Source organism: Pteronotus mesoamericanus, unplaced genomic scaffold (assembly GCF_021234165.1).
Source record: "Pteronotus mesoamericanus isolate MK-2021 breed Mesoamerican mustached bat unplaced genomic scaffold, CSHL_Meso_final scaffold_507, whole genome shotgun sequence".
Classification (NCBI taxonomy): Eukaryota; Metazoa; Chordata; class Mammalia; order Chiroptera; family Mormoopidae; genus Pteronotus; species Pteronotus mesoamericanus.
In genome coordinates this window covers 3928987-4048578 of record NW_026555319.1, presented here as the reverse complement: position 1 = coordinate 4048578, position 119592 = coordinate 3928987, and the positions used below count along the sequence as shown (strand labels likewise).

At 51.6% G+C, this 119592-nt stretch overlaps 2 protein-coding genes and 1 long non-coding RNA gene across 9 annotated transcripts in view; 2 read left to right on the top strand and 1 right to left on the bottom strand.

Moving 5' to 3' along the window:
* The window catches only part of RNF34 (ring finger protein 34), a 17038-nt gene extending 1275 nt beyond the window's left edge, over positions 1-15763 (top strand). For 2 of the 5 annotated variants that reach the window (XM_054593949.1, XM_054593951.1), the window contains exons 2-7: positions 1101-1170; positions 8723-8941; positions 10359-10766; positions 12207-12302; positions 12567-12768; positions 14829-15763. In XM_054593949.1, the coding sequence (XP_054449924.1) occupies positions 1162-1170; positions 8723-8941; positions 10359-10766; positions 12207-12302; positions 12567-12768; positions 14829-15019 (1125 nt within the window). In that variant the 5' untranslated portion in view covers positions 1101-1161 and the 3' untranslated portion in view covers positions 15020-15763. Of the gene's footprint in view, positions 1-1100; positions 1171-8722; positions 8942-10070; positions 10281-10358; positions 10767-12206; positions 12303-12566; positions 12769-14828 lie in introns of those variants that run through there. The other 3 variants (XM_054593952.1, XM_054593953.1, XM_054593954.1) reach the window with 3 other exon arrangements.
* Positions 15764-19966: 4203 nt separating this feature from the next.
* Positions 19967-119392, bottom strand: KDM2B (lysine demethylase 2B). 3 transcript variants are annotated; one of them, XM_054594221.1, is made up of 24 exons: positions 118858-118916; positions 118047-118191; positions 115168-115246; positions 113882-113928; positions 98196-98374; positions 97897-98003; positions 87673-87766; positions 86484-86637; positions 80013-80128; positions 74093-74219; positions 71475-71959; positions 61697-61759; positions 61284-61370; positions 33864-34088; positions 28287-28430; positions 27251-27337; positions 26816-27076; positions 26559-26672; positions 25909-25947; positions 25101-25780; positions 24233-24396; positions 23983-24144; positions 23119-23337; positions 19967-21264 (listed from the first exon to the last, which is right to left on the bottom strand). In XM_054594221.1, the coding sequence occupies exons 1-24, from the start codon at positions 118870-118872 to the stop codon at positions 21083-21085; spliced, it is 3975 nt and encodes a 1324-aa protein (XP_054450196.1). In that variant the 5' UTR covers positions 118873-118916; the 3' UTR covers positions 19967-21082. The 3 variants fall into 3 exon arrangements, with proteins under 3 accessions (XP_054450196.1, XP_054450197.1, XP_054450198.1); XM_054594222.1 differs by lacking the exons at positions 61697-61759; positions 118858-118916 and adding an exon at positions 119247-119392; XM_054594223.1 differs by lacking the exon at positions 61697-61759.
* Positions 81720-84385, top strand: LOC129087354 (uncharacterized). The gene is made up of 3 exons (XR_008530894.1): positions 81720-82263; positions 82398-82478; positions 84061-84385. It is a non-coding gene; the product is annotated as an uncharacterized LOC129087354 (long non-coding RNA).
* Positions 119393-119592: the final 200 nt, after the last annotated feature.

Genomic DNA, 119592 nt, shown 5'->3' with positions numbered 1-119592 from the left:
TTCTGGCTGCAGGAAGCAAGGAAGAATTTTGCAATAGGTCACTTTTGAACGTTCAAGTGTGACGCTATCTTAGGGGCCCATTTTTAACTTCCCGGTTTTGTTAGGAAATGTTTTAACTTAGGAAACCTAGTAAAATGTCTCAATCCTAGCTTTCCTTCCTGAAAACCATCATCTCCCAAAAACAACAATAGGGATCTCTATATATAACGCCTTAGAGAGCTTCATTATCTTTGTCAGTATTAAATTCGTGGCCCGTCAAGGAACCAGCTATAGAGCATTAGGGACAAGCCCAGTGTTGAATTTTTATAACCAAGTTCTTTAAGAACGAATGTTTTTGAATTTAGATGGAAGATACTTCTTTCTGAGTTGAAATTTTTAGAAACAAGGTTTGGTGGCAGTTGAAAATGGAGGAAAGAAAGAAACATGTTTTGAAGCATAATGCAGACCTATATAGGCTTCAGTCTAAGCAAGATGACAGTTACGAAGATACTGCTTTTCATTTATGTTTTTGTCAAACTGGATTCACAAAAATTAGGATTTGGGCTATTTGTAATTTAACTTTGTTTAATATTGAAATTGTTTAATTGTGGGGTATTCTTGTCTGTAGATTTCTAGGCAGGGTCAGTAATTCCTGATGTCATGGGATTCTGATATTTGAATGTTCATTTAAGCAAGTACTTTCAGTGGGATTAAAATTACTTTAAAAGCCAAGAAATCAGAAAAAGTACATCTTCACTCAAACCCAGGAACAGCTGATTTTACTCTATGCGTGGAGTGGGTATTTACGTTCTTCCCTTGTTTGCAAAAAAAACAAAACACCAAAAACTGATGTTTTAAAATAGGTTTTAGCTCTTAAGACTCAAGTAACTGTTTAACCTTAGAAGTAGCATTTAACTCCCAATAAGGAAATTTTTTTTAAGTCAAAATTGGTGTCCTGTGTTAATTTGATTTAATCCTCTCTCTTGTTTTTCCGTATTTATTTTGATCTCACCCTTCCTTAATTGCACTAATCATGTTCATTCTTCAAGCTCCAAATGAGATATCAAGGAGAAAGTAATATGTTGACCATAATTTTCTTTCCTTTTTTTTTTCTCTGAAAGGTGGGGGAGTGGTGCTAAGGATCAAGTACACTGTTTTAGAAAAAGCAAGCAAAACCCAAACATGAGGAAGGTATGATCTCCAGCACACATTGCTGTAAAACTCTGTCAATTTGACCAAACGTCTTGCCTACATAATTACTTTTTTAAGATCAGCATCTGTTTTTGCATCCTGTTAGTGTCTAAATGGTTTGAAGAAAGAATTTAGGATGTAGGTAGAATTTCTTCCTTTGTGGTGTATGGTCTGATATTTGGTCATAAATATAGCAGAATTCCTTTCATATTGTGTTTCAGTTGAAGCAGCAGTTTCAATGAGAAATCCTTTCCATTTTAAGGAGCATATTTTTCTCCAGTGGCTGTATATAGGGTAAAGATTTTTGCTTATTATCTTAACTGTTTCTTCTGTTTTAAATACTGTAGGAAAGTTTAACCTAATTGAAATTCAAACTGCAAAACTTACTGATTTCTAGGACTAGTTTTAAGACCTGAAACATCTTTTCATGTTGTTTAATGCAAGGACATTGAATTTTAGCAAACTGAAGGCTGTTTGGAGTTTAAAACAAAGCCTAGGGATGGTTGAATTCTCAGGAAGCTTTCATTGGTGGGAGAACTGAATCCCTGCCTGGTCTTTTTAGCTTCTTACGACATCCAAGAAGATTAATGTTCTTGAATTTGAAATTTCTAGGTTTGTCCTTAAAGATTACTGTAAGATATTATCATATTTAATTAAGAGTTGTGGCAAGCAGCTCTGAGATGACATTGTCATTACTGCTGCTTATCTACTGAGTTGCCCAAAAAGCCTATTACTTTTATTCTGTAAAATAAATGGCACATTTTTTTATTTTCACCAATAGCTTGATTGATTTGGCTATTTTGAGTATGTCAGCTTCTGCCTGTTATTGGCTTCTAGTGGGTAGAGTCCAGGGGTGCTGCTAAACATCTTCCAATGCATAAGACAGTCCCACAGTAAAGAATTATATGGCCAAAATGTCAATAGTACCAAGAAACTTCATAAACCAGTTTTGATTCATTTGACCAGTCACAGCACCTTCTCCATACACTGCAGAAATCTTTTGCATTTCAGTTGCATTTTTACCTTTCTTGAAATAATAAAGCATAATACGCCAAAAATGTTGCGTTATCTTCTTCCATCTTCAGTATTAAAATGGCTGCACAAAAATTCATCAATTTTGATAAGTATTTTTTTAAAATGCATGCTGATATGATTATATGTCACAATACAATCTAACAAAATTGTTTCAAATGACATTAAAGACAACTAAGCACTACTAGAGCCATCATAGGAAAAATACTAAACGGACTCTTTGGCCAGCCCAATAGTTTAATCAAAAGCAAATGGTTTAGGCTGTAATTGCTGGCAGCAAAACAGCATCAGGTACCAAACTGGACCTTGCTTCAGCAACCTCAGTGTTTGAGTTCTGGCCAAGAAAGAATTCAGAGGAAGTCACAGAGGTAGAAGAAGTGAGTTGTAGAAGAATTGGACTCAGGGAAGAAGTTACAGAGGCAAAAAAGAAGGGCCCTTTGGAGTCTGAGTGAGAGAGAGAGGGAGAGACTAGGAAAACACACCTGAGGGAGGGAGGTGGGGAGAGGTGCTGGGTCCTCCATCCTGAGAGTTTTCATCCTCTCTCTAGAGGCAGGAATCTTAGTGGAGGATCCTGATGAACATTCATCAGCTTTACAGGAACGTCCTGTCAGTGTTGTGGTCTTCACTGATTGGTGGGCACCAGATGGGGGCTGTGAGTCAGTGCAGCTGGTCTTGATGTCTGCCATAGCACTGCTTAGCTGGTTTTGCTGTTTTTCTGGGCCTGGAGCTGAAACACAACTAAGACCTAGATGTTACCCCTAGGAGTCAGCGCTTAGGGGAGTGGTGGTGCAAGGGCTTGCGCAGGAGTCGCCCTAGGCGACCCTTCAGCCTCCTGTTCCTTCTCCAAGGGGACTACCACTTGACTAGCAACATGCCAGAGGAGGAAAGGGCGGGAGGATCCAGGTGGCATATGAAAGGTCGGGGTTTAATCTGCATGACTGGTGATATGAATGAAAGGTTACCCAGGGGGTGAGGTCCTTGTTTTCCCCGTTTTGCCCATTGCTAGGCACCTTGGGCCTTCCGCCCCGGTGGCCTTCTGTACCTGGGCCGCCGCCTTTGCTCTGCTCGGGTCTGGCTGACCCTCAGGTAATCATTTAGTTTTCTGTTGTTTTCAAACCCATCAACTCTCTGTCTTTGGCTCTCATTTAATCTTCATAGAAACCGCCATAGCTTTTCTTATTCTTCCTTCTAGTTTGCCTGGTTACTATTACATGTGGTAGAATCATTAAAAGGGATCACGTCCTAATGTATTTTGGAATAGGATTCAAAATTTATAGTAAACTTTTTGTTTTTTCTTTAAATTTTGGAAGTATTTTCCCCCCATAGGGATTCTAAAAGCATATTAGATCATACACACACACACACACACACACACACACACACACTCTCTCTCACTCAAAGGCAGCTGAACCTTGAAGCCATTTGAACACTGGCACTGTGCCAGAAAGAAGAAGGGGCTGCTGCTCCTGTAAAGAAACAACACATTTCCTCTTGCTTTGTTGACTGAGCGATGATTCAGAATGGGCTTCTATTGTGTGAATCTGGCTGAGGAACCTGAGAGAGTGCTTATAAAACCCTTAGTCTGTTATTGTGGTGGAAATAAGTGTCACAACCCTGGAAACTGTCAGTCCCCTCTCATGCAAATTGTGGAAGTTTGTGGATAACACTCCTCACCCCTCCCCTCCTTTATACTCCTACCCAGGGGAGGAAATTTCGAATTCTTTCTCTAGGTATAGTATAGGAGGAACACTTTCAGCCTTTCTGCTATCAAAGGAAAAAAAGCAATTTTTATATTGGCGGGTTTTAGCAAATGAGCTACATGCTTGGCTCAGTACTTTCTGGGACCTGCCAGATCTGTCTTCCCAGGGCGGGGTGGGGCGGGGCGAGGGGGGCAGTCTAGTCAACCAGATGGTAAGCTGCTGTTGGTCAGCTGGGGTCAAATTATCAAGACTGATTGGCTGCAGAGGTAAAATCATGTTTCCAGTTGGTGTTATTAGTAAACAAGCAAACATTTAAATTTGTATTTGTCTTATTTCTTAATTAGTTCCACTTCCGGTAGAGTTATTGGCCCTCAAAAATCTTGGTGCAATGGCTTTGAAAAAACCACAAAAACTGGCATTGGGCCAGCATAACATGAAGAGATACAGGGGTCTATGGCAGTCCAGATGGGGGCTTTGGAATTTAGTCTTTTGCTATGACCCCCGTAAGTTTTTAATATGATAGCTGGTTCTTAACAGATACAGGCTAGGCCATGGTTCCAAGGCTAATCTAGTCAGGGACAATTTTGGCCTAAGGGGGTACATAGGAAAGGGATTACCAAGTAAAAACCATTTATTTTCCGTCGTCATGGATGACTAGAAAATAAATGGCAAACACAGCTAAATTGTTTGAGCCAGAAGTTTTGTGCCAAGGCATAGGTAGGTAGGTAGTTGCCTCCTTTGGTTTTTCTCTGCATTCATGGTCAATGGAGGAGATGTTGCCATCTTTACAGATGATTGTTCTTTTTAACCTCTTGGATTCATGTAGTTTAACCTGTAGAGTCTTGCTCTCAACCATGGTTCCAAGTAGGATTTAGAATTTAGTCACATAAGGCCCAGGTCATAGCTTTAGTTTTCTGAGATCCAGACTTTAGCTTTATTCATCGAAGGGTGTAGTAGAGTTTTTTTAATAGGCAAATAGAAGATGGGCAGTGAACCTTACATAAGGCAGCGCAATAACTCAGTGAATTTACTGCAAATTCAAAAAGCCAAAGGTCTGTGCTTTGTGTGCTGTCTGTATATAAATTGGGTTTGCTCAGAAACATGTAGGAGGAAAATGGAGTAGTTTGGAAAGACCTTCAAGCTTACTACCAAAAGATGAGCGGAGAGTAAATTTAAAAAAGGAGGGGGGGCAGAGTGCAGATGGAAGATCCTAGGGGATGGAGAAGACAGAAATGGAATTTGAGTCTCTGAAGCTTTTAAAGGAAGCGTGCCAAAGGGGAAGCTTTTTGGCTATTACCCTACCAGACACAGTAACTGGGTTCTACGGAAATATTACAGGCAAAGAGTCAAGAACTCTGAGAACTGGCATGCCCCCCACCCCTCAAGAGCCCGCACTTAATAACTGTTGGAAAATGCTCTCTTAAATAGTTCTTACTGCTTTGGGGAAGAGAATGTAGGCAGAGGCAGGCCATGGGAGCACGGGGCTGAAGTGCTGGTCTCAGGACCCCTGAGGCGCGGGCCTCAGGGGGAAGCCAGGCCCCTTTGGTTCAGGAATCTGCTGAGGGATTCTCCAGCCAAAACCACGCGGGCAAGAAGGAGAAATCGCCCAGACTGAGCAGTTCACCTTTTAACCTCAGCTGTACGTTTGCATCACATGGGGAATTTTCAAAAATTCTAATGCCGAGGCTGTACCCCAGACCAGTTAAGTCAGGCTCCGGGGCTGGGACCCAGGCATCAGCAATTTCTCAGGCTTCACTTGTGAGTCCGACCACTGCTGTGGACACGGTTTCACGGGCCTCGGCGCCTCCCCACCGAGACATGGCGACCACAGCCACTGTGGTGCAGGACCAAAAACCCCTGCTCTGCAGCAGCTGGGGAGATAGGGTCTCTAAAGACAGGACCTTCATCTCGGCACTGAGGGGCCAGAAAGCACGGGGCTTAAAGGGGAAATGGAAGGAAAGTTTTAAAAACATGCTGGATAGGAAAGAAAGGTACTTCAGAGAAAACTAGATTTCTATGGTTTCAAATTCCTAACCTTTCAGGAAGGCTGCCGTGTTGCAGATGCAACTGTCAGACGATACCAGTGTATGTAGGGAGATTTATCCTTCAGGATGATGCTAAGAGTATTACTGGGAGATTAATTCTCTTATTGGGAGATTTTGACCAAATTTAAGTTCACACATCTAATGAGGCTGAAACCTAGATTCTTCAGTGTTTCTTCTTTCCCTCTGCTGTGGTTTTTGGTTTAGTTTTACCAAATAATAGGTTATTTTTTGCCTAGGACAACACTTGAGGTGCTGTGCTTTTTAATTTTTATTTTATGATATTGGCCAAAAGAAGAAAGGAGTGTTTTTTTCATTATTTTCCCTTCTGAGGAATGAAGAGGAAATTCCCTCCCTTTTATAGAAACATGAGGAATGGGGCAAAATTATTACTCTTCAGTATGATGTCTACACAGGGATTCTACCTGTTTTCCCAGAATAAGTCCTCCTGTTCTCTTCACCAGAGCTGTAAATATTTCAGCTTATTAGAACTGTAACAACTGTACTCCTTAGTTTGGCTTGACAATCCATAAAATTGATTTCTGAAAGGAAAAAATGTGTGGCCATGCTGCTTTTAAAAGGGAGTGTCACTTGAGATTTTTAGGTCAGAATCATTTTTTACCCTTTCTCAGTAAGACAATTTGAACTTTCTAGGTAGCATGAAAATCTTAAATGTTACATTGCCTTTCAAGAAGTTATGTCAAAAACCCCTGCTTACCAGTCATGATGGTGGGACTAGAGGCAGTGGAAGAGAGCAGCGCCGTCTACCAGGAACCCGCTGGGGGAGGGCAGCGACGCCCCCCAGGAGGCAGAAGGGGGATACAAGCTAACACAGCCGTGTAATTGTTTGGTAGCGAGGTCAGTAGGAAGCTGAAGCTTCTCAAAAATTTTACTTCTTTAAACCCCCGGAAGGAAGAAAAGTTATCCTGGTTATACGTTCTACACTTGAGGTATAATTTCCCAAAAATGTTATGTGCAAATTAAAAAGTTTAAAACAGCATTCCACTTGTTTTAGGAGCTCAGTGTGTAAAGCACGGTAGGTGGAATCCTTTGGTAAAAGAATACTCACTTTAAATGAACTCTTAGTAAATCTGGGTTTTCATCCTTTCATGTTTAAACAAACCATGACTCTAGAGCCTAACGTATATATTTAAAGGGATGAACTACTAACTATAATGTAACCTGACTTTTAAAGGCAGCAGTATGTCTTGAGAATTATAGGTTGTGAAGCTCTATAATACTTAAGTCAGTGACCCTGATACTTAAGACTGTTTGAACTTTATATTGTGGTTTCTTACTGCTTTACCTTTTCCTTTCCCTGTATTTAATATAGCATATTACTTCCAGGTAGTAGCAAGAATAGCACGATCCTTTTACAGCATCCCAAATAGCCTTTTAAAGTTGATAAAAAAAAATTTTTTTTAAGCGCTTGTTGGACAAACAGTAAATGTTTGACTGAGTTAGATAACTAAATGGACTATACTATTGCCATATGCTGCCATTTCTATTACCTGTCACATTATCTAGCGTCTACAGTATGCTTAAGGATTAGGACAAGGGGCAAACATTAGTTCCAAACATCATAGATTTTCTACTCTAACGTGGGAAAATATCTTAAGCCCTTACTGAAAAAAATATCTGTATGTATATATACTTCTAAAAAGCTTGGTTATCGGGTTTCTGAGTCAGCAGTGAAAAAGCAGACAGACTGCTAGGTGAGTACAGTGGTAGCCGCGGAGGTCCACAGGAAGGGGAGAAAGAAGAAAAACATGGAAGGCCGTTTGTTTCAGGCCGCTTAGTGGAGGGGCAGGCAGACAGCCCATACACTTGGGGAGGTCGTTGTGATTATTGAGTCATCAAAAATTGTGTTCAGTATTGGAAGAGTTAGGATAACTACTTAAAAATATTTTCCTTAGTGTCAAATTAATGTATTCTTTTTAAAGAACTTGGAAAGTAGAGAAAAATTCAAGAGAATTACATGAGATACATTAAAACCTTGAGAGCTTCAGTTGGTATTTTGATGTTTCTCCATTTTTTTAAAAATAAAAAAAATTATTTTTATATGCCATTGCTTATTATGCTCAGCTACAAATGAGAACAGAAGTTTAATTGAATTAATTTGAATTTATAGTCTTCCAGCTACATGATAGCTGGGAAAATCTCTCTCGGCCTACGGAATGTGCTTCCCGTGTGGCAGCCACCGGTCTAAGGTTGTCAGATACAGCACAGGACGCTCAGTTAAATTCAAATTTCAAGTAAACAACAAACTATTTTTGTGTGTAAGCCAACGACTTTCAACCTTTTTCATCTCATGGCACACATAGACTAATCACTAAAGTTCTGCAGTGTATATTTTTTGCTAATCTGACAAAAAAAACCCAAAACACACCCAGAATTTTGATTCATTCACACGATAGCTACTGTTGTGTTGTTGATGGTCCAAGGGGAAAAGAGGTCAGTGTCACTGACTAAATAGTCAAGTATTGCATGTTTTAAAAAATTCTTGCAGGACACTGTCAAAAATCACTGGTGTAAGCACATCCCAGATATTGCACAGCATGTACTTCTATCCATTTTGTACTTGTATCTCCAATGCCAAATATTCTTTGCAAATACCAGAGAGTTATCTCTTTCCAAATAGCTTAAAATTTTTTGATGCTGAAAAGAATCTCAGTTATTTAGGGCAAACATACCTCTCCAGAGTGGCACTCCCTGAGGATCCCAGGGAGCCCAGGTTCCACTTCACTTTAAACTGGTCCTCCTTGTGTTCTCTTCCAGGCGGGTGCCACGTCTATGTGGGCTTCATGCTGTGGGCTGCTGAATGAAGTCATGGGAACCGGCGCCGTCAGGGGCCAGCAGGCAGGGTTTGCAGGAGGCACCGGTCCGTTCAGATTTACACCAAACTCTGACTTTACCACTTACCCACCAGCACCTACAGAAGGGCCTAATATCGTTTGCAAAGCCTGTGGACTTTCATTTTCAGTCTTCAGAAAGAAGGTGGGTTAGATGGAATGTTTCGTACAAAAGACATCAGAGTTCTTAATTGTATGTAATTTTGAACACTAATGAGTCTTCATTTCTTCTAATAAAAGTACTAGAGAGTTAGTCCTGTTAACCATTTCTCATGGAAGAGTACTCAGTTGAAGGGACTAAATCACCGTTCGAGTTTTCTGACTAGACATTACTGGTCATGTTGCTCAGGCACCCTTTCTCCTGAACTCTGACCCGTTCGCACACCTTGATTCTTCCTATGATGCTTATGTTCTGAAGCAAGAGATTTAATTAGTGTGCAATTTTATTCAGAGGTATTACTGTAACTCTGATCTCAGTTTTAAAAAATGTATCCCTTACCCATGTTCTTAACTCAAGTGAAGAAATGAAGGTAAGTATTAAGATAAGTACTGTTTAGAGGTTCAACATAAAACACTTCGGTTAAAGTTGTTCTTCCTGAGAACAATTGTGTTGCTAGGCCATTTTGCAATCTGTCAGTTTAGTTCTTTGAAATACTTTAGGGTCACGACCAGTGGGGTTCAACACGTTGGGCATCGTCCTGCAAAGTGAAAGGTTGCTGGTTCGATTCCTTCTCAGGCACGTACGTGGGTTGTAGGCCAGGTCCCCGGTTGGGGGTGTGCAAGAGGCAACCTATCAGTGTTTCTCTCCTTCTCTTTCTCCTTCCCGTCCCCTCTCTCTAAAAATAAATATTTAGAAAAAGAAATACTTAAGGAACAAGGTGTTAACTTGTGGGAACAATGCACCAAACGGAAATGACCACATCTTAGTGCCTTTTAAGCTTGCTTGTGATAAAGGTACATAGGGTCCAGGTGACTGCATTAGTGGGGTCCTCTATTGGCTTGGATTGACCTTGAGAGATGAGTTGCCTTTTTCTTTCCTTGTTTTATGCTTTTTCCCGTTGTTTTTTTTTTAACTTTTAGTCCCCTTATACCCCACTCTCCCCAGCAGTCACCACACTGCTGTTCATGGCCGTGAGTCTTTTTTCCTTTTTGCTCAATCCCTCCTCCCTTGCTCCTCCCCTTCTCTTTAAATAGGGAAATTGTTCAAATAGGAAGAGTTTGTGGTTGTGCTTTCTGCTCCCTGTGTTTCAAGTCAGCTCTGTTCTGCTAATTACATGTTTGCACCAAGGGGTGGAAAAGTTTTAATTCATTAACACGAGTGTGTGCTTTTCCTAAAGGGCTGTATTTGAACTTCAGCGAGTCCAAACTGCCTCAGCAGTAAGTGTTTTGATTTTCATGGCTTTTGAAACATTGAAAAATGCCTGTGAGAATAGTCTGGTGCCGCAGAGGACTTCCTAAGAACCAGAACTGAATTTTAATAAAAGGTAGAAAGAAAGGGAACTAATACTTTCACAACGGCTTGTACCTGGCTATCAGTAAATGCTGCTTTTCTGTTTCTTCAGCATGTGTGTTGTGACTGCAAGAAGGATTTTTGCTCCGTTTGTTCAGTGTTACAAGAAAATCTCCGTAGATGTTCCACCTGTCACTTACTACAAGAGACAGCCTTTCAGCGCCCTCAGTTAATGCGGCTGAAAGTGAAGGACCTGCGGCAGTACCTCCTTCTTAGAAACATACCGATTGACACCTGTCGAGAGAAAGAAGACTTGGTAGATCTCGTGCTGTGCCACCATGGGCTGGGCTCTGAGGACGACCTGGACACCAGCAGTCTGAATTCGTCAGGGTCCCAGAGCTCTAGCTTTTTCACACATTCCTTTTTTTCAAGCTATACAGCCCCTTCTGCTACTGTGTCATCGTTTCAGGGAGAGCTCATGGGTGGAGACCGGACCTTAGGATCTGGACTGCTGGCACAGGTACGAGGGGCCAGTTACCCAGAGGGCCTGGCATGGCTACTCGTAGCCACATACAGGGGGCCTTTAGGGGTTGCTGCCTCCTTGCGGGAGCCAGAGGTTCCAACGCACTGAACTCGGGGGTTACAGGCTCTCCCAATGTGATTCTCCGAACTTAGGCCCAGGCAGCTACCTCAGGGCCCTAAATAACTAATCAGTTCCTTGAATTTAGTTACCTCAGTTTCCCTATCTTATATAGTTAAGTACCAGTGAAATAATGACTTTAAATAGTAGAATATAAATATTTGTAGGACAATTTGTGTGCCAGTCACCACGGAAACAGTGGTGTAAGTTAACCTAATGCCCAGTTGCCTTGCTATAGTAGAATTGTCCTAATTTAGATCATGGGAAAGAACCATCTGAATTAGTGAAAGAATGTGGTTATTTGCTAATTTCAAAAATTATTTGTTAATTTGCAGAATACTCTCCCATTGAGGTACCTGGGCATCCTGATTAAATGACAGGCAAGGGCCTGTAATTAATAGCAGTTTGTATATATGAATAATTCCAAAATGCTGAGAGAATTATTTTGAACAATTCTCTCCACACTTTCCTCCCCAAATAAAGGATTTAGAAGCAGAGGGAATTTTGGTCTAGTTGTCTTTTAAATAGTCATAAATTAGACAAGTTCAAGCTAGTTTTATCATTTCCCAAATGAGAGCTGGCATAATTAATTAGGGAAACATAAGAGACATCTGACTTTTGTGCTACTTTTGGGTTTACAACATCACTTGGGAGGTGGGGATCTTTGGATGCTACCTTATGGTGCTTGTGAACCAGGGGGTGGAGTATTTGAAATTGAGAACTGACCTAGACTGCAGGGCTATAGTCAAAATACAAGTCGAAAAGAAAAAGATGCGGAAGAAGGTATATAAATCAAATCGAAGGATAGAAAAAGAGTACCTCTGACTATTGAGGAATTTCTAAAAACTAGAACTAGCATCATCCATCAGTGACGTCTAGATACCATTCTTTGGAATGAAATCTTTCAAATACCTCTGACACTTGGACTAACCTTAGGGCTTTAGTTTCTGTCTATGTCTTAGAGGCTCCAGTTAAACCAGCCACATGCCGGTTCTTTGGTAATGACTCAGTGTAATTCCACACGCTTATGGCTTTGGCATTCCATGATGGCATCTTCCTCAGGGGGTTCTGGTTAGGTTTTATAAATTCCCATACACCTGGGGATTTGGCTTTGCGGTAACTTCATGGCAGCTAAGTGGCTTATGGATCACATAGGGCCCCACTCTTTGGGAGGGGCAGCCACATTCAGGATGCAGAGAAGTCATGGGGTATGCCCGGTGTTGGGAGGATCTGTGGGAAGGGTTCCTCCACGGATGAAGGCGGGTTGGTACTGTTAGGGAAATGTGATTCCTGACATGACCGTATCCATTGTGGGTACAGGTACAAAGTGAAATAGCTTCAGCAAACACAGAAGACGACGACGACGACGATGAAGACGACGACGATGACGACGATGAAGAAAACTTGGAGGAACAGGTGAGATCTATAAAATTTGGTTTCCCTGACATGTCACCCTGGCAGGCAGGAAACTGCCCATGTGTACCTTTGCCAGATGAGCACAGGATGTTTCTTCTGGTTTGAAGGTAGCACAATATATAAAACACCTTAAGGACTGATGAGAAATCTGGGAAGACAATCCAGGGCCAGTATGACCACGGGGCGCGGGGAGCACGTTTTCTTCTTCGCTGCGGGAGGTCTGGGTTTGCAGGAGCGGAGGTGATAGAAGCGCTGTGATTTCAGACGCCTGGCCTCTCTAAGAAGAGACTGAGAGCTTCGCTGTCTGACCTGTCAAGCCTTGAAGATGTGGAAGGGATGAGCGTTCGCCAGCTGAAGGAGATCCTGGCTCGGAATTTTGTCAACTACTCCGGCTGTTGTGAAAAATGGGAGCTGGTAGAGAAAGTAAACCGGTTATACAAAGAGAATGAAGAAAACCAAAAGTCATGTAAGTTTTTCCTTTTCGCCATAGTATCCTTCCTTAGGCTTTAGAAACTGGACTGTTTTTGTTACAAATCAAATTTATTTCTGAGAAAATGATGTATCCTTTTATTGAGTGTGAATTAGTTACATGAACCTATTTATAGATCTGTTAAGAAGTAAGTCCATTATGGGATGATGGCTTTGTGAGATCACTGTTGCCCAGTGAGTTAGGTAATCATTTGTTCTGTCTGGTTTTTGTTGGCATAACTTATTAGAACTCTGATGGAATTCCTTGTATTCCAAGTATCTATAAAATGCTTGTTTTCTCACTAATCACTCAAGTAGGCCAATACTTAGGATTTAAAAGGTGCAATCTCAATTAACCAAACAGTAGAAAAAAATTCCCTGGATCCAAGATGTTAACTATTACATTTTTGGCATCAAGTAGCACTAGGTTTCTGTGTAAGTCACAGAAAGCTTAGGTTATGAACTCCGAAAAACTTAATGAGGAAGCGTGGGGCAGAAATCCTCAGCTGCTAACAGGGCCAAACCGCAGAGCATTTATAGACAAGAAAAAACAAATCAGTGGTGTTCAGACTGACAAATACTACATTCTTATCTAGACTTCAACAGTCCTCCCATCACTAACTTTTATCATCTCAAGTTTTTATCTTTAAAAGCTGGTTATAATATAGCATTTGTTGATAAACAGGTTTATTCCTAGAATATGCACAAGTTATTATTTCTAAGATGATGCTACAGGGGTAGGTACAGGAATCTTAATCCCCAGAGCCTTCTGGGATCCCAGGCTTGTGCCTGGGAAATGGCATTCTGGCAGTGAGGGGAGAAGCCAGTTTTAAAAGCCAACAGTGTGCAGTGCACGTGGGAAGGGTGTGGCCACGCCTGGTGTCAAGGAGAGGAGGCCAGGATGTGCATCATGGCCCGAGTGCCTTTCTCAGTCTATCACTGGTCCAGTCTCCAAGCCCGTGGGACACATTGTTTTGAACACAGCTTGAACCTTTCCTAATTTGACTGGCTTCAGCCACTTATGCCAGAATTCACCCCAGCAGCCTTACCCAATAGCCTTGACAGACACTGGCTCTCTGCTTCATGGTCAGAAGAATTGGAAGGAACCCGCCATGCCACAGAGGAGACCAAAGCCCAGACAGATTTACTCTCAGGAGCCTTCTCATGTCTTCTCCATCAGATCATCTTACTGTGTGGATCCTTTCCCCCTGCTCCTCAGTAGCAGCCAAATTATAAAAATCTCATGACATAACACTGTTTATTTCTCTTAAATCCAGGGGTTACTGGCTTTTCAAGCTTGACTTCTTTTCTTTCTAATCATATTCATGATCCCCTTTGATCCTTTCTGTGACCAGTAGAAAGGGAAGCCTCCATGTCCATAGCTCTGTGGCCAGATCTCAGGCTATCAACTTTTTTTAACTCATTCAGCATCTTTCTTATTCTAGGTCTGGATTTTCTCAAAACCTAACCTGGGCCACAGAGCCAGGGTGGCCCATCCTTTTTGAGTTAGACAGATTCTAGCAGTACCAGGGTAGCTAGAAACACAGACGGCTTTTGAGGTGCTTCCAAGGCTGAGATGGGGCGGGGGTATAGGCTGCTTCCCTATCAGTGTGGGAACATGTCTCCCTTTTCCTGCTGAGATGAGACCCCAGAGGCTGCAACTCTCCCAAAGCCACCCAGTTGGGCTGAAAATTCCAGTGGTGGTAGGACTCCAAGGCCTGTATTTAGAATAACTTAGGGATTCATTTTTATTTACAGAAGCAATCTATATTCACAAAAACCTTGAGTTACATAGATTAAAATAGAATTAAATAGCTAACATGTGTTGGGCACTTCATACCTGACCCTAATCGAGGCATTTCTCGTTTATTCGTCACAAAACTCTACCAGGTGCAGGCACTAACGTCACTGCCATTTCTAGTGGAGGGGAGTGCAGGGAAGTTGGGATGGTTTTTCTTAGAGGAGGGTCATGCTGCGCCTGTCGTGGTCACTCAGCAGGTGGCCGCTCAGCCTGTCAGGTGGCCCTGTCAGCAGCTCCAGCTCTCTGTTGCCTTTCAGATGGTGAACGAACGCAGCTGCAGGACGAGGAAGACGACAGCCTGTGCCGTATCTGCATGGATGCCGTCATCGACTGCGTCCTGCTTGAGTGCGGTCACATGGTCACCTGCACCAAGTGCGGCAAGCGCATGAGCGAGTGTCCCATCTGTCGGCAGTATGTGGTGCGTGCTGTGCATGTGTTCAAGTCCTGAAGTGACGCTGTCCCCGACAGGACATTCGCCCCCAAGCTTGATCCCAGACATTTCAGTGCACACAAGGGACTAGAAACTTACTGTTTGAAAGTTGAAGTTATTTTTAAAAATTATTTTCACTACTAACTGGGAACAAAGATTCATCCTAAATTACAGCAACATTGGTTCATGCCATACGCCTGTCAGCCTGTGGACATGCTCGGTTTCCCGGGTTCAGCCCGGCTTCATCTGTGATCATTAATCGCTGAAGTCAGACTGCTTATGGCATCAGCTTCCCTCCCTCTGGAGGACCTTTATCTTTACTTCTTCCTCCTATTTTTAACTTAAACTGCTCAGATGTTTGAAACTTCTGTTCTCTTTGGATGACATCATTGTCCACAAGTGACTGACATGGTACACACCAGTGGCACCTCTGAATGTTCACTTTATTAGTCATGTATATTTTAAATGCTACTATTTGATGAATGTAAGTTTCCACATTGTTGCTATTTCTGCATTTAAACTTAATTGGGAACAACTGACATTCTATAGTCAACTGCCAGAGCCTTAGACTAACCATGTCCATTTCTGTTCAGGTACAGCTTTTTATAGCAAGGGCTGCATCTCGCTTCTTTCACTAGAGAAATGTGTGTTAAATTCTTTATTTATATGTAACTGGTTTACACTGTTTTGTATAGTGAAAGTGTATTTTCAGTGCTACTGCTAGCTAATTGAACTTTAGGAATAAAATTAGATTTTCAAAAATGCTTTTATTTATATTGTCCTACTCAGTTCCTAATTCACTTGGGTACAGCATAAAGGGGTGTCCGTGCGTGGTCTAGCTCTGTTCTCCACCAGAGAGGGGCGCACCTTCCAACACGCTGCAGCAGCTCCCTTTGCGGCTGACTTAATTGTAGTAAGGTGAACCTCCAGTTTGCTGTTTACCAAGACCAGTTTTAAGGTTCTCTCCAACATTCTGCAACAGGTAACGCCTCCCACTGCAGGTGAGGAACGTGACCTCTGAGAAGTTAAAGAACTTGTCTAAAATTTCAGTAAAAAGGTGACTGTGCCAGAATTTGAACTTAGCTCTGATGCCAGTGTTTTATCTTAATTCTTCCAATACCGCACATCAAATGAGAAACCTGAAACGTTAACTTATGCAAAACTGTTTTAGGACATTAATGATCTGAAATCTCATTTAGGATCTAAGTCTAATAAGGTGGGGGGTTTTTGGCTGGGATGAGACGAATGTGGATTCATCCCCACGGCAGTGGGCAGGTATGTTTCTAAGAAATGCCCTTTTTGGTGAGGTAAAACTGCACTGTAAATACTGTGAGTTTTTTTAAAATTGTGGGATAATATGCAGTGTACAAATAAACATTTTTGAACATTTTTTCATTCCCATCCCCCTCCCCTTTGACAGCCACCAGCTAGTTCTGTATTAGTGTGTCTGTTTCTGTTTTTAGATTCTACACGTAATTGAAATCATACAGTATTTGTCTTTCTGATTTATCTCACTTAGCATATGCTCTAGGCCCATCCATGTTGGGCTCTCTAGTCCACTGAGCTATGTTTTATGCCAGTATCATACTGTTCTGATTATTGTAGCTTTATTGTGTAGTTCAATATCAGAGAACATGATACCTCCTACTTTGTTCTTTCTCAGTTTCTTTGGCTATTTGGGGTCTTCTGTGGTTTCATATAAATTTCATATAGGATTAGTTATATTTCTGAGAATGCCATTGGTATTTTAATAGGGATTGCACTGCACCTGTATGTTGCTTTAGGTAGTAAGGACATTTTGAATAATACTAATCCTTCCATTTATTTGTATCTTCAATTTCTTCAATGTCCTGTAGTTTTCAGAATACAGGTCTTTCACCTTTTTGGTTATTTTATTCCTAGATATTTTGCTTTTTGATTCAATTATAAATGATATTATTTTCTTAATTTCTCCTCCTGATTGTTCATTATTGTATAGCCACAGATTTCTGTATATGGATTCTGTTTGCTGCAACTTCACTGTCGGCCTGATTGTCCTATTAACATTGGATTTTTTGGTAGAGATTATAGGTTTTTTTCTATATATCATCACCTGCAAACAATGAGTTTTACTTCCTCTCTGATCTCAATGCCTTTTATTTTTGTGTTCTGATTGCCATGGCTAGGACTTCCAGTACTATGTTGAATGGAAGCAGGCATTCTTGTCTTATTCCAGATATTAGAGGAAAAGCTTTGTTAGCTTTTCATTGAGTACGGTGCTAGCTGTGAGTTTACCATATATATTTATCATGTTTCTGTGTTCCTTCTATACCCACTTTAAGAGTTTTTATCATAAAAGGATGTCGAGTTTTGTCAAAAGCCTATTCTGCATCTATTGGTGCATCTTTGTTAATGTGATGTACCACCCTTCCAGTCTGTGGTATAAATCGCATTTGGTTGTGATGTATAAGCTTTTTAATGTGTTGTTGAATCTGGTTTGCTAATACTCTTTGAGAATTTCTGCCTCCATATTCATCAAGGATATTGGCCTATAATTTTCTTTTTTTGTAGTATGTCTGTCTGGTTTTGGTTTCAGGGAAATACTGGCCTTGTAGGATGAGTTTGGAAGAAATCCTAACTTCTCAACTGAGTCTTGGTGGGTTTTCAATCTTTGACTCCACAGCAGGTGACACACAGACTTGAGAATTACAGCAAGGGAGGCAGATAGTCTGCTCCTGTGCTCACAGCAGAAAGTTTACCAAGTTATAAAGAAAAATAGGCCTTTCCACTCTTTCTAGTTTTGAGGGTCAAAGCATGTAAATGAAGGCCTTGTGGATGTTTTCAAACTCTGTCTCGTATTTACCTGCAGAGCCCAGGGTAGGTGTTGGCCACCGCACATACTAATGGGCATGAGCAGGTCATCACCTCCCTACAGAAACGGTAAAACTCAGCCCCCGCTGAAGCTGCAGGAGCACTTACCTTGTCGGTACTTCTGAGAGACCGTGAATTCCAGAGATTTAGCCTCCCCCACAAATGGGGATGTCTTCAAATCGAGGCCAGCACACGACAGGAAGCACTTAGCAGCTGAGCAGCACGTGCTAGTTTCTCTAAAGTCAAATTAGAAAATTGAGAATTATTTGCATATAGTCTCCACTTAAAATAGCTTATTTGATGTTTTCCTCCTGGATTTACATCAGTTTCAAGTGCTTTTTAGCAAAAGAATAAAAACTCTTAATGGTGAATCTTTTTAGGTAGTGTTTGAAGTAACCTTGGTTTAATGAAGGCCAACAAATATTTAGCCTAACAAGCCTGACACTTGGAATAACTGGATTATAAAGTACTAACTTGTTTGGCAGAGGGCAAACATTTCTCTCTGGACTTTGCATTTTGTAGCTGGCATGCCAGGTGTCTTGAAGTTAATTTTCTGAATACATAATATGTGGATAAAATTTTAAAGGTTCAAAATGGACTACTATGACATCTCCTTGGGCCTGTTCCTGACAATACAGAAGGATGTTGTTGGATGTTTTAGAGGTGCTATGGTATCTTCCTTTGTAAACATCAGGTTCCCTAGAGGAAGGAGGGATGGAGCCTCTCCTGGGTTAAGAAGCTGGGATCTAACACAGGAGTACTACCTCTGGTTTAGAGTACTTTCATTACCTTGTCAGATAGCATGTGGGGGCTCAGAGCAGCTGTTTGCAAGCCTCTAGCATAGCCTGGCCTTATCCAAAGCTCATTTTTAAATAATACGTCTGTAGAGACTGTGTGCTGGGGTAAAACCTTAACTGGATTTGAAGTATACCTGAGATGGGGGTGGGGCTCACCTATTACCGCTGCACAATAGCTACGTGCCTCCTGTCTGGAGACCTGTGTCTCGGTTCTGTGGTGTGTCCCTGTGGAGCTATGGCTTCCCAGCTCTGGCAGCCCCTCCTTCGCCTTCTCTCGGCAGACTTGCGTGCTCCCAGAGACGTTAATAGGACAATCGGGCCTCTGACACTGAGGGCCCTTCACCAGGAAACCACTACGACCCTTAAAACCATCCCCAAGGATGAGGACACCTCTACTAGGCAGCAGGATAACTCTCATTTGGAGGTTCAGAACTCAGGCGGTCAAGAACCTGAAACTTGACCTCGTGTCGGGGCGTTGCACGATGAACCAGCAGGCCTGCAAAGGTGAGCCACATTTTATAAATTAACCATAGAGTGTTAAACTAACCTTACCTCTGTTAAGTGCATCTCCTGAGTTAGATTCTGAGGTGCCAACAGCTTCAGATGTCTCCAGTGAGTCAGAAGGACCTTTGGATTTAAATGAACAGGAGGCAAAAACCTATGATAGGATCTAAAACCAGTTTGCCATGGCCAACAACAAAGTAAGGGGAGGAGCAATATGGCAACTACCATTAGCAGAAAAGGCTTGTCCCTCGAGACCCACGTCTTATGTTGATACTGATTACTGAGGCGGAAAGTTGGGTCAACATGTCCATTTTTAGATTCATGAGAGCGGTTGTTTCTGTATCTGTGTACAAGGTGGCAGGTCCTGCTGTTTAAATAATTATGTGACTTAAAATTACTTCTCATTAGTTTCTTTGTCTGTCACCTGGGGACATGACCACATAACCAAACACCTCCAGCCACCCTGGCCCAAGGCTACTGGCCAGGATATGATCTCCTTGAGTTACCTCCAGTGGGAGGTTGAGGAAATGCGCCCCCCCGCCAATCTTTGGCAGTGGAAATACCGAGTGGCTCTGGGGTGGCATGGTTCTTTCCCATCACCCTTATTAGCCACGAACAGTAAGACCACTTTCTGAAGATGGGAAAAACCACGTACCACGGGGCCACTGCATTTCTCAGATGAATAAGAAATTACAGCTTGTGTGGCTTCAAAACCATGCTGTATGGATACTAGTGTTGAGATTCGTGCCCCCTGGACTTTCCCATCAAGTATCTTGTCCACTCCTAGAACAGAAACCCTCAAAGTCCAAGAGTGTTTTTTTGTACAATTGTTTATACAAATTCAACAAAGGTAAAACCGCGTCAGGGAGGGTCTAGGAAAACACCACCTTACAACAATGGCACTTATGAATGCATAACTTTACAACTGGGAAATAGCCATGTTATAAACCTTAAACGAGAACTCAACTCACACTTCAAAGGAGAGAGAAAAGGAAAAGAAAGGCTATATTGGGTCATTTATTCTACTTCTTGACTCACTGTATAAATTAGATCTATGTAGAGTACAAGAGCTCATGCTGGAGCAAAACCCTCCTGAGTGCAAAGGTTGAAGTCTGAATTTGAAAACTTTTGAGAAAAAGGTGACTTCTATACAGAGGAAACTTGGCAAAGTGTCTTACTTTGACTATCATTTACATATATGCACAACATGCTTATGTAACCTCTTGATGTACAAAGCAGGCTCTCAGCTTCCAGGTAAACATGCTTTTAACTGGAAGGGCTTGGCCTGCTTTGCCAGATCTGGGCACGTGTGTAATTGGATTATTTGTGTTGATAAAGTACAGGTTAAGTTCTCTCCTACCTTAAGGAAACCAGGAAAGTTGGCAATCAGAAAACAATAAAAACACTGGTATGCATTCAAACCTTGCATAAATAACTTTTAAACAATTTGTACAAAAATAATTCTGCATAATGTAAGATGTAACAAAACCAAACAAAATGTTTCAAGACGGCAGATGTGGTGTGTGGTCCACTTCATGGTGACACCAAAAACCCCAGAGTTGCAAGGAATGAGGTGTCCAAAACAAAACACCACCACCAAAAAAAAGAAAAAGGAAAAGAAAGAAAAAACCCCTAAGCTCATGCTTCAGTAAGAGAAGTTCTGCAAAGTTCATCGTCCTCTCCAACAGGAATGTCTTCTTGGTGAAGGCCGCCTTCAAAATGGTCCAGGAAGCAGTGCAGCTACGATTCAGAAAGACCAAAGGAAAGCGTCCGGCTCACTCATCCCCAAAACGGCGTTGCCCTTGGCAGGACTTGCAAAACCGCATCCTTCTGTGGTTGTTCCAGGTTCCAAATTGAAAATAAAAGCCCTAGTTTCCCCTGCCCCATCCCCTCTCCCCGCCTGCCCCGTATGTACACACTGGTTCTTGGACTAACTCAGTTTCTGCAGGAGTTTTTCTTCCACTTGCCCGAACTGGACACTCACAGACATCTCAGCTATGAACTGCTCGCAGCCTTCCTTGGTGACTTGCTTGCAGTACCTCAGGTCAATATGACAGATATTTCCACAGCGTTTGAAGAAGGACAGGCACTGGTCAGTAACCTTATTGCAGTCTGTAGGGAAGAGGACACACAAAGTGAGGGCGAGGGAGCGTGGAGCCTGCACCAAGGCCCTGAGAGCCCGGCGCTCACAGCAGAGAAGCTGCATGGAGCTCGGGAGCGCGTTCTGGCCCCGGCACCCTAAGGACTGCTCGCTGAATCAGCTCTCTTCAAGGGGGGGCGCGGTTTCCCCACCAACTACAAAGCTAACAGATACTTGAGGAGCATGCGGACTGTTCCAAGTGAAACCTCTTAGAAGCCTCACACAGCGGCCTCTGTACACTATTCTCAAGTAAATAGGTCTCCGGCCTCTGTTTTTATAAAGATAGGATCACGGACACGTTCCATCACTCACTTTCCCACCTATTCCACTGCCAAATATGTCTATGCACACTGTTGTGTATTTCTCTGCTGATTTCCTTCCCATCAATCCCAGGGGAGAAGCCCAAGGTGGGAGTGAGAATGTCTGTTAAGGCCGTCCTGGGACCCATTCATTCCTGTGGGCACCAGGACTTCAGAGCGAGGCACAGCGCGCGTGCTATAGCCCCTTTGCTGAATGATCCCCTGCAACCCGGGCGGAGGGCCAGTGTGCTAGAAGGGGCCAGATTCTCTAAGTACTGAGATGAAAAGGTGACCTGAAGGGATCGTGGTAGAAAATAAAATGCAAAAGATTAGATTTACACAAACGTGTCACGAACCACACTACAGGGAAGGGGGATTCGTACTGGGGTCTCTGCTCCATTGCCATAATAACTGAACTGGGATAAATGAAAAGTGTTCACATGCTACACTGAGTGCATGGAACAAGAGGCCGCCCAGGCCCTTCTCAAGCACCAGCTCAAGGCCACGAGCTAAGCTGTGGGCTAGCCTCCTGGTGAGAGTTCAGGCCAGCACGGCTCTGCTCCACCTCTGCGGGGTGGGACGACCCCGCCACTAGAACTCCCTGGGGAGGAGGAATGGCTTGCTAGGCACCCGGGGGCAGAATTATCTCATACCATCCAAACCTCCCTGCTTCTGCTTGAATAGCATTGGTGACAGGAAGGTGTTTATCGAGCATGAACATGGTGTACAGAGAGGCAAACAACTAAATAGTGTGTGGCTCCCAACGAAGCACATTATTACGATGGACTGTGTCAAAACGTCAGTTAAATGAGGTAATGAAGTTATCACTTGGAAATTTCTGGAAAGAAAATTGGGGGTGGGGGAGTGGGAGGGGTGGTTCTTATTCAGACCATGCAGACCCAATCTGCCCCTCCGAAGCTGCTGGACCGAGCTGGGCCAGCTGGGCCGAGAACGGCAGCATCGCCTCGGCCTGCCTCGCTGTCGCTCAGTCCCGACCCCTTGGAAACCAACTCCCGCCCCGCCAGCAGACAGAGGGAAGAAGGGAAGGTTCCATAGCATCAGCGACAAGACGTGGAAGCAGAAGGGCACCAGCCGTGGAGTTTTCTTCTCTCCACCTCAGGCCCCTTGACAGCAGGGTCAGGAGGGGCTCATGTAACTGACGCCAGCAATGACAGGAACCAAGCTGCTCGCTCGCTCCTGGTAATAAAGCCGCCTCAGTCTGGCCCTGCCTCCCTGCCCCCTGCCACCCACCCCACCAAGCACCAGCTGTGCCCACCGCGGGAAGCTTGCCGGGGACTTGTTTTGCTCTGTGTGCTCATGGCTACCAGCACTTCTGGGGTAGCAACCATTACAAATCTGGTAATAACTCCTTTAACATGTTGCCACTCTAAACTAGGCTGTCTGTCTTGATCACGGGTACGTCCCAGCACCTCACACTGTAACCCTACAATAGCAGGTACACATATGTAAAATTCCCAGTTCATCCCATGGGATGCTGAGCAGTCCCAAGGGGTGTCCCCGACTGACCTGACAGGTTGATTTCGGTTAAGGAGTCTCGGGTGGTGGTGCCCACAGCAGTGAGCAGGTTGATGGACTGGTCAGTCACGTGGTTACAGTAACTGAGGTGGAGCTTGGAGAGCAGGGGCATGTGGCGGATGATGAGCCGCAAGGAGGCGTCCGTGATGTCCAGGCCTGCCAGACGCAGCTCCACGATGTTGCGGAGTTTGCTCCGATTGTCCATCTGACCTGAGGGCGCAGGGAGGAGGGAGGCAACGCATCAACCTGACAGACACTAAAAGGCCTACCAGCCAGGTTAACACATGGGTTTCGGTTCATTATCGAGTGCAAGTTTCCCCTCAAAGAATCAATGAGTTCTGACGTTTAAAAATCAGAAGATTCCACATCAAATTTTAGACACCTAGGTTATTGAAAATTCAGATCTAGAAACAGAGCTGGGTCCCACCCAGCAGTACTGGGCCGACTGGAACAGAAACAGCCCAGCATCTCTGGGTCACCGCGGCTTCCTCACTTGAGCTGCCGGCGGGAGCGATGACCCCCGCCATTTGACCTGGCAGGACGGCTCCATCCTATGGGCCACCGTCCCACCGCACTGACCCCGGTGCTCCAGGCAGCCTGAGCAGTCAGGTGTGTGCAGTCCCCACAGTGGGTGTGACCAGGAGCCTCTGCCCTTAGACACTCGGCGCCCCGAGGTGACAGAACACAGCAGCCACGACCTGTCTCTGCAGCCTCTGAAGAAGGGCTGAGGCCAGGGAAGGCTTGAGGACACGCACACAAGACACGGCCCGTGGTAAAAACCAGATCCTACAGCACAGCTTGGTCACACCACCTCCATGTGCCCTCCCTTGACAGGTCCCAGGCCTGGCTACTCACCTGGCCTGTTATCCGTGGGCGGGGACAGGAGATCCCGCATCTGGGCATCCTTGAGCCCTTCTACCCACTGGACATCCAGTGTCCGGAGCAATGGACAACTGGAGCTACAGAGGGCTGAGACCGCGATCCATGAGCAGCCCGACAGCACCAAGTCTCGGAGCCCTAGCAGGGACAGAGAAGGGGTGACAGGTCAGGGGATGCACCCCAGTCCCCGCTCCTGCACATCTGGGGTCACTGGACCAATGCTCACCAGGCAACCGGTTGATGAGCCAGCTCAGCTGTTTCTTGGAGATATTGGTCCAGCTGAGGTCCAGGGAGACAGGCTGTCGCCGGATGATGCCGCTCAGCATCAGGGGCGTGATGGACTTGCAGTGGTTCAGGTCGATGCGGGTCCATAACCGCTTATCGCAGCACCTGGAGGCCGGGCCCAGCAGAAGGGGTGCCATCAGATTTGGAGGCTCACTTGTGAAGCCCTCAGTCCGGCTGTGGTAACGCCCCACCCTCCAAGCTCAGGGAGCAGCTCCTTACTCCCCCCTTTGAGCCCTCTGTTCAGGTGCCGTCTGCCGGCACTCGGGCACCTCTGCTCTGACTGCCTCAGGGCCTCCACGGAAGGGGCTGGCACCTGCTCTCCAGTACGGACTTCACGGAGGCTTTATGCACCCTCTACATGCCACACCTCAAGACGAGCCTGAGGAGCGGGCATTCTACCCATTCACTGAGGATGAGTAACTTGGCCAGAAAGCAGGAAATAGCAAGGTTGGGATTGAGGTCTGCGAAAGGCACTCTTGTCGTTAATAACTGGGGCAGACACGTTAAGGACGGGACTGCACTTGGTCCTTAGTTCATTTTCCAAGGAACTAAACCAGGAAATTAAGTAGGGTTCACCTCTTTTGACAAGTCCAGACGGACCGGGCTGCTGGAGCCACCCGGAACTCTTTGGAAGGGGCTGATTAAGCTAGACTGGGCTTAGAAGGAGGGCACGACCAGTGACTAAGAGGGGCCACATGCCACCCACATGCCATCTTCGTCTAGCCTAAGCCTCAGTCTCAGCCCAGAGCCAGACACAGAGCCCGCGCCCCCGCAGCCTCCCAGTCCCAGCTCAGCCAGTGCCCCCTCACCAGCGGTTCCAGGTCCTGCAGACCCGCATGCAGACACACAGGTCTTGGTGGCTGAGGTAGCTGAAGACGGCCATCCACACCTCCCGGTGCATGACATGGGCCGCCCCATCATCTAGGGGCAGCGAGTCGGGTGGGGGGCTGATGGGCGGCGGCCGGATCACGTGTCGCTCCATCTGGATACACTTGGGCGGGGACACGGAGGGAGGGGGCCGGGAGATGACGCGGGGTGGGCTGCGAAGGCCGGGCCCCAGCTGGTGCCGCAGCTCCCGGGGGGTGCCGTTGAGCCCCTTGCTGAAGCGGTGGGGGCGCTCGCAGAGGCTCAGGGGCCTCTTGGGCTCCTCGTTCTCACTCTCAGGCTCCGACTTGATGGGCTGGTGGTTCTCGTTGGCCAGGCTGCTCTCTGTCTTCTGGATCTCCTGGTTGAGCTCCTTGCTCAGCTCCTTGCTCAGCTCCTTGTTGGGGAGCCGCCGTTTCCGGCGCATCTTCACCTTCTTCTTCTCCTCGGGCCCCTCTGCACTCTCGGTGCTGGGCCCGGCTGTTGGCGAGCTGGAGCGGGAGTGGTCGCTCTCCCTGGTCTTGGGGGGCGCCTCGGGCAGACCGTCCTCTGGCTCCTGCTTGAAGCGCCGCAGTGGCTTGTTGACTAGAGCCATCCGGTCCTCGGCATTCTTCCAGGACCGCCGCTGAGGAAGGAGGGGGCCAGGGCAGGTAAGCCCCCTGCTAGGGCTACGCCCACCCAGGCCTCCCCACCCTCCTCCGGGGACCCACCACCCCAGGCTGCAGGGGAGGGCAGGGGAGGCGCTGATCGTACCTTTTTCCTGAAAAGCTTATCTTCCTTGCCTGGTTTTAGCTGTCACAGGAAAGAAAGGATACAGAGCTTGCTCCCAGGGCTCAGGGGATGGTCCCCTGACACCGACACCCACCCCCACCACCAGCCTCTGCTCTAGAGTGGGGGATGGAGGGGTGCCTTCCCCAGAAACCCGCAACAGATGGGCGGGCCCTGCCTGCTAGTTTTAAGGACGAAACTGGAAGTAGGAATGTGCTCCAATTGTTCCCACCCAGCTGACCTCCCACCTTTGGACAGACCCAGAGATAGGCAGAGGCCTGGCAGGTCAGCCTTGGCCCGGGGAGCCACTCCTGGAGGCAGGGCCTGTGGGACTCCCAGCCGAGCCTTAAGGGCAGGAGAAGATGACCAGGCGCCACCTCGTGGCCGATGCTGGAAGGGCCGGTGGGCGGAGCAGGGCCACCAGCATCCTCCTAGGTTCCCCAAATCCCTGGGGCTTCCGGGCGCAGCTTCAGCTTCCCAGGCCCCACGCCAGAACCACGAGCCTGCGACCTGGGGCTGAGGCCTGGGAAGCTGGGGTGCACAGGCGTCTGGGAGCAATGGGTTGGGGGGCCAGCGGGGCGATCTGGGGCCCGAGTACCCAGGGCCTGGGGAGGGCGGCGGCGACGTTGGAGCACCTGCTGCTGGAAGTAAGTGAGACTGGATCTCCACCAGGGGCTGAGGCTGCTGCCCAGCGGGGGGCGCGGCGAGAGGTGAGAAGAGGAGCCGGGGGACGTTTGCAGCGTCGAGGCCTAAGGAGGCAGTAAGAGGAGTGACTGGCTGCTTTCTCCTACTTTCTGTTGGGTCTGGCCCTCAGCACCTCGAGCCAGGGTCCGAGGTCTCCCCACCGCCCCCGCCGGCCACGCCCCCCACCACGCCCCCTCGCAGGCCGTACTCGCTTGCGTGCACTCGGCTCCTGGGGCTTCTCGTATTTCCGCTTCCTCCTCAGGTGCACGTCATCTGACTTTCTGCGCAGAATGCCGTCCGGGGGCACTTTCTTGGGGTGCTCGTCGGACCTGCGCCGCGGCGCCTCCTCGCACTCGCTCCTGCGCTTGGCGGACTCCTGGCCTTCCTTGTTGTCGCGGTTCATCTTCTGCTCCTTGAGCAGGGAGCCGGGCAGGTTGGAGGCGTACTTAAAGCCAGGGCCACGCTTTTGCTTGTAGGCCAAAAAGAAACAAGGTACAAGTGGACTGTATATCTTTGGACGAGCCCGCCCCTCCCCGAGCCCGCAGCACCCCCGCAGCCGACCATGTGGGCACAGGCTGCGTCTGGCGGGGCCAAGGCCCATCCCTCCCGCGGTGACCCCTGGGACTGAGAGCCCGACACTCACTTTCCCGGTCTTGCCGGCGTGGTTACACTTTGGACACTCCCAGCAGTTGGGAAGCTCGTCGTTCACCACGCCCTCCGACTCCTTAATCTGCAAGGGACCAGCCAGTCAGAGCTTGGAGGGGGCTGGAGAGGCCGCCTCCGCCAGAAAGTTAACACGCCCCCGCCCCAAACGCCATGTCCGTCCAGTCTGGGGCCAAAAGAAAAGGCAACTAGAGTGGCTAAGACAGGTGACTTTCAGTTCAGCCACTTAGTAACCCTGCACTGGGTGCTGGGTGTGAGCGAGTCAGACGCGCTGTCCCTGCCCTGGTGGAGCTTCTGATCTCGGAGAAGCAGACAAGGAATACCAGTGGCCTGACTTCCAAAGCGTCCCCTTCAGAGTGAGGAGTGTGTGTAGGCAGGCGCGGGGGGGCGGGGGGGGGGGCAGCAAAAAACAAGCCCTGCTGCTGCCACCCAGGGAAGGGGACACTTCAGGGCTGAGGCACCATTTGGGGCATCCCACTGTGACCTCTAAAACACACCCACAGGCGGGCGCAGCCAGCAGGGAGGTGCTGAGCATGTTGACATTCTCTTGGAACAGGAGCTATGTGCCAGCCTCTTCCTTTCAAATGAAGAACCTGCTGCCCAAGACAGGCAGGTACAGCCTGGCGGTCCCCAGGGAAGGCAGCCCTGCCCTGGACACACCAAGGCAGCTTCCCACACACAGGAACGCAGCCTCTTGGGATTACGTCGGTCACCTGCCCCCACCTGGACAGGCCCCAGCCCTCTCAGGAGCCCGGAACCAGGGTTGCAGCCAGCAGCCTGACCACCTGGTGTGTCTCCTCTGCCGTGTGCGTGTGCATGTGCGTGTGTGTGTGGTCTGAGCCACTCCAGACCCTTCTTGCCCACAGCTCAGCATCTGACACACGGAAACTCCATGCCTGGGAGTCCCTCCATAGAAGGAATCGCGACCCCCACCCCAGCCCCCGCCCCGCTTCAGCAGCACCAGAGGCCGCAGGCGGGGTGCTGGGCAGCGCAGCCAGGCCCCCGGGGCCGCTCACCTTAAGGCATCCAGGGTGGATGATTTCGTTGCAGATGGAGCACTCCATGAGCATGAGGTTAAACTTGCCTTCCTCCTCTTCCACCGTGTCTTCCTTCCCCGCCTCGCCACACACCAGGCACACAGCCGTGTGGGGCAGCACTGGCTGCAGAGCCGGGGAGAGCAGAGGTCAGTGGGGCCGGGGACTCCGCAGGCCATGGGGCAAAGGCACAAGCTCTCTCCTCTGCCTGCCGCCACCACTCACTCACTCACTCACTTCAGGCTCTCGTGTGCCGGAGTCCCACTCTGGGACCACAGCACTAACGAGGACCGGAGCACGCCTCGGCCATCCTGAGCTCCCACTGCGGTGGAGGGAGGAAGACAGACCAGAGAATGAGGTAGCATATTACATGGTGACCAGGGGTGTGAAGAAAAATGCAGCAAGCCCGGCCAGGGCCCGGGGCAGGGGCGGCAGGCGGGCTAATCCGAAACGTGGAGGTCAGGGCTGGCCTCCTGTTTGAGGGAAGGCCCGAAGGGGGTGGGGGCCGAGGCTGCAGCTCTCCAGTGGGCATCAAAGCCTGGGCCATGGACCGCGGGGTCCCCCAGACCTTCACAAGGAGGCCTGGGGGGTAGGTCAAAACCATTCCAGAACACAACTAGGGCATCCGTTGCCTTTCTCACGGTGTCGGCACCGGCAGGGCTGGGTGGTGGCCCCCAAGTGCGCTGGCTGTCCCTGGGCCACTCCTAGCCACACACCAGTTTCATTCAACAGGGACTTTGATGAAGCAGGAAAAAGGATTCATTTTATTAAAATTCTGACCCTTGATCCTTTTAACATTCTGTATGACAAAAATAGTATGCACAAAGTGCTGCTGCCGCTGCGGACGGAACGACGCTTATCTGAAGGAAGGGCGCTCCTGTGACCAAGCTCCTCTGTCCACTTTCTCCACCGAACACCATCCTGCTTGGGGGAAGGGCTGTGAGAAAAACCCATGGATATGGGCTTATTCTCAAAGATAAAACGAGTGAGCCCCTCACTTCCAGAGAAAAGACTTATAGCATATGTTGCAAATTATACAATTCTAATTTTCTAGCAAAAATTAAACTTGTAGAAAACTTACATTAGCCACCACGAACCTGACAGCTTCTCAATACTCAAAAGACTTTTCTGATGAGCTGGGCAGTAGTGTTAATAAATGTGGTTTGGTTTGTTTAACATTGTACAATGCTACACACCAATATTTGGGAAATTCTGTATAACAGTGAGCCAGGATTTCCTAAATGGCTATTGTGCGATGTTACAGCATCATGCGTGCGCTAATGAGCTATTCCAGGGGCAAGGAAGACTAATGAATTTTAATGTAACAGGATGAAAAGTCCATTGATACAGTTTCAGATTCCGCATTGCAACTAACCTTTGAGAAATTGCCACCTGTTGAGCTCTGTGAGTACCAGAAAGAGAAAATGTGCAATGACCTGAAATGACTATTAAGATCTTCCTCCCTTTTCCAACTAGGTATCTGAGTGAGGCCAGATATTCCTCTTATTGGTCTTCCCAAAAAAACCGCAACAGAAGGAATACAGAGACAGATGTGAAAATCCAGGTCTTTTCTAAAGAACCAGGCATGAAAGAGATTTACGAAACATATGACAATGCCATTCCTCCCACTGATCACTTTTGAAGACGTAGTTATTTCTCATAAAACTGCTATTTATGTTTACATGCAGTGGGTTTCCTGTTATTTTTAAATGAATTCAATGTTAATTTTGATTACAGTACTATTAATAAATAACCCACATAAGCAAAAGCTCTTCGGGTCCTCACGATTTTGAGGAGGGGAAGGGGTCCTGAGAACAGCAAGTTCGAGAAGTGACACACTGGGCTGTCCCTGTACCCGCCCGTCTCCCCGCGCCGGGTTCAGGGATCCAGAGGAAACACATAGGCCATTTTCATTCAGCTGAGTTAGAAAAGCTCCAAACCCACTGGGGTGTACACGTCACTGTATATCCCAGTGAAAAAGTCTACAAAATGGCACAAACGCTGCAATTCAAATAAATAAAAACACTGTAGCTGAGAGAGTCATGGTTGGTTCAAAATACTTAAAACCCCTGCAAGAGCCTAAAGCGAGTGGCCCAAAAGAGAACAGTGACGAGGGAGGATATGGGCAGATCGTGCTGAAGTCCCAGGAGGACACGGACAGGTCGTGTGCGAGTGTCACCAGCAGCAGAGGCAGGTGCTGGAGGACACGTGGGCCAGGGAACGGGCCCAGAGCGGGGAGAAGCAGGGAGCACAGTGAGGCAGACGGGGGCACGGGAGTAGGGTGGGGCGGGCGGCGGAAAGCGAAGGACCCGGCCGAGTGGTAGAAACAGAAGTTCCCGAGGAGAGGCCCAGGGGCTGGAGGTGGCGCAGGCGGCGGGAGGGATTGAGTCTGCAGAGGAGCCTCGCGGAGAGGGACAAAGGGAAGGCTGTGCTGAGAAGAGGGGGCTCTGGCATGTCTAGAGAGAAAGGCCTGGAAAAGGAAGAGAGGTGGGTAAAACCTCCCAACAAAGTGGAAAGGCTGTAAGAAGGCGGAGAAGCAGCCCCCGACCCTGCCAGGTTGTCTGCGATCGTTCCAGAAGCCACACACAAAAGTGAGGCCTCCTTCCACCAGCATGGACTGTGCCAGGCACCAGGCTAGGACCAGGCCGGCAGAGGACTGGTGACAGCAGAGACAGGTTTCCTCTAACCGGGCCTGGGACCCTGGGCGGCAGGGCGGGGGCAGATGAGACAGTCCTGGGTCAGAGCCAACATGCCAAGTTTTAGGTGGCACAGTTTTCAAAACCAACAGTCCCTATAAACAGCCTCTCAAATCCTGACAGAAGGTAATGTGTCACATGGACCCCCTCCTCTCAGAAAAATGCACACACACACACACATGCACTCAGATAAAAATCTGTATTGAATTTCAAGGGGTATCTCAAATTCCCTGAAATCCATTCAAATGACCTAGGTACAGATAACAAAAACACCAGCAGTGAAACAAAAACTTCGCACAGCAGAAGAAACAGTGAAAACACAACTACCGAGGGGGATGAGATATTTACAAACCATATTTGTGATAAGGAGTTAACATCCAGATTATATAAAGAACTCCTATTACAACAACAAAAACACACACAATCCAATTTAAAACTGGGCAAAGGACTTCAACAGACATTTTTCTAAAGAAGCTGTACAGACAGCACTGGCTGGTGTGGCTCAGTGGATTGAGTGCCAGCCTGAGAACCACAGCGTCACTGGTTCAATTCCCAGTGCAGGGCACATGCTTGGTCCAGGTCCCCAGCAGGGGGCGCGCGAGATGCAACCACACTGTTGTTTCTCTCCCTTTCTTTCTCACTCCCTTTACCTCCCTAAATAAGTAGCTGTAGAGACATCCTGTGTTGAGCACATGAAAAAAGGCCCTACACCACACATCATCAGGAAAATGCAAATTAAAACCATGATATCACACCTCACGCCCATTCAGATGGCCACAATTTAAAAAAGAACAAGAGAAATTGTGGAGACAAACACGGTGTGTGGGGAAACTGGAACCCTTGTGCCCTGCTGGTGGAATTGCAAATTGCTGCAGCCACTATGGAGAAACAGTGTGGAGGTTCCTCAAACCATTAAACATAGAATCACATATGATCCAACAACCCTACTTCTGGGAATACATCCAAAAGAATTCAGAACAGGACCTCGAAGAGGAATCCACACACCCATGCTCCTCACGGCATCATTTACAATAGCCAAGGGGAGGACGCAACTTAAATGTCCTCAGACAGATAATCAGATGAAGAAAAAGCAGTATATGCACATAACGGAATATTATTCAGCCTTCAAACAGAAGGAAATCCTGTCCCAGGCTACAACGTGGATGAACCTCAAGACCAAGCCGAGTGAAATGAGCCAGTCACCGGAGGGGAAGTCCCGTCTGCCTCCGCTTCCATGAAGTGTCCGCAGCAGTTTGAGAAACAGAAAGTAGGAAGGGGGTTGCCCGGCCGTGGGCAGGGAGAGTGCGGAAGAGGAGCTGTGGTTTAATAGATACGGAGCTTCCCTTGGGCAAGATGGAGGAGGCCCAGAGGCAGGTTTTCACAACAAGGGACATGCAGGGGACAGGGCAGTACTGTGTCTGTAACAATCAATGCTCACAGCGAAGGAAGGGCGTGTGATGTGCCCGACTCGGGCCAGACAGTCGACAGTACCGAAATACTGAAACCGCTGCGGGGAGCGCTTTGCAAGTGTGTGGCTGGCTAACCACGGAGCAGTACATACACCTGAAACTAAACGAGTACTGAATCTGAGCTGTAAAAACAAAAATTCCCTCCAAAAACCTTCTTTTCATTAAAAAAAAAAAAATAAGGTAAAATAATAATGGATGAACAACAACAAAAATCATTCTATTCCATCAGTAAAAAACTTTTATTTGTGCACTGAAATTGATGCATTTGTTTGTTTGGCCATGTGGACTAGGGAGTGGCTTTTCGCTTGTTTGTTTATAAAGTAAGCGCAATTAACAATAAACTAAAAAAAAGTGAAAATATATTGACAATTTATTGGAGCTTTTCCACTTTTAATATGAACAAAGTGTTTCTTATGCAAAAAAACTTTTTTATATACATCTATCAAATATTGTACAAAAATATATTCATTTTGCCAAAAAACAAAAACAAGAAAAGGTTAAAATGATAAATTTTGTTATGTATTTTTTACAGCAATAAAGAAAAAGCCCCATAAACAGAGAGAGAGAGAGTGTGTGTGTGTGAGAGAGAGAGCGAGAGAGAGAGAGAGGGAGAGAGAGAAGGGAGGCGGGAAGACGCCTGGGGCTCCAGGGGACCAGCAGCCAGGGAGAAAGGCTCCCGGCGCCCGGGGCTGGGCTTGCGGAGGAGCTCGTGGCGCCCCTGGCACTGCCTCTCCGGATGGGCCGCCACTTTCCCACGGAGCACAGCGACCGCTGCCCGCACGGCGAGCACCCCTGGGAAAGCAGAGTGTGTGGTGTGTGCAGGGGGGACCCGGCCAGCCTGCAGGCCAGGCCGGTTGTCAGAGCCTGTGCCCCTGCCCTGTCGTTGAGGGGCGAGGACGGAGGCGCGGGGAGGCAAGCAGCCTGCAGGGGCTGGCCAGGCTCCTGAGCCCCATAAATCAGTCCTCTTTACCCCGCGCAGCCCCTTTAGAAGGGGCACTGACCTTCCCCCCAGACCCCTGACTTTGAAGGGAGGGCAGGAAGGAAGGGAGGGCCCACATGAACTGGATCGTAAACGTTGGCAACAGGGTCACAGACGGGCTAGGCTGCCCAACGTGTTTAATGGCAGAGACTTCAAAGTACCCGGCCATCTGAGGAAGGAAGGTGTGTTGTAAGACCATCAGGCTACGCGGAACAAGCAGCTTGAGCACATGGCGCAAGGTGCCGCCATGTGGAATTTGAAAACCGCACTTATCTGAGCCCCTGCGGGAACATTCTCTGGAAACTGAGACACTGGGCAGACGAGGGGAGGGGGGCGGGGGGGGGCGCGGGGGGGGGAGAGCCAAGCGGCCTGGCGCCGAGGGGGGCGGGGCGGGAGCCAGGAAGGGCCCACTCACCGCGATGCACTGCCGCATGATGCAGCTCTGCTTCATCCGCCCGGGGCCCCCGAACTTCTTCATGTCCTTGCAGAAGTGGCACTCTCCGCACTCGGTCCGCAGGCAGGCCTCGCACTTGCGGCATCGCGTCCGGCGCCGGCGAGCTCCCGCCGTGGTCCGGTTGGCGGCCAACTTCACCGCGGAGGCGGGGCCCAGCTTCACCTTGGGCCGCCCTATGGCCCGGTTCTGCGGGAGAACACACGGGGCTGTGAGACACGGGGCTGCAGGGCGGGCCAGGCCCTGGCGGACAGCGTCCCAGGTTGACGTGTCCATAAGATGGGCCGACCCCGGGAACTCAGAACGGGACCAAATGAGAGCCAGGCCTTTAGGGTGGGCCCAACAGACTGGCACCGTCATGGCAGGGCGAAACCTGGACTCTGGTGCAAAGGGGTCCTGAGTGAAGACAGGGGGGAAGATGGCCACGTGACCGCGGCGATGCCTCTACAAGCCAAGGAATGCGGGTTATCGCCAGAAGGTGGAAGAGGCGCAGAAGGAAGGAGCCTCCCTGGGAGCCTTCAGGGCAAGCAGCCCTGTCCACACCTTGATTTCAGACTTCTCGTCTCTGGGCCTGCCAGGGAATGGCGAGTTTTTGTTGCTTTGAGCCCCCCCCCCACCTCCCCCTGGCCCTCAGCACTTTATGGTGCATCCTCAGGCAGCCCCAGGAGCCTGGGGGGCAGGGGACACCCCAGTTTCCCACCATAACATGCCCTGGCTCAACACCCTCCTGTGGCCCCCACCTCAGGCTCGGCCCTGTGACTTGGGCTTCCCCAGAGGCCACACGGGGCCACACGGCAGCCTCCATTCCCTGTGGCAGGGACACGTTCAGGCTCCACCTGGCTGACGCCTGCTCTGCAGGCCCCAGTCCACGCAGTGCTTTCTTCTTCAGCGCCCCACCCCCCACCTTGCACTGGGCTTGGCGCCTCCTGCGGGCCCCTCACGGAGCCTAACTGTCCTTTCGGAGGTGTCCCTTTGACACAAGGAGCTCCGCAAGGCACTTATCAAGGGCGTCTTGTCACCGCTGTCCCTCAGAAAGACAACAGGCAAGCAGGACGTGCTCAACAAACCAAACGCACCCCAGGGGGCTGAGGCCGTAAGCCTGAGGAACCTCGATGCCTGAGACCTTCTCGAAATGGGCTCCAAATCCTTCCCACGCCACAACCCAGGAGGAAGCAGAGACTGACAGCTAAACAGGGAATGAGGCAGCCACATGTCCTGCTGAGGTCCCTGCATCCAGGCCACCAGCCCCGGGGCCTCCCGAAACAAGGCTGGGCAGCGAGCTCCCCGCGGAGGGCACCCTGCCGGGCCTGTCCACCTTGGGTCAGACAGGGCAGGACACGGGGGTGTGTGTCCCATGTGAAACCCCTTCCTGAGGAGCACGGGTTCGCTGGAAAACAGGTCATCCCTCCATCAAGGGAGACTGTGACTCAACCCAAAACTATCCGATCTAGACGGCAGGTAACGCTCACAGCCCCTTCTCAGCCAACTCAACAAGCTTCAGTCCCGCCCTGCCTTTCCGTTTCACCTGCTGGTCGCACCCGGATCCCGAAACAAAATCCCACCCTCTCGTTCTGCTGTCCGCGCCCCCCCACCCCCCACCCCCCACCCCCGTCCCAGAATCGTAGCACAGCCACATCAGAAGCAGAAACAGTCCACCGGGCTCCGTGAAGAAAGCCTCACCGCACCCGTTTCCTCCTGCTGTGGCCCACCTCCCGTCTCCCGACCCGCCGCACCTCTTCGTGCTGACACCCGTAGGGATCCTGGTTTCCCATTTCTCCCCCTGGCGGCCTGCAGGCTTCAGGAGGACGGCAGGGCCTGCGGGCGCTGCGGTCTCGGTCCGAGTCCAGCTCCGCTCGCTCTGAGCTCCGCGGGCGAAAGGCGGGCACTCCACACGGCTCTGCTGGCGCCTCCGTCCTGACCGCCCCCAAAGTCCCGCCAGGCTCAGTCCCGCCCACCCCCCTTCCGGGCAGCCACTCACTGGCCTACACACCCGCTAGCTGCCCCGAGGCGGGGGCAGCCCCGGCACCAGCTACTCCCCCTTCCAGCAGGAAGGGTCCTGGCGACCTCCTGGCGCTGCAGCCCTTACACAACACCCACGGAGGGCCCGCGGCGCCCGGAGTCATACCCGCCGCAGCGATAGTAGCGATAACGCCGACGCCAACCGGGGCCTCCACATTCCGCGCATCGGTTCAGGCCCAGCCTCCATGCCCGAGGAGCAGTTTAAAAAAAAAAAAAAAAAATTTTTTTTTTTAAGCTCAGTTTTCAGAGCCTTTGGATTTGAGAACGGCATGTAAGGGCCCCTGGACCTGAAAACGGAGCAATGACAAGGACGGTGACAGCAGGGAAGGTGGCTATCTGCTGAGCGTGCACTATTGTGCTCCCATTCCACAAACGATGTTACCTAATTCTCCCAGTAATAACCCAATGAGATGCTGTTTTACAGTTTAAGGAACTGAGGGTGGAGGTTAAGTGACTCCCTAAGGTCATGGAGCCAGTAGGGGACGTGTACCCCTCCAGCCATGCCCCAAACACTAGAGATTACAGCGCATGTGCAGGTGAAGCGGGGACCCCTGAGTCCACACGCCCTGGGGGGGTGGGCGGAGTTCACAGCTAGTGCCCCGCATAGGAGAGGCGTCAGCAGGAGGTGAAGAGAGGCCCACGGGCTTCCACAGAAGTGGAAACCAGAAAGGTTTCTCCCTCTTTTCCAGCTCAGAGTACATTCTGAGGCAGAGTTGTCGTCTCCTGTTAACAGAGACTCCCAATCGGCACAAACTGATCAACCGGGTGGGTGACTGAGAGTCTGGAGCCAAATACAGACACAGCAACCACCCTCCAGGGGGCACACCGGGGCGAAGGGCTCTGGTCTAACGACCAGCTGCTCTAGTGAAGAACTGAAAAGGAAAAGAAAAAACAAATCCCAGGCCTCCTAACAGGCCTCCCCGCTCCCACTCCGGAATGGCAGGTATAAACAGTCGTGGAGCTGGGCCTCTGGCCTCGCTGACCACGAAGACAGTGACTCTCGGAAGTAAAAAAAAAAAAAAAAAAAAAAAAAAAAGAGTAGGGCCAACCCAGCCAGAGTCACAAAGCTCCTACGTGCCTCCCCGTGCTTTCCAAAGCACATTCCTATCAGAAGCAACACTCTTCTAATCTGTGGAAAAAACAAGCCCGTCTGGATTTCAGTGGCAGTTGAGACATCCGGGAAAATGACAGAAAAAAGAGGTGTAAGGAGCCACTGTTCCCGAGGACTCTGATTCCGGCCCCCTCCAGCCAGCTGCCAAATCCAGCTGGAAAGGCCGCAGCTGCCCGCAGCCTCTCAGGCCTGCCTTCATCAGAGCTGGGCAGCAGCTGGCTCGTAGGAGTCAACTAACAACACCTGAGCCCTAATGGGCACGGCTCCGTGGGCTGGGCGGCATCCCACACACCCAAGGTCACCAGTTCGATTCCTGGTCAGGGGCCTCGGTGGCAGGCCAGGTCCCCACTTGGGGGTGGACAAGAGGCAACCGACTGATACTTCTCTCACACATCAATGTTTTTCTCTCCCTCCCCCTGTCTCTAAAGATAAATAACTAAAACCTTTAGAAGTAAATAGATAAATAAAGCTTATGAGAAGATTTGCTTATGCAGGTGTGAACGGTCTTACCATTTTAAAAAATAGTAACAAATAAATAAAATCTTAAAAAAAAAAACACCCTGACTGAGCAACACCTGAAATCGAGGACCCTAATAAAGACCACTGAGAAAATCGGCAGGTAAGAAAAGGCATCAGATGGTTTCTATGAAGGACGCGAACAAGCCTTTATTTTCCCGTGAAGCTTCAGACCTCATCTCTTCTGGGTGACACCTACAGGTTCACAAACCAAAACTAAATTCCACTCTCTCTTGCCCTTTCCTCTATTTGTTCAAGTAACCCAGGATGTCGCTTGGTTAATTTTAGCATGACATGTTCTTCTCAGCAAAAGGCAATGATGATATGATTACAGGAGGCGACTGATTGATGTCTCCCATCCGTGTTTCTCTCTTTCTCTCTTTCTTCCCTCCCTCCCTCTTTCCCTTCTTCTAAGATCAATAAACACATCCTTGGGTGAGGATTTAAAAAAATAATAATACAGGCAATGACGGGGTCTCCTGACTTCCACTTCCAAACCAGTCTTCACCACCGAGGGCCACCTGTTGACATTATCAGCCCAGGACCCATATCCTCAGCTTCATCTGGGTACCAAAATCTGAAGTTTACAGGCCTACGCACACAAATCTTAGTATTCCAACATCTTTTTTCCCATCAGCAACTCATAAGCATTGTCCTTAAAAGGAATACCAGTGAGGTAGTTCCTTCATCCATTTGTTCCACAAATACTAACTGAGCACCTCCTGTCAGATCCTGTTCTCTATAGTATCCACGAGCGGAACTTCTTCAATCCCTCCTCTCTCAAATCCTGGGGTTAAAATTACTTGGATTCACCTGAATTAATGAAAAGACATCCCATGTTCATGGATTGAAAGACAATACTGTTAAGAAGGCAATATGCCCCAAAGTGCTCTATTGGTTCAATTCAATCAAAATCCCAATGGTTTTTTTGTGGAAATTGACAAACTGATCCTAAAATTCATGTGGAAATGGAAGGAACCTGGAAGAGCCAAAACAATTTTGAAAATGAAGAACAAAATTAGAGCACTCACACTTCCTGACTTCAAAACTTACTACAAAGCTGTAGAAAACAAACCTGTGTGGTACTGGCATTAGAACAGACATAAAGACCAAAGGAGGAGAATTACAAGTCGGTGAATAAAGCCCCCCAATATTGATGACCAACTGATTTTGACAAAGGTGTCAAGGCAATTCAGTGGGAGAAAGAATGGCCTTTTCAACAAATGGATATTCACAAGCAAAAGAATAAAGGTGAATCCCTAGTTTACTCCATATACGAAAATGAAGTAAAAAAATGGATTGAAGACCTAAATATAAGAATTAAAACTGTAAAACACTTCGAAGGAAGCCTAAGGGTAAATCTTCATGGCCTTGAATGAGGCAAGAGTTTTGTGCATGACATCAAAAGCACAGGCAACAAAAGAAGAAAGGTAAGCTGGACTCGAAAAACCTATGTGCTTAAAAAGGGACTAGCAAATGCAAAACACTGCGGAAAAAGAAAATATTTGCAAATCACATATCTGGTAAGAAACTAGTATCTAGGATATATAATGAACTCTAACAGCTCAGCAACAACAAATATCCCAATTTTAAAATGGACCAAGGACTTAGATATTTCTCCAATACAGGTAAGTAGGCAAAATACACATGAAAAGATGCTGATCACTGCTAGTCAATAGAACCTGTGATGGGCACGTGAGACTCGTTCATTAACCCCCTCGCTCCCACACTCACCCACCAGCCCACCCAAGTGTTTTCTGGCTATGAACTGAGCACCAGAGTCAACGCCAGGTGCCAGAACGACGGAGATGAGTAAGAGCTGCTCCCCACTCTCAAGCGGAGGGGACTGCAACTGCACCCTCCCAAGGCAACAGAATGAAGAAATGTTAGCTTTTGACATTCTCCTAAGTAATTACTTTTTTCAACAATTGTATCAATTACCCATGAGGTGGGAATCATTGTTTCCATTTAGAAACGGGGAAACTGAGGCACAGCAGGGTTAAGCTAAGGGCACGGCGCTGGTAAACGAGAAGCCGAGGTATGAACCCCCGACGGTGGCTCAGTAGCCGGGACCCTGGAGTGCTGGCCCAGGAGAAACACCTCCTCTCCCTGAGGAGGGAGGCTGGGAAAAGTGCCCCAGACACAGGAGGTGGCGACTACAGAGAGTCTCAGAGGACGACCAGGATCTGCAGGCCCCGGGGAGGGGTGGGGTTAACGCATGGGTATTGCAGGCAGAAGGAAGAGTGAGAGAGAGATGTGAAACGACACGGCACGCCCCAGGAGCAGGCTGCCGTGACTGCTGGACACCAGCCCCGCGGCAGCAGAGCCCCGCCTGCCACAGGACAGAATGGTGGCCCCTAGGAGAGCAGTTAAAGCACTTGACATGCAGGAGCAGCGCAGGTGGTGTTATGGCGACAACATGAGGAGTACTTGCTGGGCGGTGGGCAAGTTGAAAGGCAGGAGGTGAGTCGAGGATACTACAGGAGCCTGGCCGAAGACTACGAAGGCGTGAATAAGAGCCATGGAAGGGATGAGAGGAGGGGATGACTCAGGAGATATTTTAGAAGCCGACCCAGTGTCAGAAGACCCGGGAGGCTGCGTGAGTACGGGGCAAGCAAGCAGCAAGAGGCCTCAAAAACTTGGACGTTCCTGGCTTGAGCAACAGGAGAACCAAAGGGCTTAAGAAGACAAAACAATGGCTCTGCCGGGGAATGTGAGGAGCCCACAGGACATCCAAGGAAGGTGGCCAGCAGGAAGGAGGGCCTGCCGCCGAGATACACAGCTGGGAATCAGCATCACATAGCACTAAACTAGTAAGCCCATAAGACTGTCCTGGTTGGAGGGGCGAGTAAGAAGAGGGTCCTGGACAGTGGTTTCAAGACTAAGAACATCCATGGCTGGGTGGTGCAGAGTGACCTGCCGAGGACCGGTCAGAAAGGCAGGAGAAAGAGCAGGAGGTGCGGCATCAGCGAGCCAGGAAATGTTTCAAGAGAGCTGGCTAGAGTTTCAACTGTCAAGGGGAGAAAGTGAGAAAAAGAGTAAAACCTTGGTAGATGTTTTCACAATTAAGAGTTTCCTACTGAATTATCCCCAACCACAGCACACTGACACTTAGCCCCGCAAGGGGCAGCCACAGGCCCCCCGGAACAGTGGAATGCCTTTGTCATGCTACTGCGGCATTCTGCCACGGGACAGATTTCTGCCAATGTTATAGCTGCGCCCAAATCTTCCAGCATAATAGGCATCCCGGGAAAAGCTGCATTTCAGCAGCGCCACGGGCCCCGGAACACACACCTGTGGACTGCAGAAAGGCTTCAGCGTGTTTACATGCTGACAGTAAGGAGCAAGGCGGGGGAGAAAAAATGGGAGTAGAACCCAGGGTTTCTGGAGAGTTTGAGGAAAGCTAAGGACTTTCCCCCCAGGAAAACGCTCATAACACACATTCTCAAAACTTTTGCATATAATTTCAGGAAGAGCCAACCACCGCTTGTCTTAAAATGTTGCTATTTATAAAGCCATAATGAATAACACAGTGATTAGGCCCACGTAAGTTTCTGGAATATTTCCTTCTGCATAACTTCCTATTTTTTGTTATTGTAAACAAACAATAAACATTTTTATTTAAAGAAAAAGGAATACAAGTATTTTCACTTCAGGGGTTAAAAAAAAAAAACCCACCACCCAAGATGGAACAAGAATTCTTCTCATGAACAAGCCCTCCTATAAGGGGCATCTCCTTAAACCGAGAAGCAAGAGCTGAAGAGTTTCCACACACATCCTGCACTGGGGAAGCCAGTGAGGCCCAGCCAGGGGCAACGCGCCGCCAGGGTAAGACTGCACAGAGCCCGGGCAGGGTCTCCTCCCACCTCTGTCACCCCCTGCTCCCGGGACCAAGGGAAACCCAGGGAAACCCAGGCTGCTGTGGGGGACAGGGGATGGGGGGCAGGCGGCGGGCAGCGGGCAGGCCGGCCCAGCAGCACAGGCCCAAGGAGGCCCGATGGCGCCCAGGACTGGACACTAGCCTCAGGTAGGGATGAGAGACGCTCAAACTTGTTTGGTGCCGCAGGCAAAACGCTGAAGGTTGGGGGGACTGGGCACAGCTACAGGGAGGGAAGGGGCAACTGCAGCTTCCCAGCAGCACCTCCACAGGTGGCTTCCTGCAGCAGGTGGGCAGCTACACCTGCAGGCCCTCCTGCCAGGTCGCCCACGCGCCCCACGGAGGGCCTCTCCTGAGGTGCAGGCCTTCTCTGGTGGGGGCGGGGGGGCGGGGGGGCGGTGGGAGGCAGGGGAGCCAGGCCTCTGCAGCCTGCTCTCTCTGGAGACTCACTTAGAGTGAGGTGAACAGCCTGTGAACTGGAGACTCCGGCTTTCATGTGGAAATGACTGCCTTTGAGGTGCTTAGAGGACGCTGCTCTTCCACTCAGGCTCGAGAAACCCCAGGACTGAAAAATACTGGTGCAGACGGCCCGTGGTAGCAAACCCCAGCCCTGAGCGTTCCTACTGCCGATCACCTTAGCTGACAGCCATCATCTATGTCGGGACCGAGGGAAAAACCTGCGGCCCAATGGCCTGGCTTACGGGCCATCTCCCTCCGTGCACCTGAACGGAAGGAATCATCTTCAAGTGAACATCGTAACCTCTGAACCTCTGTGGCTGACAACTCCAAGTGCCACACGTGGCTGGCTGGCTGGCTGGCTGAGGCCGCGCGGGGGAGGCAAACAAAATCTGACTACAGGGAGTACAGGTCCTCTCTTGATGGACGGCTCTCTCAGGAGTGGCAGGACCTGAAAACGTGTTTTTAAGCCCAGAGACATACTAAGTCTCGTCTCATGCAGTGTCAGATTGTATCTACCACAGTCCACGGGTGTGGCCAAGTTAAAAAACCAAAAACAAAACAAGTAACAGGAACCTCCGTCCTGAAACACTAAAGTGCAGTGCCCTGCATGGATGTCTTATGAATGACGAGATGCCACAGAACCGGTAGGTTGCGAGCAGTCTAGGCAGACCCACACCAAACTGAAATTTCAAACCAAGAGTTGAGGTGTGAACTAAGTGGCGAGAATTCGAGAGCCATTCACAGACTGCGCGACTGACTTGACAAAAGTTCCCAGCCCCCAAACCACTTGGGTTGTCTCCGGGTTAATCCAATCCATTCAGACCGGTGAGATTCAGGAACATCCTACAAGGGACACGTGCCTGAAAAATGTCCAGCAAAACTGAGAAAACAACGCAATTTAACTTCATCTCTGTTAAACAAACCCACTTACCAACACGTGTGATAGGATTTAAATACAACACACACAGTACTTCCTCAATCGCGCCTAATGGAACGGAAAAAGCCTAGGCCTGAACATCCCCAAACATCTTTATCCCACCCAGGATTATAAGTAAGCATCTTACTCACCTAGCCCCATGCCCACATGACAACCCAACCACCCAATGCTTAATTCCTTGGACGAGGCTACCTCGCCTGCGTCCTGTTTCAAATACTCGACAGATTATACTTCGTAAAACCACCACTTTCTTCCCCGCTTCCTAAACGCGAAACCTTCCCGTAGTAAATTCACGCCGTAAACACACCCAGGGCTTTGTTTTATACACAGATTTCTCCCCCTGCTCCCAAGAGAGGTTGCTTTCCCTTCTAAACCCAACCGAGGCCAAATACTGCCATCTGGGGTCACGGCTTCCTCTGCCGCGGAGCGCACTCGCCGGTTCCGGATTCCCCGCGCCGACCGCGGCTCGCACCCCTTCCTGTCTCCGTCTGCCCACGGCAGGCGGCGGGCGCGCGGCGCCCAGACAAAAGCTCGGGCCGTCGGGCCCACGGCCCCGGGCCGCACACCCTTCGGGCCGCGGCGTCCTCCAGCCTAAAGGCCGACGGTCCCGGTGCAACTTTGCAAACGTAAAGGAGGGAGGCGCCGGCGCCCGCAGGTCCGGGTGCGCCCGGGGCGGCCGGCACGCGCGTGGGCCGCGGGCGAGGGCGCGAGGGGAGGGCGAGGCGCGCCCCGGCCGAACGCGCGCCGGCGCCCGCAACTTGCCCGCCGGCCCTGGCTGGCGCCCGGCAGGGCCCGCCCGACGGCGAGGCCCACATTGTCCCCGAGGCACGGCCGGCCACCCTAGCGCACAGCCGCTTGCACACGCCCCCTGCCCGGGCCGGCAGCCGGGCCCGGGGCGCCCGCCGGCCTGCCGCGCTCCTCTGTGCCCCGCTCGGGCCAGGCCCTGGCGGCACCACCATCGGCGGCTGCAAAACTTTCTCCTCATCGCGGCAGGGTGGCGTCGCGGCCGCCCTGGGCGCGTCAGTCGGTCGGTCGGGAGGTCGGGTGGCGGGTCCCTCCCTCAGCCCCACCCCGGGCCCCCGACCTGGTCCGGCTCCGATTCATAGTCGTCGTCCTCGGCGCTCACGGACATGGCCATGGCTCATGGTGGGCCCAGGCTCGCGCGCGCTGACATGGCTGGAGCGCCGCCGCCGCCGCCGCCCGCCCGGAGCAGGCTCGGCTCGCCCGGGCTCGGGCTCGGGCTCGGGCTCCGGCTGCCGCGAGGAGGGAGCCGCGCCGCGCGCCTCGCACGCCCGCGCGGGAGGGGGCGGGGAGGGGCCGGGGAGGGGAGGGCCGGGGCGCTCATGCATATGCATGAGGCGAGCCAGGAAGGGGCTGGCCCCCCGGGCCGGCGGGCCAATGGCGCGGCCGCGGCTCTCGGGCCGCACACAAAGGGAGCCCGGCCTGCGGTGACACGGGGGCGGACCCGCAGAGGGCGGCCCCTCACAGCAGGCGCGCGGGGACTGGGGCTGCGTGGGGGCGTGCCCCGTGCCCCGCCCGGCCCGCGCGCCGCGGGATACACATGGGTGGCTGGCTGCACGCCGCCGCCAATCTAACAGGAAATGCACGCCCGACCTGGGGTGGGGTCTTTTGTGTGGTCCTGCGGGGTGTCTCGTGGGAGCCCCGGGGCGCACGGGCCACGGGGTGCAACCCTGTACAAGACGCCAGGCACGGGTCCCTGTGCCCCCGAAGACAGGCACCCGGGCTCCTGGGATTGCACAAGCTCTGGGACCACGACCTGATGTCCGCGAACCTGAGAATCCCGTGCCCAGCGCATGCAGGCCCGTTGGCCTGGAAACGGTCTAGGGGCCCAGTTCTCCCAGATCGGGGCACTTGGGTTTGGCCGGTCCCGTGACGCTACCCTCTCTGTCCTCAGGTTTGCCTTTCCAGGTCCAGAGGGAATTGGCACTGAACGTGGGGTGGTGCAGATGGGAGTTCAGGTTGAGCGCCAGCCGTGGAGGCTGCCAGAGAGAAGCCCAAAATGCACTGCCCCAGGCGGGCGCCCCCAGTTCTCGGAAGCTGGCAATTCCCCGGGGCTGGTCCAGGAGGTGTGGGTTTCTAAATTCTTAAACTGTAAAGATTCCTAGTGCTTACTCCAAAAGCAGCCCACTCCTGCAGAAAATTGTTACTGTAAACCCAGATTGAGACTGACTGTAAAAAAAAAAAAAAAAAAAAAGGTCTACTGGGGCACTTACCCCAGCGGCCCTTACTCGGAAGGGGGAGCTCCGACCATTAGCTATGGTGGACAATGCTCTGGCCAACAGCACCACCAGAGCTCCACTCCAGCTGAGCAAAAAGATTCAGCCCAGCAAGCTGGCACAGTCGTCACTTAACTAGGACTGCCCACCGTGACACTAAACGTGTATACCTGGTTCCTGCTCAGGGTCTTCATTTGTAAAATGAGGAGGTCTGCCCAATGGGAGGAATGGGGGACCTTCTGCTAAGAGACCAGAGGCTTTCCCAAGAAAAAGCCCACTAGCTGTGGAATCTGGTGATCGACTCTGCAATGTCATCCAACTGTTTGTTATTCACACGCAGGCCGCTGGCCCCAAAATCCACTGTGAGAACAGAAGGGACCCACAGGCAGGCCATAGCCTGGTCTTTCAAGGAAGGCAGAATGTGTGGCAGAGAGCTTGTAAATAAAACTCAGGAGGCTTCCAGCAGGGAGTCAGCAGGACTGAGTAAACAGGGACGGCAGTGTTACTGAGTGGGTTTTAAAGTTTGTCTGAAATGCATACACCCACTGGCACTATGGCGGGGGGGGGGGGGGGGGGAATCCCAGCAGACTTGCTACTTACTGAAACCTGTCTGTTCTGTGTATCTTATATTTTTCACAATCCACTCAAGGTTAACAGCAAAAACAAGCAAAAGAATAACCCCACATACACCTCACTGTACCCACAATGGTCTTTTAAAAACTACCTTGTCTGGACTGAAGTCTCAATCAGATGCTGCCTTGGGGACACACTACCCAGTAGGAAGCCCCTTAAAGAAAGGGGAGGGGACTGATAAATTGCTAATCATGCTTCCATGTCATTGTAACTGGTCAAAAATACAAGGGTAGAGAGAAACCCAAATAACACCACCTCAACCAGGACTAATGTGGTCGTTCCTCTCTAAATGCTAAGGAGCTCCAGCGAGCCACTATCCTAACACCTCTAAATAAATTCCTCTTCTGACATTTGCAAAGAGCTTCTTACTCCTCTAGTCCCTCAATTGTTTCCTTTAGCTAAATGGTACACACAATTATCCAACATTTGTTTTGTATGAATAGTGCCCTGGACTCTATATAAAATGCATTACGCCAGCCCATGCCCAGTTAAATTGCCACCTTAAAATTCAGCATTTACATCGTGACTTAGGTTCATTTTTTCTCCTTGGGGATCTCATCTTGCAGTGACCCTAAGAACCGAACACTCTCCTGGCTCCACTAGCCTAAGGTTACATTCTCGGAAAGTGCCCTCCGAAGCCGATGCCACCCAGGCAGCTGGCAAATGCCCTGAGAAGGAGGATCCTGAAACTTCACCAAGTGGTGAGAAAAGAAAAACAGACGGATGCCAAATCCGCTTGGGTTATGTCATCCTCTCCCCCACTTTCTCTCTGAATGTCATTTAAGTTTCTGATCTGCCTATCAGATCATGACCCCTTTCCGCCCAGAGACTTTGCCCAGACCTAGCCACCTAAGGGCGCTGCGGGCTGACCCAGGGTGGGCACAGGCAGGGAGCTGAGGAAACAGGTGGTGGGGAACCCGTGCTCTCCATTCCCACTTCCAGGAACAAGAGAGAAAAAGGACAGGCACACCGGGCACGCGGCCCCTGGACTCTGGGCTCCCCAGGGCGAGGGCGTCTCCTGCATGTGGCCCCTTCCCTTGCACCCATGTCACAAACAGCATGGCTACTGCTTGCTTACTAGAGGGGTAGGGCAGGAAAAGCGAATGGATTCTGTGCCCAGACCAGTAAGGGGCTGGCACTCTCCTGAACCAAGGGGCAGCATTTGTCAGCCTGCCCCTAAGAAGGGAACAGAAATGACAGAGCAGGCATGCGAGGAGTCGCTTCTTAACACAAGCAATAATTTATGTGTAACAAGCAGTAGAGAATGCATGCCTCGGTTATTTTACTAGGGTTTCACCATTTTTAAAAAAGTGTATCGTTGAATTTATTTCACCATTGGTCTTTCTGTTCTTCAACAGGTTTTCCCCTTTCATGGCAAGAGGAGGTCTTCTGGGGAGTTATTTTTCTAATACAATGTAAATAGGAAGGATTTTTGCATAGTGTCACACAAGCAACTTGAGACCAACGCCTGGGCTGCCTGGAGGACACCAGGGTTCAGCGGGGGCCCCAGAGAAAGGGCTACAGTGATTTCTGTTAAGGAAATTGCTAATGTTACTTAGTTACTTTTTATTCTCCCCATGGAGAGCGATTCCACAAGCATTTAAAAACCTAGTATATTTGTCATACAGGCCTTTTAAACAGACAGACTTCTGTTAAATGGGGTACCTCTCCAAAAAATGTCTTCCTCCATTACCAAAATCAACCAGTAACTATTCACGTTCACTGGAAGACTGTGACCGTGCACAGGGCTGTTAAAGAATTAACTAGTTTAACAGGTGAACAGCACTGATCTGAGATACGTTTTCCCACCATCCACCCCATTTCCAAGTCATTTACTGACCGTAGAAAGGTATTCCCTTCTCTATTGACTTCCCCACAAAAATCCAGGCGAAGGCTGAGGGCTCCGACAATTCGGATGAAACAAATGGGTTCATCTCACAAACCGCCCTCCCCACCAGCTCTGACAAGTTTAAGGAGCTAAAAATGCAAAAACTGCTAGCATAATTCCAGCCTACAACCAGGACGTTTTAAATTGAAAAACGTTCTCATAACAAGGCCGAGTCTCCCCGCAGACACCCGCCCTTTGGGTCCGCAGCACCAGAGCGCCTGTCACGTCTGCCCCAATATCCCCGCAAGAAAGATCTTGGGGAAATAGGATATTAAGAAAATGTTCTGTGTTTTTTTAAAAATAGCCATCCTAACGGGTGTTACTTCTTCTTAACTCACTTTATTTTTTGGTGCTGATGTCTTATTAAGGAAATTACAGACATCATGACAATGCCACCCCTAAATGCTTACGTTTGTTTCTCTGAAAAAGAAGAGTATTTTCCACTTAGCCAGAATATGTTCTTAAACTCGAAAGATTACGCAAATGGGAAGATAAATCAGATAGTAAAGAACTAAAATTATGACCCTGACTGGTACGGCTCAGTGGGTTGGGCATCGTCCTGCAAAGCAAAAGGTCACTGGTTTGATTCCCAGCCAGGGCACATGCCTGGGTGATGGGTTCAGTCCCCCGTCCGGGCTGTACAAGAGGCAACCGACTGATGTTTGTCTCACATCGATGTTCCTCTCCCTCTCTCCCCCTCTCTCTAAAAATAAATAAATCTCTTTTTTTTTTAAGGCACTAAAATGATGTTCACTGCTGATAGCAGCTATGTTCGCAATGGCCAAAATGTGAAAACCACCCAAATCCTATCCAATGATGATAAATGGGTAAACAACACGTAGTCTTTCTATCCAATGGAATATTATTCAGCCACAAAAAGGAATGAAGGGCTGACACATATGCTACAACGTGCATAAACCTTGAAAACATGATCCTTAGTTCAAGACACCAGACACAAAAGGCCACATATTATATGATTTCATACACAGGGGCAGGCAAAAGTAGGTTTACAGTTGTTCGTATGGAAAAAGACCTGCAGGTTATGATTATTTATACATACTTATTTACACATTACATTATTTACTCATTCTGCGTTTTGCATACTCACAACTGTAAAATGACTTTTGCCCACCCCTGTATATGAAATGTGCAAATCAGGTAAATCCTTAGAGACAGAAAATAGACAGGTAGTTGCCAGGGGCTGAACCGGGGGGCAGGGGGGTGTTTGGCAGGGGCTGAGGACTGACTGCTAATGGGTACAGGGTTTCTATTTGGAGTGGTGAAATTATCTTGGAATTTAGACAGAAGCAGCGGTTGCACAACATCGTGAATGTACTAAATGCCACTGAATTGTTCACTTTAAAATGGTTATTTTTATGTTATGTGAATTTTACCTAAATGAAATACTGTGTGTGTGTGTGTGTGTGTGTGTGTGTGTGTGTGTCATTATTCAATAGTGCTCTTAGTTCCTATCCCTAAAAGGTAACACAGTTGGGAAAGCTGGCCCTAAACCCTGAGGCGTGTTGAAACTAATCAAACCAAGGAGAGCACTGAACCAACTTTTCAGTGAGCTGCTAACAGTCCCTGTGGACTCTGACAAAGCTGGAACGCCTTTCACTCAGGGATGCAGGTCTCTTGAGAACGCAACCGCTCACAGGTGGGTGTGGCTGGGAGGAGGAGGGGCGAACACAGACACTCACACCCACAGCCATGCCTCTCTCCATTCACCAGTCTTGCTGTTCTTTTAAAATGGCTTATCTCCAGCAGGCCAATTTGCCTTTGAAATCCCCCTGGATCTATGGAAATCCATGAGTTTATCATGACACTCAAAATAGAAAAAAACCTGACAAAACTCGTCTGTCACCCCTGGAAGCTGCCACGAAACAGACTCCTTTGTGAAAATTGGTCTTTTTTTCTTGGAAAATTGGCTTTTAAAGAGGAAGAAGAAGTAGGCATGCTGTCCTTTCAGGAGGAAATGTATGGACGAAGAGAAAGCTCAGGGAAAGAAGTGAAGTGAGCTCACGTGAGAGAGTTGATGTGCTTTACTCTGCATCCTGACACAACTATCGATCCAGGAAAGAACGATCCACCGAAGTTGAAACTGTCAGTGGATGGTGGAGGGAAGCAAGGGGCCAAAGCCCCCCCTTCCACATTATTCTATGGAGGAAAGATGGACGAACGTAAATGAATAATGGGGGAAACATCAGACCGCAACCACCTTATTCACTATGATATTTAACTCCAATCTAACCAAGCCTTTAGATTTATTGTCTAGTTTAGAGAAATTACAAGAGAGAGGGGAAAAGCAAAATAACACAAGGAAGCAAACAGACATATGCATGGAGTACGACGTTCTGCATGTTCTGTCATCTCTACAAATCACCGTCCTAAGAAAGGTCTAGATATAAACAGGGAATTAAGAACAGACTCAATGTGTGCTCCTGGACTGGATCCCGGTTTGGGCAACACAGCTATAAAGGATGATCTGGGAAACCTGAGTATGACCAGGGTGACCAGGCATTAGATGATACTAAGGAATTATAAAAATTTTTAGGGGAAATAACATTATTTTGGCTTTGTAGAAAATATTCTTTTTCAGAGATGCAAGCATCAGCATTCTGGGGTAGAACTGCCATGTCTGTAATTTCCTAAACAATACTTCAGCCTAAAAAATGAGTTAAAAAGAAATAACAGCAATTAAGATGACTATTAAAAAAAAAAAACCCAGAAAATAACAAGTGTTGGCGAGGATGCGGAGAAATCGGAGCCCTTCTGCACCACAGGTGGGGAAATGGTGTTGCTGCCGCGGAAAACGGTACAGCAGTTCCTCCAAAGGTGAACACGCAATCACCATCTGATCCAGCAATTCCATTTCTGGGTACACACCCAAAACAACGGAGAGCAAGGGCTCGAAGATATGTTCATGCACCCACGTTCACAGCAGCATTATTTACAACAAAGATGGAAGCAAGCCAGGTGTCCACCAACTGATGACAGGAAACCCAAATGTGGACCATCACCCTTGCTGGGTGGCTCAGTTGGTCCGTGTGTCATCCTGTACACCAAGAGGCTGTGGGTTTGATTCCCAGTCAGGGTGCATACCTAAGGCTATAGGTTCAATCGCCGGTCAGGGCACATATATAGGAGACAACCAATTGGTGTTTCTCTCTCACGTCAATATTTATCTCTCTCCCCCCTTCCTCTCGCTCTAAAAAAATCAATGAAAACATATCCTTGGATGAGGACTTAAAAAAACGGTGTATGTGGTCCATCCATACAGTGGAATATAATTCTTCCTTTTATAATATAAAAAGGAAGAAAATTCTGACACACGCTACAGCATGGATAAACCTCGAAGACGTGATGCTACGTGAAATGAGCCAGACACGAACAATTAAATACTGTGTGATTTCACTTATTCAAGGTGCTGAGAGTAGTGAAAGGAACAGGGACAGGGAGCAGAGTGGGGGTGTCACTGGGGCTAGGGAAGAGGTGACGGGTCAGGGAGTCACGGTTGCATGGGGTTTCGATGAAGTTCTGGAGATGGATGGTGGTGACGGTTGTACAACAAGGGGAACAACACACTTAATGCCACTAAATTGTACACCTAAAAGTGGTTAAAATAGGCAAGTTTACATTGTGTGTATTTTTCTACCATTTAAAAAAGTGATAAAAATAAATAAAGAGAAGTAAGACCCTTGCCCAGAGGAACTAATCAACTGGAAACACCCAAACTAACAAACCCCCCCCAGTGGCCTATGCCCGGTCCCCTCCCATCGTCGGGGACGGAGAGAGAAATGAATCTCAACAGCACCCTCAAAATCATTTTTATAAGTGAGATGATCTCTGAACTCTTGCCAAGCGCTTTGCTTACTCACATTCATTAGTGGAGGAGGTCAGTGGGTTAGAGCAAGTTCTACTATGGGTTCCACTCCCAACCTTTTTTTTTTATTTTATTTTTCAATTTCAGTTTACATTCAATCGCTCCTCAGCCTTTAGGCTAAGATCAAGTGCAATTACAGTTTACAGTCAATATTATTTTATATTAGTTTCAGGTGTACACAGCTACTTCCTTTGTCTCAATACATACACGCCCTCCCCACCTGTGCAGCAGAAAGCAAAATGAAACAATGTCAACATTCACCCCACCACGCTTTTGTCTCTCCGTCGCCTGCCTGTGGACACAGACTATCTGACACCACTTGGTAGGGCGCACATCCCTAACACAGCCAAATTACAGAGAAGGGGGAAGCAAGAACGTGACAACTTACTCCCAGTGTCAGTGATCAGGTGGCCTCCTTTAAAATGGGACAATATTCGATGACGTGACAAAAAGAAAAGTCTGAAGGACAGGCCATTGTTCCAGAAATATGACCATGATAATGGCCCGCGATCCCTCACAGCGCCTGCCTGGCTTTCTAATTACTCCATTAAAGAGAGGAACCCTCAACACCTCAATTGCTTTCCAAGAATTTGTCATTGGCATTATTAACACAGACAGCTGAGCAGGTTATAGACTAAGAAAGAAATCCGGGGCTGCAGACTTTAATTACAGGTTATTTCAGCTGAACACTGTCTTAAAGTTCCAATAAAGTGGTTGTACAATGACACAGGTGATAGCTGAAAAGTTCCAGGTGAGACAGGATCTTTCTAAGTCAGCGGATAAAGGAAGATGCCGAAATCTGAGGGACCAGGGGCCTGGGCCCTCATCTTTGGGCGTCTCTGGGCCACACTGGAAGGGGAAGACTTGCCGTTGGCCACACGTTAAATACACTGCAACATGTAATCACACACACACACACACACACACACACACAATCTCATAATGTTTTAACTAAATTTACGATTTTGTGTTGGGCCGCAGGTTGGACACCCCTGTGGCCCTTCTTAGGACTCTCCTAGTTAGTGCTCCTTCAACAGTTGGCTGGGACTGGGACACAGAAGATAACGTCAGGAGAGATCCTTATTCTCACGAAAGAGAGGACGCAGAGGCACATGGCGAGAAAACAGACTAAAAATAACTGAACCCAGCTTCATCTTCTGGATCATGCTCTGGGAAGACCTTGCTATCAAGCCCGTTCAGTCAGTCAGCATCTCCTGCTCCCTTGCTACCTGGGACCAACCATGCGTGACAGGATGCGGAAACAGAGAAGGAAAAAATCAATAGGCAAGCTCCGGTCTCAAGAAACCGGTGGAGGCTTAGGACAGATGTGAAGGAAAGGCCAGGGCAGAATGTGGACAGCCAGAGGGGACAGAGGTCGGGCAGCGCACCATCAGGGCCTCAGCAGGAAATCGATGGCACCCCAGGCCACAGAGGAGGGCTTAACAGACGCGCAACTACAGAGAGGCAGGGAGGGTCAGAGACGCCGACACGGCACAGGGACGCATGCACCTTGAGCCTAGAGACAGAGAAGCTGTCACCTCCCTTTGTCCGATGGGTTAGGGACGGGAAGAGTTCGCAGAAACACGGAGAAAAGCCGGAGAAGGCCAGGAAACAGGAGCCGTGGTCTTCAACGGAAGGGAACCGCCAACCGGCAAGGATCCCACGGGGAGGAAGCTGGGGGAACAAATACCCCAGCCTCTCTCTCCTCCCGTGTCCCTATCTCCTGCTGGTTCCTCCCAATGGCTGTGCCCAACCAGAAGCCAGAGAGGGCAGGATGCTCTTTGATGTCTGAAGCAGCCCGCAGAGCAGGCCGGAAGAGGCTGGACAGGGGGTATAAGGGTGCAGCTAGGAAACACTCAGATCAGGAAGCTTCCTAGGGCGCACAGGTGGAGAATTTCTACGTGGGGAAATAAGGGCATTCCCAAAATGGGGTACGCTCTGGCTGGTGTGGCTCGGTGGACTGAGCACCAGACCGTGAAGCAAAGGGACACCGGTTCAGTTCCCAGTCAGGGCACATGGCTGGGTTGCGGGCCAAGTCACCAGTATCGGGTGCATGAGAAACAACCACACATTGATATTTCTCTCTCTTTCTCTCTCCCTCCCCCTCTCTCTAAAAATAAATAAATAAATAAAATCTTTTTTTACAAAGGGGGTACAGTATGAGCAAAGACCCAGGCCGACAAGTAAATGGAAAACAGGGCGTCATGTGGCTTCCCTACAAGGCCAAGATGGACGAGCCATCACCAGAGCCTAAGGCGGAGCTCCAGGTAAAGACCTGGGCACTCACAGCGCCAGGAAAGGGACTGGGGAGATGATTCTAAGAAGACAAGAGAGCCACTGAAGGTTTGGTAACAGCTTCTGGGCTGCACTGTATTTTCCCCAAAACTCACATGGTGAGGTCATACGCCCAGACTGTGACTTTATTTAGACACGGGGTCTTGACGTTAAAATGAGGTCACTAGGGCCCTACTCCAATGACTGGTGTCCTGAGGAAAATTGGGAAATAGACACACAGAAGGAGGACAACGCGAAGACACAGGAAGAAGACGGCTGAGACTCCCCAAGAGCCAGCAGGTGAAGCTGCTACTGTTCTGTCCTGCCCGCTGCCCCATCTGGAGTGACTCCGGACTCCCACTTCCTGGCTTCAGTCCCCTCCACTAAGGGGGGTTGGGGGGTGGCTCCAACGGGATCCTGGCCGTACGGTTCAGCCACTGACAGATTTTGGAATCGGGGCCCCCATAAACTGGCCGGAGACCTCGGTCCCAGCTTCTAAGAAGTGGTGGCATCCCTGAGCTGCCAGGAACTTCCTTTCCATTGGATTCTTCTGTTGTCGATGTAAACACCTCTGTTCAGGAGGAGGCCATCTGTTGTGGGCAGCCTTTTATCAAAGGATCTCCCCTGCTCAGGGGCACCCGCCCGACTCCAAACTCCACAAAAGACTTTGCAGTCACTCCGGGAACCCCGGGGGATTCCACACAAGGGCCCCAGATTGGTTTTTACTCGGTCCCCTCCCTGCACCCTGCTGCTCCCTGCCGGTGCACATCACCCTGCCCACCCTGGGAGGCGGCTGTGTCCCGCGGCCTCTCCTGCACCCTCTCCTCCTACCCGGACCAGCGGGGGAGCTGGTGGCCTCAGCTGCCTCCACCCCCAGGGGCACAATCTCGGCCAACGGTCACCCTCCCCCTTCAGCGGAGTGAGTAAGGGATCAAGGAGCACTTTCTGAAACCAGCCCCCTCGTGGGAAACGCCAGCCACTTCCGCACAGCCCACGACCACTTCAGGGAAAGTAAGCCACTCGGGCCTTGCTGGAGACTGAGTTTTAGCACCAGCCAATAGCCATGGGAAATGTCTCTAAACTCTTCACCCCCTTCCCGGCTCGCGGCTCTTCCTTCTACGTCCTCCTATTTCTACTAAGAAAATCACCCACCTTCTGGGAGGGCAGATTCAGGGTTATATCGTTCAGTTATAAACCACAATGACAAAAAACTATAATCGCTACCACTGACAGATGGCCTACTATCGAGGTATTTTAAAAACAGTATCTTGCAGGAAAGGCGGTATCAGCCCCTTTCACAGGTGAGTAAACGTAGGCTCAGACTGGCCCACGACCACCCACCTGGTCAGTGGCGGAGCCCAGATTCGACCCCCAGTGCGCCTGACCCCACAGATCACCTGGCCGTGCGTGAGGATTACCTGGGAAGGCGTTTAGAAGGTGCAGGTTCCCAGGCCCCACGCCAACCCTGCGGACTCAGTGTCCGACATGGGGCCCAGGAAGCTGCATTTTTAAACCCATTCCCCTCACTGGGCCCCACTTGCTGTCTAGAAGACCACCTCGCCCCAGCAGATGGCATAAACCGTAGTCCTTGTCCGCGTCATCCACCGCCTCCTCAGCTGTACACCACCAGCTTAATCACCCGGCGGTGGCAGGAACTGGGGCAGAGGAGGAGCAGGAGGTACACGGGGCTTCTCTCACTGAGTTCCGTGTGCCCCCTGCACGGAAGGGCCACCAGGCCTCCCAGATCTACATGACTAACTGTGGAGGAGGTGGGGCAGGAACAAAGCGGCACCAAGGGTGACGCCTACATCGGGCGGGTGTGAGTGTGTGTGTGTACGTCGCTTCCTCCCGCGGTTCCTGTGCAGCTCCGGAACGTCCTTGTAAAGAAGCCGATCCAGTAACTGCTGCAGAGGACCGTCCCCACGTCCCCGTCATGCTACTTGTTCATACACATTCCAGCCTCTCGGCCCCTACACTCCAAAAAAATTGCCCATAATTGAAATTCAAGTGGCTGCCATCTTTGGCCACTAGAGATAATGGATTGAGAACCAGGACGTTTCAACAGGCTTGCTTGCCACAGGCAGCCGGGGCTCAGCCTCCCCCTTCCTCGGTGTCCTTCCCGTAAACAACTGGCGAGCGGGCCGAGCAGCAGTGCTTGGCTGGTCGACTCACTCCTGAGTTCAGAGGTCGGGCCTTAAATAAGCTCAGTTCCCTCGCATTGGTTCTAAGGTCACAGACAGGTCCCCCAAACCCCACCACCTGGTCATGAAAGGAAGTGGACAGAGTGTAGACGGATCAAACAAATCCAGCACCACCAGTGGAAACAGCCCATCGAGTGGGCGGTGACGGATGGCAACTCAGTAGCATCTTTGATTTGAAAGACGCCACATCAGAAATGACCTCCCGGCACCTAATCAGTTCCAGGAGAGGACCTCGTTCTCGGGGAGCCAAGGTGGGAGATCAAAGCATTGCTAGCTAATCATCATTTATCATTAATTACTTCTTAAGTAACCTGACCCAGACCCCGTGCCGCTCCCTACCTCGCATCCTGACAGCCTCAGTGGACACCCTTGATCTTTCAACCCAACCTGCATGAACCGGAGAGGCGGCCGACTCGCAGACCTGGGAATCACAAGACCCCGGGCAGCCCAGGCGCTCAGTCGTTTACTTACTTCCTCCGTTCCTGTTCACTTTTTAACCCCACGGGCCAGGAAATGCATAAATATAGCACCGGGCCTCCCCTCCCCCGCCCCTCCGCCACATTTCATTGAGGTCCTCAGAGCACGGAAACACATCTGGCGGCAAACACGCCTTATTCTTCACAGCTGTGTAGCCCCCAGCGTGCCAGGGCGCTTCTGAGTCCCCTATTCCACCGCACCATGGAGATAAGACGACCCAGCACCTGGCCTCCTCGTAAGGATTAAATGAGATCTAAAAACTGCATCTAAAAATGGGTACCTGCACTGAGGGGGAAGAGGCAGGGGATTTGGGCTGCAGTGGCACTAATTTATTTCCAGAACTGTGGGGAGGGAGTGGTGGTATCATTACTATGTTATTTATTCCTTTTTGTGACTCTAAAGTGTTGATAACTTACAATAAATGCTCTGGGCTGAGTTGTGCCCCCGCCGCCACCAAATTCCGACGTTGGAGTCCATAACTCCCAGTGCCTCCAAATGTGACCGCGTTTGGAAATAGATCTTTAAAGGGGTAACTAAGTTAACACCAGGCCGTTAGGGTGGGCCCCTAATTCAGTATGGCTGGTGTCATTATCAGGAGAGATTAGGACACAGACACACCCAGAGGGAAGACCGCGAGAAGACCCGCAGACAGTGGCCACCTACCAGCCAAAGATGGCCTCAGAATCAATATATTCTGTCCACTGACATGTTGACCTCAGACTTCTACACCACGAGAAGGTCAATGTTGCTGACGCCACACAGTCTGCGACACTGTTATGGGAGCCCTTGAAAACTCATACAATCAACTTCAAAGAAATGATAGAAAACCTAAACTAGATCACAAAGGAAGAGACTGGACTAGCGTGGCTTTCAACAAAAAGACAAGCAATAAGTGTTGGTGAGGATGTGGAGAAATTGGAACCCTTACGCCCAGCTGGTGGGAATGGAAAACGCTGCAGCCGCTGCAGCCAACCGTCTGGCGGCTCCTCAAAAAGCTACACATAGTGGTACCACTTGACCAGTCTAGGTATCTACCCAAAAGAAATGAAGACATGTGCTCACATCAAAACCTGTACATGAATGTGCATCGCAGCACTATTCACAATCGCTATAAAGTAGAAACAGCTCAAAAATGCCCATCAACAGCCCTGGCTGGATAGCTCAGTTGGTTAGAGTGTTGTCCCAAGATGCCCGGTCAGGGCACACACAAGAATCAACCAATGAATGTGTAAATATGTGGAAAAACAAATTGATGTTTCTTTCTCTCTCCCTCTTCCTCTCTAACATCAATTTTTTAAAAATGCCCATCAACAGATGAATGGATACACAGAATGTGGCATGTATCTATACAATAGAATTTTACACGGCCATATAAAGGAATGAAGTACTGATACATGTTTGACTTGGATGAAGCTTAAAAATGTATGCTAAGTGAAAGAAACCCATCACAAAAGGCCACATACTGTATAATTCCATTTTTATAAAAAGCTCAGAATAGGCAAACCCATAGGGACAGAAAGCAGATCAGTGACGGCCAGGAGAGGCGGAAGCTCGGGAGCAGGTGGAATGGCTACCGAGGCGGTTACTTTCCAAGAGTCTGAAAAAGGTCTAATGAAGATTAGGTTGTGGTGATGGCTGTATAACTCTCTCAATATTTTCAATATACTAAAAGCATCTCATTGTGTACTTTAAGTCGGAGAACTGTCAGGTATACAAAATACATTTGTTTTATTATAAGGTGTTGTTAAAATAAAACCGGTACCCTGTAAGTGTTGCTGAATGTCGAAGGTGCTTTCCTCTCCCTCCTGACCCCTCTTTCCCACCAGCCCAAGGGCTCCGGTGTCCCCCACCGGTGTTGACGCTAGCCCAGGCCGAACGAAGGTCAGACCGGCGCATACAACTGATCCTCCGCGGGAACCTCAGGTAAGGGCTACTCCCCTCAGCAGCCAGCTGTCCCGCTTCCAGGTGTGTGCAAAAAAGAGGGGCAGAGGTTTTGGTTTAAGAAATAGAAAAAAAACGTGGCCCTGACCAGTGTAGCTCAGTGAGTTGGGTGTAACCCCTCAAACTGAAAGATCGCTTATTTAAGTCCCGATCAGGGCGTGTGCCTGGGTTGTGTGCCCGGTCCCCAGTTGGGGGCATTCAAGAGGCAACCGATCAATATTTTCCTCACACATCGATGTTTCTCTCCCTCTCTTTCTCCCTCCCTTCACCTCTCTCTAAAAATAAATCAATAAATATTTTTAAAAACAAAAAATAAAATGCCTACATGCCCCCAAGGAGTGGCCCGAGGGTCTCAGGCCCAGAAGCTAGGGCCCCCCTGCAGTCCTGGAGAGATTTTGCCTGCAGAGGCTCCTTTGAGCCTCTCTGTGAGTTCTGAACCGTAAGTAGGTAGTGGTGAGCTTGTCTCTTTAAAAGCCCACATTCTGCGAACCCTAATCCCGACCCCTGGGAAGCAGAGAGGCAAAGCCACGGTCTCCCCTGTAGGCTCAGAGCAGCCATGGGGCCTGGCAGGGTTGCCTCAATGTGCTGTGTCTGCAAGGACAGTTTGTGGTCTGATAAATGGTATCAATATTTATTGCCCATGTCAGGGAAAGCCAGCCTGAAAACCCCACACGCTTCCACGGCCTGAGGAACTAAAGGCAGAAGACAAGGTGGTGGATCCTTTTCCACTCCCACTGCCGCATCAACTCCCACTAAGCTTCACAGAACATTAGCATGCAATGCCCTCAGTACCCCCGAGGAATGGGTGCCCTTTCCCCTACGAGATCCACATGTACAAATGTGCCCCAAGGAGACAAACAAAAGAGAAAAGAATAGCCTAAAACAGCACTGTCCAATAGAAGTAGAATGTGCGCTACATATGGATTTTTAAAAAAAATTTTTAGATTCTATTTACTTATTTTTATTTTTAGAGAGAAGGGAAGGGAGGGAGAAAGAGAGAGAAACATCGATATGAAAGAGAAACATCAATCAGTTGCCTCTCGCACACCCCCAACTGGGGACCTGCCCACAACCCAGGCATGTGCCCCGACTGGGAATCGAATCAGCAACCTTTCGGTTTGCAGGCCAGCACTCAATCCAGTGAGCCACACAAGCCCAGACTGGATTAAAAAGTTTTCTGTAGCCACATTTAAAAAGGTAAATAGAAATTAATATTAATAATCCATAAACCAGTATGTTCACTAGGGTTGTCCAATTTATTTTCTTACGGTTGACTGACTCAGCAAATAATAAAAATACAGTACCCCCAATTACATCTCGGATGAACAATAAATAATCTTTTTAGCATAAGTATATCCCATGTAATATGTGGCATACTTGTAGAAAAATTTTATTTTTTTATCTGACATTCAAATTTAAATGAGCATGTTTTAAACAATTTGGCAACCCTAATTTCAACATGCAATCGCGTAAAGAATTAAATTGATGCGACGTTCTACACTGTTCTCTTTTGGGGTAGGTCTTTGAAACCCGCTGTGCAGGTGACGCAGCGCTTCGCAACTTGGGGCCCTCGTTCAGGGGCTCAGCGGTCACACCGCTGAGTGGCTACCATTTGGGACAGAGGAACTAGAACGTTCCTCTCAGTGTTTTATATAATGGCAAACGAATCAGAAATTAGCAAACTACACATCAATGAGGAGGCTGCTTAAGTTGCAACTAACGTGTAGAGAGAGCATTAACCAGGGGTCGGTCCTTGTTCTAAGGACTTGGCATGAATTACCTCATTTAACCCTCACGATAACCATTCAAAGTAGATCCCTTTTTACAAACAAGGAAAGCCAAGGTTCCAGGAGCTGATATAGTTTGTTCAAGAAACCGGTGAAGCCCCGACCGGTTAGCTCAGTTGGCTGGAGCATCATCTGGGGAAACCCAAAGGGTTTGTATTCCTGGTCAGGGCACACGCCTAGGTTCCTGGTTCAATCCCCAGTCAGGGCACATACGAGAGGCAACTTGTCAATGTTTCTCTCTCACATTGACGTTTCTCCCCCTCTTTCTCATTTTCTTTCTCTCTCTAAAATCAATAAAAACATCCTCAGGTGCAGAGTTAAAAAACAAAAAGGCGGTGAAGCTGAGTATAGACAGACTAATGGTGGATAAATGGATTGAGGTTCATAAATCCCACCCGAGCACAGCCTTCAGAAGGAGACACACCAAAATGTTACTAGTTTTCTCTGGATGGTGGACTCTGAGGTGGGTGCTGGTTGAAAGTGTGGGGTCTGCTGCCTGTTAGACCATCCTTCACCTCCTGCCAAGTCTCCTAATGAGGGGGACCTCTCCGTTTAAAGCCTGTGTCTTCATCTGTAAAATGAGGAACAAGTGTCTCCTCCACAGGGTTTCTGGGTCTAAATAAGATAAAGGACGCAGAGAACCACGCAGCACAACCTGCTCCTGGTAAGTTCTAAGGATGTCTCTAGTGTTCTTCCTGTTGCCTTTGTCCTCTCCTCTTTGGTCAGAATTTTTTTGGTGAGCACCAATCTATTTTACAAAGATTTTTTAAAAATCACTTTCAAAAGAGAAGAAAACAACCCCTGAGGCAGCTGGAGGGAAAAAGAAAGGAAGGAAAGAAAATAGGGTGGGGCGGGGGAGGAGGAAGAAAAAGGGAAGAAAATTCCCCTCATCACAGGGAAAGGTGAGGCATCGCTCCCCTGCAGTTCCCTGAGCGACCACCAGGGGACACTCTCTGCAGTTCCTCCGATAGTGAAAAAGGATCCCTTTCAAAAACCTCACTTGAAATGACCAAATCACTCAAACCGTCTTCAATGGGGGGCCCTCTCCCAGAAGTGCCCCCTGAAAAGGTGCCGACATTCACCTCACAGGAGATGGGAAAGGCCGTGGAACCAGTCTTCCAGCTGCGGGCAACCTGCATCTTACCTTTGGAGTCTTCTTTGGCCAAGTGACTACAGGGACCCCGGTGATGGCCAGACTGGGGTCGTCATCTGCGTGCTCCTTCAGGACATTCTGTGGCCAAACAAAGGAGCCATATTAGCCCAGGGTAGGGGGAAGGTCTTTGAAGGGGGCTGGAGGCCAAACCGAAGCCAGCAAGAAAAACCCCGAGACTGCCCACAGTCTACCACTCCCCCGCCACCCACACACTCAGAAGGAACCAAGTCAGTGCCACCAATTTATAAATGTTGTTTATACATGTCTTGGTTCACTGCTATATCCCCAAAGCCTCCCACAGTGACTAACCTATAGTAAGCGTCCAGTAAATAACTTTAAAAACAAATAAATAAAGCCACAAATCCCCAAAGAGGGACTTTCTACAAAATGCCTGACCAGTATACCTCAAATCTGTGAAGGTCAATAAAAACAGGGGAAGTCTGAGAGCTGTCACAGCCGAGAGCAGCCTAAGGAGACAGAAGAGTAAACGTAATATGGTGCCCTGCGTGCGATCCAGGAACAGATAAAGAACATTAGGTAAAGACTGAGGAGATAAGAATAAACTAGAGACTTCAGTTAATAATAATGTATCAATATTGGTTCATTAATTGTAACAATGTACTATACTAAGATGTTCATAACAAAGGAAACTGGCCCCAACTTGGTTAAGCAAAGTCCCCCAAAGCAAAAGGTGACCAGTTCGATTCTTGATCAGGGCACATGCCTGGGTTGCCGGCCAGGCCCCTGGTTGGGGGCATGCAAGAGGCAATCAATAGATGTTCTCTCACACATTGATGTGTCTCTCCCTTTCTTTCTCCCTCCTTTCCTCTCTTTCTAAACATAAATAAATCTTTTTTAAAAAATAGAGGAAACCGGGTATGTGCGGGGTATATGGAAAGTCCCTGTACTATCTGCTGAATTTTCCTGTAAACATAAAATGGCTCAAAAGCAAAGTCTATTAAAAAAGCCTATTACTTTTTATTAAAAAAGTAATTTTTTTAAATGCCAATCAGACAGTAAAGGTAAATTACAATGCTTAGGGTACCAAATTTTCTACCGTGGATACACACACACACACACACACACATACATATAAAAAGAAAACCAACAGAAAGGAAACTAAGAATATGGACATGATTCAACTCCAATGGGTACTTCACGGGGCACACTGAGAGAGGCTACCAACGGCTGGGGGAACTATCTGTGCCTCCGGGAAGACATCGTTTAGAATTGCCAATTCCTGATGATTTACAAAGCCAACCAACTTTTCATCAGTTTCAGTTTTTAATTATTGTTTTTAAATACACTGCAGACATTGTATCCCTTACTACTTACACCTGGGTGGGCCTTGGAGTCCAGGGATCTCTGACACGCTTCCTACAGGAAGTAATTCCCCCTGCATTGCCCCCAGTGGCCACCAGGGGGCGCCCTGGGTCCTGCCGCCTCCCCACCCCCCGCCCCCGCCAAAGCCTGTTTCCATTTGTATATGATAGGCAGCAGGAAGGGATTACTCAACTGAAGATTTTCTCTCTGAGAAATAAATTATGCCACAGGGAATCGTGCCGTTGGCTTCCCAGGCTCCACCAGAATTTACATGCCCGCTCCGGCTCTTGGAAGCAGAGGCAAGGGAACATGGGTCCTCACCCCAGACCCTTCAGGTTGTACCCTACAAGCCTTCACTAGGAGAGCCCAGGGCTTTCAAAAGGAGAAAGATCTGGGCCACAGGGCCCTCCCTTTCTGCTGGAAATGGCCCTGTTTATGACCGAGCATGATAACCACAGACTACGGATGTGGCGGGCCTCCCCCTCACGCCAACTTCTCTCAAGGAGTTTAATGTTGGCAACGGGTTCAGGCCCCACTGCTTCTGGCGCGGAGCGCTAATAACGTGAACCTCCATCTATCCTGCGACTCAAAATGCCATCCCTGTGGTAACAAAGCAGAGGCACGCGTCCAGATCACCAGCGGCAGGCCCGTTCAGGGAGAGCAACATGACAGGGGGGAGCTCGGACGGCTGGCAGTCTCAGCGGTCCCCCCGGTCACAGGTCAGGACCCTGGCAACCGGGCATCAATGCACCTTGGGCCTCCCAGGTCATCTCCCTATGCTCCAACCCAACCATCTTGTGTTGCTGGGCTGAACTGTTCTCCCACAAAGGTATATTCAAGTCCTAGGGTCCTGGCACCTGGGAATGTGACATTACTTGGTAAGGTAATGCCGTGACAAGTCAAGAACACCAGGAACTGCTAGAAGCTGGAAGAGCAGGGAAGGACCTACCCCCGGGCGTGCAGAGGAGCGGCCCTGCCGGCACCTTGAAGTCTGACCCCTGACCTCTGGAACTGTTAAGAGAATAAAATTCTGTTGTTGTAAGCCGCCAAGTTTGTGGTCAATCGTTACGGCAGTCACGGGAAACTATCACACTCCCTGTGCCTTCGTGCACCGTAGTTAAAAGCTTATTAGCTCCATGACTTGGGCAAGTCATCACATCTCTCTTGAGTCTCAGTTTCCTCGTCCAAGAAATAAGATAGTAACAGTCCCTGCTGTTCCAGGCTGCGGTGAGCATCACAACGCGTGGAAGCTACTGGGCCGGCGGTAAAGGCTCCACAAATGTCAGCCAATCCCTTCTGGCTTACGCCACTTTCCTGTTAGGATACCCTGCCCTGTCCTCTGGGGAATTTATCCATTTAACGAGTTCTGAGGACAGGGAAATGAAAAAGTTTCTTTAGTTGTAAAAGGGTCATTTAAAAGCTGGTTTAGCTGCAAAACTAGCAGAGATAATAAAAGTGATTCAGGGGCCCAGCAGTTAAGTTTAGGCCAAACCAAAAAAAGCACCGCAAGTGCCATGGGTCAACCTCGCCATTTTTTAGAGCTACGGTTACCCAATGTCTGGCACCCAGCTCTCTGGCCCCTCGCTGCTCCCCCTCGTCCCCCTGAGCTGGTACAGGCCACGGAGTCTGAGTGCCCAGGGCTTGTTCTGCGATCACACTTGGGGCTCCTTGGGTGAGAGGCCTCTTTCATTCCACCTTGGATTGACCGTCTGCTCCCCCCCAACCCCCACCCCAATACCAAACACAGAGCTCAGTAGCGCACCCAGCCCCCAGCAGGGGGGCCTCAGCAACCACTGGTGGCCTGGCCCCGCAGAATCCAGCTGTGCCCTGAGTCCTGGGCCGTCTCAGGGCGAGAGGAGACCGGGCTGCAGCCTGCCTCCTGTCCCCCCACGTTCGGCTCTGCTGAGCAGCCCACAGCGCTGCGAGTCTGGGCTCTACAGCTCAGTGTTTTGCAAACAACAAGAACCAGGCAGGAGGTGCCGTTTCAATGAGCAGGTGTGTTCCAAGGTCAGGAGCTGATTAACCCCAAGGCCATGGGTTTCACACACTCTCAAATGTGAACCTACATGGGCCTGTTTTCATTCCACAGTGGCTAGTTTCTGAAATAATAACAATATCAGCTTAGCTTCCTGAGCCCTGAAAGGCCCCTTCTGGTGATATGATACCTTGCTAAATCCAGTGAGTCACTCTCCTCATCTTATCGACACCCCCGAGAGCACTGCGCTGATTAATGAAGACATGGGGGACTCAGCCAGACCCTAGAACCTGTGGCCTTCAAAGACAACACCTGTTTGGATAATGGACTCTTAATTTAGGGTTATTTTCTACTATATTTGGGCTTTGGTAAGTGAACAATAAAATTAATCTCTTTGTGTTATTAAAAAAAAGATAACATCTGAAAACAATGGCTTCCTTACTGTCTCTTCCAGCCCCTTGATTCCACGTGGCCCCATAATTCCCTGCAACCCAATGATTCCCTGTGGGAATTCCATGCCGTCCCATAACACCCTGCAGTCCCATTACTCTACCCAATCAGAAAGGCTGTTGTCTAGAGTGAGCTGGCATTTCTACACCCAGCTGACCCTCTGGGAGCCCGGGGAGCATGGCATCAAAGGAAAGAGGCTGCAATTAATGATCTTAAGGGACGGCGGCAGAATCACCTTGCCGGGGTACAGACAAAACCCTCCACTGCCAATCTCTGCAGTCATTGCCCTTCACAGCCTTACAATGCACTGGCGATTGTCATGTCCTTTACAATCTATTGGAGGACCAGACCAACCCCAAATAGCCAGGCGCCCACCCTTCCTCCCAATAGGAGCGTCTGCCCTCTCCCTGAATCCTAGTTGAATGTGTAGATTCTTCTGGGAGAGAGAGCACACAGGGTGACATCCTTCCTACCGTGAATTACTTTGTCCACCAATTAATGTTTGCCAATCCAAGAGGGAAGAAGGAAAAGATAATGTATTGGGCTGATGTGTGTGACCTCCAAAATTCACGTGCATTCAAAACCCCAGAATGTGACCTTATTGGGAAGTAGGGTCTTCGGGGATGTAACCACGCTAAGGAGGAAATCCTGTGGACTGGGGCGGGCCCTAATCCAGTGACGGATGTCCCTATGAGAAGAGGAGCAGGCACTCAGACACACCGAGAAGACAGGGGTCGTATGAAGGCGGAGACAGACATCGGAGTGGTGTGGCTACAAGCCAAGGGATGCCAAGGACTGCGAGCAACAATGGCAAACTGGAAGACACAAGGAAGGCGCCTTCCCTGGAGCCTTCAGAGTGAGCACTGAGCACTGACTTCAAACTTCCAGCCTCCGGGACTGTGAGAAAATAAATCTCCTTTGTTTTAAGCCAGGCTGGGGTTCTATGTTACAAAGCCCTGGTTGAGGGGGATGGGGGGAGAACGCTTGGGAAGGGAGGGGAGCTGGCCAGAGCCAGCCTGGCCCTCCTCTGATTGTTACTCTGAGTAGCTAATCCCTCTCCGAGGGCTTCCTAGGAGCACTAAGTGTTCCTACCTCGTTGTTCCTCAACGTAACTCAGTGACATTGGTCCCTGTTATTACCCCCATTTTGCAGTGAGGACATCAGGTTTCGATCCATTAAGCACTTCCAAATGGCCAAGGAACCAGAAAGGTGGAGTGACTTGCCCAAGGGCACACAGCAAGTTGTTACGAACAGAAACCAAAACTGAACTCGAGGTTCTCTTGCACCCCACTTCCTTTGTTTTCCCATAATGCAGAGGCCAACAGGCTGCGCCTCCAGCAGAACAGGTGTCTTAACAGAAGGAAGTCACTGAAGACAAGTCCCAGAGGGCTTCCCAAAGATGAGCAAGGAGGTGGCCTTCTTAGACTTTTACAGGAGAGTTGAGATTTTTTCTTTTCATAAAGCAAATGAAGTAGGATGGTCATTTTGGATTGAATCTAAGTCCACACCTCCCCACGTCAAGTTTCCCGGCCCAAATGAGCAAACTTGGACTTGCTGAAACCAGAGTCGCTGGGGTTCGCTCATCAGTGCAGCCACAAGGACACACTCAGCTTCCAGACGTTCTGCCCACAAAAAGAATAAGCGGGACTTACATAAAAAGAAAGCTTTAAGGGACAAAAGCAAGTTGCAAGGCAGTATGATCTAATGTTTTAAAGATTACGATTTGTTTGTACACACAGGATGAGGAAGCTCCAGAAGTGTATTCACATGGCGATTAACAAAGGGTCACCTCCAGGGTGTGACAACTGAGGGGGGGACACTTTCTATCTCTTAGCCTACAATGTTTTTGTTTTTATTTTGATCATGTAACTCTCAAACTTTTATGTAGAAAAAATATCCAGAATAGGTAAATCCACAGAGAGAGAAAGCAGATGAGAGGGAGGAGGTGGGAGGTGACCGCTCAGGGGGGCAGGGTTCTGTCTGCGGCGATGACAAAGTTTGGAAGTGGGTAGAAGTGGCACCGCACACTACTGTGAATGTGCTTGATGCCACTGAGCTGTACACTTTACAGTGGCAAATGTTCCCCCCCCGGAGGATCTAACCTGGTGATGTAGTACATAAAATGAACGAACGAATGAATGAATGAATAATGATAAATGCTTCTGTGTATTTTACTGCAATTTAAAAAATACATTACGTTCTCTGTTCTCCAAGAGCTTGCCTTAAGGTGGATGCTTGAAAGTGTTTTCCTCTTATGAAAAGTATGCCGCTTTCTCCCTCCTCCCTCTCAGCTGGCCTGCGGGGCTTTAGAACGTGCAAAGACGGGCACACGGCACACGACTTACGGCTGACTGGGCGACCGGAGCCCTGCATGCCTAGAATGGGAAGCCCCGGGGACTGACGAGCTGGGTTGAAAAGGAACCTAACAGTGTTCAGGGAAAAAGGGTTTTCTCTCCTCATCCCACTTCCTAGTGCTCACAGGGCTTCCTTGCAGATGACTCTGAAACTGTCCGCCCCACGCCTCTCAAGAGCCCATCTCCTTGAGTTCCATTCTGGAAGGATCGCACAGTACAGAGCCACGTGGTTTTCTTGATTCCTTCATGCATGGCACATCAACAGGGGGTCCCATCGGAGACCCCGGCCAAACAAAATAAACTAACCTGCATCGATTAGCCCCAAATGTCTGCTCTGTGGAGAAATGCCAAAACCATCCTTTCCTATAACAGGTAGCTGACCTTTCCTTAGTGCCCACCTGCCTCTTTGTTCAACAATCGTCTACACGTCATCTTGTGTTTAGGGGTTCTTTTTTAAGATTTTATTTATTTATTTTTAGAGAGAGGGGAAGGAAGGGAGAAAGAGAGGGAGACAAACATCGAGGTGCAAGAGAAATATCAATCAGTTGCCTCCCACATGCCCCAACCAGGGACCTGGCCTGCAACCCAGGCACGTGCCCTGACTGGGAATCAAACCAACGACCTTTTGGTTCCCAGGCCAGCACTCAATCCACTGAGCCACACCAGCCAGGGCATCTTGTTTTTAGTTTTACAGTTTATCAAATGACCTCAAATGCATTTCCTCAATTTACCTTTTGGGCATCTGAGTAGCAGATAATGGAAGAGGTTTTATTTCCATTATATAAATGAGAAATATTACGCTCACAGTTCAACGACAAGCCCAAGTCACACAGCTACAACGTGAAGGAACAGCTACCGGGCAAAAATCTTCCGACTCTGAATCCAGCATTCCTTCTGCAACACCCTCCGTAGCCAGACAAGGAGAGAAAGCTCGAGGAGGCTAACGTTGAAGGAGGCACTACGCCCCTCCCTCGGCCTCTCAACCTCCAATCACAATTCCCCAGACGTCTCTGACAAAGGTTGATAAATGTTTAAATCAAAAAATAAAAAGAATCGCCATGACTGGTGTGGCTCAGTGGACTGAGTGCCAGCTTGTGAACCGAAGGGTTGCCAGTTCGATCCCGTCAGGGCATGTGCCCAGATTGCAGGTTCGGTCCCCTAACAGGGTGCGGACGAGAAGCAACCGATCGATATTTCTTCCTCACGTTGATGTTTCTCTCCCTCTCTTTCTCCATCCCTCCTCCCTCTCTAGAAATAAATAAAATCTTTTAAAAAATAATGATAATAAAATAAAAGGAATCCAAAAATGTATTACCCATGAAAGAAAAAAGCGGGTTGTTGATAAAAGCCAACACCCAGCCATCTGGAGACGGACTTATTTTGGGGACCGTCTCCAATCCCAGGGGCTCCAATCACCGTGGGGCACTGTGGGCAGCAGTCTGAGGTCACAGAGAAACGGAGAGAAGGAAGGGAGACGGCGCCGTTTTGCAACACGAGCCGAAGAGCCTAAATGGCCCGTCATGAAAGAGAAACCGCTGGGGAGAAACAGGACTCACTCCCTGGCGGTGGGAGCACTGGGCACCGGCTGGGAAGTCGGCCTCGGACGCACACCCCCGAGCTGGTTTCCATTTCTCAGGGGGTGCAAAAGGGAACCCCCGACATCCGGGAAGAGAGGGCAGAGGGGCCCACGAGTGCAGCCAGGAAGAAGCCGCTCACCCTCTGTGACAACACTCTCACCCTGAAGGTCAGTTTTGGCCTCCAAAATTTCTCCTGCGACTCCAGAGACTGGAAGGCTCCATTGGTTCACCCCACCCACACAGGCCCCCGGCCACACCGCACGTCCAGAGGCCACCAGACGCTCCGACTGTCCTGAGGCCCCAGGAGCTCTGCGCCCCGCTCACAGTCTCTTTAGCTCAAAAAGGGCCTCCTCAGGTACGACTCAAGACCATAAATACCTCTAAAGACTGTCGAGGTCAACAAACGGGCTAAGTGGCTAGGTTATGGGAAAAGGAGCTGCGCTGGCCGCCAGGGGAACACACGTTCAGGGAGGCAGTAGGGAGTGGCAGGGCCTGCGGTGTGCGAAGTCGGCTGTGACTCACTTCCGCTGCTGCGCCCAGTCAGGACCATGGGCCAGGAGAACCAGGATAGTCCATATGACTCTCCTGATTTGTTAATGTTGACAACAAATTAGACAAAAGGTTTAATACCATGCAGGCCAAACACAATTGTTGGGATGTTTAAATGAATATATATGGGAACACCTCCAATAGCACATGGTAACTGAGTTCCATTATCACATGTTCTCATGAAATGCCATGAACCCCATGGTCAGGGGAAAGAGCTGGGCTCCTTGAAACCTGTCTGAGCCCCTACCCCAGGCTTCCTCCACACAGCCCCGGGGCTGATTCCAGCCTCAGAGGCCCGCCAGGTGGGCACAGGCGAGAGATAGGAAGGGCCGAGGTCCTTTTCCAGGACAACACCTGGCTAACCAGCAATCGGGACACTGCACGTAAACGGATCGGAGACATAAGACTCTTAAAGAAAAAACACTCTCCACAAGTACACTTCCTCTTGAAATGGATGTGTTTTCAACTCACTTACAACATTTTGGGACCCTAATACTGTGAATGATTTAATTATTAATGAAAATACCTTGGTCTCGCTTTTCAGGACCTCAGAAGAAAAAAGTAGCCACATGGCAGAACTCCCTGGCTCCTATCGGGGAGCCTAACATACGAAATCCCCTGCCACAAGGTTCAAGCTTCTTATCGTGGGGTGATGGACAGGCGCAGGAGCCTGAGACCCCCGACACTGCATACAGAATGACACGTGCACAAAGCCTATTCTCATAACAATCTCAAGAGAGGCCGGCAACCTCCAAAAAGAGTCAAGAATCAATGAAAAAGACCCCATAGCAAGTAAAGCTTTGCTTTACAGAAATATTAATCACAGACTTCTTTTACTCAGCAGTTTCCTCAAGTTACAGAGAGACTTAAATTCAGTTTCCAACCCAGGCACGCAGCTGGATTTTCTTGGAAATCAGATGTCGGAGGAGGAAGCCCAAGGGCCTCCAAGGCCTCACCCCAAAAGGCCTTCGCAACACTGGCAGCGGGGGCTGCTGCCGTGTGTCCCCAGGCACTCCGGAAGCGCCCCTGGGCCCTCATCCCAGCTCCGCCACCTACCTGCTCTGTCAGCTCAGGCAAGTCCCTTAACCTCCCTGAGCCTGCTTCCACGGGGGCTCAGGGCAGAGATAAGGGTAACTCCCACTTGCCTAGCGCTGGCACCTGGCAGGCAGCAAGCTTTCAGCAAACGTTATGATGATGATGACAAGAAGCCAAGGCCACCCAGTGCATTTCCTGTTTCTTAAACACCCGTTCGTTAGCGCTCTGCTTCTGACAGCTGACAGCCTTCCCCACCTGGAGAACTCCTCCTCAGCCAGCATTCTAACGCCCAGCTCAAATGCCCTCAGCATAACGGCCCCGGAGCCCCGGCCGCCCAGGCCTGGGCACACACAGCAGGCCGGGCGCTTAACTCCCTGTCTCCTGATTTCTTCGCCTGCGCGCTTTCACCCTGCTTTCTCTTCCCCAACGCACAGCAGAGCTGGTGCTCAATGCATGCTGGCTGAATAGTTAGCTCTACTGGGCGAACGCAGAGCCCCGGGTGGCCGTGTGGCACACCTCAGCTGGCCACCCTGAGGACCACCAGGATGTAAACAGACACACGTTACGGGGAAGCCGACCCAGAACACAACCTTCCTCACAGAATGGCAGAGTCTGCCTGCAAAACCAACAGCAGCGCTCTCGGCGCACCCTCGGCACCGACCGTGGGCAAATCCTCCAATTTCAACAAGTTTGAGAAAGATCTCATTGTCGACCAGAGCCGGCTTCCACCGAGATTCCCTTGCAGGTCTCCATGGCGGCCTCTGCTTGGACACCCTGGATGAGCCCCCTGGTGCCTGGACATGCCCCGAGGACAGCCTGCACCAAGCCACCCCGGGCTGAGCTGCCCTGGGAGAGCTGCGCTCGGAGCAGAACCTGCCCGCCCGCGGCCGCCCAGTCCCAGGCTCGCCGCCCTGCCCACCTTCACGCCCTCCAGGAGCGCCTGAGGGTCCTCGATGCCCTCGGGGACACACTTCTTGTTCTCCGGGAGGGATTCAAGTTTCTCCACCAGGGCTTTCAGGCCCTTCAGTTCGAACTCGGTGAGGTGGGTCCATTTGGCAGAGCCCTCGGTGGTGGGGGAGCCCGTGGGCGTCTTGGGGTACTCTGTGGGCATTGTCGTGGACTTCACACTGTCCTCTGACTCGTTCGACAAAGTCCTTTTCAGGAACCGCAGCGCAGGCGCTTTGGGCTTCTTTCCAGGGGGCTCCTGGTCTTCCGAGGGGGAGCTGGTGGGCGAGGCAGGGCCGTCGGCAGATGGCTTGGGCACTTTGTCTGCACCCTCTTCTTCCTCCTCCTCCTCCTCTTCCTCCTTCTCCTCCTCTTGGGGCTGCTGCTCACAAGACTCCTCCTCCATCTCCAGCCAGGAATCCGATGAGAAGCCGTCTACACTGGGCTTTCTTGGGGCATCTACAGGGAGGGGGTGAGGGTGAAGGGGGTCACAAGAAAGGCAGAGATAAACGCCCCAAACTCCCTGTGGGGCGTCCCTGGGACTTTCACTCACTATGCCTCCCATTTACTCTGGAGATCAAGCTTCTTTTGACAGTTCTAACGGTCTATGCCTCCCTCAGCTTCTAGAAAGGCTGGGCTCAGTCAGACAAAGGTTCAAATCCCAGCTCAGTTCCCTCCAGCTGTGTGTACCCCGACAAGTTGCTTGACCTCTCTGAACGCACCTAATGTTTTATTTTTCAACACAGAAAAACAAGACAAAAAAAGCATATATTATATATGATCCCACTCACTAAAATGTCCAGAACAGGGAAAAAACCCATAGAGACAGCAGATTAGTGACCGCCTCACGCTGGGGGAGAGGGGATGAGATAACTGAAGGGCACAGGTTTTGCCCTGGCCGGTGTCGCTCAGAGAGTTGGGAGCATCGTTCCCGTGGATCGAAACGTCAAGGGCTCGATTTCCATTCAGGGTGCACGTCTAGGTTGCAGGTTCGGTCCCTGGTCGGGGAGTGTGTGATAGGCAACCAATTGGTGTTTCTTTTTCACATCGATGTTCCTCTCCCTCCCTTCCCCTCTCTCTAAAATCAAACAGCATGTCCTCGGGTGAAGATTAAAATAAATAAAGCAAGCAATCCACAAATAAATGAATGGTACAGGTTTCTCTCTGGGGTGATGAATGTTCTAAAAATTAATGCTTGCGATGGCTGCACAACTAAAAACCATTAAAATGAGCACAATAAATAGATGTGAATAGCACATGGGAACTATACCCCATAACGCTCATTAAAAACTATCAAACGAAGAGTACTTCCCTGGAAGCCCTGTTGTGGGGATCAAATAAGGCATCACCAAGCCCGGTTCATGGCGCATAACCAGCATTCGGTCAATGAGTGGCCCCCCAGTGCCCACCCTTCCCTTTGGCAGATGAACAAGAGAGGCGGGAGAAACAGTGGCAAGAAAATTTAAGAAAAAAAGTGGGCATCGAAGACCCCAACGCTGGCTCAAGACTGGCCCTCAGAATTGGGAATGTTCTTCTATGGCCCGAAGTATCCAAACAAGAGGAGTGACCCTCCTGTCCTGGTCCTGGGACAGCCACAAAACCAAGCCTTCAGTCCGCACAGGAGCGTGTAAGCACTGCGGCTGCAGCGGTTCTCACGCAAGTCCAGGACCATGTCCCTCTCCCCCCTGGCTGGAGGCTTCAGAGCAGCAGGTGGTAGGTAGGGTTTCGGTGTTTTTTACACCTGAATATCGCCATCATCTGACGGGAACGGGACTCAAAACAACCCCCTCAACCGCTCCCTGCCAAATAAAACTGAATTTCCAGGAGGCAAATGAGCCCGATAAAACCCCAGCGTAAATATTTGTTCCCCTCCTAGGCCTGCCTGAAGCCAACCCCTAAAGTCACTAAGGATGGGAGTCAGCGAACGAAGCAAGAGGGTTCAGAAGAGAGAAAAAAAAAAAAGATTCTAAAAAATCCTGGAGATTACAGGAGAAATCATGTGGACCGGTCACATTTTTCTGTCCCATGAGGAGAAAGATGAACATAATTGAGGAACAGCGGACTCCGCGTCCAGGAAACCCCCTCAGCAGTGACACTCAGAGACAGAGGGGAAGGCGCGGGACTGCCACAGCGATATGCAACTTCGGGGCAGGCATCTGTGAGTCAGGATGCAAGGACCGAGCATCTTGGGGGGATGATGTCCCTTTAAGTAACGGCAGCAGGGCAGGGAGCTGCAGCTGCGACTAAAAACCACCCACCGCTCTGCCAAGCTTGCATCCCCAGCCCTGGCCATCCCTCTGGCTGGCTCAAAGCGGGCCTGTGATTTGGGGGACCTCATGGGCCTGCTCTTATATAGACAGAAACCCAGGCCCCAGGGCTCAGTTGGGAAAAAATCAGCCGGTAGCTACTGAGGAATAAAAAGAACCAGGATGCTTTGCTCCATGGGGATCCTGCTTCAGCAATCATGCCCAGGACTGGCTCCTCCCCACATCTACGTGGTCACCAGCGAGACCTGGAAGCCAGCAGCATTACTCCGTTGGGGTCATGATTTCATTTTTGGCGGCGAGATGATGAGCCACGGCGTTCACTCACCAATCAGCATTGATTCTCTCTGGTATTCCCGAGTGAGGTAGGACCGCTGGGTCACACAGTACACGTATCTCTCCAAGACATACCAGCACATCTCATAGTAGAAGGGGTAACGGAATTTGGGCTGCACCTGAAAGCAAAGACCCAGGGGGCGGAGGTCAGTTTCTGGCGGGCAAGGGGAAAGGGAGGGAGAGAATAGAGGGAGTGGTGTTTCCTGGGGGTGGGAGTTATTTTCATCGTCTTAGCAGAAGCGCGAATGGTGTGAGCGAAAAATGGGAGGGAGGGCTGCAGGGCCAGGGGGGAGGCGCTGGAAGCGGAGAGAGACCAGTAGCATGCACCAATGAGGAGGAAGACGGGGGAAGAGGCCTAGGTGACAGCATTATTTTGAGGTTCCCTGAGCTGTACGCCACGGGAAGAAGGGAAGGGGGCCGCCTTGTGCTTCTGTGAGATGCAGAGAAACAGAGCTGTCCCCTGACCTTGCTGATGGAGGGCGCGGGGACCTACGACTGGGAGCCGCTGCCTGATTCTAGCTGCAAGAGAAATGGGTTCTCAGAGATTCTTGCACAAACTCTGCTAAGCTTCCCTCCTTCTTGAAGCACAGAATCCCCAAACCTCACCACCTGCAGACAGGCAAGGAAGCACCTCCTGCACTCTGGGGGAGGGGCCACACCAAGCGGACCAATGAGGATGGAAGGGTGTGGCCTCCCCTACCTCTGGGGGTAGGGCCTCAGAAGGGCCCACCTCCTGCTCCTTCCCCACCACCTGGCGCTGCCGGGCCTGTATTATTCCCAGGGGACTCCCTTACTTAGACACAAGTTCCCAATGTAACCCTAACGCCAAGGGACACAACCCCAGGTGTGGCGCAGGAATCCAGACCCAGATCCCCTTCTGGCTGTTTCTTATAGGGGAGGAAGTACAGGCGCTGAGAGTTTCGTGTATCAGAACTGTGACAAGGTCTGGGCTCCGGAGGGGATTGCGCGGGGCCTTTGAGGGGGAGATGACAGCGAAAGACAGGAAGGAAGCGATACCACTGACGGCCCTGGCACAGAGAACCCTTCCGAAAACTGCATCCCGCGCGGGGCGGGGTGGGGTGGGGACTGCTGGTGCTGAGAGGCTGGCCCCTCCCCCACTGCTGGGTCCTCCTCCCGGAGGCTACGTATAGACCCTACAGTATAGACCCTACAGTATAGACCCGTATAGACCCTACAAGTCCACCGTCCACACTCGCTCCTGCCCTGCGTGCCGCCCTCCAGGGACCTCTGCAGGGGCCAGAGGCCCCTCTCCACCTCCTCTATCGCCCTGGAAGTCAGGGTGCTGGACGTTAGGCAAAGCACGCTCCCCTAGCTTTCTCGGCTGACAACAGGCAACACTCCACACGTGGAACGGAGACCAAACGCAAGACCCAGGTCCACCGTGGGCCCTGAGATACTGTTTTCCTGCCTCTCCCACACTGCCCACCTGGAAGAGGTCTCAGCCGTGCCCTCTTTGCTGGTCCCGGCTCTCAGTTCCCTGTTCCAGGCCTCGGGGGCTCAGTGTCCAGCTGCGAGGCCCTTTTCCCACGTTGGGGGCCCCACTTCTCCCATCTACGTATTGGGTCCATTTGACCGCCCTGCCTCGGGTGGGGAGTATGCTTTGGAATGAGATCCTAGCCATGAGCTCCTCAGAGGGCGGGGGGAGAGGCATGGAGTTGGGAACATCATCGAGTGGTTTCCTTGGCTCCAGCTTCTTTCCCAAGATCTCCAGTTTTATTGGTGGGATAGTACATTAATAACGCCTTTTCTTCAGTCCCTGGATCACTGCCCTCCGGAGTTTAAAAGTAAGGCTCTGCAGGCCTTGACCTCCTGGGACGAAGGGTTTGGGGGTGTCAGCCCCTCCCCTATTCCAGAACAAAGGCCAAGCGATTTTGAAACAAACTGCCAATACCTGGAGCAAGTCGAGGACGGCAGGTCCGTCTCTCCTCAGACCTTCACTCACATCCCTGACTTTAGACTGAATCGGCCAAACTCTGAAGCTGCTTTTGAGATTTCAAATTTGGGGCAATCATCTGAGCCACTCGGCCTGGGTGGGCACCATCGCACCCAGGAATCTTTGTCGCTAAGAGAGAAAAAATTTTGTGTTTGGCTGTATTTCAGGAGAGGAAGGTAAGTCTCCCCTCATTGTTGCTGAGCCCAAAGGAAACCAGCTGGGTGAAAACAAATGCTGATGAAGGATTAAAATTTCTTTCATTTTATTTTTTTTTTCCAAGAGAGCACCGCAGGAAACAAAATTGGCAAAGAATTGACTTACAAACAGGTTGTCGCCTTCCACCCTTCGCCTTCAAAAGGTTTCAGCCACATGCCTGGGAACATTAAACACATGATTGCTCAACATTATTTGTTGACAGAATCGGAGCCTCCTCAAACTGAGTTGTTCACCAAAAGGCAAGGTGGGCAGAAAACATGCAGTGCTCCCTGCCTGGGGGGTCCTCCCTGGATCAGTGGGTCTCCAGGGGTCAGTTTGAGTGCCCGAAGGCCCCTTCGAGTGGCACCTGGCCTTAGCCCTTCCTCTTACAGCAGAGGGACCCGAGGAGATCAGAGCCAGCGGTATTTCAGTGCATCTAGAAATCCCTGGTCTCAGGACTTGAAAAACTGAAATGAGATTGGGTGGAAGTGTCTTAAAAATTTGTTTTTTTTCTCCTGGGAAAAAAAGTCAATGGGAAAAAAATCTAATGGTAGGAGAAAGGTGAAAGGAAGGGTAAATTATTTGCAATTTCCAAACAGATTCACTGACTGAGAGGAAATGAGGCATGTGGGCATTACCTTTCCTGAGAAGGCTGTTTTCACTAGAACCAGTAGGGGGAAATTAAAAAAAAAAAAAAAAAAAGGGTAAAAAAAAAAGAGACAGCAGTTTAATGATTTTCTGGACCATCCCTACCTTTTGTCAACCTAACTAGCGTTAAAAATGTGTAGTGATCATTGTTGAGATGTTATCAAGTAATAACCCATCCCTTCTTTGGTGCAGTTCTCTGCGTTTCCCCCAGCCCCGTATTTTTAGAACGAGAGGGGAAAGATTTAATCTCCAAAGGGGACAGGAAATGGAAACCCATCAGTCCCAGACGCCTGTCTGTGCTTGTCTTTGGGGCAGCAGGTAAAGTCTCCTATCATCCAGCCCAGAAGGATTAAAATCATGAGAGCAAGGCATGGCTTCCTAAACCTAGGAGAACCTTGGGGCTCCCCTGCTCTGGATGGGGGGGTCCCCCACCTTGAACCACAAAAGGCAAATTCTTCTTCCAAGACAAACTGACGCCTCGAGGCTCAGAGACTGATGATGTCCTCTGTCCGGCCCCTGCATTTGGTTCCAAAGCCACATTTTAGGACTTGAAAAACTTTTTAAATGGCCACAGCCTTCCTGAGCAGCTCGTAGGGATGAGGGATGTAAAGAATGAAGTTGTAGCGAGCTGACAAGGCCTGGCGCTTTTTCTGGCCTCCAGTGCTCTCTCCCCAGCATCTTTTGTCTGCCTGGGCTCCTAGGACGTGAACAATTGAGCCTTGCAGACAAGCCCTCGCCAAGGACCAGAAATCAAAGCAGATTAAACGGCCTGCCTCTGGTTCCAACCCGGCCTGGGCCCCAGCCCCCTGCCTGTCCACCTGCCTGGGGAAGCCAGATGGGTGTCCACTCAGACGGCGGAGAGAGTGGGCCTGGGGGGAGGGGATCCTGCCATCTCTTCTGGATGTGGGCGCGATATTCCACGGGAGCTTAGGGTTCAAATTCATTTACCCCCTCCACACCCCCCCTCTGCCCATCATCCCCGCCCCCTGCTGGGGAGGCAGGGGGCAGGGCTCCTCACAGAATGAGGGGCCCCAGCCCACTGCGTTGTGGGATCCGGATTCCTGAGGGGAGGGGTGGCTGAAGGCTTTAGAAATCCCAGTCTGACTCTGGCCTTCAGGAATTGCCTGGAAAGTCACGGGCCAGACTTCTCTTTCTAGATTTTTCCCTTTTTATCCCACACTTCCTAGTCTGCTCGTCAACTGGCCCATTCCTCGGCTCCGGCCAAAGAACAGTTGGCCAGAGCCCCAGGCAGCACATGACCCAGACTCTGAGATGGCCGCTCACACCCGATGGCACCTTCACCGCAGAATGACCTCCTCCGGCCCGGGGCTGGCCTGGCCCCTCCCCAGGCCAGGAAAGGGATGTTGGGCGGACAACCGAGAAGAGGGTCTACAAACGAGACCCCATCTCTGGAGATCTGGGCCTCGCCGGGGGCAAGCCCACCGCCTGAAGGTGGGCACTCTCTCCCCTTTTGTGCCCCTGGCCAATGAATGTGGCCAACGTGGGCCCTGGGAATCCATCGGACAGAGTCCCTCAACGTCAGGGCTGCTAAAAAGGCCAGCCACGCACATGGGGGCTAAGACTTTGACTCATGTCTGTGATTCCATGCAGACCAAGGCCAGGGAGCAAGACCAAGAAAGGCAGGGATCCTGGACCCAAGGCGTATCTTCAGGGTCCAAGCACAGCAACACGTCTTTGGGGCAAGAAAGTCATCTTTGTGGCAAAACCCGAGAAGACACGATTTGTCCATCCCATGGACTATGACTCAGCCATGAAAAGGAATGAAGCACTGGCACCTGCCACAGCACAGATGAAGTTTAGAGTCATCATGCAGAGGGAAAGCAGCCAGACAGGAAAGGCCTCGTTGTACGGTTCCATTTATAAGAAATGTCCAGAACAGACGAATCCACAGACACAGAAAACAGATTAGTGAAGGGCAGGGGCTGGGGAATGAGGAGGGGCTGCTAAGGGGGACGAGGCTTCTTCTGGGGGGATGAATGTCCTGGGACTAGACAGAGGTGACAGCTGCACAACGCTGTGAATGTGCCAGATGTCACTGGACTGCACACTTCTTTTTTTTTTTAAAGATTTTATTTATTTATTTTTAGAGAAGAGAAGGGAGGGACACATCACTGTGTGGTTGCATCTCGTGCGCCCCCCCGCCAGGGACCTGGCCCACAACCCAGGCCTGTGCCCCGCCTGCGAATCGAGACAGCGACCCTCTGGTTCGCAGGCCGGCGCTCAATCCACTGAGCCACACCAGCCAGGGCCGAACTGTGCACTTTAAATGGTGAAATTCATTGTACGTGAATTCTCTCAATAAGAAAAGAAATAAAAGAAGAGAAATATTTGAATAACTCTAAGAAAAAAGAAGAGGAATGCGCCTTTTTGCCCCAGTTTCCCAGGCACCCTCTGACCTGTCCTAAATGCCTGGGGACACTTGGTCAAGTTCCAGCATAGGAAAGAGGGTGGCAAGTTTCAAGCAGCCAGCGCTTTTCCGGGGACACTCATGGAGAGAAGCAGAGGACACACATCAGGTCCTGGGGGTGAGGGTGCGGGGACCTCACATCTGAGAAACCATCACCATCAATGACAAGGGGAGCTAGGGACCCCGCAGTGGGCACCGCGATGGAGCTCAGGCAGCCCCTGGGGGACCCAGAGACACCAGCTTCCCCTAAGGCTCTGCGTCACATTTGAGGTCGCTGGAGGCTCTCAGCCAAGACCTGACCTTTGTTCCCAAGGCCCAGCCCCCCTGCAAACCACAGCGGCCACCACCACAAAATCCCCCCTGCTCCCTCCAATCCCATCTCCGCGTGAGGAGGAGGAAGAGGCCAGTGCCCAACATGTCATGGTGCTTTCTCAAGAGACACTTCCTCTTCGGCAAGGGGGTTTTGGCTGCCACCAGCCTGGAGATGAACAGAAAACTCCCAGGGCTCGGGGAGGGGCTCCTGTTGTCACTCCCAGCCCCGAAGAACCAGGACCAAGGCCCGGCCTGAGGCAGGCATCAGGAGGGATCGGGCACTGCGGGGGACTCCGGAGTGACTTGTCCACATGCCCGATCGCAGAGAGCTCAGAGGCCGGGCACGCCCACCCGGAGAGAAGGAAGCCAACTTACCCGTGTTCTATCCTCGATCTCATAGATCCGCAGCTGCATGGGCACGTTAAAGCTGTGTAGGATGTTTCCGCCGAATACCAGAGAGTCTACCGGCGTGTAGACGGCATGGATCCAGCCTGAGGCGGGGAGGGAGAGGCAAGGTCAGCCATCGGCCCCACCTACACCCGGGTGCAGGGGAGGGCAGGAAGCCCAGGTGAGCACCCAGGGCCAGGGCAGAGGATGCTCGGGGCTGCTGGATGCAGAAACCCAAGGCTCTGGCTGGCCTGGAGGACCCGGGCCTGCAGCCGGCTGGACCACAGCAGGCAGCGACGCAGACTACTAGCTCAGGCTGGGTGGTGGGCAGCGGCAGACCAGCCCCCACCTGTCGAGGATCTTGATGACAAAGGCTTCTTTGTGTTGTTTCAGACCTGGCTGTGGCAGCGGACAGAGAACGCAGGCCGTCTCCTCCCATGCTGGCCAGGGAGCCGGAAAACCCTCGCTCAGGCCACTCAGGTGTCCTGGAGCCTTTTCCTGGACATCCCAGGGACCGCCAGTCTCAGGAGGGGTCACAAAGGGTTGCTGGGGGGCACAACTAAAAAGTGACATTTTGCCAGGACTGCAGGACCCAGACACTCTTCTCTGCCCCATTCCACCTTCTGCCATCAAAATCCTCAAAGGCCCATTTTCAGGCATCTCCTTAGCCCCGCGACACTTGTACCCGCACAGCAGTTCTATCTTTCGGGCCGTGAGCTGCTGACACGTCTCTCTTGTGCCACCTGCAGCTTCTTAGCAGCCTGGGGCACCTTGGGGCTTTTTCATCTCCCTGGACGCCTAGCCCAAAGCCTGGCACAAAGACATGAGAGTGACTGACGACCGAGTGCTCCCGCAGGCCAGGCGCTGGTCTAAGGGCTAAACAGGCTTTAACTCATTTAATTCTCACAAAATTCCGAAAAAGTGTATGTTACATTCATCCACAATTTACAGAGGAGGAGACTAAGGCAGAGAAAAATAAAGTCACTTATAAGGACAGGAAGTCTGCCCCCGCTGGTCCCTAAAAAGCCAGGGACAAAGCAGGACACTTCATTCATTCCTTCGGTGACTCTGGGGGCTGGCCGGACTTCAAGTGCTCACTCACTACAGCAGCAGGTGGCTCCTGGCCGCTGCAAGGGACTGCACAGAGCCAGGCAACAGGGGATCTCATGATCCGCTCCCATTTCCGGATGCTGACACTGAGGCTGAGAGCAGCTAAGTCAATCGCTGAATGAAGCCACAGCCGGTGAGTGACAGCACCTCCGTTTTTAGCCGCTACGCTGCACTGTTACTGCGTCAAAGGCTTCGTGTGGGCCTGCGGGTCCCTGGGGGCAAGCCTGCCAACACGCAGGGAGGGAAATGCAGAGAGAAACAAGAAAAAAAGGACAGACAGAGGCGGAAGCAGAGGATGGGCAGAGGGGACAGGGGACAGGCAGGGACAAGCCAGGATCCCGAGCCAGGATCCCGAGCCAGGTGCCGCGGTCCCTTCTCCTCCCACCCACCGAGCTGTTCCAGACTCTTCCCTCCCATGAGCTGACACACGCCTGCCGGAGGCACAGGCGGCCACAGGCAGTCACAGCTGCTGGAGCAAAGCTGCCACTGGAAGAGAGCTCAGAGGCTGCGCGGCCACTGCTGGCATCTGGGCCAGGGCCCTCCCCTGCCTGGGGCCTGGGCGGAGGGCAGAGAGAGAGCGCCAGCCAAGAGCTCAGGAATGAAGGCTTTTATGTAACTGGCTGTGCTGTTAGTCTCCGCGCCACGGCGCCACGAGCGAGACAGAGGGAGCAGCTCGGCCGCAGGGGTGCCCTTGCCACGTCGCCTGCGCCTCCGCCCCCACCGTCTTTACCCCCTCTTTGCGGATACCTTTAAAGTCTCGGTTTCCAGGTCTGCTTCAGCCTCTCTGCCTCAGCTGTGTACCACCTGATTTTCTCAACATTTTTGTCTCTACCAAGAGGAGCACTATTATCACTGCCGTTGTTACCGCCGTCTGCGGTATCTAAGTGACATCTACAACGGGGCCTAGGACCACACCGGGTTTCCGCGGATGCACATGGCAGGGTGAAGCCTGAACAGGGACGAGGACTCCTGGGTCGTTTCTAGGCACCTCGTGTGCCCACCAACCGCCCTACAGAAAGGCCAAGTCGGGACGCACGAGTTGGAGACCGTCTCCAGCGCTGACTCATCCTGCGGCGTGCGGCACTGGACCGCCCCTCTCGTGGCCGCTGCCTCCCGTGTGGGCAACTTGGTGAGCAAGAGCTCGTTCCATGTGAGCCACCGCCACTGAGGTCCACGTGGCCGCATCCGCGGCAGGGCTTTGGAAAGCACGGTGCCACGTGAATCGCACTGACCAGCCCCCGCCTCTCCCTCCTCTCCTGGCAGGTAGAAACGCAGACACACCTGACTTACATCTGTTACCCTGACGTGTGCGCAGAGGGCGACAGAAGAGAGGTGCTGCTGCAGGTAGGGAAACAGGAACCTGTGCTCCCAGTAACGTGCCTGTGTGGGGGTTCTGAAAGCTTCTTCCCTCTCTCCTTTCCTCCCCCAGCCAGGGCTGAAAGGGGGGGTCAGGCTGCCTCCCCTGGATTAGAGTTGCTGCCAAGTCCCTCCCCGCCGCCCTCCCCGCGCCTGCTTTGCTACTTAAACGAGTCCCTCCAGGAGAGCCAGCGAGGGGAAATAACATTGTTCATGAGCCCCGTCCACACCCACCCTCCCGACGGCGCCTCGCTGGACGCGCCCCAGGGAGCAGGAGAGAGCAGGTGCCCCGAACTGATGGCTGGGCTGGGCCGGCTGCATCTGCCTCCGGCTCCCAGGACAGGGTCACCGACAACATAAAGGTAGTAACAGAGGCTATTCAGGCCAAGCGTCAAGGGACAGATCCAGTCATGGAAGGAAAGCAGGCGACCCACAAAACCTACTGACGGACGTTCTCTGGGACCAGAGGGAGCCCGAAAGAACAGGAGGGGCATGTGGCGTCTCACCCACAAGCTAGACGCTCAGCATCCGGAATCCAAAGCCCCCACCCGCCCACATGTGTCTATCTCTGCAGTGGCTGCGGGGGTAAAACCCAAGGTCACAGAATTCGGGGGCGCCTCTCCCCATGCGGTGCCAGGCCCGCGTTTGCCACGAGGAAGCATGGAGGGCCTCTCCCCTCCCTGGGAGCTGGGAGCTGGCGATGGGGCCCAAGCGGGCCGGCCACGGGCTGCAGCGGGGCCCGGAGCCATGTTTGGTCTGACCCACCCGTGTTACAAAAACAAGGAAAATTCACAGGGCAAGCTGACTTCCTTCCTTCCTGAGAAAAGTGAGAAGACGGGCCCACCAGGCCCCATCCCCCGGCTGCCCTACCTGGCTGGAACTGCGCCGCTCGTCACAGCTCCACCGCCCTCTGCCTTCCCTCCAGCCGGCCTCGCTGCCACGCTGCCCCCACCCCACACCCATTCTACAGACGGCTCATCTGAGGTCCGAGCCAACGTACGCTAGTCAGTAGCTACCGGTTACAGTTTCTCAGACTTGCCCAAGCTTAAGGGACACCTGGAGCTACGGTGAATTTTGGGTCTTGGGTATGAAGAAAGAATGGGAAATACTTTCAGGCCAGCCCGAGTCCCTGACCGCAGGGTCCTTCTGAGGCCCCCAGTCTGGGCCCCACATCCTCGCTGCTCCCTGGCGACAGGGGAGCTCAGAACAGAGGGAGTCTGTCTCAGCCTCCCCAGCACCTTCCAGGCTGCCACACAGACCCTTAGGAAAGGCTGTTACATGAACAAATAATTCTCCCAAAGTTGTACAGCAAAGGGGGCCACATCTCAAATCTGCTGGCCCCCAGGCGAACGCGGAACCAGGTGGGTGCCGAAGCGACACACACACGGGTTCTCACCCGCCCTGTCACTCATTAACTGTGTGACCTTGGGCTAGTTTGCTTGCCTCTCTGGGCCTCTGGAACCTTATTACAAAAGGGGGTGGGGAATGTTTTTTCTTGCTTACAGAGAAGATTAAAAACACAAAACATTTGCTGTTTGGTAATACCAGTTATTCTTACTATTAACTCTAGTTCACCTGGGCAGGCGCAGCCGGGGGGAGGCCGAGCCTACGAAAGAAGATGGTGTAAACTTTCATCAGCTCAACACCATCCAAGTTAAAGCCCTCTCTTCTGAAGTTACGCACTTCCAGCATTTTCCGTATCAGAACAGCCTTCCTTTCATGAAACGCCGGCATAAGTGGATTCGGATTTTTTGTCATGTTTTCCATTAACGTCCACCTCTAGCAGCCTTGTAACAGCTCCCAACCTTTTTTTTTTTTTTTTAATTTCATTGGTCCATGAAATCAATGCCTGGGAACCCCATGTGCCCCCTGCCTCTGAGGTGATCACAAATTCCAACTGTCCCTTTTTTTTAACTTCCCTAAAATCCAGAAAAAGTCCTGTGTCTCACTCAGGACCCTTAGGGACAGAAGTCTTTGCCTGCTTGCGGCAGGCGAAGCCCACGTCCCACCTTCCACAGGTGCACCCACGCTGTGGCTCCGATGCACCTTCTCTGGACCTTTCTCAGCTTGCTGGAGTCACAAAACTCACCCGCTCCCATCCCTGCCTTGGGGAAAGCGAGGAGCCACCGCCCAGCTGTGCACAAGGCCCATCCCCCCGGGGACAGGAGGAGGCCTGCACCCAGGGGACAGGGTTAGGAAGGACCCTGAGGGTCTCAGGGTTCAGCCCCACCCTGCCCCTGCTGTGGAGCTGCCACAGTTGAGGGGCAGAGAGAAGAGCACAGCCCAAGGCCAGAGGCAGCAAGGCCGAGGGCATGTCAGAGTGCCCTTGAGTCCCCCAGGCCGATCGCCCCACACCCACAGAGTGTGCTGCCCACACTTGAGAAGGACACCTCCTCTTCCCGACTCTCGGCGCCATGTCCTCTGGGGGTTCACACCATAGACACTGCCTACCGGCCCCATCCCTTCCCGTCCTGAGCAAGGGGAACTTCCCTCCCTGAGCCAAACAGGTCCAAGGACGGACTTAGGGCCATGGTAACAAAGTTGCTCCACTAAACCCCGCCACCTCAAACCCCCAACTTCCCTAATAGGGAAGTCTCCACCTTCCGCCCCGACTTTCTAGAAGAGCCCGGGTGTGCAGGCCCCATCCCCATGGTGGGAACTGCTACCACATCCACCTCCACTTCACCTGACACCATACACTGGTGCTTGATGTCCAGACCCAAGGCCAGCTTCCAGCTCAAGTCTCACAAACTTAAGTGTTACCCAGCTTCTCCATCCAATAGATCTTAGTGGCCAACTACCCTAAGTTCCAATCATCTATTTAGTGGCAAGTGCCCTGCAGTCTCCTTGGCCCAACCATATATACCTTCTACTTGTATACCTCCAGAGACGGGCAGCTCACTACCTGAAAGAACAACTCATTCCAATACCATTTGATTATACCTGTCCATTCAGGAGGCGATCCTTCAATTGGCTGACTGCATTACCATATACCTTCACTTCCCTGGGCAAAAACAACCCAATTTCTCCTTTGGATTCACATCATCTGATGTGGAATCCAGACTCCTCTCTCTCCAGGTCAACTTACTCTCCAAAGTATAATCAAGAGGAACACAACCTCCTACAGAGTGGGACTGTCACCTCCATCATCCTGGGTAAAATGCTCCCATTCATGCAGCCTAAGACTGCACCCCCACCCTGACTCCTACCTAGGTCACCTGTCACATCCACCAGCGACTCAGCCTACACCTGGCCAAACGTCCTCAGCCCGTCTCCAAATAGCTATAGGGAGGTAGGGCTTCAGTCACTCGGCCCCATTTCACAGATAAGAACGCCGAGCCACAGAGAGATGAAGTCACTTCTGTGAAGTCACGGCTTGTAAACAGCAGAGCCGGAATTGGAACGGAGGCCGTCCAGGCTGGCTCCAGGGCCGGTGCACTTAATTACCACCTTCTGCTGTAGCTGTGGAGTTAATTTTGGTTTTGGCGTGGGGAGTCCAAGTGCAAGAGCTGACACGGATGCCAACTCCACTTCATCTTGTTCTGCAGGGAGGAGGCTGCCACCCTGGGTCCTACCCTTACAACCCAGGCTTGGGGGCGCCTCTGTACAACCCCCTGCCCCCAGCGTCTACCTCTCCCCAGGGCCTGCCTCTGAGAGTCCTCAGAGTAAACCTACCCCCTCTCCCCACAGGACCACGCTGTCCCCCAGAATCTCCGCGCAGGAAGTCCTGGGGAAGCAAACTTCCAAACTTCCCCAGAGGGAAAGCCCTCGGCATTCTCCCAGGAGAGAAGCCTGGCCTGCAGGCAGGGAGATACAGGTCAGATGTGAGAGGAAAAAGGGGCTGCTTGCCCCCCGCAGCCAGAAGCCTCTCCTCTCAGGGGCTGCCAATGGCCAGGAGGCCCAGAGAAACCCAGTTGCTGGGCCTGAAACCCAGGCTGAAGCTGCAGGGACGCAGGGACACGCGAGCTCAGCGCCAGCCTCACTGGAACCTACCGGAAGGGATGAAAAACGTGTAGCCCTGTTTCAGCTCAATTCTTTGGCAGCGCTCCACGCGGTCTCCCAGGAAGATGTCACTCTGTTTGCCTGACAGCACCCACTCCTCGTACAGCGCCAAGTTGTGCAGGGTTGGCGGAATCAGCCAAAAGATCTTGGGAGGAAAAGAAGGCAGTCAGCTGAAGATCCAGGCCAAGTCTCTGATTTCCTCCAGGCTCCGCCACAGCCAAGGAGACAGCCCCACCTGCCTGGGAGGGAGGAGGATGGGGGGCTGTCCCCTGGCATCCCTCCAGGACTGGGCCCAAAGGGTCTCTGCGGTGGCAGGGAGGGCTGCGCCGCCCTTCTGGGATGTCCTGAACGCGCCTTCAGGGAACCTCTGTTCCCCGTGAAACACCAGGGTGAGAAGACTTCCTGGACTCAGTGGAACATTCTTTCTCCTGAGCCACCTCGTCAGAAAGGGGGGGGGGGGGGGTGAGGGCAATTTCCGAAGATGTCTGATAAAAGGGCACAGAAAATAAACCCAGCTTACGCTCGCTCTGGAGAAGGAGGAAAAACATCTGGAAGCAAGTGGGATGACTTCCTAGCCAGAGCGCCTTGCAGCAAGTTCAATTACAACAAACTCACACATAGACCCGGACGAGCAGGGCAGCGCACACATACTCTCAGGGAGTGAACCACGTCCCTGCAGTAACGCCTATGTCCCCACGGGGACATTCACAGGCGCAAACACAGCAGGAACATCCTGAACGCACGCCCCACACGTCCTTTCTCTGGGTGACGTCTGTCCCTAATGTGACATGTTCTTGGAGGCAGGTGATGCTGGCAACTAGAGTTTTAAGTTAAACGGTCTCAGGCTACAGCTGAACGACAGCCGAGGGAAACGAATGCCGGAGACACTTGGGAGCAAACTGGAGTTCCAATCTGGCGAAAGTGCTTACTGGAGCCCCGGACTGGGTGAGGAAGTGTGAACGAGTAACCCGATGTGACACAAAAGAGGCGACCTTGAGCTTTCCCTCCAGAAGAAGATGAGAGTGAAGAGGTGGCCTCAGCCAGGGCCAGGAGGCCCTGAAAGTCCTCACAGAGCGGGCCAGCTGGGGAGGGGCAGAAGGAAGGGGAGAGGTGAGCGAGCCCCGCCACGCACAGACGGCTGGACATGGACACAGAGTTGAAGGGATTCGACCCGACTCACCTTCCCACCCCGGAAAACATGGTACCAAACAGAAGTGCCTCCAAAGTCGATGTGGAAGTCAGTGAAACAACCCTTCACGCTCATCAGACAGTACCTGCAGCACAGAAGCAGGGGAAGCAGAAAAACAATTCAACGCCTGAACCACAGGAGGGGAGAAAACAGCTTCCGAGACACCTGACCTGCTGCCCTTTTATAAAGGCTGACACGGGGGAATTTTCTTTTCTTCTCTTTTTTGTCATACCCAAGTTGAATCGGAGTTCCCCGTGGGGGAAGCCCCTGTGATCAGGTGACCCGTCTCCAGCATCGGCCACCCACCCCCAGGGCTGGGGGAGGCGCTTTTGTTTTCAGGTTCCCATGAGACAGTTGGCAACCCAAAGGTCACTGGGGTTTGTCCTCCCAGGTTTCTACTCTTGCCTCACCCACGCTCCTACCCCAGGTCTTCCTTTCTGCTCCTTTGAAGCTCCTACACCTACAGCTCTCCCAAGCAGCCAGCTCCTGAGTAGCGGCTGGACCTCCCCACCCTGCCCCACCCCCACCCCGCGCCGCCCCGAATTCGGCTGTAAACCACCGGCAGAGTTCGCCGATTTCCAGTCCTGGCTCATCCCCACATTCACTCAACAGGCACGCACTGAGAGCCAACCAGTGCCCCAGCCCTGAGCTAGGCCCTGCACTTAGAGAGACGCAAAAGGCCCCTCTGCCCGTAAGGAGGGGACACTCCTGGAGCCCTGCACAGGCAAAGTTCAATGGCAAGGCCCACTGCAACTGACCGCAGAGTAGGCAAAGCAGCGGAAAGTTCAGGGGTACCCGCCACAAGAGGCCACACCACCTATGATTCCACGTATGCGAAATGTCCAGAGTGGGCAAGTCTACAGAGAGAGAGTAGATTAGTGGTGGCCAGAGACTAAAGGTAGCTCCCAAGTGTACAAGGTTCCAGGTAGGGTGATAAAAAAAAGGTCCCCAAACTGATTGTGGGTGCACAACTCCACAACAGAACTGAAAACCACTGAACTGTACACTTTAAATGGATAAATGTCATGTGGATTATGTCTCCATAAAGCTGTTTTTAAGAAAAAGTGAAGGGATCCAGAGAAGACCCTGGTCGGGTTGGGGGGTGGACAGGCACCGGGCGGGGAAGGAGGGAGAGCCCACCCACCAGCCCGCACAGGGCAAGGCTTCAGAGGCTTGGGCTGGGGACCTGCTGGCGGAGAAGGGACCAGTCTGCAGCCCCTCCTGCGAGCTTCCTTACAGGAACTCGTCAGTCTCCTCCCTCCTCCCTGAACCTGCTGCCCTCCCGCAGGGAGGCAGCGCTTGAGGAGGAGGGAGAGCAGAGCAGGCTTTCACGTCCAGGCCTGGCAGACAGGAGTGGCAGGGTCCCCTCCCTCCCTCCTGTCCCTTCCCACAAGAGCCACTGGAGGCGCGGACGGGGCGGCCTCCCGGGGGCTCATGCATCTTGGCACCTCCAGAGCCTCCCCCAACATGCTTAGCCCACTGACCTCTTTTCCCCGGAGCACTTTGCTTTTCCATGGTTTGGGCAAGAGGGGAGGAAGGGGGCAGGACCGGCCGGGAGGAGCCAGCAGGGAGCGAGCGAGGGGAAATGATGAAGGGCGGGGCGGGGCTGGGTGGGAGGATGGAGGGCTCCGAGGGCCCCCTCCCTCGGGGGCTGCCTTTTGCACCTCACATTCAGGTGGACCGGGCGCGCTTGGCAATATGCAGGCGGCGTGCGGCGTCCCTCCTCGGGATAGGCTGGAAGGAGCCTTAAGCATGTGTCTGCAGGAGGCTGACAAATCAGAAGGCCTCCCCGCACATCAGAGCCCCGCTGCCTAGCAACCCCATCGGAGGGGTGTAGTGGACAGCGCAGGACGCAGCCCTGTCGCGGAGACAGCACGGGCTGCGGGGCTGGCGCCGGGGCTGCTCGAGTCCCGGCTCCGGACTCAGGCTCCACACCCTCTGGCTGCTGCCTTGGCCCCAGCCCCATCCGCACGCGGAAGGCAGGGGTGGTCCCCTTTTCCCTACGAAACTGGGGTGGCAGGGCGGCAGGAGCCCTAACCGCCCCCCCCCACGCCACCCCCTGGACCACACAGGCCTCTTTTCTCTAAGCACCACTTCAAAATATTAGTCCTCATTTTCCTAAAGCCATCTCTTCCTCTCGGCTTTTTTTTTCCTTTTCTTTTTTTAATCTAACCTTGGTTTCCACCCCCTCCAAGCCTCAGCAGAGCACGGTCTGAGGAAAACAATTTAAGTGTTTGCGGAGCAAGAGATACACTTCCTTCGGTCTGCAGCTGGATGCCCACCCGCCAGCCCGCACAGGGCAAGGAAAGACGGCAGCGTGGTTCTCGGGCCCCGGGCCCCGGGCCCCAGGCCTGGCCAAAGTGCCCAGCTCCCCAACTCCCGCCCCCGGCCCCAGCCGCCCCCGCACGCGTGGGAAACGGAACCCCAGGCGCTGCAGCCGCTGTGCGCAGGCAAAGTTCTCCAAGTTGAGCTCGTGTCTCATCTGCCCTCCCAGACACCCTCCCGGGTCCTCCCAGGGCCAGAGAGCTCGGGGGCGCTGCTCCTGGACGCGCCAGTCCTGGAGAGGCTCCTCCTCCCACGCCCCTCATTTCCTGGCCCCCAGGCCTGGGCCACCCCCTCCGGCCCGGCCCGCAGTCGCAGGCCTGGGGACAGCCAGGGCGGCTGTGACAGGCGGCTTTTGTCCGGGGCCCTGCCGCCCCCGCCTGCCCTCCCGCACCCTGCCCCGTGCCTATCCGGGTCCCCCCCTCGCTCCCGCGCTCGCCCGCTCTGGCGTGACGTCTTTGCACTGACCTCTACAGCTTCCTCTTCCAAAGCACACCGCAGTCACATGGGCACCCCGGCTCGGTGCCACGGCGGCGGCGGAGCCCTCCCTGCAGCTGGCCGGCCCGCCCGGCTTCCGCCTCGCGCCCCGGTCTGGCAAGCCGCGCCCCTCGACACCCCCCAGCCCCGCAGCCTCGGGGTCAGAGGGCGCCCTGCCTGGGGGGCTGGAAAGCGGGAGCCCCCGGAGCTAAGCCTCTAAAGGGTTCCCGCCTCCCAGGGCCGGCTGGGGAGGAGCTTGGCGGAGGGGGCGCTGCACCTGCAAGCACCAACTTTGGGGTGCCGCCTGGGGTCTGGGGAGGCGGGGCGGCCCCACCCCGCCCATTTCCCTCCAACTTCGTGAAAGTCCCCTGGCGGCCCAGGAAGCGTCCCCTTGGGCGAAGGGCTGGCGCGGGGACCTGGAGAGCTAGCACCGGGCGACGGGGCGGAGGCGCCGACGCGCGCACACACCGCACTTAACGCAGAGCCCGGAGACACAAAGAGCTGCTTCGCGACGCCACCGTGCAGCCCGCGGGCAGGAGGCCACCCCCACCCCTCCTGGCGCGCCCCGAAGGAGCGGGACGCTGGGGCAGCCCCGAGCCGGCAGGGAAAAGCGCAGGGACAACCGCACGGCCCCGCCCGGCGCGCCCGCGGTTACCCTCGGCGGCGGCGCGGCACCCGGGCGTCCCTTTCGGCGGCGGAGGCTCGACGCGCGCCCGGCCCCGGCGACCGGAGCCGAGCCCCTCCGCGGCGCTTCCTGGCCCCCAGCCGAGGACCCTGGAGCTCCCGCTCGCTTCCTTCCTTCCTCGGGAAGCCGGGCACGGGCTGCGCTCATCCCCGCGCTGAAACTGAACACCGGCGCGGCGCAGCGGCCGCCAAGGAGGCGGAGGGAGGCCGCGGCGGCGACAGGGAAGCGCCGGCCAGCGCCAGGGGACGCCGCCGCCTCCCACGGCCACCCCCTCGGCCCTGTCCTACGGAAACCCCCGCGCCCCCGTCCTCAGAGAGAGTGGACTCCTGCCGCCGGAGGTGCGACCCGGCAAAGCCACTTTACTTAAATGTGCCCGAGCGGGCACGGCTAGAGAAATGACCGGTGCTAGGGGCGTCCGAGGCAGGTCTGTCCGCCCAGAGACCCGAGAGGGGCCCTGGCCCGAAGACAGAGAGGCTGCCTGACCTTAGACAACGTACTTCCCCTCTCTGAGCCATTTCCTCGTCCTAACGGCCGCGAGGTGACCTGAAGTTCAACTCCGCATTCTCGGATGCTTTTTTGCCCCCCTTGCTCCTACAGTGGTGGCTCTCTAACTCTCGATCACAGGATTATTGTGGGAATTCATTGAGATAGATACATGTTAACACACACTTGCTACTACGAGACTTTGATTATTTAACTCAATTTCCACAACAGCCCCAGGAGGTCGTTCCCAGGATTGTCCTCATTTCGCAGATGGGAAAGCCGAGGCTCGGAGTCAGGGGCGCGCTGCGGTCACTGCCCTAGCCTGCCTGCGGCGGTGCTTACCCGACCAGCCTGCCCTGGAGTTTCTCAGTCCTTCTCCTCAGGTCTCCCTGGCAACTCCCAAGGCGCTCACGGAGCGGCTCTGCACCTACAGCCAAGCCTGCCTCACTGACTTCCTGCTAAGGGGTGGGTCCAGCTCAAGTCAGAACTCCCACCCTCCACGGCATGTTCCCGGGGGGCCACACCCTCCCCCCACAAATGTTACAACGGCACAGGAGACCTGCAGCACATAACCGCTACAGGGGCAGAAATCCGGCTTCTCCATTCTTTGGCCAGACCCCATCTGCTGGGGCTACCCATCAATATTAATTATCAAGTGCTAATTAAGCCACCAGTATTAAGTATCAAGTCCAATTATCAAGTGCTAATATTAGCTATTTACATGCATGATATCCTTTCACCCTTAAAACAGCCCTATGACCCCCATTTTAGGGAAGCAAACAGTGAAGCCACTTTGCAGCGGCGGTGCCGGGGACCAGCACGTTGCTTCCCGGTGGTGTCCAGGGATGGCCTGCCAAAAGGTCAGACTGAACTCATTACAACTGCCTGCGTTTTTCATCATAGGTATGTGTTGCCTATTTAAAAGAACAAGTAATCATGACAAGAACTACCCCCCACCTTGGAGCTGAACAGTCAGGGAATGGGTGTCCTTGAGCGAGGGCTTTGCCCCACACAAGACGGAGGTAGAGTGACATAACCGGCCACCCGGGAGAACTGCGATCACAGATGCCTCAGCGCCTTGATGGCAGGAGCCATCATCTGTGTGAGCACAGCCCCCAGCAGCAGGCCTGGAATCCGTTCTAATCAGCTACGGGGCGTTGGACTCAACCTTTCCCCTTCTGGAAGAACGCAGCACCCGTTTGTTGAGCGAGCCTGGGGCCTCTAACTGGTGGTCCTCGTAGGTCAGTTTGGGTCCTAGACCGTTTGGTTTTGGCCAGCACTGTTTCTTTAAAAAAGCTTTCTGCAGGCCTGTCTCTCCAGTTCACCCACAAGCCACATCAGCCCCGACGGTATCCCACTCGGCTGCTGCGCCCTTTACCTGCAGTAAAGCTCCGTGAACTTCAGTTTTCTCGGCTGCAAATCGGAAGCAGTCACACCTGCTTCGAGTCCTGTTAGGCTCTGTGGGCTAAGCATCTAAGTGCACCCGGATGCGTACACGGAAGCTCAGAAAAGGCCAGCTTTCTCTGCTCCTCTTAAGCGTAGAGAGGTAGACAGGAAAAGCCAGAAATCTGGAGGCCTGGGGTCCGGGGTGCAGCCCTCAGCCCCCATGTGACCTGAGCAGCCTCCCCAGGCCAGTCAGGGATTATCACTTACGACGCCAGCAAGCATGGCTGAGGAGAGGAAAAGCTGGGTGTGGGTTGCGGAGAGAGAGAGAAAAGCCCGACGCACCTATGAGTGGGGAGAGACTGAAACGCAGCAGGTGGCCCTGGCTGGGGGCTCAGCTGCCTAGAGCATCATCCGGACATGATGGATGTGGGTCTGATCCCCGGTCAGGGCACATACAAGAATCCACCAAGGAATGCATCGGTGAGTGGAACAACACACCAATAAAAAGAAAAACAGAAAAGCAGAGGATGTAGGCTGGAGCCCTGTGTGACTACCCGAGGCCACGTGGACAAGCATCTTACCACATCCACTGCAGGCTCCCTCTTCCCCATGGCATGGGGGAGGGGCCACAGGACCCCACTTCTTAGAAGGGAAAACTGAGTCTCTAAGAGAAGATGGCAGAGGTGCTGTGGCCACCAGTGTGGCAGAGACAGCCCCTGAACCTGGCTCATCCTGCGCCTGCTTTTATCCTGTTTCAGTTTTGTACCCCCAAATTTCCCCAGTTCTGCCTGCCACCCCAAGAAAGTACCTGGGGAGGAAATGCTGCCCACTCTCAACTATTTGGAGGCCAACATGCTTTTTGTGAGGTTGCCTTGGTGCCGGACTGCGGAGCTGCTTCCGTCCACAGCCAGCAAACCTCATTTTCGCCAGCCCGTGTGCTCCGGGAGCCGGGGAGGAAGGGACTTGCTGATTTCCTTCTGGCATGCATTATAATACCCAACGGTCTGAAGTGAAAAGTGTACACCCGTGTTCTACGCCCGGGGCAGCGATTTTCAACCCATGTGCCTCGAGAATTTTTAACACATGCAATCAATACCTAACCACTTTAGTCGGGGGCACTGACCTCTTTCCCCTTAAACGTAAAATAACGTAACGACAACAGCCAACACAACAATAGCCATCCAGTGTGAATGAATCAAAATTATACCTATTTTTTCCATCAGATTGGCAAAAAATATATTTTTTTTAGTGTGCCGTAGAATTTTAGTAATTAGTTCACGTGTGCCATTAGATGAAAAAGGTTGAAAACCATGGAACTAGGAGACTGTGGAGCCTTTAAAACAGGTTCACAAATTCTTTAACGCTCCTCCCTTCCAGAGGCAGAGCCCAATTCCCACTCCTTGAGTGCAGGCCAGAGGCAGTGACTCATTTTTAATTAATAGAATATGGAAGACGTAAACAGTATGCAACTTCCAAAATTAGGCCTTACGGGGCACTCTGGCTTCCTTCTTGCTCTCTCGAACCGCTAGCTCTGGGGGACCAGATGCCACGTCATGAGGATACTCAAGCACCCCTGCGGAGGGGCCCATGCGGTGAGGGCCTGAGGCCTCCTGCCAGCGGCCCTGTGGGCGGGCCCTCCGGCCCTGGTCAAGCCTTCGGATGACGGCGGCCCAGACCTGTCCTGGCAGGAGCTGCGGAGAGATCTGAGGCAGAGCCACACGAGTAAGCCGCTCCCGGATTCCTGACCTATACAGACTGTGAGGCAATGCTTGTTGTTTTAAGCTGCTGAGATTTTCTTTTTTAAGTTGTGAATGTGGAGGGGAAATCTGTTTTGCAGCGATAAAAAGCTAATCCAGGGATACTCCCAAATAAATCATCACTGTTTATGTGATCGTAAGGAATTTTCCTAGAGAATTCCACAGAGCAAACAGTATTTTTAAAAACACGACGCTGCAGCGTAGAGATAGAGGGGAAGGCAACAGCAGACACGCACAGCACAACTGCTGTTCGTTAAGGCCACCCGGTCGTCCTCCTTCCCCTCTGTGTTTCTTCACAACCCTTGTCACCCAAATTATATTATTCACTTGTGTGCCTGCCTGTCTCTTCTCCCCACCACAGCATAAGGACCACGAGAACAGGGAGTCCACCAACGACTTAGAAGAGTGTCTTGTACGTGACACTCCATAAATGCAGCAATAGGTGACTAATACACTAACACACTCCGTGTGACCCTTTTGTCACCCACACACTTGCAAGTACTCCCTCAACACCTGTCACGACCCCTTGCCGTGTCTCAACCGAAACCCGTTAAGATGCCTAGCCCCCCAGGTCTGAGCAGCACCGATCCGGAGCCCCGGAGACGGCAGTGACTGTCCGTGACGCTCCGTCTCCCCTCCCGCAGACCCTCGGCTCAGGTGGCCGGCCGGCTGTCTCCACTCTGCAGGCACCTCCGGCATGAACGCTCTGTGATTTCCAAAACAGTGCCATTTTAATTAAATTCCACAGAACCATTCCACGGTCCTGGGGGACCTCGTCCTTGTGGGCTTTTACCTGACTTCGTAACTGAAATCAGCATTCTTTTCAGCCGAATGGAGTAGTTCCAAGGTGATGATTTCCTTTCTAGCAAGGTTCAAATCCTTTAACAAGTCTGCACAGCCACCAATGGAGCTTGTAAGTCTGTCTGGCACACAATCCAACCAATATGACAAAGATGCGTGGTCCCAGAAAACTGTGAGCCCTTTTTTGGTAATTAGATAGGATTCTCAAGGTATTAACAGAGCTCACTATGTAGAGGAATCTTTCAATAAAGTGAAATTCTTCCCTAAGTATCTAAGGGAGTCAAGGCAGACATAAATTCCCCAAGATACATGTCATCCACTGCTGTCTATTTCAGCCTCCCACATGTCCACTGACCTCTGCCCTCTCTTCCCCGGCCCATCTTCACCCTCGTCTGGACAACGCAGTGGTTTCTCATCCTCTTCCATCCCCACCCCCTTCAACTCAAAACGCAGCAGGAGAACTTGCAGAATCTAACTCTGAACCCACTCCCTCAGCTTCCAATCTCGGAGAGGTTCCCGGCTGCTCTTAGACATCAGGGCCCTTGCTACGGCGCATCAGGCCCTGTTCGCCCTGGAATGCCCGCCCCTGCTCCCCCCACCCCACACCCGATCTCCAGCCCCACTGGCCATCCTTCCAGGGGTCCTTGCCCCCCAGCCCTGCCTCCCACCTGGGCTCTCTGCACAGTCGGGAAAACTCTTCCCAGGACTCTGCTCCTAAGCAACCCCTTTCCCTTCAGACCCCAGCTGTGGGGTGCCTGCCCTGCCCCGCCCCCCGACCGGGGGATCCCCTGGTACATTCTCCTGTACCGCAACGGGTCTCTGCCTTGTGGCCTCACCCCAGCTGCTAGCGTCCATTTGTTTCTCTGGTTATCAGACTAGTGTCTGCCTCCCGGTAGACGGGGGGCTCTGTGAGGGCAGGGAGCTCATCCAGCCTTCTCCCCACTGTGTTCCCAGTGCCCAGCACCAATTCGATGCTCAGGATGCTGAATGAACGAACGAATGGATCAATCAACCTAACTAATCTCTGGGTCCTGCACTCTTTCTTCGAGCTCGACCCTCACGACTCCTTCCAGGCCCTTGGCACTTCATCTCTGCCCACTTCCCTTCCGTCTCCTCTGCCCGTCAAAGCCCAGGACCAAAGGCCCCCTGAGAGCACTTCCCAGTGCCACAGGCCAAGACAGAGTCCTCCCCGGAATGTTTTCCTCTGCTGGCAAGAGAGGTGCACCGTATCCCTTGTTTCAATGGCATGTTTCCCAGGAGGCCGGGGTTTTAGTCTTGCTCATCTTTTTACTTCCCTGTCCCGGGGGCTCCTTGAGCCCACTTGCCTTTGCTGGAACTCACCTCCGAAAAGTGTATGGGGCTTCAGCTTTGAAGGGAAGAAAAATGCCTGAGAGGTAACTAAAGAAAGAGAGCGAGCGAGCTTGAAAGCAAAGCCTTCCAAAGCTGCGGCCAGCACGCTGGCCTCCCTCACAAAGCCTGGCACCGAGTCCGCATTCAATGTGCGCTGAATGAAGGGCGGCGTGAATGAAAAGCCCACAGCCTCCGAGCTCCTGGGGGTAGAGCAGAGGCTGATGGCTCGGACCACCACAGCCAACTCTTCTAGGAAGCCCAGAGCGGCCGTCCTGTCTGGGACAGCCAGCACCTCCTTCCCGTTTTGAAGATGGAAACACAGGCGGCCCGAGACGGGGAAGCCCCAAGGTGACTTCCTCCTCCCAAGGGTCCGTTACACAAATTCTCAAGCACATGGTAAGCCATCGGTCGGTCTCATGACTTGCTCGTCACGGTGTATGTGGTGATGTCCCTGTTATTGGGTGCCGCCACCTTCCCAGCCCAGTGCCAACCCAACCCCCCCTCCGGGGAAAGGTTCTTCTGGAATAGTGGCCCCAGGTCTCAGCAGTAAGAAGCAAAAGAGCACTAGGACCCGCCCCAGTCCTCAGCAAAAGCACTGCCCGTGGTGGGCGGGTCTCCGAGTTGACAAAGGTTTGGCAATTATGGCACACACAAACACGTGAGCACATATGTGTGCGCAGAGACAGTTCCCATTACTCTTCCTCCTCCTCATCCCACATCCCCCTGGGGACAGCTGGCCGGGAGGCCGAAGGACCATCTGGAAGGAGGTGGCAGCCCCAGAACCCCTGAATGCCAGGGAAGGAAGATGCCAAGCTCTCCACACCAAGGACACCCACCCAGCTCCATCTCTGCCATCTCAGCCACGCTGTGGCCCCAGCGGGGGCCCCCTTGCAGCCGGCCCCCGGGGCTGCGCGTCGCCCCTTCCCAGCCCCGCTGCCAGCGGAGGAGTCTTACTTCTTCACTTTCGGGTACTTCATCTCTGCAATGGCGTTTGTGGCTTCCATCTGCTTCTCCTTCAAGTGCTGGGGCCACATGTTGTCCACCCAGTCCACCAGGTCTACCTGGAAGCCAGACCACTGTCAGCACCTCCTGGCCTCGGCTGCCCTGGAACTGGGCTCGCGCACCGCCTCAACCCCTTCACCCCGTTCCCAGCATCCCTCCCGCCCGCCCCCACCCCCCGGCCTGAAGCGGGGCGGGCAGGGCAGGGGCGGGAGGGGGGGCTGTCAGGAGGGCGCCCGCCACCCGGGGCCTACCACAGTCGGACGCTTGACCAAGTGCTCCAGCTTGGTGTGGCTGAACTCCAGGCTGATCACGTTGTACAGCTTCTCCCGCTGAGCCTCTGGCGTCTCGTAGTATCGCACAAACTGGGACATGCTCATCTCTGTGCCCTTCTGTGTGTTCACATCCATCACGTCCACCAGCCGCCGGCTACCTGGGGGCGGGTTCCACGTGCTGGTTAATGCCTGCCTGCCAGCCGGGGGGCCAGGTCCTACTTGGGAGCCCCCGGAAACACAACCTCCTCCTGCACCTCCTCCAGGGCTCCCCAGATGCCTCACCCCTAGGCCACATCCCCTCTATCACCTCACCCGTCATCCTCCTACCGAATCTCTCCAATCCATCTGCTTCCTCCACCACGGCCCCCACGCTAGTCCACTCCACCATTACCACGTGCTCTCCAAGGTGACCTCCAGAGCTTTGTACGGGTCTTCAAACTATACCTCCTCCCCGTCCCGTCCTCCGTACGACAGCCAAGGCGAGCTTTCTAAGCCAGACGCCTGACCACGGGCGCTCCTCTCTCTGCTTAAAAACACCTATGGCTCCGCAGTGCCCACCTAAGAATCCTTTGCACAGCACGCAAGGCCTTTCTGTTTATTTGCAGCGACAGGAAAGGACCTATCTCTACAGGTAACTAGCCGTCTCACAGTCCCTCTCCCCAGCCTGTGCGGCCAGGAAAATCACTTGACTTCGCTGAACACGTCTTCACCCTGCTCTCTCATAGGCCGGCTGGGAGGGTCACCCCAGGCGATGGTTACAGAGTCCTCGCCACCGTGTCTGGTACATCAATGAACATGTCCCTCTGTTATTCCCTGGTAGGAATCACAATCCCTAAATACATCTTTTTATTTTTTAAGATTTTATTTATTTTTAAAAGAGAGGGAGAGATCGATGTGCAAGAAGAGCATCAATGGGTCGCCCTTCTCATGCCCCCAACGGGGGGGACCTGGCCCGCAACCCAGGCCTGTGCCCTGACTGGGAATTGAACCTGTGACCTTTCAGTTCGCAGGCTGGAGCTCAAGCCACTGAGCCACACCAGCCAAGGCCCTCAATATGTGTCTTTGTCTTTCTTCCCTCCTCCTCCACAGCTGTCCCAAGGGCAGGAGGCTCATCGCTCTTGTTCACTCCTTCACCCCACATGTCTAGGGAGCCTGGCTCATAGTAGGAGCTCAGTAGATATTTATGAAACAAGTAAACGAGGAACGTTGGCTGTTCCACACAGCAAGTGACACATGACTGTGTCTATAAATGTGACACATGACTTCTCAGATGAATGACTGAACCACAGAGAGCGAGGCCCCTCCTCAGGGAAGCACAGCCTTCATCTCTGCGGGGAGCTGGGGCCTCGGCTGCAAGCCTGGGGCCACCCCTGACCCCAAAGCCTCGAGGCCCTTTTGGGGGCCTCTTTTGACCCATTTGGAGACTCTGCTTCCGCATCTATCAATGGGAATCACAAGGACTCCAGAGCTCCAGCCAAGGTGGAAGCAACAGCCGAAGCCAAGTGGACGCACTAGGAAAGGGGAGAAGGCAGACAGGAAGCAGACCGCCAGATCGCGGGGCCGACAAATATGCAGTAAACCACAGAAGAAAAAGAAAGGGAACAGAAACAAAAAGCAGGGGAGCACCTTGCTCAAAGGTGGACAGCAATTACCAACCAATAAAGAACCCACCGGGCCTGCCACCCATTTCTGTATGGGCGCCACTCAGAATGGGTTTCACATCTTTATGTGGCGGAGGAGGAACTTAACAGAACAGTAACATTTTGCAATGTAAAAGTTATATGGCATTCCAATTTATGGGCCCATATATGAAGTTTCATGGGCACACAGCCCCACTCACTTGTTCACGTGTCTCTCTGGCTATTTCCAAGCTACAACAGGTGAGCTGAGCGATCGACGGAGACCAAGTGGCAGGCAAAGCCTGAAACACCGACTCCGGCTCTGCAGAAAGTCTGCAGACCCTTGAACTGGACACGCGCCCTCATGGAGCTTACACACTGATGGGAGAGCTATTCCCATCTGTTCGCCGCTGCAAGCACAGCTCTGTGCGCCAAGCCGGCCCCATCACAGGCCATGGTCAATATTTGTTAAATAAATACATAGTGCCTTTCACCTGGTTGGAAGTTAGTTATAATAAAAGTAATGCCTTTAATGCAAGAAAGAACTTTGAGTGTTACTGTCGTTTGCATTTAGTATCTGATTTTCCCAGCCCCCTCCAGAAGCTAACTAGGACTGTTCCTGTTTTACTAATGAGGAAACCCAGATCTGCAGGCAGATGTGATTAGCTCAAGACACCCCCAGAACATTCTCTTTCTACCAATTAAAATAGTCAATACTTATTGAGCACTTCAGCCCAGGCAAACTCTCTACACAGATCACGTTAATTGTGGTAACATTTCTATAAGGTGGGACTTCTATTATACCCATTTGATGGATAAGAAACTGAGGCTTGGACCACTCATGTGCCCCAAAATGCCCAGTTAGTGAGCAGCAAAGGTGGGATTTGAAGCCCATTCTACCTGAAGCCAGGGCCCAGGAGCTCACCCCAGCCCCGCCTCCTCCCAGGCAATGCTGAATTCTGATCCTGGGCTGAGGCTGAAAAGCAGCCGGGCCTCTCGCATTCTGGGAAGGCTGGGAGGAGAACCTTGTTGCTGCTCTGGGAGTGCAGATCCACCAGGGGGCATCCCTGAACTTTGCTGGAAATTCTGGTGAGCTCTTGGCCATGCTGGCTCCTTACCAGGGCTCCTGGAACAGGTGGGCTCTGCTCAGCTTTTCTGGAAAGCCCCCACCTGGCAGGGAACCTGCTGTTAGAGCCTGGGAGGTTGGGGTAGAACAGGCCCCGAAACCCTCGCCCCTCTGGCAGCCTCCCACAGCCCCGTCTCTCCTCTCCTCTCCTCCCTACCCTCACTCAAGGCCATGTCTGTGAGGTCTCCTGTGGGAGGGGGTTTATTTGCTGGCAAGTAGGTGATGGGAATCTCAGCCCTAAAAGTTCCGCCAAGTCAGCACTGAAGGCTGAGAACTCAGCTGCCCAGATCAACACAATGCAGTAATTAAACAAAGACTTCATGGGTTCAAAGCCCAGCTGGGCCTCTTAGCTTCTCTAAGAATTATTCTCCCCATCAGTAACATGATTGCAAAAATGGTAGCTGGCCCATGAGGTTGTCCTGGGACTGAAATGAGACCATGCCCATGAAACACTTCTGAGAAGTGCCTGCTGGAAGGTAGGCCTGTAGGTAGGCACTACACACAGCCAATTCCATCTATAATTACAGGTGGACAAAGGAAAGCCAGCCAGTCCCAATGGACTGACCACTAAGGATCCTAAAGCAAGCGAGACGGCTAATGGGTGAGGTGTTTTTACAACAGAGGGGGCGATGAAAATGTTCTAAAATTCACTGGTGATGGTCACACAAATCTATGAACAGACCCAAAACCATCAAATTGTACACTTAAATAGGTGGATTGCATGGTATGTAAATTATCTCAACAAAGCTGTTGTTAAACAAAAGAAACCCAGACACTGAATGACCAAAGTTGGTTTTGCTAAAAGTATTTTTTCCTTTCCCAAGTCTATCAACTCAAAAAATATATATATATATATATAAATGTAAATTATTTGGCCACGAAAAGAACTGTAGTATCCTCCCATATGACGACACAGAGGAACCTCAGAAACATGATGCTAAGAGAAGCTACACACAATGGTCACACGTGGCATGATGCCATTTGTACGGAATGCCTGGAACAGGTAAATCCATGGAGACTGAAAGCAGCTGAGTAGTTGTCAGGGGCTGGGGACAGAGAAATGAGGAGTGACCGCTAATGGATCCAAGTTACCTTTGGAACAGACAGAAGTGACGGTTGCACAACATTGTGAATGTACTAAATGCCAGTGAATTGTACACTTTAAAATGGTAAATTTTATATCGTGTCAATTTCACTTCCATAAATCATTTCTTTAAAAAAAAAGTAATGTAGGACCTTTTAAATCTCATACTCTCTCCATTCAGACAAGAACAAGAACTTCATTCCTTCTGATCACTCTCTCTGTCCTCTTATCTAATTGCTTCTGTCGTGTGAGGCTCTGCCCTGCTCATGGCTCAGGAGCTTGGCACATGGACTTGTTCATCCCCACAAACTGGCCTCAGGGACCTTCCCTCCCCGAGCCGGGCGTGGGCCTGGGCTCAGTTCTTCGCAAGGTGTCTTAGGGCTTAGGGATTCAAGGACAGGCAGGATTCCCTTGAGAAGTGACAAACGACTCAGGACTGACTGCAGTGGAGTGGAAGTGTGGAATGGATACTTACTAATTTTATGGGATTGTACTCAGTATTTGTTGAATAAATACATAGTGCCTTTCACCTGGTTGGAAGTCAGTTATAATAAAAGTAATGCCTTTAATGCAAGAAAGAACTTGACTGTTACTATCGTTTGCATTTAGTATCTGATTTTCCCAACTACCCCAGAAGCCAACTATTGTGACCAAGATCTTTAAAATCTCTTCTCGCGGAGAATTGCATACTGACAACTGGGGATGGCTAACTGGGTGAGAGGTCCCATCCATACTGAAAACTTTACAGATGAAAAGGCACGATGCGAAGAAACACTGCAAATGGTGCAGGAGACGAGAGAGAGTGGGCGAGGCCGGGGAGGGGCGGGGCCACAGAGGGGGTGGGGGTGGGGTGGGCGCTGGGTACCTAGGAGTTGAGTATACTTTGGCTACTCTCGGTACTTTTTAAAATTCTCTCCAATAAAAAGTATTTTTGTAAATCCCAAGCTCAGTTGCTAGCCCTGTGGCTCAAGTAACGCACCCCTTCTGGAATCCCCGTTAACAGAAGACAGCCTCACACGATGCCTGGCGCCTGGTAAGCCCCGCAGTGCACTCAGCCACTGGCCTCTGAGCGGGGGCCGGGGCTGCGAAAGGACCGTGCGGCTGTGAATACCACCAGAGAGGGGGCGCCCCACCTGGCAGAAAGGGACAGGGAGCTCTCTCTCTCTGCCCTGCATGTGGACTGCTCGGGCACCCCAATTCTAGCCCTGGGGCCTCAGCCCTACCCAGGCGCTTGCACTCTCACTTGAAGAGCCGCACTGGAGGCACCGGTGCCTGACCTGTTCCTCAGTTAGGGACAGCGGTCGGGAGGCCAAGGAATGAGCAGTGAGCGCGTCCAGCGCCCGTGGGACAGCGCGGAGAGCCCTGGACTGAGTTCGAGTCCCAGCTACCCCGACTGGCCCTGCGTTAGGCCTCAACTGCAATTCCCCAGTGTGTGAAGACAGGAAGTAGTTGACCTTCACACCTTTTTTTTTGGTTGCCACAAAACTCTTTCTTCAAACATAAGCTTTGACAAGAGCCAAATGTGTGAATTAAAACGAGAGCTCAGGCTGAGGTGGGACAAGGGCTGCGGTGCCCAGAACTCACACCCAGACTCTGAGGAATTCCCTTTGAAAGCCACGGGGTCAGGTCATTTGCAGGTCCTCCTCCAGGGCCACCACGCTGACTTTTAGCCTAGTTCTTAAATCCTCAGCTCAGGTCCCTTACATGCGACCTGGGGGGAGGGAAGAAGGAGGCAGAAGAGGCCCAGAGGAGTCACTGGGGACACTTGGGGCCTGCCAGTCTCTTTCGGTCTGAGCTGGGGGATTAAGAATTGGCGCTTGGTCTTCTCAGGTTCCCTGTCTGATCTGCCACCAGTGGCAAAGGAGAGCGGGGTACAAGTGCCCCGTCTCTGAGCAGGAAGCCCAGCACATGCCCAGAGGGAAAGAAGGGCCAGGTCAGTCTTCATCCCCGAAGCAGGTGACAGCGACAAGCAGCCCTTTGGAGCCTACATGGGATCCACAGCGCTGGAACTCTCAGGTCCCTGAGGGCAATGCGTTACAGGAGAAATCTTCCACGTGGGAGCTAGGTGCCTGGCGTTGCTAAGTAGGCCAACAGCTCAGCCCACTTTCTCTCTCCCCTCCTTCCGCCCCTCCCTCCCAGTCTCATTGGCTGTCTGGGCTCACAGGCTACACACACATCCAACAAATTCCAGCTGCATAAATTAATCCGCGGCCCCATGGCCCTCGCTTTGAAGGCTTCATCAGTCAGCTCCAGGAGTCCCAGCTCGGAGCCGGGAGGGGCTGCTGAAAGTCACCTTGAACACTAATAGGAAGCACACTCAGGCCCTGACCCTCAACTCCCCTGAGCCCCCTCTTCAGAGAGTGCACATTCCTGGTCTGCGTCATTATTCTGGAACCTTCTCTATCATCCTCGTTTCTGGACTGGTTTTTTAGTTCCTTCCTAGGGAATCTTTCCTCATCCATCGCTCAGAGGCCGTCTTTATCAGCAAGAGCGCTGGCCACAGACTCAAAGTCCACTCTTCTGTGTCCCGGCAGGGAGGTCTCAGGTATGTCCCCAAACCTCACTGGGCCTCAATTTCTTCATCTGGGAAGTGGAGACAATGGGACCTGCCCGAGTGACTTGACACAGTTACTGAAAGCGCTTTGTAAACATAAAAGCAGTGGTCCCGTCAAAGACACTGTCCCAAACTGAACGTGGGACAAATCCTCTCCCCAGGCTGGCAAAGGTGCCCAGTCTCCCAAAGCACTAATATCTTCTGCCTCCTCACCTCTGCACCTTTTAAAGTGACCCCCAGGGCAGACCAGCACCAGGCTGTCCTCTGGGGTCAGGACCCGACCCTCACAGGCAGACGGCCGTAAGATGCAAGCCCAGACCAACAAATTGGGGCAGAACCCAACTGGGCCAGGAAATCCGAAAAGACACTCAAGGCAAGAACGGCAACCACTTCTGGAACAGGGATGCTGACAGCCAGCCACCGCCCTACGGTCGGACAGAGGTGCACACAAATGGATCTTAGCTCTTCCACACACTCGCTATTTGGCTGTGATAAATTACTCTGAGCCTCAGATTTGACATGTATGAAATGGGGACAGTGGTAAATATGGTTTTATGTAGATCAAACAAAACAGCATATGCACAGTCGCTGGCTTGAAGTAAGATCTCTGTGAACAGTAGCTAATGCTGCCTACATTCTACGGAGCCCCCACAGGGGAGCGATCGGTGTGAGGCAAATGGGGCAGAATCAACAAGCACAGTGCGCCACAGCCCTTGGCATGACCCAGAGTTTGACTTTAGAGCCCTGGCTTCCTGGGAAAAGGGAAATAAAACGAATCAGTGAGGTGGCCGTTCACCTTACAGAGGGGACACCTGAGCACATTACTGAACCCCCGAAACCCTCCTCCTCCCTTGGGGCTCACGGGCCTCAGCTCTCCTGACCTCGTCCACCTGCCTCTCCTCGCATTTCTATCTATTCTGCCAATCGGATGCCTCCCCCACCTGTCCGTCCAACCTTGACTTCTCTCCTGGGCTCAAATTCAACGTGGCCAGAAGTGAACTCATCCACACACCACATACCCTTCCCCCGTCCAACAGACACACGTCTACGTTTCCTCTGGGATTCTGTTACAAGCATCACCTTCTCCCAATCACTGAAATTTAAACCTACATCAGAACCTGACGGGCCATCTACGGTCCGGGCAACTGGCAACTTACTTCTCTCCGGGCCTCAGTTCTCCCCACCTGTGAAATGGGAAAGCAGGACTGGAAGGGTTCTATGGACTCTTTCAGAGTTTAAAGTTAAAAAAGGGCCCTGGCTGGTGTGGCTCAGTGGATTACATGTCAGCCTGAGAACTGAAAGGTCGTTGGTTCGATTCCCAGTCAGGGCACATGACTGGGTTGCGGGCCAGGTCCCCAGTCGGGGGATGCGCGAGAGGCACTCAACCGATATTTCTATCACACATCGATGTTTCTCTCCCTCTCTTTCTCCCTCCCTTCCCCTCTCTCTAAAAATAAATTTAAAAATCTTTAAAAAAATTTTAAAAGGTCTAGGGACAAGCCAGCTACCTTTGATTTAGCCTTTCCCCTAAGCACAGCCGGTCAAGGGCAGAGGGCAGGTCTCAGGAGCCTATGTAACCAGACACAACACAGACAGACGCCCCGTGCATTTGTGAGTGAAGAGTGAAGGAGGGTTCACGTTGGGGACAGGGTGAGGGTTAGGGTAGCAAGTCGAAGAGCAAAAGCACAGGCTTTGGAAACACCTAAAGCTGACTCGGGTCCTGAGTCCTGGCGCCGCTGCCCACTCGCTGGGAGGCTCGCTCCCTCTGAGCCTCAGATCCCCAGTCTGGAGAAGCCAACGATAACACTTAATTTATACAATTATTGGTGAGGACAACATGAGGTCACATGGTAAACATCCAGTAAAAGAGAGGTGATTATTACTATAATTGGAAGAATAAATGAATTTTGAATTAGGTGATTTATCATGAAGATTTTCCAAGAAAAGGGGCCAAGGTAAGCTTCGGTTGGCCTGAGCATCCTCAATAGAAGGCAATCCAATAAAGAGGCAATTCCAAAGACCCCCTACCTGCAGGCCGCCCTCAGTGATACAGTGTGAACAATGAATCACTTTATGGATACGTTTTTTTCAGTGGGTTTAAATCATCTCCAGAGGCAACAAAAATGGTCTCTTCTCCAGTCCCCTCCCTCTCCCCTCAACTCGAATTCATGGCTGTGAAATCTCCCATCCTCTGTGGGGAAGCACAGATTAGAACATCCAGAAACAGACCCACACAGAAGCAGTCCAATGATTTACGACGAAGACACCGCCTCAGTGCCTGGGGGTGAGCGTGTTTGGTGTTTTTTTTTTAATAACAGGACTGAATCACCTAGGTGTCTATATAGGAAAGGACCTTGACCCCATCTCATACTGAACACAAAAAAATCAATTCCAGGTGAACTAGAGTTGTAAATGTGAGAGTTCAAACGATAGATTTTTGATACAAACGTATGAACATCATCATGACCTTGGAGTACACAGAAATTTCTGAAACAAGACACAAAAACATCTAATGAACCAGGATGAGCTAAATGATCTATGTTAAAATGAAGAGCTTCTGTGTATTCAAAGGCATCTTTAAGAGTACTAAAAGACAGACCACAAAGTAAGAGAAGATTCTAGAAGGTGTACCCATATCCAGAATATAGAAAGAACCTTTACATTATGGGCTGAATCGTGTCCCTGAGATTCTGTATGTTCAAGTCCCAACCCCCAGTAACTCAATATGTAACCATATTTAGGGATAAAGCCTTTAAAGACACAATTACATTAACGTGGGTTCTTTAGAGTAGGCCCTAATCCAATGAGACTAGTATCCTCACACGAGGAGATGGAACACAAATAAATACAGAGGGGAGACCATGTGAAGACACAGGGAGGAGAGAGAGATCCGCGAGCCAAGGACAGAGGCCTCCGAAGAAACCAGCCCAGCTGACATGACGATCTGCAGCTTCCAGCCCGGTATCATGAGGGAAGAAATTTCTGTTGTGTAAGTCACCCGGTCTGCGGTGCTGTGCTATACAGCCACCGCAAACTAACACGTCTTAGGCTCAAGAAGAGAAAACCTTTTAAAATAAAATAATGGAGATAAGACCTGATCAGAGAGTCCACAAAAAAAGGATCTCCAAATAGCAAATAAACAGGAAAGGGAGCTCAGTTTCTTTCATCAGGAGGGAAACTGTAAACTAAAACCACAACGAGATGCACCTGTAGTCCCACCAGGCCGGCAGCCGACCAAGATGAAAGAGATGAAAACACTGGCTCTTGGTGAGGGGGTGGAGCAATCGGACCCAGAACAACCCCTCTGGACAACTACCTGACAGTATCTTCTGAACCTGAACATATATGCATTTTCTATGACCCAAGCAATTCCACTCTAAAATACAGGGCAAGGCAAAAGTAGGTGTACAGTTGTTCGTATGGAAAATAGAAGAATTAATAAAAAGTAGTACAAGAATATGGCCTGGGTGGTAGCTCACTTGGTTAGAGTGTCGTCCCAATACACCAAAGTTGCAGGTTTGATCCCCAGTCAGGACATATACAAGACTCGGCCAATGACTGCAAAAATAGATGGAACAACAAATCGCTGTTTCTCTCTTGCCCCTCCTTCCTCCCTCTCAAATCAGTAAGTTTTAAAAATATAAGTAAAATAAATAAATAATAATACAAGAGTAAACTGTTTCATGTACTTAAACTATAAACCTACTTTTGCACCCCCCCCATATTTCTAACAGAAATGCATCCATCTGCTCACCCTGTCATGTTCTAGAATGTTCAGAGCAACACTATACGTATAGCCTTAAAGTGACAATTACTCAAGTGCCCAGTGATAGTAGAATGAATAAATTCAATGAATAAAGTCACTTAATGGAAAACTGTGTAGCAGTGAAAAATAGATCATGCACAACTACACGCAATATGAATGAATCACGTAAACACCAAATTGCACAAAAGAAGCCAAAACTCGAGACACCCTATGTAGTTCCACTGACTTGCAGCGTGGGGACAGGCAAGACTCACCTGCGCTGTCAGCCATCAGGACGACAGGGGAGGGTGCTGGCTGCATGGGAACGCGAGGGGTGCAGGCGCCGGGGTGCCGCTTACGCTCGTGTGCCCCGGTATTAAAGTTACCAAGCTGTGTGGTTACTGCATGTGCGCTTTCCTACGCATATGAGGGAGGACCCAAATAAAGTGGAATTTACTTATAAAACATTCTGTATTTATTCTTACACGTGTCAACTTCAGTCACCTTCAAAGTCCTCTCCCTTGGATGCCATACACCTACCATGACGTTTTTCCCACTACTCAAAATAGTTTCTGAACTCGTCAACTGTTGATGCCTTTTAGTGCTTCTGCCGTTTTTTGTTTCACCTCTTCCACATCCGCAAAACACTTCCCTTTGAGGACTTTTTTCATCCAGGGAAACCAAAAACGTCGCTCAGGGCGAGATCAGGTGAAAAGGGAGGGTGGGGCACGGGGGTCATGTCATTTTTGGTCAAAAACTGCTGAACGCTCAGCACAAGCAGGTGCGCTTGCCAGTCACCCACCATGAAATGGGCAGACACCTTGAAAGAGTCTTCAGAAAAGACATTCGCTGAGGCCAAACACAGCCCCCCACAACAACGGCAGCTGGTGCAACGATGCAGATGGGTTCCTAGGATGCTCACCAGCGGGGAAGCCTGTGCTACAAGGGACCTGCCCTCCAGAAGGTAATTCTGGGTGTTTTGGGGTCCCCTCTCATATATTACACTTGAATGAAAAGGTTTTTTAAAGAGTTTATTTATTTAGCCCTGACTGGTGTGGCTCAGTGGATTGAGTGCTGGCCTGTGCACCAAAGAGTTGCCAGTTCAATTCCGGGTCAGGGCACGTGCCTAGGTTGCAGGCCAGGTCCCTAGTTGGGGCATGAGAGAGGCCACCAATTGCTGTTTCTCTCCCCCGCTTTCTCCCTCCCTTTCCCCTCTCTACAAGTAAACAAATAAAAAGTGTTAAACATGTATTTATTTGTAGAGAGGGGGAAGGGAGGGAGAGAAACATTGATCAGTTGCTTCTTGTACACGCCCAACTAGGTCCAGAACCCGCAAGGCAGGCATGTGCCCTTGCCAGGGATTGAACCGGCGACATTTTGCTTTGCAGGACAACGCTCAACCAACTGAGCCACACTGGTCAGGGCAAATAAAAAGTTTTTATATTAAGTGTACAGCATGCTAAAAATGGAAAGTGCCCTTTCTTTCTTTATTTATTTTTCCTTTTTTTAAAGGCAAGGGAGCTAGTGAGAGAGGCTAGGTCCTATCTCCCCAGTGGGCAGATAAACAGGTCTGACAGAGAAAAGCCTGAGTTAAGCACGTTGGAGAAGAATCTGTAGCCCCAAGTCATGGCCCGCATACCTGGCCGTGCACCAACCTCTTTCTGAAATAGTTACCTCCCAAAACGCAGGACCTGGGGAGGGGGCAGGAGGCTGGAGGATAGAGGCTGGGATCCCACACTAACCGGAGGGTTGGTCCAGCCTCCCCTTCCAAAGCAGGACTCCCATTCACACCAGGGGCACGTTCACATCGCCCAGCAACCCTAGAGTGTGCCTCCTTCCCATGCTCGGTGCACGCGCGCCTGCCGGGCTGACGGAGCCACCAGCTCCGGGAGGTAGGGGTGTGCTAACCAATCGGAGCCCATCCGGAGACATTCAATGAAATTACTGGGGGTTGGGAAGGAGAGCCCTGAGCTGGCAGGGCTGAAGCCTAGCACTGCTGGCTCCCCAACTTTGCCACCACATGGGGAGAAAGAAGCTTGCCAAAGAATGAAGCAGAAAGAAAGAGGAAGCAAAAGAAGGAAACAGAAAGGAAAACAACTTCTTGAGATCTTCTCGGAGCACTTAGATCTCAACATGCCTGGAAGCCGCCCCTTGAACTTATTATGGAAGCCTGTGAATTATGTTTTGCTTAGGCTAACTTGAGTTACACTTGTCACTTAAGTCACTATTACAAAAAGTGCCCTATAGGCATTCTCTGGATGTCTGTGCGCAGTAAAACGGGCGTGACAATACCCCACGCGAACCACAGGTACAGGCATCTCTCACGGCACCAGAGCTCGCCACACCTGCATGAAGCACCTGAATATCCATCAACCCTTTGATCGTCACAGAAATGCCAGGGGAGACTCTGCAGGTATTACTAGCCCTGCTTTCGTTTTTTCTTTTTCTTTTTAAGATTGTATTTATTTATATCTTTAGAGAAAGGGAAAGGGAGGGAGAAAAAGAGAGAGAGAAACATCAATGTGCAGTTGCTTCTCACATGCCCTCAACCAGAGACCTGATCTGCAGCCCAGGCCTGTGGCCTGACTGGGAATCGAACTGGCAACCCTCTGGTTCGCAGGCTGGCACTCAATCCACTGAGCCACACCAGCCAGGGATCATCCTGCTGTCTTTGCTGTCCTGGACTTTCCGAGAGCTGGCAAAGACACTGGCTCACCGATGTGCTTCCGCGACGAGAAGAACGAGGCTCGAAGGAAGAAGAGGCGGCCAGACACAAGCAGAGCCTGATGAAGCTGCAGAGGGACTGGAAATCCCTCAAAAGGACCAAGAGCGGTGTTAGCAAGACTGTGATGTTGCCTGAAGCCCAGATTGAGGACCTCGCCTTAATCCTTGATCGCGAAGAAAATCTCGTCAGCCCAATGTCCTGCCATTATAATAAATAGTTACGGGGACCTGTCACTGAGCACCCATCACCCAGCATAATTCTAAGCATTCTATTCATTCTCTTACAGAGCTCTTCCCTGAGGCAGACTCTGAGTAAGTCCCGCTTTGCAGATGAGGGGACTGAGGCTCACAGACGTTAAGCAGCCTGCCCCAAACCACCTGTCAGCGAGCAGCACCGGCCGCCCACCGAGGCTGTTTCACAGCGAAGGCGGGGGCTGGGTTGAGGCACCAGAGCGGGTCGCCTGGAGGAGACTTCACGTATCGAGGCCACTGTCCTATCTGGAAAGTTGGCCCGCCCTCTGCTCTGATGAGCACTTCCTTCAGCACTTCCAGAATCCCACTTAAAAAAGAAAGCTACCCCTTCCCGGGCAGGCCCCGGGCGATTAACCGAGCTCCTCCCCTCGTCAGTACCATCTCCCTCCAGACCACAGCTGCCCCGCTGAGTATCAGCTAACACACTTTTGGGTCAATTATTCACGCTGGATTATCTGACACACCCACTGGTCAGCTGTCTTCACCACCCACACAGCCACCAGAATCAGCTTTTACAAAACTTCAATGAGATCACACCACTTCACACCCACTAGGATGGCTCTCATCAAAAAGACAGACAATGACAAGTGTTGGCAGGCATGCGGGGAAATCAGAGCCCTCGTACGTTGCTAATGGGCATGTAAAATGGCGCAGCTGCTTTGAAAACCAGGCTGGCAGTTCCTCAGGAGGTTAAATATAGTTACTGAATGACCCAGCAATTCTGTCCCTAGGTATGTACCCAAGAGAAATAAAAACACCTGTCCACCTAAGACTTTGTACATAAATATCTAGGGTAGCATTACTCATGAAAGCTAAGAACTAGAAACAACCAAAAGGTCCGTCCATGAACTGATAAACAAACATGGTCTGTCCATGCAGTGGAATATTACTCGGCCATGAAAAGGAACGAAGCACTGACACCTGCTACAGTGTGGCTGAGCCTTGAAAACGTGATGTTGAGTGAGAGAAGCCAGACATAAAGGATTGCATATTATTTGATTGCGCTAACATGCAATGTCCAGACCAGAAAAACCCACAGAGACAAAAAGCAGATCAGTGGTTGACAGGGGACAGAGGCAGAGAGGAGCTGGGGGGGCGGTGCAGGGTGTATTTTGAGGGCGAAGGAAGTGTTCTGGAATAAGATTGGGCTGATGGTTGCACCACATTGTGCACATACTAAAAATCACTGGATCGCACAGTCCAAAAGGGCTAAATGGTGACGCTGATGGCATGGGAAATTTATCTCCATATTTAGAAAAATGTATAACCACCACCCCTCAAGAAAACGATCAGGGTACGTAGCTACCCCCTCGCTGCATGCCGAGCTCCCAGGTGCAACCCGAGCTCCCAGGTGCAACCCCATCGCACCCAGTGTCCAGCCCCGACTCCCCACCAGGCCCCTCGCGACCCTGGCCCTGGGAGCTCTCCCTTCCCCCGCTCCTTTCCCCTCACTCATTCTGCCCCTCCCACACCTGCTGACCTCCGCCTCTGCTCAGCCCACAATCTGGAACGCTCTTTCCCACAGCTGGCTTCTCATCAGCCAGGCCTCTGTCCAAATGTCCTCGCGCCACCGCCAGGCCTTTCCTGAACACCTCCATCTAAGACACCATCACGATACGATCACCCCATCAGCCTGCTTTACTCCTTCACAGCCTTTACCACCCTTCAAAAGATAGATACTTTCAGCCTCGGCCGCGTAACTCAGCTGGTTGGAGCTGGTTGGAGCGTTGTCCCAATGCACCAAGGCTGCAGGTTCAATCGTGCAAGGCTCAACCAAAGAAGGCATAAATAAGTGGAACAACAAATAGTTGTTTCTCTCCTCTCTCTCTCTCTCTCTCTCTCTCTCTCTCTCAAATCAATAAATACAACTTTTTAGGAAAGATATATTCTTAAAAACCATTGACTTCTTTCTCACCGATCACTCCAACCAAGGGGGCAGGAATCTTGTCTGCCTCGCTCACAGCCCCACGCTACCCTGCCTTGCAGGAGCTACCTGAGAAACACTTCGGGAAAGAATGGATTTATCGAACGACTTCCCGAGAAATCTGAAATGCCGCCTGCAGCCTGGTCAGGAGCCCGCAGCCCTGCGTGAGCAGCCACGCTGGGCGTCGCCCAGCACCTGCAGGGCCCTGGGGCGCCAGCCCTGCCCCAGACCTGCTTAGCACCCTGAGGAAGCGGGAACACGGGAACGAGCCCTACCCTGGAAAGTCGGAAAGTCTGTCAGGGGTCACAAAGCACGCAGCGCTCACCCTGCAACTCGCAAACGCAAAGGAGAGATCTAAGATTGCGCCATTGACACCCAAGCTGGAGGCGAGGGTCCAAATCAGCCCCGTCAAACTGTGCGCTGGCAGAGGCCCTCTGATCCAGCTTCTCAGGACTCTGCAATCTGACCTGTTCCCCACAATGACACGGCTGCAGCTCACACCTGCTCCTGCCTCCTCCCGTGGGGACTCTGTTGTCAGAGGCCGTTAAAACCGAAGCAGGCAGGTGGCCAGACCTCCTTCCCTTTCCCCTCCACCCTCCCTCAGCATCACTGGAGCCGCACACAGCAAGCAACTTACCCACTAGGAGCTTGACGTCCCGGACCGTGAAGTCAGGGTCAGGCATCCTGGAAAACGAGGAGCAGACTTTGGTGAGAAGCCAGAAACCCGACTGAGGCCCAACGTGGGGGCAGGGCGGCCATTTTTCCAAGAGGGTTCCCTCGCTCTCATTTTGGGCGCTTCCAGGGGAGGGGTCACTGCTGCGCCCCTGCCTCGCCCCAAAGGGCAAACCGAACCCGCACGTTCTCCCCAACACCTGAATTCGGCCCTGCTTCGGGAAAGAGCGGGGACACCCATTGCCCACCCACTTTTCCAGGGAAGACTGGACTGTGGGGTCAAGGGCAAGGGCCAGAGCCGGGCATTCCAACGCCAGTTTCTTTTGGGGCCAGTGCCCTTCTTTGTGTGTCAACCTTTAGAAAATACTCTGCATAATGGGCTGTACGGAGGGTAGGAGGGACCCCTGTGGGTTCAGACGGAAGAAAAGGCATGCTCGTCAAACCGGCTCCAGGGATATGGTAGCATGGCTAGCGACCGTGATTATGGGGACATTCGTGATTATGGGGACATTCACTGTTCATTAGCAATGATGCCACAGGTTTAACTTCTACCCCGAGGAATGAGGCTCTTGCGCAAGTCTGGCAGGAGGCGCTGGAGAGGGCAGCAGGCTGGGATGGCACCCTCAGCCTCCTCCCCACCCCTGCCTGAGGGGTGGAAACCTGTTCTTCCAGCCTGCCTCCCAGATGGCTCCCCGCCTGGAGCTCTGACAGATCTCTAGGAGACTAAACCAAACAAGGCCCAGTGTGGACGCAGGTGCTGGGGCGGGCTGAGAAAGGGGAGACAGCCCAGCATCCTCGGAACCACGCCCTCCGCGGAAAAGGACCAATTCCCACACAGGGGGGAGTCGGAGGAGAAAGATGTATCCAGGTGCCCTGCTTCTGAGCCTAGAGGCTGGCCAATCCCTTCCCAGCCCAGGCCCTGCCTCAGTTTCCTGATTTGGGGGAGGGGGGAACACTCTCTTTAGGAAGTCGCTGCGCATTAACTGGGGTGGACTGGGGAGAACGTCGACACTAATTGAACACCCTATGTCCTCTTTGCCCAAATTCTCTGATAAACTCCAATCTTTGGAGAGTTTTTCCTCTTTGTTGGGTCTTGAACAAGGAGACACTGTATCCCTCAGATAATGAAGAAACATCCTTCCTAGTGTTGAGAGGTGGGGTAAAGGGCAGAAGAAATCTATCCCAAGCTACAAACTGTGTTAGAGAGGGAGACGAGGGTGGGGGAGGGAGCGATTAGTTTCAGCAACTTACTTAATTCCCAGTCCATCCTTCTCTGGAAATACCAGGGGAACCCTGAGAGCTTCTCTCTGCACATACTCATAGTTGAAATCTGTTTGGGTATTGGAATTAAAACAAGCCGGTGAAGTCACGAAGCAGCAAATGAACGACAATCAATTGGTTAGGGGAAGAAAAATAACGGAGGAAGGGGCAGGGGTCATACTGGACGCAGGCACCAGCTCGAGGGCAGAAGCTCCGTGGAAAATGACAGGGAAATGGATTAGGCGAAGCCCAAGAGAAGCCATGCCAACTCTCAGCTCCTCTGCCTACTCAGTCATTCCCAGCATGCCCCACGGGTCAGAACTTGTCAATGAACAGCCCAAGGCTGGGCGAGGGCTGGGGAGGGAGCCTCATGAAAGAACCCCACACAGAAGGCACCCGGACTAGTGCTGAGAAAGAGGGACAGAGAAAACGCATCCCAAGCTGAGCTGAGAAAGTAAAGGGACTGCAAAATTGAAGAATGCCACCTGGGAGGATCTGAAGGCCCAGAGAGGACGCTGGGAGGAGGGTTCTCATTGTAGCTGAGCATCGGGGAAGATCTTATTGTAATATCCTGTATAGTGAAGGGGAGGGGGAGAAGCCGGTTTCCCTGGAAACTGTGTATTTGGTGCCAAAATAACTAGGGAACTGGGCACAGCTTTGTTGTCTTAATAGTGAAATTCTGCTGCAGCCATCACAATACTTGCTCCAACTGGATAACCGAGAGGGATGCTCTCCGGGCAGCAACGACTGTACAACGAGGACTTGGAGGAGCCCAGAGAAAATTCACGGCGCAGTTTTCCACCTGGGGTTTGTCCGACGCAGACCCCCGAATCCTTACCCTAACTATGGAGGGGAGGCAGGCAGAGGTGAACCCTCACATCCCCAAACCCTCGGGGAACGGAAGCAAACCACGAGGGCGCCAGGCCTCCCTGGCCGGTCAGAAGGGAGACAGAGGAGCTCGCGGGTCACGGAGGCCCCGGCCCCAGGGAAGCAGTTCACCAGGGCAGCTCGGAGGGGGAGGAGGCCAAGGCAGCGCGGCTCAGAGAGGGAGAGAACAAAACCAGAGCTGGGGAAAGCCCTGACCTTAGCAGCTCGGATCCCCAGGGGCTCACAGTGAATGGGGATTCCTAAGGATTTGAAGGCACAGAAGTTTAAGAAGCTTCTATCCTGAATCCAGGCTAAGGGCTCCTTCTGTTTCTCGGCTCCTCCCTCGAGTTTGGGGCCAGATCTGAATTAACTACCAAAATCCTAGGGCCGTCTCCTTTAAACGAGCCTGGCCAGCAGATTGAAGCAATCTCCCTCACTGGGACCCCTGCCCCCTGCGCACACCCAGAGCCCACCCCCAGGGCCAGCCTCAGCTTCCTCCCATGGGCCTGAGAAAACTCTCCGAGGTCCTGGGCACGAATTCCTCACAAATGACTAGGAAGAGTTTGCATATTGTTTCCTCGTACGATCCGCCAACTACTCAGTACAAGGGCGAAGAAAGGAGAGGCATTAAAATCCCATTTGTGCTAAGGAAATTTAAATGAAGTTGAGAATGGCCCCTTAAAGACCAGGCAGGCTGGAAGAAATTTCTTCTTCCCTCCCCCCACAACTACCCCCTACCACGGAAGCCCAGCGCCCCAGAAAACAGTGGGCACAAAAGAGAAACTTCAAAAATGCAAAGCCTGGACGTCTCTAGAGAGGCTAACCCCAGAGGCAAGCCGCCGGAGCGGAACGGGGGATGGGGGGCGGGGGGCGCGAAGGGCTTCTCGGCTATCAGCTCGCTGAGGGATGGAAGGGGTTTCCAAGGGGGATGGGGGATGAGCAAAATAGAAAGGGAGTAACATAAACGAAAACTCGAATATCTGGGGGGGAGGGGTTAACTTGCAATCCCAGGGGGGCAAAGGGCAATGCCCAGGTAGGCAAGGGCACCTCCAAACCACCAACCCCACAGGACCTCTGGAGGACTCGGACCCAAGCCAAAGCATCACATCGCCCCAAGGACCAGACGGTGTCCCCACACACGTTCCTAGTACCAGGGTCTGGGAGAAGTTACGGCCCTGAAAGTCTCAAACCCGGTGGTGGTACCCCCAAATCCTAGAGGCTTTAAACTGGCAGGGTCCTCCAAGCAGGGCAGAGCTCAGGCCCGGGAAGAAACCCCGTGTCCGTGAAGGATGCCCCAAGCCTTCACTTTAAAAATGCTAGGGGACAGGGAGCTCAGCCTTAAGCCTGAGGGGGGATCACCCCCTGACCCTCGTCCCCCCTTCCGGCTGACAGAGCTGCAGGGCTAGAGGCTTAAGAGGGGACCCAAGCCAACTACTTGAAGCTCACCCAGACCTTGCTCCAGTCTGGCAGAGCCCAGAGGGTGATGGGGTGTCTTAGACCCCAGGCCTGAGGAGGCCCGCCACTCGGTGACCCCTGGGCGCCCCGAGCGCCAGCACAGAACTGGCAGGGCCCGAACAGCACGGGGTTTGCGAGGCTCCAGGCCTGGGGGCCTTTCCTAAGTCTGACTCCAGCCGGGCAGCGCGCAAGGAGCTGGGCCGGCTCCGGGAGGGATAGAACGCCGCGCACCCGCCTTCCCCCGGTCCGCCCGTCCGTTCGTCCCCAGGTCCCTGTGTGGGTCAGACCCCTGGCTCTGCCCACCCTGGGACTGGTGGTGGGCGCTGGCCAGGCCTAGGCCCTCTCCCGGCCCCGGTTTCAGCCTGCCCTCCTCCCTCGCCACCCTACCCCACCCCACCCCACCCCCCCAGTGCTCGGCCTCGTTTCGTCACCGGATCCCCTGGAATGGGGGACGCGGGCGCGAAATACGAACCCAGCCACCGGCAGCTCCCTCCCCACGTGCGCTCGGGCCGCGGCGCGGAGGGTGGCTGGAGGAAGGGGCGCCTCACCTTTGCCCTCCATGGCGTGTACGAAGTCCCCCTGGTACAGCTGGCTGCGCAGCTTCTCCTCCAGGCTGAAGCCGCGGACACTAACGATCTCCTCCACGTCCGACAAGTCCTCGTTCTCGTCGTATCTCTGGCGGTCAATCGGGCGCTGCAGGGACCCAAGCCAGAGAGCCCGGGACGTTACTAGGGGAGCTGAGGGTCGCCTTTCACCCTGGGCCCAGCTCCAACAGGTGCAGACGCCGCGCACCCCTGCACCCCACCACTGCAACCAGAGCAACTTTGCGCAAATGCCAAAGATGCTGAAAATCAGGATAACGAGAGGGGCCGCACCCCCAAGTGTCTCGCTGCGCCCTATACAGGGCATTCCCCTCTTGCATCTTTGGAGGCCATGGAAGGGACATCTGAGGGGCTCCCTTTGCCCCCCACCCCCGAAAGGCGTTGACTTTTGCTCACTCTACCGGGAGCCTCGTTATGTAACCCACGAAGGGGGCTCCGCGCACGGGCTGGCGGGGCATTTGTAGGCCCCGGGAGGAGCCGCGGCGGCGCCCGGCTCGGCGCTAACAGCAGCCCCGGCGGCCGCGGCGGCGGCAGAGCCGGGAAGCCGGAACCGGGGGCTGGCGGCATTTCTAAGGCTGGAGCCGCCCCCGACCTACCCGGGAAGCTGGAAAGCTAAAATGGAAGGGCTGAGACCCCAGCCGCCCCCGCTGACCGCCCTCCAGTGCAGGGAGAAGAGGTGGGAGGGGGGTTCTGGGCTCGGGAGGGGGAGAGGCTGACCGCCCGCCACAAAGCTCCCATCCGAGACCCCAAAACGCACCAGCAGCTGCCTCATCTCCCCACAAGCGCGCGCGCACACTCACTTCCTAAGGAGACTCCCCCGCCACTCCCCGCATCCCCTGCCTCCTCCCTCCACCGCCCAGCGCTCGGCCCCGCAGCCCCCCGGATCCGGGGCGAACCCCGAGCCCGCTCAGCCCCCTTCCACGCCTTTCGCCTCTACCACCTCTCCACTTAAGTGTCTGAGACTCTGAGCTTCACAAGAGACTGGAGGAGTAAGCTGCTGGCTTCCTTTTGCATGCAATTTATTTTTTTTTTCCGGTCCTCTTGCAAAATACAGAAAAGGAAAGAAAAGGCAGCGAGAAACAACAACAAAAAATAGATCTATCATATACCAGATACAGATTTGGGGGGAAAAAAAAAGCTACACACCAATCTTCTTCCAGAGTCTTTCTCTGCCTCCATTTTTTTAGGAGAGTTCACCAATTAATTGTCAACACTCCTGCCCCCTGCATTTTGGCGGAGGGGGTAAGGAGAGAAGACCAAAGAAAACAAACCAAAAAAATAAATAAATAAAGCAAGCCAGAGCCGAGATCTACAAAGTTTTGCACCAACACTTAAGCAGATCCGTTTGCAAAGTCCTAGGAAACCATTTTCAGCAGTTGTGGGGGGGGAGGCGTCGACGTCATAATCCCCGGAACGTAAACATTGTTGCCGATCGCGCTCGGAGCCCGCGGCCGGGCTGGGGTTGGGGGGGCACTCGGCCCGGGGCCGGGCG

Coding starts and splice junctions, on each gene's coding strand:
- KDM2B (XM_054594221.1), bottom strand. Junction 25,948..26,558: donor TCACTTACTTCCAGCAGCAG/GTGCTCCAACGT, acceptor TTCCTGTGACAG/CTAAAACCAGGCAAGGAAGA. Junction 24,397..25,100: donor TGCAGGACCTGGAACCGCTG/GTGAGGGGGCAC, acceptor CCCGGCCTCCAG/GTGCTGCGATAAGCGGTTAT.